This window comes from Bactrocera dorsalis, chromosome 2, assembly GCF_023373825.1.
Source record: "Bactrocera dorsalis isolate Fly_Bdor chromosome 2, ASM2337382v1, whole genome shotgun sequence".
NCBI classification, from domain to species: Eukaryota; Metazoa; Arthropoda; class Insecta; order Diptera; family Tephritidae; genus Bactrocera; species Bactrocera dorsalis.
Window position 1 is genome coordinate 79,584,026 of NC_064304.1, and position 144,179 is coordinate 79,728,204.

General features: G+C 36.1%; 5 protein-coding genes, 1 long non-coding RNA gene and 1 pseudogene across 10 annotated transcripts; 3 read left to right on the forward strand and 4 right to left on the reverse strand.

Moving 5' to 3' along the window:
* The first annotated feature begins 2,694 nt into the window (after positions 1-2,694).
* On the forward strand, positions 2,695-3,799 carry LOC105226646 (peptide deformylase, mitochondrial). Its single transcript, XM_011205626.4, has 2 exons — positions 2,695-3,198; positions 3,249-3,799. Exons 1-2 carry the CDS (start codon positions 2,791-2,793, stop codon positions 3,558-3,560), a joined length of 720 nt encoding a protein of 239 aa, XP_011203928.2. The 5' UTR covers positions 2,695-2,790; the 3' UTR covers positions 3,561-3,799.
* Positions 3,800-9,344: 5,545 nt separating this feature from the next.
* On the forward strand, positions 9,345-34,617 carry LOC115066183 (uncharacterized; annotated as a pseudogene).
* A 536-nt stretch (positions 34,618-35,153) lies between these two features.
* Positions 35,154-48,065, reverse strand: LOC105226644 (C-1-tetrahydrofolate synthase, cytoplasmic). 3 transcript variants are annotated; one of them, XM_019990417.3, is made up of 10 exons: positions 47,876-48,046; positions 39,579-39,650; positions 39,308-39,518; positions 38,738-39,097; positions 38,290-38,401; positions 37,344-37,569; positions 37,107-37,280; positions 35,896-37,047; positions 35,546-35,831; positions 35,154-35,477 (listed from the first exon to the last, which is right to left on the reverse strand). In XM_019990417.3, the coding sequence occupies exons 1-10, from the start codon at positions 47,944-47,946 to the stop codon at positions 35,235-35,237; spliced, it is 2,907 nt and encodes a 968-aa protein (XP_019845976.1). In that variant the 5' UTR covers positions 47,947-48,046; the 3' UTR covers positions 35,154-35,234. The 3 variants fall into 3 exon arrangements, with proteins under 3 accessions (XP_019845976.1, XP_011203924.1, XP_049304736.1); XM_011205622.4 differs by lacking the exon at positions 47,876-48,046 and adding an exon at positions 47,454-47,614; XM_049448779.1 differs by lacking the exons at positions 35,154-35,477; positions 35,546-35,831; positions 35,896-37,047; ... (4 more) ...; positions 39,308-39,518; positions 39,579-39,650 and adding an exon at positions 44,905-46,696 and having other exon boundaries at positions 47,876-48,065.
* LOC105226645 (probable methyltransferase-like protein 15 homolog) lies at positions 45,270-46,349 on the reverse strand. The gene has a single exon (XM_049448820.1). The coding sequence runs from the start codon at positions 46,347-46,349 to the stop codon at positions 45,270-45,272; it is 1,080 nt and encodes a 359-aa protein (XP_049304777.1).
* Positions 48,066-49,653: 1,588 nt separating the features above from the next.
* Positions 49,654-54,391, forward strand: LOC105226643 (dihydrolipoyllysine-residue succinyltransferase component of 2-oxoglutarate dehydrogenase complex, mitochondrial). Of its 2 annotated transcripts, none has more exons than XM_011205620.3 (7): positions 49,654-49,871; positions 50,129-50,238; positions 50,287-50,403; positions 52,542-53,114; positions 53,282-53,426; positions 53,492-53,797; positions 53,857-54,391. In XM_011205620.3, exons 1-7 carry the CDS (start codon positions 49,788-49,790, stop codon positions 53,989-53,991), a joined length of 1,470 nt encoding a protein of 489 aa, XP_011203922.1. In that variant the 5' UTR covers positions 49,654-49,787; the 3' UTR covers positions 53,992-54,391. The 2 variants fall into 2 exon arrangements, with proteins under 2 accessions (XP_011203922.1, XP_011203923.1); XM_011205621.3 differs by having other exon boundaries at positions 49,655-49,871; positions 50,293-50,403.
* An 859-nt stretch (positions 54,392-55,250) lies between these two features.
* On the reverse strand, positions 55,251-57,719 carry LOC109579565 (uncharacterized). The gene is made up of 3 exons (XM_019990413.3): positions 57,603-57,719; positions 57,207-57,533; positions 55,251-55,587 (listed from the first exon to the last, which is right to left on the reverse strand). Exons 1-3 carry the CDS (start codon positions 57,660-57,662, stop codon positions 55,405-55,407), a joined length of 570 nt encoding a protein of 189 aa, XP_019845972.1. The 5' UTR covers positions 57,663-57,719; the 3' UTR covers positions 55,251-55,404.
* Positions 57,720-96,425: 38,706 nt separating this feature from the next.
* Positions 96,426-104,231, reverse strand: LOC105226642 (uncharacterized). 2 transcript variants are annotated; one of them, XR_852609.3, is made up of 3 exons: positions 103,114-103,615; positions 102,201-102,918; positions 96,426-100,087 (listed from the first exon to the last, which is right to left on the reverse strand). It is a non-coding gene; the product is annotated as an uncharacterized LOC105226642 (long non-coding RNA). The 2 variants fall into 2 exon arrangements; XR_003845804.2 differs by having other exon boundaries at positions 96,426-102,918; positions 103,114-104,231.
* Between the last annotated feature and the right edge of the window lie 39,948 nt (positions 104,232-144,179).

Consider the following 144,179-nt stretch of genomic DNA (forward strand, 5'->3'; position numbering starts at 1 on the left):
CATTGAAAGTTTCATTTATCTCTTTATCACTAAGTTTATTCCTTAACATCTTTCTTTTTTTTCAAATTAACTGAATTAATTCGTCTAAAGCAGTGGTTCCCAAACTTATTTTGTCTACCGCCCACTTTGAGAATAAATATTTTTTTAGCGCCCCCCTTTTTTCACCTATTTAAAAACCACTATAACTTCAAATTAATTATTGTGACCTATATATGTATGTATATTAACGGAGAATTCTAAACGAAACTTTTACTATAACCAGCAACTTGAATCCTGAGCGCAGTAGGTAACATACAACGGCGCTTAGGCCTGAAGTTAACACTTACGGGCTCCACCTGCCAAGAAGAATGATTATTGAAACACAACTTTATAGTATTAAAACAGAGAATCTTTTATTAAAAATAAAACTAAAATAATCGATCCATATATAAAACTAATGTGATGAATATGATGCTGTTTAATAAGTTTGTTAATATCAGGTTCCAATTTACTCAAGAACAGTCGCAAGTCGCCACGTTCGGTAACAAGCAAACGATTTCTATTTTTAGTAAGCAGTGTTGTCACAGCACTAAATCCACGTTCACACAAATATGACGATGGGAATGCTATCAAGAATCGTTGAACGATTGACCACAATCCAGGGTACAATTGCGAGATCGGTTTTTGTAGCCAAAATTCTTGGTAACCATTTTTGAACTTGATTTTTATTTCCTCGTTTGTTGTCAGTTCTATAAGTTATTCTTCCAGCTGAAGTGACATTGCTGTGTTGACATTTGAAAACGGATCCAACACCCAGTCTGGTATTTCCAAGTTCAAAATGTTCAATTTTTGAGACTTGAGACGATTTTGCTGTTCTGTAAGTGACAGTTACAAAATCTATTACATTTTATTATTCAGAGATGTTTTTTCACTTGAATGATAATAAAGATGTCGATAACAAATATTAACATTTCTGTAACATAGTCAAAAAACATAATTATCAATAAAAGTAAAAATATATGTTGACTTTGTTTCATAATATTTACGAAATTTATGTAAAATTGATTTATTTTTTACCTTTTCGTGTTTGAGTTGCTTACAAAATATAAAAAAACGACAATCGATTAATATCTATGATGATCCCTATTCAGTATATTCAAAATGGCAGACAAGAATTCTTTTTTGTTTTGTGACCTGCTAACTACCAGGTCTCAATATTTTGAGACTAACGCTAGAGACTGTTTAGTTAATAGTAACTAGTCACAAATTGAGATTTTACATCAAAATGTCTCAAATAGAGACTAGAGACTTGTTACAGAATCCCGCTATTAAATTAATATATTGTTACAAAAAGGAGTATTAAGTTTTATTTGTATTGCTATATGCATCCCTGATTATGAGCAATAGCTGTAGGTATATGGAATAGCATTTGTCTTGTTGTAGACATCTCGCGCCACGGCTGTCTGCTTGTCGAAACAATAGACATCTGGCGCCGCACTGTCTGCTTGTCTAGGTAAACAATTGCTGAGTCTGGCGCCGCGACTGTCTGCTTACGTCTGGCGCCGTATAGCCGTATGTTCTGGTAATTTCCAGACGCGATATTCTAGAAGGACACGTCGGCATCAGCGAGAAGTGCGTGGCTATATAAGCCGTGGCAGCGCCAACGTAATCAATCAGTGCTAAGAGTAAACTGCTATAGTGTAGACGAGTTGTGAAATAAAGAGTTGTTGAATTAAATTAAACAGTGTTGATTTTATTTGTCAATCCAGAGATACGAACCTAACAAAGTAAACTAGCAAGAGTAAATTCGTAACAATATATAGAAAAATATAACAAAATAAAAGTGAAATATAAACCTTTTCAATGTGTAGAGTGTATATTTAAATATACAAAGAGAAAAATGTGAGATATTTAGTGAAATATTGTGAAATTTTATTAATACAAATTTTTATAGCGGGATTCTGTAACCAGTCTCTAGTCTCTATTTGAGACATTTTGAGGCAAAGTCTCAATTTGAGACTAGTTACTATTCACTAAACAGTCTCTAGCGTTAGTCTCAAAATATTGAGACCTGGTAGTTAGCCGGTCACAAAACTAAAAAGAGCTCTTGTCTGCCATTTTGAATATACTGAATAGAGATCATCATAGATATTAATCGATTGTCGTATTTTTATATTTTGTAAGCAACTCAAACACGAAAAAGTTAAAAATAAATTAATTAATTTTACATAAATTTCGTAAATATTATGAAACAAAATCAACATATATTTTCATTTTTATTGACAACTATGTTTTTTGACGATGTTATAGAAAATTTAATATTTGTTATCGACATATTTATTTCCATTCAAGTGTAAAAACATCTCTGAATGATGAAATGTAATAGATTTTGTGACTGTCACTTACAGAATAGCAAAATCGTCTCAAGTCTCAAAAATTGTCTCTAACTTAAAATCTCAAATTTAGAGACTTGAGACTGTCTCACGTTACAGATTCGCACGGTTAATCGGGAATATTTAAAAAAACATAAGTGATAGCCACATTACTTTTTCATATTCCTCCTATGGAAATGCTCCCCTATCCGTACATATTCCATTTATACCGAAATTCATGTTTTTACCCGACCGCCAAAGTAATCGGAATCGTCTTATTTTTAGTACTAGACAGAATTTTCTCATATAAAATATTTGCATCATCTCTGTGGCAGCATTGTCCACAGCTGTTGGATTGATAAGACTGACATGTTCATATAATAACGAACACAAAGTTTTTGGAGAATCACTTGTAGATATTGTTGATTAGCCGTTAACAATGCAATTGCAAATAGTACGGTTATTAACATGGAAGATAGCGAACCATGGAAAACGATTTATAACTACAAGCAATAGGAAGGAGAAAACCTTTCGAAAACTTTACCAAGAGTTTTGGTCGCCCAAGTCTATACATAACCCTCCTTATGAGCATTTCACACAAATTGGGGATCCAGTTTTACGCACTAAAGCTGCAGAAGTGCCTGGAGACCTTATTAATAGTAAAGAGGTAGAACATATTGTTGAAAAAATGATCAAAGTATTACGAAAGTTCGATTGCGTTGGCGTTGCAGCACCACAAATTGGAATTTCGCTTCGAATCATTGTGATGGAATTTCGAGAAGGATTGATAGACATATTGCCAAAACCTGTTTACGAAGCGAGAAAGATGTCTACACTACCACTAACAGTAATGTGTGAAATAATTTTAAAATTTGCAATTAATGAATTATTTACCAGGTTGTAATAAATCCAACATTGACTGTAACTAACTACGAAAAGCATAAACATCCGGAAGGCTGTATGAGTGTTCGAGGTTATTCCGCAGAAGTGGAACGTTTTCATTCGGTTATGTTAAAAGGAAAAAATCTCAGCGGCGTAGAAAACAAAGTTGAATTAAGTGGTTGGAACGCAAGAATAGCGCAACATGAAATGGACCACTTGGACGGAAAACTTTATATTGATCGCATGGATAGTTCCACTTTTATTTGTACATGTTGGGAGACAGTTAATGCTAAAAGTGGACGTGTTGAGATACCTTTTTATAAATAATGTATAGAGTAAAGCTTGCCTTCATACTTTCTTAAATTTTTTGTCGGACTTGTTCGTTTCGAGACGTTTCGTTTGTCTTCAGTTTTTTTTTTATGTTTTAGTAAGAATAAGTAAACTAAATTATGTTATCTAATTATAAATATACATAGTTCTTTAATTTATTACGTTTAATGAAAAAACACAAACTAGCTTTTCTGTGCTTATACAAATTAAAAACGTAATTATTTATTTTCCAATTATTTATTTCGGATGTTAATAGCTTCACGTTTACATTACATATCGCTTAACTAAAGCCCACACCTATATTTCGCTGCATTTCCATGTTGGTGCAGCACCAACTTATTTGTGGCCACCTATACAATATGTAAAATATCCTTGCTATGCGATCTTACTCTTCAGGTGATCATGATGTGAGCAGCTTTATGATTGCAGTTTTAACTACTAAAAGTACCGTAACAATTCAGTGTTCTATGCATCACCTTCGAAATGTTACCCTTCAAAAAGTTATGATGTTGCTGTGCGCTATTTTTTGGTAATAATAATGATAAAGAGTATTGATATGCAAATAAACGTAGCAAGCAGCCCAGCATGAACACGCGCTACGTAACAGCTACCTCTCCGACCTTTCTCGTTTCCTCACTGCACGAAACCTCCAACTTTCACCCACCAAATCCACAGCGACTATATTCACAAACTGGACGAAGGAGTATAGACTTGAACTTAATATTGCAGTCGATGGCGTCAAAATTCCGCCTGTCAATAACCCTAAGATTTTAGGCGTAACCTTCGATAGTCTATGCTCCTTCTCTCCCCATACGACCGCGATTATCGCCAAGGTACAGAGCCGCAACAAAATCTTCAAGTCGCTAGCCGGCAGCACATGGGGAAAAGACAAAGAAACGTTGTTGGCAACTTACAAGGCAATCGGCCGGCCGGTCCTCAACTACGCAGCACCGATATGGTCGCCTGGATGCAGTGGCACGCAGATGAGGAAACTTCAGACCTGTCAAAATACAGCACTCCGGACCACGACGGGATGCCTCTTGATGTCTCCCGTTGAACACCTCCATAGTGAGACGCACATGCTTCCTGTAAAAGAGCATAATCAACTCCTCTCCAGGCAGTTCCTGCTTGGTTGTTTCCGTAGGAATCACCCCTGCAGCCATCTGCTTGGAGCGGAACCGCCTCCCAGGAGCATCAAGAGGTCATTCCTCGACTATTTCGACGACATTGCACAGTACGCCGACCAGACTTCGGACGCAACTAACTTTCGACAGGCACTGACCGCCATTCACAGTGGAGCCATCAACACCTTCACCGACTCCCTTCCCGTGAATGGCGTTCTTGGAGTCAAACCACCACCTATTGCAGACGAAGAGCTCCAGTTGCCGCGAGAAACGCGAGTGACCCTAGCGCAACTTCGTTCTGGATATTGTAGCAGGTTAAACTCCTACTTATCCAGAATCGACCCCGACATACCTAATGTATGTCCTGCATGCAACGAGTCTCCGCATGACACTGGCCACCTCTTTGCATGCCCCATAAACCCCACCCATCTAACACCCTCTTCCCTTTGGTCCGACCCCGTCGAAACAGCACGTTTCTTGGGCCTACCGTTAGATGATCTCGACGACAACACAAACAACCCTTACCATCCTAACGGGGATTAGCTAACCGTTAAAACAACAACAACGCGCTATTCAATGTTTCAATAAAAAAATAAAATAACACATTTCAATTATAGTGTAAATGGAATTAAATAAATAAATAATAAATATAATTTTTTCATCGCTGTTAGCCTTTTATATATATTTCGAGCTAATTTTGTAAAGCTCACTAACTTTCAAATGATTTACAAATCCAAATTCATAGGAAATCTTCATAGAAATTATGTATTTATGTATGCAAGAATATATTTTAACATGGAAATTGGTTTCTTTAATGGATTTTCACTAGATACAATCTGCGAGGTATTCTGTAGCTCAAAAAAAAATTTTAATCAAGCAATAGCCTAAATATACATATAAAATTGCAAATTCAAATTAATTCTCCTTTGTGTACAGTGAGTAACAGTAAAAATTTTTTGCACATAAATATAGGTAATATTGACGCGATTTTACAGTTCTGTTCCGATTTTGACAATTTTCAGCCATTATATACAATATATGACTTTAAAGGTGCTATGTGTGGATAGTCTTATCTCGATATCTTGTATAGATGCTTGATTTGTATACTAAGAAAGCTGGAAAGTAAAAGAAGCCGATGGAATTTATAATAAATTTTATATTGAAAGTGGGCGTGGTAGTTTCCGGTTTCTATAAAGCTTCCTCGTAGTGAGTTATGCATATGGATTTGAAATTTGTCTATTCCTATATTCCTGCGGTTTTTTTAATGTGAACGTTTATTTCAAATGGCATGTAAAATTGTATTATTTAACGTAATGCCGATTTGAAGCTATAATATATGTATTTCCATTTTTCTGAATTTGATGAATAGTTTCATCCGGTTTGAAAAGCTCATTATACGGCACGCGCTTCTGATCCCACCAAAAACAGAGAATTACATTGACGTCATGGGTTTCCGACTTATAGATGATACGGCTGGTTAGCCGTATGTATGTATGTATATTTTGTGTTTCAGGCACAAAAGTTCGACATATTAGAGTGAAAAAATAGTTGTTTACGCTTTAACCCTGGTCGAGACAAACGGTCTGATACACTTAATCGAGACCAATGGTGCTTGACTAGGCCCCTATGTGTTTACATACTTACATTTGTATGGAAATACGTGTTGTATTTACGCTCATATGTAGATGTACAATATATGTAGATACATTTTTGAAATTTCTTACCTCTCGATTTGATTGAACCAGCTTCCAGCTACCTGGAAGCGCAAGTCGTTTGCTACACTCTAAATATATTTAAATAACATTTAAAAACAATATATGCCTGGCCAGACCCGTTGGTCTCGATGAGGGTTAAATGAATAACAGATACTGAACAAGCATGGAAGGCCTAATTTCGTATGTAACCAAAAATATCAATTGCCTACTTAGTCCGAAGTAGCACCTGTTGGCAAGAGTTATCCTGCGTTGGATTTCTAGGCTGACATTGTTGGTGTTGTTTACCCTGGTTCCAAGATAGACGAAATTATCTACAACTTCAAAGTTATGACTGTCAACAGTGACGTGAGTGCCAAGTCGCGAGTGCGACGAATGTTTGTTTGATGACAGGAGATATTTCGTCTTGCCCTCGTTCACTGCCAGACCCATTTCTTTTGCTTCCTTGTCCAGTCTGGAGAAAACAGAACTAACGGCGCGGGTGTTGAGGCCGATGATATCAATAACATCCGCATACGCCAGCAGTTGTACACTCTTATAGAAGATGGTACCTTCTCTGTTGAGTTCTGCAGCTCGAACTATTTTCTCCAGAAGCAGGTTGAAAAAGTCGCACGATAGGGAATCGCCTTGTCTGAAACCTCGTTTGGTATCGAACGGCTCGGAGAGGTCCTTCCCGATCCTGACGGAGCTTTTCGTGTTGCTCAACGTCAGTTTACATAGCCGTATTAGTTTTGCGGGGATACCAAATTCAGACATCGCGGCATAAAGGCAGCTCCTTTTCGTGCTGTCGAAAGCAGCTTTGAAATCGACGAATAGGTGGTGAGTGTCGATTCTCCTTTCCCGGCTCTTTTCCAAGATGTGGCGCATGGTGAATATCTGGTCGGTTGTTGATTTACCAGGTCTGAAGCCACACTGATAAGGTCCAATCAGTTTGTTGACGGTGGGCTTTAATCTCTCACACAATACGCTCGACAGAACCTTATATGCGATGTTGAGGAGGCTCATCCCACGGTAGTTGGCGCAGATTGTGGGGTCTCCTTTTTTATGGATTGGGCAGAGCATACTTAGATTCCAATCGTTGGGCATGCTTTCGTCCGACCATATTTTACAAAGAAGTTGATGCATGCTCCTTATCAGTTCTTCGCCGCCGTGTTTGAATAGCTCGGCCGGCAATCCATCGGCGCCTGCCGCTTTGTTGTTTTTCAGGCGAGCAATTGCTATTCGAACTTCTTCATGGCCGGGTAATGGAACGTCTGCTCCATCGTCATCGATTGGGGAAACACTGGAGACATGTCTTCCGTCTATCACAACATGATCGATCTGGTTGGTAGTTTTTCGATCCGGAGACAGCCAGGTAGCTTGATGTACATATCTTCTTATGCTGGAATCTAGTACTACAGATAACCATATTTCGGGCCCCGGCGAAGTCGATCAGCCTCAACCCATTTGGGCATGTTTCCTCGTGGAGGCTGAATTTACCGACGGTAGTGCCAAAGATACCTTCTTTGCCCACCCTGGCGTTGAAGTCGCAAAGCACGATTTTTACATCGTGGCGGGGCATCTCACATAAGTGCGGTCCAAGCACTCATGAAAGGCTTCTTTGGTCACATCGTCCTTCTCTTTCGTCGGGGCGTGGGCGCAAATCAGCGATATGTTGAAGAACCTCTCTCCCACCACGAATCCCACGCTCCTTTATATGGTCACTGTAGTAAATGTCACAAGGACCTACTCGCCTCTGTCCTTGTCCCGTCCATCGCATTTCTTGGACGGCGGTGATGTCGGCCTTTGTTTTCACGAGGACATCAACCAGCTGGGCAGTGGCACTTTCCCAATTAAGGGACCGGACATTCCAGGTGCATGCCCTCAATTCGTAGTCCTTATTTCGTTTGCCATGGTCGTCATCAAAAAGGGGGTCTCTCATCCAAGGCTGTTTACGCTTTTTCATTGGGGGTGTTTTTTACGTGACGGGTCCCAAACCCAGCCCACAACCCTATGCAGGGGATGTTTCGCCTTCTCACTGTAGCTCGCCTTCAAACGGATGTTCTTAGGCTACCCAGAGGATACTTGGTCAAAGACCGGAAGTCGTGAGCTGCTTGAGTCTCATGTAAAAGAATCGTTTCTGGCCACTCCCAAGTGAATGGCAATCAGAGAACTTTCCTCACTTGCGTGAACTTCTACACATGACTCCATCCTCCACATATCTAGCATTTTATATAAATAATGACCATGACCAAACTATATTAAGGTCACTACTTCCCAAATCAATCAGTACAAAATGTTCTGTTATACCCGAACATAGGACATCCTTATATTTTTTCTATAAATATATTAAAAAACGAATATGATTCCTGGACCCTTTTTAGGAAATATGTATTTATACAAGGTTTTAGATTATGAATTAAGGGGCACATCTGAGGCGATAATTCGAAAAAATATCCTTTTTTTTTGTTTTTGCATATTACCATAGTCTATATTTTTAAAAGTAATCTTAAAAAAATTACTGTACTCGTATACAACTAGTAATACATTTTTGTTCATACTCGAATGCTGATCCGTTACTTTGGTTGATTTTGTCAGTTTAATTTGTGTTAATTTTCCCATACGATGACATTTGAGCCAATTTTTGGGCAAAATTTTACATTTTAAGTGTGCCACTTAAATTTAAGTAGATAAATGAATAAAAAAAATCATAACACAAATTTGATATATTTTATCGGATTTTCATCTAATGAAAATATGTGTTCTACATACATGCATAACTCTGAATTTCTAACTGATAACTGCTTGTAATTTATACTATATATTGGTTAAATGGAAACTTCTGCATTGAACTTTATAGTAAATCTGTTATGACATTTGGGAAAGATCACTTTCTCGTGTGAGACAAAACGCGATTGGAAAACGGAAATATTCCGGGTTCATTCTTAAAAAAAAATTAAATAATAATAGTGTTAAAGTTATTAACGCAAGTGCTTTTGGCAATACATATGCTACATATACAATTTGCAATAGAAGGTAATTTTTTTTATTCTGTAGTCAATATGCATGCTTTTTTCAATTTAAAATAGAATCATGTCATTAATATAATGGCAAAAAAAAGAAACCATAACAACTTATTTAAAAACATTTAAGGAATACATAAAAAAAGACCAAATGTCGTCAGTATAGTAATTCACCTAAAAAGAAGTGAACTTGTCACATGTGGAAATGGAAAATATTTTTAGAAATGTTCCTTCATACTATTGTTTCTTCGTACGAAAAATGTTGGGAGTATGAGTAATGTGAAACTACCTAACGTATCTACAAGTATGACGACACGATAGCAACTACAGTAGCTGTGTATTCACAGTGAAATTAATCAGTTAAATACGGATTTTAGTCAGATATACATACATATGTACATACATAATATGTTATATAAGTCTGATTAACAATATTTGGGATATCAGGTGTAGACAAAAGTATAGACCAATTCTATTCTAATTTAGCGACAACCAATTATGTAATTTTTAAGAAAGCTTTTCAATTTAGATTCATTAAAATATTACACATTTTGACTAACGGTTTAAATACAGGTGGAAAGTTGGAAATCATTTTGCGGGGTATATTGGTGGCAGAGAAAGTGACGATAAAGGGGGATTGTATTAATTTTGAAATTGCTCGAGAGCATTTTTTAAACAATTTTATATATAAACTACCTGACCCCGCAGCCGTTTTCCTGCGTGAAATTTTGTGTTTTGAAATGTAAAGAAAGTTAAATTTATCATTTCTATTTTTTTTTTTCAATGTAACGCAGCTTTATAAACAACATTTTTTGGTGTCTGTTCCGGTGCTTAAATGTACAGAGAAGATAGTTTTCCAACTCGTGAGCACGCCACGTATTTTTGGCCGTGCGAAAAACATAGCATTTCCAGATTTATGCCATACACCTCTAACGACTATCCTGTCCTGTTGATTGTAATGCAAATAAAATTTTCCCTGGAAACTGAATATGTTTGACTGAAATGGTAAATCGTTGGATCTCAAAGGAACTCGAAGAATCAAGCATTCTGCCCCTAGTATTCGATAGCTGCATCACAATCAGTCGGGTTCCATTTCACAGTTTTATTGTGAAACATAATAACGACAAAACATACTTTGAGACGCAAATGATGCGGTGGCATACCAAGTCTCTCCAAAGAATTTAGCAATTCCACTGGATAATTCACGGCGTCGTCTTCATTGTCAAGACGATCGATCGATTTGTATCAGCGCAAGTCTCCCGGAATTTGACTTTGAATCTTTCAGTTTAAGTCATCAACATCGGTACTTTTGGCAGCTAACATTTCGCGTGCACTTAAGGAATTATAGTTACGATAATTTGGCCAATGTCCGAACATTCGTGATGAGTTCATCTTTCGTGAATTGATAAGAGGCAGATGGAATTGATAGCAAACTACCGGAAGCATCAACCGGAATTGACCCATTGAATTGACGCTAATAATTAGCGTATTCGCGATGTAAAATGTCTTCGACTATGCAATTTTTGTTCGTATCCCATAATAGACGCGGATTTGAAGGCATTTGCATTCCAGTGATTATCATTTTCCAGCAATTGTAATTGCTGGCTTGCTTCTCAAAAAGTTGCGCACACCGTATCGTTCACAGTACGCAATGACTCAAATGAAGTTGAACCGCGTACATTTATTAGTAGCAACCGATAATTAGAAGAATCGTCGTTTTTCGGTTGGATTGTGCAAATCCGTTTTAATGCATTAGTCGATAACACACCTGGATGTCCATCTACTGCTTGCCCTTGCTTTTTGCGTAATTATTTCTTCGACGATGCATTCTATGTATAATATCAAGGTATTTCCGAGTGTCCTCGCAAACGGATCACTGACAAAAGTTGAGCAAAAACTCATTAATGTTAATTGGGTTGAAATACACTCTTTGGCCATTCTCCAAATTAACTGCGATACGCACAACAGTCGGAAAACGTTCATGAATTGCAAAATTACAAAGCGCTTTATTGCAGTTTACTTATCGACCGTATCGTTCAAAACCAATAACCGCCATGTTGCTTCCTTTGGTGACGTATTTACAAACGTATTTTATCGATTACACTAAACTGCAATACTCAACATTGATATGAGTTTAGAATGTGAATTAGACAATAATGGTGAATATAGTACGATCCATGTGTTGCCAACTTCGATATTCACTCTTCTAAATTGGATGCTGAATGTTCTGCCATTGTCGTCTGGTGAGCAACGCCGATAGAGTGGATATCCATCATTTCTAGTTTGTGTTTCCGAAAGAAAAGCACGTGGATACTGTTTCGTGCATTTATTGTGAGACATACAAACCGAAGTGGGATTGTGGTGCCCACAAGGTCCATGAACCTTATTGGTTTTTATCACTTCGTATAATACTGGATCTTTCTCTGCATCAGGAATTTCCGCAGAAATGATTTCATCAATTTGATCTGGTATAACCACCATCCACCATCCACAATCCAGAGAAGAATGTGTGTGAGCGCAAACCTTTCTTTTGCCACTCAACAGAGTACATCTAGCATCTAATCCATATATGTATATATTCACGTTGCTTCAAGATAAAGCCCATCGAAACTGTTGTTTGAAAAGTCTTGCTGTGACATCGTGACGATCGCTTGCTGATTGACCGTGATCCATAATACCGCACGTATGTCATCGCATCCTGGGAGTACTCGGTCATGTGCCTTGGGCTGCTAATGTATGTTGATACCAAAAAGAACGCCGACCGATATAAGCGCGACCTCTTCATGGCATCGTGACAAATTTCAAGCTGTAATTGATCACTTTGTGTGAAATTTTCCAATTTTCCGACTTTTCCTTACGAAAAGCATACAGGTTTTTTTATTTCTAAACCTTCCCCGATTCACACAACATTCTCTTGAAAATTTCATCAATATTTGTTCAGCCGTTCTCTTAGCATTACTAACGAACAAACATTCATTCGTTTGTAAAGGGTGATTTTTTAAGAGCTTGATAACTTTTTTAAAAAAAAAACGCATAAAATTTGCAAAATCTCATCGGTTCTTTATTTGAAACGTTAGATTGGTTCATGACATTTACTTTTTGAAGATAATTTCATTTAAATGTTGACCGCGGCTGCGTCTTAGGTGGTCCATTCGGAAAGTCCAATTTTGGGCAACTTTTTTGAGCATTTCGGCCGGAATAGCCCGAATTTCTTCGGAAATGTTGTCTTCCAAAGCTGGAATAGTTGCTGGCTTATTTCTGTAGACTTTAGACTTGACGTAGCCCCACAAAAAATAGTCTAAAGGCGTTAAATCGCATGATCTTGGTGGCCAACTTACGGGTCCATTTCTTGAGATGAATTGTTGTCCGAAGTTTTCCCTCAAAATGGCCATAGAATCGCGAGCTGTGTGGCATGTAGCGCCATCTTGTTGAAACCACATGTCAACCAAGTTCAGTTCTTCCATTTTTGGCAACAAAAAGTTTGTTAGCATCGAACGATAGCGATCGCCATTCACCGTAACGTTGCGTCCAACAGCATCTTTGAAAAAATACGGTCCAATGATTCCACCAGCGTACAAACCACACCAAACAGTGCATTTTTCGGGATGCATGGGCAGTTCTTGAACGGCTTCTGGTTGCTCTTCACCCCAAATGCGGCAATTTTGCTTATTTACGTAGCCATTCAACCAGAAATGAGAAATGATATGTAGACCATAAATCGGACGTAAAGCGCGAAACACATTTCGAACCGAACACTGATTTTGGTAATAAAATTCAATGATTTGCAAGCGTTGCTCGTTAGTAAGTCTATTCATGATGAAATGTCAAAGCATACTGAGCATCTTTCTCTTTGACACCATGTCTGAAATCCCACGTGATCTGTCAAATACAAATGCATGAAAATCCTAACCTCAAAAAAATCACCCGTTATTTGCTTTAATTCATTTAATTATCTCTTATATTTAATTAACAGTAATTATTAAAGAAAAAAAAGTGCTAATTATAGCGAAACAAAAGTATTGGCACACTCCATAAAAATACAAAAAAACAATAACAAAGTAGTAAACTATATATAAAATTAATATTTTGTGGCCAAGCCCTTTTGCTTGATGACTGCTTCCAGCCGGTTTGGCATTGATGAAACCAATTTTTGTGTCGTTTCTGCGCCAATATTCTGCCATTCCTCCATTAGTGCCACCTTCAACTCAGCTTTTGTTGATATCGCTCTCTTTTTAACGCGCCTATCTAGTTCTTCCCACAAATGTTCTATTGGGTTAAGATCGGGCGATTGAGGGGGATGCGGTAATGTATGTTTTATGTGATGTGCCAGCCACATGCGTACATCATAAGCCGTATGCTTCGGGTCATTATCGTGTTGAAATGTGAATGGCTCTGGCAATTTTTCGGCACTTTGTTTTACATTTCTCTTCAGAATTTCCATATAATATTTCTTGTCCATAATGCCGTCTATGAATTCCAGCTCACCGACACCTGCAGCGGACATACAACCCCACACAATTACCCCTCCACCGCCATATTTTACAGTAGCAGCAAGGTTTTTTTTTGCAGTTCGGTATTAGGCTTTCTCTACACAGTTTGCCGACCATCAGATTGAAATATATTGAACTTACTCTGATCTGAGAAGAGTACACTGTTCCAAAAGTCCCTTGACTTGCTTATGTACGCTTCGTTTGGTTCGCTTTTGAAATGAGAGGTTTACGTCTAGCTACGCGAGAACTGTAATTAGCTTCATGCAGTGTCCTCCGGACTGTTATTGGATGAATATCTTTTCCCATCTCTTCTTTAACTTCCGCAGAGATTTGTGTGGATGATATTCTGGGGTTCTTTTTTACCTTCCTGACTATTTGACTCCGTTCGCGATCACTTAAAGCCTTAGGTCTGCCTGTTCGTTTTTCGCTTTGTAAAGATGCAGTATCTCCAAAACGTTGAATAATACTCCGTATGGTATATCGGCTTCTGTCCATCATTTCGCCAATCTCGGCGTACGATTTACCCTGATTGTGCAAATATAATATTATTTTCCGCTGAGATTCGTTGGTTTCACATTTTTTACTCCCCATTTTAATAAAATTTAAGCAAATTTAACTATTAAATAAAAGCACACTGAGTTTTGAAGTTTGATTCTTTACAAAAACACATTTGCTTATGTATAAATAACGGTACTTTAAAAAAGAGTTGCCATAATTAATAAAAATTACCCGAAATTGTCTGATTTTATAGGGTGTGCCAATACTTTTGTTTCGCTATAATTAGCACTTTTTTTGCTTTTATAATTACTATTAAATAAATATAAGAGATAAATAAATGAATTAAAGCATATATAATTAATAATTACTCGTCCTAACTAAGGAATTTTTTTGGTTTTCAAAACTTATTTTATAAGTGGTAAAAAATAGTGCTAAAGTCAAGGTATCTTGCTGTGCCAATACTTTAGTTCATCACTGTATGTTTATATGTATGTACATAGAACTGTAATTTGACAGAGGGGATTAATAGCTAAGGGCACTTGTACTCGTATAAATCGCACATTGGCCACAGGCCCGTAGCCAGCTTTTCATTTCGGGGGGGCTGAAGTAAAAACATATATACACTTTAAATTTTCTGTTTATTAAAAAAAAAACAATATAAATTCATATACATATTACTTAAATTATTTGGTAGTTGTAACTTAAATAAGTAATATTTTTCTTTTCTTCTTGCTTGCCATATCATTAATTACTTCATCTGGATCTATTTTAATATCCCAGTGCACTGCAATAACAGCAAGTGCACTCAGCCGCTCATTGCCCATCACACTGCGTGGTAAAGTTTTTATTCTTTTTAAGGTTGAAAAAGTTCTTTCGAAGGAAGCGGTCGTTACTGGAAGAGTTGGTAAAATTGTAAGCAGGTAGTGAATATTTTTAAAATACGTTGCATCGCAATGTTGTAGTAATTTCAACACTTCTATGGTTGGATCTATTGTTGATAAGCTGGCACACCACAATCGATACTCTGATTTTAATGCTGTCATTGATATTTGCTCCTCGAAGTAAATAGTTAAATTTTTTAATTCTTCGGCATTATCAATTGCAGCAAAACATGGGAGTAGAATTTGAAATGACGAGAGTATATCCTCATTCACTAATAAACGTTCTGTCATGTTTTGAATCAGAGCATCAACGCATGGAATAAATATTGTAACTCTGAAGTGGCTTTCAGGGGTTGTGCAAGGTGGATTAGCACGAGTAGTTTGACGCGAAGTCACTCTAGGCACTACAAGATCTATGTTAAAAAGATCTTTAGACATTTGTGATGCTGTTTGGAAAATATCGTTGAAAAAACCATCCGCTGTTTCTCTTATCTGGTGCAGAGTTCTTATTAATTCTTTGGCTCGGTTCATTGCTGATACAAAATCCATAGATTTTTCTTGGAGTTGCACAGACAGTGGCAGCCTTAAGCTGAACAATTGCTCACAGACGAATAGACTAAGCAAAAAATCGCTTTTCTCTACCGCTGCTAAGAAGGCTGATGCTTTAGACGAAATGGACCATGTCTTACTCGAAATTATTTCCAAACTTAGTACAATGAATTTGAAAAGCTCCACAAAGCTTATAATGCTTTTATGCCTTTATATAAACCTTGTTTCACAAAGGCGAACAAGTCGTCTTTTTTTGCTTTCTGGTGCGTGCTTCTGTATAACGTCCTGGAAAGTTCTGTTTGCATTTGAATGGTTTCTAAATAAATTTCCTATTTCATTGACAGTACCAAGGCAGTTCCGTATTGAAGGTAATGGCATAGTATTAGAAAGCGCAAGGCTCAATCGGTGACTAGCGCAATGAACATATCGTGCTTTTGGATACAGTTGTCTTATCCTGGTTTGCACTCCACTTAAATGCCCTTACATGTTTGCTGCTTCGTCATATCCCTGTCCAACCAACTTCGCCATATCAAGATGGAGATCTGTACAACGCTTGAGTATGACTTTTGATAAGTTTTCAGTCACCGTCTAGTGTAGTTGCGTACGACTGTTGTAGGTTTGAGCTGAGTTGTGTATAAGAGTTTCAAAAGATTCAGTCAGTGATAAATCTTTTTTATTTGCGATTTATTTAAAAAATTTCCTTATTTCGGGGGGGGCTTCAGCCCTCTAGAATTATGAAATTTATTTGTGGAAAACAATTTCAGGCCTTATGGCAGCTACAGTAGCTTGAATCTCGTACTTTAGATCTTGAATTGTTTCTGGATGGCTGGCGTAACATTTATCTTTAACAGCTCCCCACAGAAAATAGTCCATCGGAGTTAAATCGCAGTTTCTGGGGGACGAATTCACATCATTTCTTTTGCTGATTGTACGATTTTTGAAGATAGGGCGTAAAAGATTGACAGTAGCGTTTGCTGTATGGCACGTAGCGCCGTCCTGTGCCATAAATGTGACAATTCTGCTTGTTAACGTAACCATCTAGGTGGAAATGAGCCTCGTCCAAAAAGATGATATTTCGGTAAAATTGACCATCCTCGGTTTCTATTTACAATATTTCCCAGTTTTCTTCTAGTGAATAGCGACCCATTTCGTAAATTTTAGACTTTTTACTGAATATCTGTCACTTTCCGAATGGTATTTGACGTTTTTAATGCCGAAATATAGATAATTCAAATATAAAACGTTAGATGGCCCACCCGTTAATATCAAATTGATGTTAGTGTCGAATATGGTTGACATTAAACCTTTTAAGAGCTAAAAAACTAATGTATGTAATAACAGGATAATAGAGTATAACGAAAGTTAGTAAAACCAAGAACATGTTTTCACTCTGCTTGTAATCATGAATAAATATATGAGGTCTACTGATCTTAGGATGTAGGTTGTCTTTATTGAAGAAACAAAATAACTTTTATAAACCGGAATGACCTTTGTAGAGTTGGCGACTAGTTCATTTCAGTTCATATTTTAACAATTTGTTTGTATAATTAAATTTCAATTGGAAGCAGTTACATACCAATATGTCCTTTTTGAAAGAAATCCCTCCTATTTTCAACTTTTGAGATAGATCCACAAATTCTTCCCAACATTTTAAAATATAGACTAGATTTACAATTTAGTTGGGCCGGATGCTCTTGTACTGATAATTTTCAAAAATCGTTATGAAGTTTATTAGTTTAATTGCAGGATTATAAAAATTTTTGGAGAAAATTAAGCATTCATTGACAGACGAATTATTTATAGACTCACATAGTTTAATTGCCATATTTAACCTCGTGTCAGTAAAAATGAAAATCATCATCGTATAAGACATAAAATTAACCGAAGAGGTTAAATTTTATACATATTGGTTGATGTGGAAAACTTGATGTAAGTTTTAGACCAAGGTTTAGGCCAACTACATTCACATTTAGTTAAACCTTTAACATAATATTATAATTTTTAAAAGAATTTGTTATTATAATTTATTTAAAATATCGCACATTTCGAAAGACTTAAACGATATAAACTCAGGCGGAAATCATACGCGTACATATTTTTATATTTACTATTTACAATAAAAAAAATACCATCTGAGTTTCATTAAAGTACTTCACATAGCATCGCCATTATATAAAGAGTAAAGTTAACTGGATGTTTGAAAATTCTAATATTAATTGTATGTGGGTAAGATCAAGTTATCAGATAAAGTTAGCCGTGTGCAAAGTTTTATTCGATATACGATTATTCTTTGATGGTTTATTTTTATACTGGAAAGTGAAAATATCAGATGGAATTTAAAAGTGTGTTATACTATATGAGAAGTAGGCGTGGCCCCACTCATTTACGCAGTATAACATAGGAATGTAAACATAATGTCACCTAATTCGGTTGAAATTGGTCGATTAGGAACCCGGATATGGACTTTCACCAAAATGTGGGCGGCGTCACGATTTCGACACCAGCTCACATAAAGTCTTTCCGTAGAATTTTGGTTCTATAATTAAAGGCTTCTAACGTATTCCAAATTACAGTTTTGTGTCGTAATGTGATGTGAAAAGATAAGTGAAAAGGCAGTCACCGGTTCATTTATATATATACCATTATTATAACATAAACTTTTTAATTAGATTGAAAGTTTATTTTTGTGTATAAATAGTTGTATGTAACATGTAAAAGTCTCTTTTTTACCTTAAAATCTTTATGTAAGCCAAGCTCTCTTGTATCAGCCTGGATGTAAAATTAAAATTCTGATTTATCGTAATTTTAGGAGTATTTAACAAAGCCGTAATATGGAGAGTGGTAAACAGTTTAAAATAATTTATCCTGTGTAAATGTGGATTTATTCGTGCGAAAGATACATAAATACATTAAATTTATTTGGTGGCCGGGCTACGACCAGTTTTGGAATATTTTAAAATCACATGTGCCACTTCTTATAATGATTAGTTCTGTCAAATCTTAATATACGGCAAGTTATAGTTATCTGGACATCTTAATTTTTATCCAAGTTACAGCTTGCACGGTCAGACGAACGAACAGTCAGTTAGCCGGATTTCATCTCGTCTTGTCTCCTTATCATTTATATACATATGTATGTACGTACATATGATCTTACATCTATCTCGATTAGTTTATGTATCAAAACCAACCGTTAGGTGAGCAAAACTATTATATTCTGCAGCAATATGTTACAAAAGTATAAATATATGATTAATTGTATAAGCCTATTCTGGTTATGCTCATTTTTGTAGTTGTACAAGTATGTATATTTTCTTGCGATTAACTAAGTCCTAATTTATTTAACAGTGCTTCTACTTGAAGGCTATTGATGTACATATGTACATCTATTGATGCACCAGTATGCTATCGACTAGAAATTCAATAGGATTGTGAGTTTGTATAATGCGAGAAATAATTGTCTTGTTGATCACAATTTTATTTGCAGATTCGAACTTAATGAACATCGATTCTGAGCGAGGAATCTTACACGTGTTATCCATTGATCGAGACCTAAAGAATCAGCAAATTTTTGCATTTTGGGTAAGTATTTATTATAAGAATTCCATATATGTTAAATGTAAAGCTTGTTTTAAAATCACCATTTTAGTCATGTGCTTCCAAATACAACAATCTCAATTCAGCTATTCGAAGTTTATCAATGTTTGTAATTCAAGATTTTATCGATCATATCCCAGAGATAGCTACTCGTATATATCCAATGAGCATTCAACTATTGGATTCGAAATTGGATGTTTCACAATTCAAAGATTTTGCTGACAAAGGCTTGGTAAGCTAAGTGAATTTATTTAATGCTTATGTTTTTAGAGTAAAAATGGTACTTTCGAAGTTTGGTTATCAGTGGATTCGAAATATTCGAAAGCCTTTTCATTAATGCCATCACAAGGTTATCAAACGACAAATTTCTCAATATTCGTTGTACCTGCGGACCTTTTGGACTATGAGAATAATTAGTGGCGTAGTTTTAATTTAGAGGTAAGTAACCTATAATTTAGTTTATTAACATGCCAAATGTGACTGTAATCCATTCATGGATTCACGAATACTGAATGTCGATTTCATAAACAACAATTTGCAATATATAATTTTGTCAACACCTGACAATATTTCACAACTCAGCGCTTCCTTACTTGTTTAAAATAAAGTTTTGTCAATACAAAACCCTCTGTTAACCACCTAATCACCTGTGCTGTATTAGATTATCACCCAAGATCTAGGAAATCTCTACTGTATTGCAAATTGAACTTGTTAACTGGAACGATGAATGGCCAACGTTTGAGAAAGGAATTTACGATATTAATGTTTTCGAAAACAGCAGCAGTGGTACATATACTATGTAACACAGTTATTTTCGATTGATGTTGATGACGTTGTAATGTATGTATATAGTAAGTGAAATTAAAATACAAAATAACTGTAACTAAGTCACACATAACGTTTTTTTAACATAGACATTGTATTGCTGGTTTTGAAGTCAATGCGGGCGAAAATTACTCTTAGAGGAGATAACATTTTGGACTACGAATGCCAAAGGACTGTGGTGCTACAAACAAAAGCAGTAGATTCATTAGTCACATCATATGCAATAGACTGCAAAGCTCTTTTGAGCAATTAAACATTAATGTTTTGGATATTAACGACGAGACTCCAGTTTTGAGTGTGGATAGGAATAACCTGTATAAATTAATAATGCTATAAGTCAATTATTTAGTAAAAATGTTTATCGTTTCGGCGAGTTTTAAAAGCGTTCTTTTTAATTTGTCATCAATTTTTGTAGTCGAAAAACTGCTGCGACTGCTAAATTGAGCCTTGAAATCAATTGGGACAAATCCAATGCCACCAAAAGTGGATAGCCAGTTGCCAAAGAACTATTTATGAGGTCCGTATTAAGTCAATATATTATCTCATAAGTAACATACCTTTTTTTAATAGATGTTTCAAAACTGACTCTGAAATCATCGGTGGAAACCACACAGTCCAAGGATATTTACGTGTTAATCCAGATTTTGATCGATTAATAGATTATGAAGTAAGTATATGACACAATCGTTTTGGTGATTGAAGCTATAGATTTCCATCAAGAAATCAATGATGCTTCCGCAGCAGGTTTGTTTAAAGTTAATAACGTATAAACGTTTTAACATATAAAATTGGGTAATAATTTGAGTATCATTACAAAGTCTTCTGATTCCAAAGTAGTGTGCAGTAACTCTTTCAAATCAAAATTATAATTTAAACCTGTTTTATTGAAAGATATAATAGTTCGATAAAAATCTAGTTTGGGTAGACTCTCAATTACTAATGTTCCAAAAAATGTCTCCAGTTCGTAAGTGCAATCCTTCAAAATAATATTTTTGACACTGCTAATGGGTTAAAATGTTTCAAAAATTTATTATAAAAAAACGTTTTATATAAATATTGATTCTCTCGATTGCTTAACATTTACTAAGTTTTATTGTTGGTTCACATTGAGGACGTCAATGACAATCCCCCTCAATTTTAACCGGGCTCTGTGGAAGTGTTTAAAAGTATACCAGAAAGGGAAGCTATCCATACTCCAATAGGTAATTAAAGGGAGATTCTTGTAAATATATGTCTAATATTTAGCTGTATAATTCATGGTAATTTTAATTCACAGGTTTTATTTGCGCATTTGACATACAAGTAGATGGCCCTGGCAATAATAATGTTACTTTTACTTTACGGTGAGTGATTATTTCAAATACTGAAGTAATTCCACTCAAATGTCATAAATTAAAATTTAATTGCAGCTCAATTGACAACTTTATTGAAGATGGAATGATTAGTATAAATCATTTGAGTGGCGTATTAAGCGTCAGCGAAAACATACAGTGCGATATACCGAAAATGTATATCGTGAATTATAATATAATTTTAAAGGACGGACAGCATATGACATCCGGAAAGGTATAGAAATGTATAATTTAAAAATTTGTGTAATCGCATGACAAAACGTTGAAAAAGTTTATATACATATGTGTATGTAATAATAATAATAGATATTAATAATAATAAATAATAATGTTCAACATATCTGATCGAAAACGGGTGATTTTTTTGAGGTTAGGATTTTCATGCATTAGTATTTGACAGATCACGTGGGATTTCAGACATGGTGTCAAAGAGAAAGATGCTCAGTATGCTTTGACATTTCATCATGAATAGACTTACTAACGAGCAACGCTTGCAAATCATTGAATTTTATTACCAAAATCAGTGTTCGGTTCGAAATGTGTTTCGCGCGCGTGTTTTGTTCAGCGATGAGGCTCATTTCTGGTTGAATGGCTACGTAAATAAGCAAAATTGCCGCATTTGGGGTGAAGAGCAACCAGAAGCCGTTCAAGAACTGCCCATGCATCCCGAAAAAAGGCACTGTTTGGTGTGGTTTGTACGCTGGTGGAATCATTGGACGTATTTTTTCAAAGATGCTGTTGGACGCAACGTTACGGTGAATGGCGATCGCTATCGTTCGATGCTAACAAACTTTTTGTTGCCAAAAATGGAAGAACTGAACTTGGTTGACATGTGGTTTCAACAAGATGGCGCTACATGCCACACAGCTCGCGATTCTATGGCCATTTTGAGGGAAAACTTCGGACAACAATTCATCTCAAGAAATGGACCCGTAAGTTGGCCACCAAGATCATGCGATTTAACGCCTTTAGACTATTTTTTGTGGGGCTACGTCAAGTCTAAAGTCTACAGAAATAAGCCAGCAACTATTCCAGCTTTGGAAGACAACATTTCCGAAGAAATTCGGGCTATTCCGGCCGAAATGCTCGAAAAAGTTGCCCAAAATTGGACTTTCTGAATGGACCACCTAAGACGCAGCCGCGGTCAACATTTAAATGAAATTATCTTCAAAAAGTAAATGTCATGAACCAATCTAACGTTTCAAATAAAGAACCGATGAGATTTTGCAAATTTTATGCGTTTTTTTTTAAAAAAAAGTTATCAAGCTCTTAAAAAATCACCCTATATATATTACTAGCTTTTTACCCGCGGCTTCGCCCGCAGTGGAGCCATTAAATAAGTATGAGAGATAAAGGGTAAGGGTATAATAATAGAATGGAGTCAATATGATAACTAAATTTTATTGCTTTGCTGGAATCAACAATTTTTAAAAATTAGTACAGACAATGAAGTTTCAACACCTTCACGTCATTATGAAGATGCACTCTCATATTCGTTTTCAGGCGGAGTTTTTCAACTGTCAACCATAAGCTTGATGATTTAATGCACGCTTGAATTTCATCTGCTGGTGTCCCCCTCTGAATCACTGGGAGGGTTTGACGGAAATCACCATCCAATAAAACTACCATGCCTCCCATTATATCTGTACTATCTCGCAAGTACTGGTGAGTTCGGTTTAAAGCTTCTATAGCTACTACTAAAACTACTTAACGGATCATCATGAAACTTTGTACTCTACCTTCAATTAGTAACATAGGGTATTTTATATTAAAAAAAATGCTTAAAAAAAAGCTAATAGGATCTCTAACATGATGCAACAACATGCGTAGACAAAAGCATTCAAAATTCATAACATGTACGGTATAGACACGACCAAGAGCATCCGATGCTTTAACCCCAGGTTGGTTTTGAACAGGTTTACCATGAATATGACGACGCCATTCTTTTTTTGAACTGTTCCATGTATAATAACGGGGAACCTCAGAGTACAATAATGCCTTTGCAAAAGTATCATTTTGACAAAGGTGGAAAAGGCAGTCAGTGTGGTCTTAGGAGGAGATAAAATCCTGCCTTGAAAGGTATTTTCGTCAAAAAAGACACGCTGTCTGTTTTCTAAGTGTACTGCAAGATGTGTAACAGTGATATCTTTCATGTAATGGAAAGCCAAGAAGCCGCAATGCTACTTCATTGCTACTGACATACATATCTTCCTGCTTGATATGTTTGTATTTCATTGAGGGCCTGTACAGCACCTTCATTACGCAGATTAAAGATCGCCTGATCGCTTCCTTTATTGATATACTTGCAAATATATTTAATTGCACACACAGAATTGCAAGCTTCGACATTAATGTGGGCATTGAATAATTTACACAAATTCGGGGAATAGGGCACTACCCAGCTATTATCAAAGCTCTTTATTTCCCCACTGCGAGTACGTGCAACTTTTGCGGCACGGACCCGCGATGAATTTTTGGATAGACCAGATTTCCGCTTTCGAGGCATTTTCAAAGAAATGCAGAGTAAGAATTAACATCAGCGAGTAAGATCCAAAATAATAAAGTGACAGCTAACCACAAAAATTACGGATTACCTAAAAAGTTTTATATTGTATTTAACGACAAAAGAAAATAACAATAAATATATAAAAATTAGAAACAGTTGAAACTATGTATATTCAATTGAATTAGATATTGTCGTCACCGCCGGTAATACAGTGGGACGGTATTACAGTATTCATGGTTGAAACTTCATTACTGTAATGCTAGATGGCGTTGAAGTAGCTAAATTTGACGATTTTTTGACAAACATTTTTTTTATCTTTCTTAAAATTTTTTTTTGTTTTTAATATAAAGTACCCTATTTTACTTCTAATACCTTCAAGAGTACATGTACAAAGTTTCAAGATGATCGGTTAAGTAGTTTTTGCGTGCAAGCGTAACAAACAAACTTACATTCGCATTTATTTATAATATTAGTATGATATTAATAATAAAAAACTTATATCTGTAAATTAAGCACATTTAGCGTTTCTTGACATACTTTCTTTCATGTAAAAAGTTACAACGACTTATTCCGAATTGACAACAATGGATATTTAATCACTAACAAGAATTTAAAGGGTTATTATGGGCTTTGGCGTATTGAAATTGCTGCATTTGATAATGGCTCACCCAGATTGACTAGTTCTTCTACATATGTATTGGTTATATGCATATAATTTTCACGCCCCAAAAATAATGTTTCCCAAACCCAATAAAGCCATCAGACTTTGGTAAATATACATACAATTTGAATATAGACACATTTACTTAATAACATATTTATTTATATATTACAGTACATAAACTTTCTCAAACTTGTAACGTAATGCATTTCCATGTAGATCAAAATATTATTTTTGATTATTTTTATAAGTCAGATATCTTAACTCGTCTACTCCTTATTAAAGTGTATCCATGTGGATCCCTTTATTTACATACATATATAACTCAATTATTCAATTAAACTCTTAATTGTGAATAATGCAAAATAGCTTTTATTATCTCGATACAAAAGTCAAACACATAACGTCGACATTTTTACAAACAAGTTATAAAGTCATAAACATTATTAGAGAAGATATGGTGCTTAGTTGCGTAAAATAATGACCAATAGTTAAGGTATTTAGTTTTTGTATAGTTCCAAACGAAAAACAATAAACATATGATATACCAAAACCAATAATTGTTTAGTTACACTTTGCAGAAAAGTAATGAGCCTTTATATCAAGCAGATTGTTTAATACGTCTGCCCTTATTTCAAGCATATGACCCAGATGGTGGCGAATTTGGTGATATAACGTTCAAAATAAGTAACAAAAGTGTGCTAATTTAAAACTTAAAAAATAAAATAATTCTGCACTTATCTCTCACTAATACTTTTCACAGATGTCTATGAGTATTTAAAAATTGTTAAGGAAAATCAGAAGCAATCTAGTCTTTACGTGAAACATCAACTTCCGGCCTGCGTTTATTACGTAAGAGTATATAGTAAATCAATAATAATAGAGTATCAAATTGTACCCATATGCGTCACGTTGCAATTTTTTCATTTGCTAAACTTGCTTTTTAGCCGAGGCTTATAAAGGGTGATTTTTTAAGAGCTTGATAACTTTTTTTAAAAAAAAAACGCATAAAATTTGCAAAATCTCATCGGTTCTTTATTTGAAACGTTAGATTGGTTCATGACATTTACTTTTTGAAGATAATTTCATTTAAATGTTGACCGCGGCTGCGTCTTAGGTGGTCCATTCGGAAAGTCCAATTTTGGGCAACTTTTTCGAGCATTTCGGCCGGAATAGCCCGAATTTCTTCGGAAATGTTGTCTTCCAAAGCTGGAATAGTTGCTGGCTTATTTCTGTAGACTTTAGACTTGACGTAGCCCCACAAAAAATAGTCTAAAGGCGTTAAATCGCATGATCTTGGTGGCCAACTTACGGGTCCATTTCTTGAGATGAATTGTTGTCCGAAGTTTTCCCTCAAAATGGCCATAGAATCGCGAGCTGTGTGGCATGTAGCGCCATCTTGTTGAAACCACATGTCAACCAAGTTCAGTTCTTCCATTTTTGGCAACAAAAAGTTTGTTAGCATCGAACGATAGCGATCGCCATTCACCGTAACGTTGCGTCCAACAGCATCTTTGAAAAAATACGGTCCAATGATTCCACCAGCGTACAAACCACACCAAACAGTGCATTTTTCGGGATGCATGGGCAGTTCTTGAACGGCTTCTGGTTGCTCTTCACCCCAAATGCGGCAATTTTGCTTTTTTACGTAGCCATTCAACCAGAAATGAGCCTCATCGCTGAACAAAATTTGTCCGAAAAAAAAAAAAACCGAACACTGATTTTGGTAATAAAATTCAATGATTTGCAAGCGTTGCTCGTTAGTAAGTCTATTCATGATGAAATGTCAAAGCATACTGAGCATCTTTCTCTTTGACACCATGTCTGAAATCCCACGTGATCTGTCAAATACTAATGCATGAAAATCCTAACCTCAAAAAAATCACCCGTTATGTATGTATGTACATACATAGGTATATAATTTGTCGACCTATAATATTTCTTTTTCGTAGTAACCATCAAAATTTCCCATACATGACTATTACATCCAAGTTTCGTGTATCTCAGAAAGTATTTTTCTATCAAACATTTTTAGAAATATTGTGTAGGCATTAGAGTATTCTGTTAATTGTAAAAATTGTTTAAAAAAATTTAATGAAGTGACAGTTATTAGCAGAGTCCATTTTGATTACTTAGACCCACTTCCTTCGGTTGATATTTCACACTAACTTGAAATGAGGCATTATTTGACTTTCGTCTTGAGAAAGCTATTCCTGCTTCATGTCATGAAGAAACTATATAGTTTTTAAATTAATAAGAAGCATAATATCGTAATGAACAGTCCAACTTATAGTTAACTATTTTACCCTTGCTAACAATTTCTAATGAACGTCTATGTAAATAAACATAATAACTTTTCAAGAAGTAAATCGTTCTCGGAATGCTAGATCGTAAAACTAAAACATATATCTTTCATGCAACCTATTAATCGGGAATTTCACTTAAATAGAATTTAGATCAGAATGCAATGATTTTTTTTATCTCAATTTAAAGCATTAGACTCTTGAGTTAGGTTTTCTAAAGGCGTGCACATTAATTATTAAAAAAAAAACTTTGAACTTTCCTATATTTTAATACTTTAATATTATAATATAGGAAAGAAATAATTATTGTACAGTTGCAATAATAGCAAACGCGTGTGAAAAATTACTGACTAATCATGAGTAGATCTTTTATGTGTTAGATCAAGCAACAACATTTCAATCAGTGAGTAATGATACTACATATGAGCCAAGTCAGTTAAGTATGGATGCTGATAAATCGACCCGCTCTAATGTACATATTTGCAACATATCAGATAGATATCCAAAAGAAAGAAATTATTTTTGTATCGCTCATTTACATGAATAGCGTTAGGTTAGGGTTAGGTTAGGTTAGATGGCTGATCAAAGATCGCACGTGGACTGTACGTAGTCCTTTGTGATGCCGTAGAAAAAGAACTCCCGTGTTCAGACTTCCAGATCGGCAAAGCGCTTGGTAGCCAATACAAATTTGCAAAGGCATTTAATATCTACACCCACCAGTTCTGTAGGATGTCTGAAGGTATGTGCCCCCAAATGTCTAAGTCTTAACCTCCCGAATGCGGGACAGTCAAGAAGGAAGTGCTGGCTAGTTTCTTCCGCATCTTCTTCTAAGCAGCTTCTGCACGCGGCATCCGATAAGATTCCAAGTCTTACAGCATGTGTGCCAATAGGGCAATGGCCCGTCAAAAGCCCCACCACTAAGGAGAGGCTAGCTTTATTGAGGGCAAAGAGATCGTTGGATCTTCTGCGATCTATTCTTGGCCAGAATGCTCTTGCGACCGCGCAAGTACCAATGCTGGCCCAACGTTGACCAAGCATCCGCGTGGCCCAATTATCCAGTAGTAGGACACAAGAGGACACCGGAGCACCGACCCGTTCCCATTCTACCGATAGTGACTCTAGGGTGCCTTTCCTTGCTAGCTCATCAGCTTTGCAATTACCCGCTATTCCGCTGTGGCCAGGCACCCATACAAGTCTTATAGAAAATACTGTCGCCGCCAGGGACAGTGCCGCCAGATACTCCTCGACCAGCCCTGAACGCACTGTGAATGAGTTCAGGGCTAGTATCGCTGCTCTACTATCTGAGAGAATGGTCACCTCCCTGAATGTGGACACTCTCCGGAGTAGCAGATCTGCTGCTACCTTGATGGCTGCAACCTCAGCCTGGAAGACACTGCAGTAGTCGGGAAGTCTGAAACTAGAGCTGATGGAGAGCTCCCGACAGTAAACCCCTCCACCAACCTTTCCCCCAAGCTTTGACTCATCCGTAAAGAAGCTAACCGCCCCCCTCCTCCAGCGGCTTCTGCCCACCCATAGCTCCCTCTTCGGTATATGGGTAGAGAAGGAGCCGCGAGAGTTTGATATGGCGACTCCTTGATCCAGATGATCCGGGATGCAGTCAAAGCTTGTAAGGATGTCTGAGTGTTCAGAGACACGCTCCTTTAGGAACCCAGATTCCCTGAGCCTGATCGCCACTTTTGCGGCCATACACCTTCCGGCAATATCAACAGGCGTTATGTTCAAAATTGCATTAAGTGCCATAGTTGGGGTGGACCTTAATGCACCGCACATGCTGATGAGCGCAGCCCGTTGAACGCTTTCGAGTTTCTTAGCAATTGTGGTCCTCTGTAAAGCCCTCCACCACATAAAGACTCCATAGAACATTATAGGCTTTACTATGGTGTCATAGAGCCAGAGGACCACCTTCGGTGAGAGGCCCCACCTTTTGCCGATAGCTCCTCTACAGCAGTATAAGGCAATCGATGCCTTTTTGGCTCTCTCCTCGGCTTCCATGAAAGCTTCTTATCCAGGATGAGCCCTAGATACTTCACTGTATCTGCCGGTTGTAGGCAAATACCTCCCATTTGCGGCAACGGTGCCACTGGGATCTTATATCTTCTGCTGAATAAAACCATTTCTGTTTTATTCGGGTTTATGGTGAGTCCACTTCCGACCGCCCATTTAGTTACAACGCCGAGATATCCCTGCATCAGCTCGTATACGGTGCTAAGGAATTTTCCTTTGACCATAAGTGCAACATCGTCTGCATAGGCAATCACTCGACAGCCCAGATCCTCTAGTTTCTTAAGAAGGTCGTTAACGACCAGGATCCATAAAAAAGGAGAAAGAACCCGCCCTGAGGGGTTCCCCTGCTCACATTTCGCTGCGCGCGCGCGCTGCCCCATTCTGTTTCGACCACTCTGTCACGATTCAACCCCAAGACCGTCTAGAGCAGTTATGACTGCCTCCGGCAAGACGTTGTTGAAAGCTCCCTCAATATCAAGGAAGGTCCCAACAGCGAAATCCTTAGCTTCAATGGCTTCCTCCAGCCACGACACTATAGTGTGCAGGGCAGTATCCACCGACCTGCCTTTACGATACGCATGTTGCGCTCCTGATAGGTAGTCTCTCGGAATGCGCCTCCTTAAATCCCAGTCCATCAATCTCTCCAAAGTTTTAAGTAGAAAAGAGGAGAGGCTTATGGGTCTGAAATCCTTGGCCGTGACGTGGGACCCCCTGCCGGCCTTCGGGATGAACGTAACTTTGACTCGTCTCCAGGCCCCCGGAATGTAACCTAATCTGATGCAGTTCGCATAGATCGGTAGCAACCAGCTGCATGACACCTTAACAGCCTGCTGCAGCTGCGCTGGTATAATGCCGTCCGGTCCCGGGGACTTGAACGGTTTGAACGAGTTAATCGCCCATGTCAAGTGTCGCTCATCCAGAAGGTCGGCAAAAGCCGTGCAGTCAGTGTGCAACTCTCCGAGAGATGTCTCTATAGGGGACGTGCTGCTAGGGAAGTGAGCATCGAGGAGCATCTGAAGTGTATCTTCACTGCTCAAGGCCCACCTCCCGTTTACGTCCTTGAGATAACCCAGAGGCACTGGGTTTTTAGCGAGAATGCGCCTGAATCTAGAGGACTCGTGGCAGCCCTCCACTCTTTCGCAGAAATTTTTCCACGAGATCCTCTTGGCCTTCCTTAATTCGGACTTGTATATCGAAAGACCTGTTTTATACAGCGCCCAGTCGTCAGATAACCCACTCCTACGGGTCCTGTTAAATAAGCGCCTACAAGACGCCCTAATTTCCGAGAGCTCCATAGTCCACCATTGAGGTTTCCCTTTGCCCTTTGGCGTTTTCAGTGGACAGGAGCTCTCTAGTGCAGAAATGCACGCTGAGCTGAAGACTTCGACCCACCCGTTCACCACATCGGCGGTGCCCAGTGTGTTCACCCCCGGTGCACGTGGAAGAGTTTGTCGAAGCCTCCTTCGGTAGCCTTCCCAGTCCGTGTTCCTAGGGTTTCTAAAAGATTTCCTAGGCGGACCTTCTCCGACTAGACTAAAACCGATATACCTGTGATCGGAAAATGAGTGATCATCGGGGACCCTCCAGTTTGAGATCAGCGAAGCAATCGCATAAGAGGCTAGGGTGAGGTCGAGAAACTCCTCCCTGCATGCGGTCACAAAAGTTGGAGAATTTCCCCTATTACAAATGCGAAGATTTTCGCTTACAATAAAATCAAAAAGCGACTCACCTCTATTATTTGTATCCGAGCTGCCCCAGATGGAGTGTCGCGAGTTGGCGTCCGAGCCGATGATAACGTCGGCACCATTCCGAGACGCTTCCGCCAAGGTTCTCCTTAGCAGTGCGGGAGGCGGTTCCACCGCATCATCATGCGGCATATATGCAGAGATAAACCAGACATTTCCGGTATCGCACTCCAGTTTTGCTGTTACTATGTCAGCATTGCTAAAATTAGGTAAAAGAAATTCATTTCTGACCAGCATACAGGCTCTGTTTCTACCTACATCGTTGGTCGCCAGCAGCTTATGGCTCTTCGTCTTCAAGCCAGAGATCCCGCTACTAGTCAGCCACGGTTCCTAGATTAGGACGACATCGGCTTCGTCTTGCTCCAGACGAAGCAGTAGATTGGCGGAGGCCGCCTTTGAGTGTTGGAGATTAATCTGGAGAAATTTCATCCCCCAGACTCTCCTCTAGGAGCGCCAGTTCAGCACTCATGTCGTGGTCGACCCTCACCTCCTCGAACAGCTGTTCGAGGCTGAAGACGGAATCGCCAATCGACGAACCGCCTCCAGAACTCGCCACGTCCGACAGGTTTGGGTCATTTTCCATGGTCGTTTGACCATCGCTAACGCCGTCTGCCCTCTCCCCCGCATCTGCAGCTTGGGTGCCATCCGCCCTGGTATTCGTTGGGAGTACCTTTAGCACCACCATTTCGAAACCATAGCTGATGGCTCCCTTGGTTTTACTGAGAGGACCGATGGACTCCTCGTTAAGCATTATCAATGCCTGCCGATATGGTTCATCGGTTCTCTCCAGCCTTATAACCCTCCAGTCATGCGTGGGAAGTGAGGGGTTGCAGTACTTGAGGATTTCCTCAATCTCATTTGCAGTGGAAGGTTCAGCCGGCAACCAGACGCGAGCCCTAGGGCGAAGCGGAAGGTCCGCTTTGTCCACGGCCTCCAGTCTGGCTCCCTTCCACACCTCCCCCACCTGAGATACCGCCTCCTTATATAAGATGGCCGATCTTTCATCGGCACACCTTGTCAGCTTGTGCAGCCCATGGTGCCAACCGGCACTTACACATTTTGGGGGTGGCCCCGGGTTTCCCTTAACCACCTTGAGGAAGACTGAATAGATAGCCGCCGCTACTCTCTTCCACTCTTCGTGGGAGATGGCACCGTCCTCTCTGCTACGGTCGAGCACACCAAGCACTCTAGCGCCAGCGCTTTTAGCAATTTCGCTAAAAGTTGGCGCAGCCCCCGTTCGCGGTTTCTTACCAAGGGAAGTTTCTCCCTCATGTGACCTCTGCCGCTTAACCGCTGTTTCAGGTATCTTCGTTTCGAGTCGTGACCTATCGGTCTCGCTCTCACTCAGAATCCTCTTAGCCCATTCGAGCGTGTTTGCATGCTGCTCAGACACCTGACCTGGGGGGGGAACGTACTCTGAGGCCTGCCAGGGTTTTAACGGGACGGAGGCAGTTGCGACATTAGCCCAGCAGCCATTTCTGATGGGTGTCACCCCATCATACTCAGGTGCCAGAATGTCGCCACCACCAGCCCAGGGTTCTACCAAATCCAAATAAGATTACCTACTCTACAAAAAGCCAGTTCAGTGCCAAAGTCGTAAGGGAGTTGAATAGCGTAATAACTCAACAAATACGATTTTTAAATTGAGTATGCAGAAATGTGTGCAATGTCAATATACAAGTTAACAATGTGACGTTATTCCACTTGTTAAGTCGTTTTTAGACACAACAACGACACATCCCAGATGTACCAGGCAGAAGTTTTTTTTCAGAAAGAAAGAGAATTTTTTTATTACAACGATATTGGTGAAAAGGTAATTAAATTTTTCATGAATTTTTTTCTTAGCAATAACGGCACATTTAACTTAAGACAGAGAAATTCCGTTATATATATTATATTTTCCAAGAAAAAGTCTTATTTATATATATTACATGCCACTTATAGTATCACACCATTCATGTATATGAGCAGTAGATGGCGGAGGCACTTCTTCCAGGGAAATTCAGAATCTTAAAGTCGTTTGCATAGACAGATCAGAATATCCGGTATTCCTTAAGAGGTTAGGGGTAGTCAGATGCACGAAGACCATAAATCCTTGGAGATTCTCTAAAATCAATCGGACCAAAAAAAATAGTTTTATAAATAGATAATCCTGGGCCTGATCGAGGATTTTTTTCATAAATTAACAAAATGGCGGCCTCAGAAAATTCTTGTCTAAATTTTTGGGAAAAAATCAACAGTTAATTGGTCTCAAAAAATAGAAATTTTTGAAAAAATAAAAATCCTCCGATCAGGCCCGAGTTTTTTATGTATTGTAAAAGGTGTATAAATTTCATTAAAATCTACTGAGCGGTTTTCGAGTTACAGTTGTCACCAGTTCAAAAGACATAGTTTTGAGAAAAACCCGTTTAAAGTTTCACACTAGTGCTTTGAAGTGCCCGAGCTCTCTTTGTTAGTAGTTAACTCAAAAAAAATAGGGCGTAAAACACATAATATTTACTACTGCCGTATTTGGCCTTGAATATATTAATACTGGATATTTAATAAATTCTGATGAATTAGGTATCGACTCATCGTGAGATTATATATAGAAGAAATCTGCTATCTGAATACTAAGTGTTCATTGAGTTTTGAAGTTGGGGTTATGGGCAAAAACAATAAAATAGAAAAATAACTTAGGTCCAAGCAATCTTTTCTTGCATTGCTACCTTTTATTACTATTTTATAACTAGCACGCAGCAACTTTATTACTAGCAACACAGTTGTTAATTTAAGAATACATTGAAAATTTGTCTTTTTCGCCTTATTTGCAGTGATAGTATTTTTTCTAAATATAGGTTAGTTGCAGTTAATTTTGAAAGGTTCTTCTACTTGAGCTAGGCGAGTTTTCGCCTACGCTCTTGATTTGAGTAATCAATAATTTTCTTATTGAACTTAATTAATAAAAAATGATCATAATCGTTGGTGTCGATGATAATGCGCTAATATTTTCTCGAGCTGTGTACTCTGGAGGAGTTTCTGTAAATAATGCAATTTGAAAAGGACATATTGGTCGTAAAAAAACATTTGTAATATACAGATAAATAATTTATAATTCACAGGCGGAAGATGTTGACGTTAACGACACAGTATTTTATAATATCGGCGAAACCTCCACCGAAACCATCGTTGCTGGTATAGACAGGCATAAAACAAATCTTTTTTACCATGATTCATACGACTGGAGCTCTTAGATTAGAAAACTATAACATACCTCTGAGGATATGCATGGATTTTTGATATACAAGTTATTGCTAAAGATACATCAAATCCTCCCCATAAAACCAGTACAGCCATAAAAATTTACATTGTATCTAAGCAAGATTGATCCCGATTGTCGTGGGAACGAGAATATTTGCTATCGTTTTCATTGATTTGAAGCATTTTGCATTGCTGCGATTGAGACCTCATGAGTATCACTTTCCTCTATTATTTTCTTTATCTTTCCTCTTGTATCTTCTTTAGGAGTGGCTTCATCGCCTTCGGTTCTCATATATTCCGGAATTTAGCAAACCACTTACGAATGGTTTCCTCACTTGACAGAGACTTTGAACAATACCGTTCGAATAATTTTTTGGCTTTATTATTCAATATTAGTTCTTCATTAACATCACATAGTTAAAAAAAAAAAATTTTACCTTCCGCCATTAAACATGTCATTCTCACGAACCAATTGCTCGACTACAGTTAAATTTATAGATGTGTCTTTTGACAAATAAAACGCAATAATGAAATTATAAAAAAAAAAAGTATATTAATTGAGATTTCTAATTATTTTTAAAAATGTTTAAGTTTACATATTACCTGGGCTGAGGTCTTTATCCTACAATCTGCCTTAATTTTGATCACAAATCCCAATATATCCAACAATACACGGCAGCGTTTATTATTGATGGTTTTAACATGTTTGAAGTAGACGTTGGAAATAATTCTTTTGAGTCCAAATGGGTAGATAAATTAGTAATTGACATTCGAAGATGCTGTTGCAGTTTCAACGTAACACAACAGTTTATATATACGCGAACTAGAACCTCAGTTTTTAAGATATCGATCTAATTTTGCCTACGTCCTTTTCTCCCCCTGAAGCTGCTAATTTGGCGGAACCGCCAAATCGGACCACTATAGGATAAAGCTGCCATACTAACTGATCGATCCAAGTCAAGATTAAGATATCTTGATTCCCTTTTATGCTATAAAAAGCTTCTGTGAAGAGTAACATAGTTTTGGTGCGGCGACGATAACATTTTTTTAATTGAAAACTTAATTTAAAATGAATGGAAGGACATTTTATACTTGTAAGTATACACATTTATTTATTAATTATATATTATTTATTTTATAGTACATAAGAAGTGACCACCCTTAGAACAATCCTTCAATTTCTCCAGTTTCAGTGTTTAAATCAATGTCGTATATTGCAGGACGAGTTGAAAGACCAGGCATTTTAGTGATTTCTCCACACATAGCAACGACGAAGCCAGCTCCTGCTGAGACGTACATATCTTGAACAGTGAGAGTGAATCCTTTGGGTGCTCCCTTAATGGCGGCATCGCCAGTTAATGAGCCGGAAGTTTTAGACATGCAGACCGGTAAAGTACCGAAACCCTTAAAAATAATCAGAAGAATTATAGACATTTATTAGGTATTGGAACTAATAAAATCATTTTACTTACAGCAGCATTCAGTTTTTTCAAAGAATCCATAGCTTTTGGAGTTAACTCAACTTTCGCTGCCCCATACATATTTTGTGCAATTGTATTCATTTTATCCTCCAGAGGTAAATTAATATCATATAATAATTTAAAACCACTTGGACCTTCACACGCCTTTATCACCGCATCAGCAAGCTCGGAGGCACCTTCACCACCATCGCTCCAATGCGTACATAGGACGGCTGCAAATGCACCGGCTTCCAAAGCAGCTTGCTTTATGAGATTGTGTTCCGCTTCCGTGTCGGACCTAGGAATACACATTCACTTTTTTATATAATTTTAATGCAACTTAATTGGTTGGTATAACTTACGTGTGGCGATTAATGGCTACTATAACTGGGAAACCGAATTTCTGACCATTGGAAATGTGTTGAAGAAGGTTAGGTAACCCTTTTTCAAGTAATTCCAAATTCTCTTCGGTATATTGTTTATTGAGCGGAGCTCCTGGGGTGACTGCAGCTCCACCACCATGCATTTTCAGAGCCCGAACTGTAGCTACTAGCACCATTGCATTTGGTTTGAGACCAGAGGAACGACATTTGACGTTACAGAACTTTTCCATGCCAATATCAGAACCAAAACCAGCTTCTGTACAAACGAAACCTTTTTCACCCACCAATTTCAGGCCGATTCTATCAGCAACAATTGAGGAACATCCATGCGCAATATTTGCAAATGGACCAGTGTGTACGAGAACAGGTGTCCCCTCTAAAGTTTGCATTAAAGTAGGATCTAAAGCATCCTTCAGTAGAACAGTTAGTGCACCAGTAACGCCTAGATCATCGGCAGTCACAGGCCTACCCTTGCGATCGAATGCCACTACCATGTTTGCTAGCCGCTGCTTCATATCTTCCATGTCTGTAGCAAGTGCCAACACAGCCATTATTTCACTAGCAACTGAGATGGCAAATGAGGTTTTACGGGTGAAATTTTTCTCGGAGGGCGATTGACCAATTGTTACTTCACGTAAATAACGATCGTTAATATCAATGACACGTTCCCACATTATTGTGTCGGGATCGATATCCAAACGGGCAAACCGGCTTTGTTCTTCTGGTGTTAATGAATCAGGATCGGTTTTCGAAATTCCCAACCGCTGTAAACGGCGCAGTTGGATATTCGAAAATTTACGCTGACCTTTAATTCGTGGTACCAGCCGATCGTACAACGATTGATCCTTTTGGGTATTTTCATGGAAAATACGGGTATCCAATTGGGCAGCAAGCAAGTTATTGGCTGCCGAAACAGCATGGATATCGCCCGTTAAATGCAAATTGAATTCATCCATTGGAATGACTTGTGCATAGCCACCGCCAGCGGCTCCACCCTTGATTCCAAAAGTGGGACCTTGTGATGGTTGTCTCATACAAGCAATTGCATTACGACCCTTATGGGCACAAAGTGCCTGAACAAGCCCAATCAGTGTTGTACTTTTACCTTCACCAAGGGGAGTGGGTGTAATACTAACGCAAATAAAAAAGAATTAAAAAAAATAAAAATTATATAAAAATAAAATACTAACCCAGCTACCACTATGTATGAACCATCAGAACGACTCTTCAAGCGGTCTACCGTACTCAAGGATATTTTTGCTTTTTTGTCTCCATAAAGTGAAACCTCCCTGCCTATCAATCCAATCTCTTTGGCCAAATTGGAGATATGTTTGGGCTTTTGAGATCTAGCAATAATGATGTCTCTGTAAACATAAGTACAAAAGGTGTTACACCAATAAGACGTCCAAAAAACAAACAACACCTACGATGGTACAGGTCTAACTTTAGGTAAAGTAAGCGGTGCCAAATCCCAAGTGGTTTGTACTAATTTTTGAGCAGCTGACAAAGCCGAACGAACAGTGTTTTTCATTAGCATGGCTACAGTCATAGGTCCAACGCCGCCAGGAACTGGAGTAATAAATGAAGCTACTTGTTTTGCTTCGTCAAAAAGAACATCACCGACCAACCGCGAGTTTCCTTGTTTGGTAGAATCTAGAACATTTACAACATTTACTTTATTTGATTAAGAGCAGATCAAAAAAATTATTTTTATTATTTAAAAGTTCAGAAATGCTGTTGTGAAGATATGGCATCGCACGCTGCTATGATGCTCCTACTCGAATCACGAGAAGTTGTTTACGCAAATACTGACCCGGGGCCAAACAACTTGAACTGATAACAACTTGACTTAATCTCTTCGGCTAGTTATAGCCCATCTCTATGTTTTTCTTATCTCAATCTAGACTTTTAACCAATCACGTACACCAGTTTCCCAGGGAAAAAATACCGTATGTGTTAAAGTAATTTTAAATCCGCAAAGTAATTATAAAATGAAGTGTAAACGTACAGAAATGTACGTATTGCGGAAGAAGAATTTTTAAAATACAGAAAGCATTTTAAAACAAAAAAGTGAGAAATAAATTCGCAGCTAGAGGTCTAACAATCTATACTTTTTTATACTAATAGCGATTAAATATAATTCTTACCTTATTTCTAGTAGATAGTTTATATACATTCATAGAGATAGAAAACCCCATATTCAATATATGGGAGAAGTAAAATGATTTATACACGGTTTAAATTCAAAAGAGCTTTTTACATTGGAACTTTTTTAGGGCAAAAACTGAAACTTCAGGGGGCCTTTGCAAATAAAATTAGCTTGGAAAATAACAGACACCCTAATATACATAGTATATGGAAGAATGTATTTACCTGGTTTCACATTAATGCCACAGTCAATAACAACAGCTCCTGGTTTGATCCAGCTTCCTTTTACTAGTTCTGGCACACCAATGGCAACGACTAGAATGTCGGCGTTACGGCACTGGAAATAAATATTTCATAAATACACAATTGAATTACTTAATTACCAGATGAAGTTCGACTACAGGCAGAACACAAATCCAAGTTAAACAATTCTTCCTTTATTGATAGGAAATAATATTTAAAACTTTGTATGTAATTACAAACTATATTTTTTATGTTCCAGTTGCTAATCCACTTCTCCAATTTTTTTATAAATAAAATCATCATCAAATTATAATTTTTGTATGTTGAGAATGTGCAAGAATTAAGAGGGAGTTGTTTATTAATTATCACATTTCAAATGACATAAAAATTAAGAAACAAATATTTAGCATTATTGCTCGAATGTACTCACAATTTGCTCCAGGTTTTTAGTTTTGGAATGGCAAACGGTCACTGTGGCGTTCTCCCATTTTAACAGCTGTGACACAGGCGTACCAACGATTTTACTTCTACCTAGGACAACAGCTTGTGCTCCTGCAATTTGGACACCCGTGCGTTTAATCAATTCAATACAACCCCATGGTGTACAAGGTAGATATCCATTTAAATCTCCGATAGAAACACGTCCCTCATTTACGGTATGTAACCCATCGACATCCTTATCTGGACAAACGGCGTCGGTTATCTTATGAGAATCAATTTTAGTCTCAGAATCAAGAGGCATTTGCACTATAATGCCATGCACATTGGGATCTAAGTTCAGTTCCGTTATCTAGAATAGATAAATTACATTCTTGATATATACATCTGTCTACAAAAATACTTATAGATATATACATCTGAAGTGTACGTATGAACTACTTAAATATTTGTTCACAACAATTACTGATTATCACTGTCCATTTATCCGCGGACTACTTTTTGATTGATTTATTGTTGATAAACGTTTTGGCATAAACACTTAACTAAAGGGATTACTTACCTTTTCCAGCAAATCGACTTCGGCCACAGTACTTGGAAGTTTTATGTGTTCAACGGTAATGCCAATTTCTGTTGCAGCCTTTACCTTCATGCGAATGTAAACGTTTGAGTCTTCACGCCCACCCACTTGTAAAATCCGCAAGCCGGGTGTAAAACTGGAAAGCTTAGCCTTTACATCATCAATTTGCCGTTTTAAAGACGCACGAATTTCACTTAAAAACGATTAAGAAATGTTGAGTCTGACAATCTGATTCAAATTCAATAACACTTACTTGGCCACTTCGGTGCCTGAAATCAGTTTGGCGCTACCCGACATCTTTTTTGTTGACGTTTCTCGAAAGGATCTAAAGCACAAAAAAGTCCGTTCAAAAATATGCCACTCTCCTTTACAAAAATTAATCTCAACCGTTCTATTCAAAAGTCAAAAGCGAACTGCACTTCTATGACTAGTGTTTAACGAATTTGTAGCCCGGCTTGATCAGCAGCACAAATTAAATTCGGTTTGTACTGGATCATCGATGTGATCTTCAGGTCATGCAAGTAAACTTGTTTTAATTCTACAACTGATTGCAAATATTATCAGCCAAATGTGTCGATAATGTCTATTTGAGGGTAAAATGGGCGTGATGAAACTAAACCAATACTTGATAACTATTTAATATTTTGTAAATTGTGCATATGTATGATACCAGAATTGCAAACTGGTAAAGACATAGAAGCCTTAAAAATTATTTGTTGACAGTGTTGATCGTTCTCTTATAATTTTGAGCGCGAGCGATAGCTTGTAGGACATATTTAACAGTAGGTGCATGTGAACGGTATATGACGACTGCTTGGTGATATTTAAACTAATCTTGGTAAACTGCTAAGAAAACTGAATTTAAGTTAATTAAAAAAAAAAACTAAATATATTTGATTCGCGGTGCACAGGATGTTTAGAACTGGATAAGTAAGTAAGTGTAACAAATGATTTAATACTAAATTACAGATAAGTAATTTGTTATGTAAAGGTTTTATAGGCGGGTTGCAACTTGACAACGTACGACGGATATGCTGAGAACTCTACTATCTCTCTTATAAATCCAAATAAAAGTATTAGGACACTCCAAATAATTCCGAAACGGTATATACCGTGCTTTTATAAAATATTGTAGTTTATAATTTAGCTCGTTTGATTGTTTTCAAATTCTGAAACTTAATATAAGAACGCATGTTCAAAATCAGTCTGGTTAGAACTCAGCGTTGACTACTGCTAACAACAGATTCCGAAAATAGAAATAAAAGTCTTGCGGTATTTTCGCTAGTTGGCGCTGACAGCGCGTAGTTCTAGTTTTATTCGTCGCATCGGGTCATGCTATACCTTTTTGGAAAGCTCATTTCACGAGCTAACACGTGTTTGATTAATTGTCGTTTCTTTTAAGTCGTTCGTGAGTTATAGCGTCGCAAACATGGAGTAAAATAAAGAGAAACATTACTACAGTACTACTACGATGAAGGCAAAAATGCATCTCAAGCCGCCAATAAAATTTGTGCAGTTTATGGACCCGATACAGTTTCCATTTCCACCGCACAACGATGGTTTCAACGTTTTCGTTCTGGTGTAGAGGTGGTCGAAGATGCGCCACGCTCCGGAAGGCCTGTCGTCGAAAATTGCGATAAAATCGCTGAATTGGTCGAAAGAGACCGGCATAGTAGTCATCAAACCATTATAAACCATTTGAAGAAGCTTGGAGTCACTAAGAAGCTCGATGTATGGGTGCTACACGAATTGATTGAATAAAAATTCCGCAAGACTTTTTTGACAACCCAATATGTACATACATATGTACATATGTGTTACTTTTTATTCTGTGCAAAAACTTATTTGAAGGTATTTGATATGTAATTTTACGGTGTTTTTGGAGATAGGTAAGTATAGGTCTCTATGAAATGTTTGCTAATATTTTTATTCTACATACAAACAATGAGACACCCTAATATACAGATATATATGTATATTCCCAAATGTTATATGCTTGCATGTGTGGTTCCACATACACATATTATATTCGAATATTTATTTTCACATACTATATAAATATACATATATACTATATATAGAATACCCATTTACAATTTGTCTTTTTTATTCCACGAGAGATAAGACATGCACTCGTACATGTGACAGCTAATAACTGTGAGATTATATTGTAACAATTGGTCGAATGTGTTATCACAATTTTGTATAGGAAAGCTTAAAATTTAAGTTTATATACATGCATTCATATACCTTCTATAAATGTCAAACATATTGACCGACAGTAAAGGTAATAAAGTGAACTGGAAGACCAAAACCGTTATACAGTTGAACTTCCTTACGTCGAATCACCATTACACACAAAAAAACTTCGAATTAGAGATACTTCGAGTTATAGAAAAATTAGAGGATTCATTAAAATATAACACTCTGCAAAAAGGTGTAAAATATAGATTTATACGCAGTTTTATTTATTTACTTCGCATAAAGTTTTTGTGTAATTTTGGACTGAACATACAGGGTTTGCCCTGAAAGTAATAGGACTGATTTTCTCCCACCTCGACTGTTTTGCGAGTTTGCGCGCACTGACTGGATTCGGTAGAGGGCGTTCCTATCTAACGAACGAACGGCTGGTCAGTTGTCTCCGAGCACCTGCATAGTCAGGACAAACATTTTCGCGCGACGTACTTCTATGAGTGGTGCAAGCCGAAAATGCAGCGTTCGTTAGAGCAGAGGTACGCGATTAAATTCTGTGTGAAATTCGGTAAATCTGCGACAGAGACGTTTGATATGATCAAGCAGGCTTACTCAGATGTTGCTTTAGCAAGAAGTGGTGTGTTTCGGTGGCGCCACGCCTTTCTAGACAATGGGGCTCGTGTGCGCAAATTTTTGAACTCAGACCGTCGACTAAGTATGCCCAGATGTTAAATTTATCAAAATCTGTGGTTCTGTTGCCATTGTGACGGAGCACTTGAACATGCGAAGATGGTCCCAAAAGTGCTCACTGACGACCAGAAATTGCAGCGAGTGGAAGTGTGCCAAGAAAATTTGAACATGTGTGAAAGTGACCCCCAATTTTTAAATAACGTAATCACGGATGACAAGTCATGAATCTTTGTGCATGATCCCGAATTTTTTTTGTTTCCTTGTCTGAAAAGGCCGATGAAAGGCAAGCTTTTTGAGACGACAGAAGGGATCCAAGCAGCAAGCTCAAGGCTATTCCGGAGAATGGCTCCCGTGACGCGTTTAATGCTTGGAAATCGCATTGGCAACGCTGCTATTTTGAAAGTTTTTAAAAAATTGTAACGATTGGTTCAATACATTTTTTTTAAATCAACTCAGTCCTATTACTTTCCGGACAAACTCTGTATATTTTTTGCTCGTTTGCTTCACTAAAAAGTAATTTTAATCTGTTTAGTACTTTGTAGTGATCACCAGTTGTACTAATAATCGTATTTAAATAGGAATTTTAAGTTGAAAGGCAGGTATTACATCATTTTTGGAGTGCAGTTGAATATTTTATTCTTCAAAATCCTTATCGTTTTCTATGGCTCTATAATTCATATTCATTGGATCTGTAATATTCGGTTATACAATATCATTTGTTATACATCAATCTTAGCACATTTCATTGCCCACCTCAATATAATATGTAATAGTAACATTTGAAGAAATAAATACGCCCGGCGACTTCTCTGACTTAGAGAATAACGTGCCAATTCAAAAGTTTGATTTAGAGCAGGAAAGTTGTACGAAATTTTACTTCTAAACGCAATTGCAACGCAACTTCGAGTTATAGAAGTATCTGGTAGTTATTATTAAAGATAGGCAAAATCAGACTATTAATATAAATTACCGGAAAGATTCTAAAGAGTGCATGTGAGTATGCAAGTGTAAAGAATTGACAATAGGTGCGACAACGACGGACCTTTTCGAGAAATGTTAACCTATTTTGGGTCATGGCATTATGTTGTCAGCTTTATGGAAGGGTTTAAAATGTGTATAGGAAATTAGAAGTCATTATACTGCCCATATAACAAAATTTTTAATTGTATCAGATTTTTTCACTATTTGTTTTGGTTTTCTCATTGTATACTTGAGATAATCTCTGATCCGATGAATCTAAACGTAAAGATTATTAATTTCATATAAAGTAATTTAAGAATATATGTAGATCGCACCACTGTTAGACTGCTTATGTGTTGAGGTATCTGACAATACAAACTGAACGATCGGAATCAAGTTCTTGTGTGGAAAACTTTTGCATTTGACAAGATCTATTCACGAAATTTGGTATGCATTATTTTCTAAAGCAACAATGTAATCTCCGAAGAAATAGTTCAGATCGGTTAACTATTGCATATAGCTGCCATACAAACTGAATGATCGGAATCAAATGCTTGCATGGGGAAATTCCTCAATTAACGTGGTATCTTCACGAAATTTGACATGGAATACTGCTTAAGGTAATAACATAATCTCCGAAAAATTAGTTCAGATTGGATTACTATAGTATATAGCTTCCATACAAACTGAACACATAGTTACTAAAAGAAGTACACCTGTGAAGGGTATATTAGACGCGGTGTAGCCGAATTTAACGTTTTTTTCTTTTTGGTATTATTGCAAACATCTTTGAAAATCAAATCACTAGTAATATAGATATTGAACCGAATAACCTTTATGTATCAAGTTAGAAATTCTATCCATATTTGTACACTATTCAAAGTTTGACTTAAATGTAACGATAACGGAAAACTGCACTAGGTTAAATTGAAAAGGCCTTAGATGGTGTGAGTTTCAACTCACGGAGTGATGTTATGCACAGGATATACACGCTACTGGATAAGTAGTAACATCTGTTCTGCTTATTTGTGGTACTATACAAATTTCCTTGTCCAGACGATCACAAAACGTATACGTGATGGTACCTATTAGAAAGCCTCTGTCTGTATTTACAAAATATATATGGACGTTATTTTATTTAGGCCCCTATTACGGTTTCAACTCAACTGCATTTTGGTTTAAGTTTTGATACAATGGATATCAACTCAATCCGTCAAAAAAATTTGTTGAACTGCTGTTCAAATTAAATTTTTTTTTTTTGGTATAGTGGATTTCTACTCTGCTAATTGAAATCACTAGAGTATCAAAAATGTACAATTTAAGCATGGGGCGGGAACATAATGGCGTGGGGATGTCTTTTCTGTCAAAACGTTAGTCCTTTATTTTGGATAAAGGACACATTGACCGCTTTTGAGAGAATCTGAGTGATTCAAGGAGACAAATGTGATCTGTAAGCAGATTGAGAACATGTAGAGTGACCTTTAAAGGTGCAATTGTGGTAGAAAGTATAGCAACTTTGGGATGATACCACACTGAAAATACATTATATTATGTTGTCCATATATAGATAAATGTCAAAATGAAATTTAGAGGCAATGTAAACGTAACCCAATTAATTTAAAAGTTAAAATTGCATTGCAGGAACTGTTATGAAAATCAATAAAGCTTTCACATTACGAAATTATTTTATCCTGTTTCGTTTCGTGTTTTATAAATCTAATTTATTATATGCGATACATAGTTCGAAAATTATATCTTTTAAATTTATTGGAAACAAATTCCCGTCAATTAACTAATTTAATAACCGTTACAATATACCTAAATGACACTATGTGAATAAAGAATAAGACATTGATATCGTATAGGTGGTAACGATTTCGGCATCATTTCCTTAATTTCTAAATAAAATTAAAATTAACTACTCTAATCACTACACTTGAAGATGTGATGAGGAAATATATGAAATTGTTCGTTTCTTAATTTTTTTTATTTTCTTTCCTTTCGTGTTATAATTTAAATGAGTTCTGTGTAACATCTACATTTTTTAGCTGATTGCTTAAATATTTTTTTTTTTAACTTTATTATTTTCTTTTCAACAATGTCATTTTACTTTAATTGCAGCTCGCAGTTTAGCAGATCTACTTCGGCTGTTTTTCATCACTTCTTCCTCGTTGGGAAGGATTACGTGTTTATGTAGCTGCTTCCAATTCGATCGTACAAACATTTCAATTAATTCCTTATCATGTGATATATCATGACCACAATATTTCAACGGCACCGGATTTGCAAGGCCTTCGATTACATTCCCGTTTATATGTCGTTTTACTATTGTATCCTCAAGTGAATGAAAGGTTATAGCGACAAGTCGGCCTTCGTGTCTCAAATACTCGTTAGCTAAAATCATTCCGTAATTGATCTCATTTAATTCATTATTAATGAATATGCGCAATGCCTGAAACGTCTTTGTGGCTACGTGTGTGGGCCGCTGAATTTTGTCCAATCGATGTGTATCTTGAAGACACGAGGCCACTAAATCAGATAGCTGTTTGGTAGTATCAATCTTATAAAAACAGCGTGCCTCAACGATCGCACGAGCAATTTTTTTCGCTCCTTTCTCTTCACCATACATTCGCAGTATTTTCACTAGATCACCTTCCTCGGCACGAGCAAGAACATCTGCGGCTGTAACTTGGTCACCATTTCGTCCACGATCCATGCGCATGTCCAAAGGGCCATTTTTAGAAATAGAAAAGCCACGGTCCGCTTCGTCAAATTGCATCGAAGAGCAACCGAAATCAAACAGTATGCCATCAATGGAATGCTTCTTTATTTTATGCTCTTTTAAAAGCTTCGGCAAATCAGAGAATTTTCCCAATAATGGTATTAGTCGATTTGAATATTCTTTACTTAAGGATATAGCGAGCTCATATGCAACTGGATCTCGATCAAGAGCAAATACTTTTATATCGTTGTGTTTTTCTAAAATGTGTTTACTGTGACCACCGGCCCCGAAAGTCATATCGATAAAAATTTTTCGAGGACCTGGGTTAAGATAGTTAATTGCTTGCTCACAGAGCACAGGTACATGTCTAACTATTTGTCCATCAGGGCTATTCGTAGCAGTGCTGTAGTTAGACTTTAAATATATTAATGCTTGGTTAATTCGACGAAGCATTATCATTAATAAGATATTAAAAAACACGATCCCTTGCTACTTATAAACTAATGTTTGTTTTTGTTTTTAGAACAGTTTTACGTATAATATTTTAATCACTTTCGCTCTTTTCCCCTACTTTTTCATCATTGAGGTACTGTAAAAATTCAGACGACAGCACTTGACTGCACTGTTCCGCTGACAATCCTGTTGCTGTAGAAGCGTACCTCCGCTGATATTTCTTAGCGTAAATATTACTAGATAATCTTTCTAAAGAATCAATTTGTGCATTTAATTCGACATTGGCCTCAGCAGTAAGGCCAGCTGGATTAGAGAGAATTTTGACTTGCTTTCGTATCTGCTCTCCCAAGTCCCTATTAAAATTCGATAAATGTATGTTAGAATGAAACGAATTACAAAATAACATTTAAAATATTAATGAAAAGAAGGATTTGTAACATGTTTGTAGCAATAGACACGCTTTTAAATGTACGATACAGATACAAAAGTCCTTAAAGAGGTGTGAGGATATTATAATTAGTTTTCTTACAAATTGGGATGATCTGGTAACAACTACTTGATATTGTGAACTTCAATTCTAATTTCAAATATGGATATATATAACCATCGAAATTAGAGTTGAAAGCAAACTTGACATTAATGAATAGAAGAAATTAATGCAATCACACCGAATTCAAATAATTTTTAACTTAATTTGAGTATTAAAAAAATTTCTACAACAAAAAACCTTCAATTTTTTTGAGCACTACTACCTTCTTATCAGCGTCTTCAAACTGTAGGATAATTAAGGCGGTATCGATTCATATAAAAAAACTCAACATATTAAACCATTTAACTTTTTGGCTTCAGTAATCAAGTATCATCAGTGGGTGTTTAGCCCGGGGCTGTTGTTGTTGTTATTGCTGTATAGGCAGATTTTCTTTCTTTCGTACCTAGCACAAAAATATACGTTTATCCTCGCAAAACGATTGTGTTATGTGGATTGTTTTGGCTTCAGCACACATCGTTGACCCTACCGGATTGGGAGGTCCTGCCAGTAGCTAGATAACAATTCTCGAGGAGGCCCTACGCTTCAGCCAGATTTAAACGAAATACTAGGATTTAACTTACTCGGTAGTTGAAACACCAAGGATGTATTCTTCCGAAATTTTTTGATATGCGTATTTTGAGCACATTTTCAACAATAAAATTAACACACTGCGTAAATCTTTTGATTTATTTGGAGGGCCAAATAGTAATGACACAAAAATTGATCTTGCGCCAGCTTAACTACCTTTCATCGACAAACCCCTTTTAACAATATTATAATACTGCAACTATAATAGTAGTAGTGCAATAAGTCAATAATCAAACGAAAAGCCAAATAATCTGTACTTGAGATGCACTTTTGTAAAACACAAATCAAGTACTTTCAATAATCAGCAATAGTATTGACTGATAGAACATAATTTATCGTAAGTACATTAGATAACGTGTTGCTACAATGAGAATGGAAAGATGAAAAGTTATGAGTGAATAACGTTATTGCATACCTGCCCACTTTTGTCTTGTCCGTCGGCCACTTTTCCAGAACTTTAAGAAATCTTTTATATTGAGCTGACATAACTTGCCTTGATAAACAATGTTGTTCTACGATAAGGTATTGATATTAGGAATCCACTAACATTTCCATCAGACAATGCGATTTCATAAGACCAAGTATACGAGGAAACAGCTGATAATACAGTTTGAGAGCCGCTATTAACAATTTCCATCAAATTAATATATCGATGGAAAGTATTCCATTTTCGTTCGATAAGCATAGTACACTTTAAGCTGGCAACATCAGCGCATTTGAAGAGAGGACTAAAAGCCCAATGAGAAACATTTGTGGATAAAAGCGACGGCATTATTACTTGGCAACTATTTCATTAATTCATTCTTAAACTTGAATATCGAACAAAAATTAGATTAATGTTTATAATCCTAGTTACGACTGGGGAAAGTTGTTTTGAATACTACATATATATTTATTTTGAAAAAATTACAGCAATTTAAAAAAGAATAATTTTTAGCCCTATTTTTCAAGATAAAAAACATTTCAAAGAATCGAATACAATTGAAAAACTTCTCAACAACATTGGAAGATGTTTTGTGAACTATGTTTAGGCAATGTAGCGAGGAATGTGTGAACAGTTAGCGGTGGCCAGGTTCGGATTTTCGAAAACGAATATGCTATCTATCAAACCCTTTATAGAGTAAGTTTCCGATTATGTCTACATTTTAAATACGCAAAGAATCGTGTTCAAATTTCGAAGGAACTCGATCCGAAGATATTCCATGCAAAATGAATTAAATTATTGATAGATTTGCGCCAGCATTGGATATCGTGCGACAAGAACTTTTTTTTTGAAAAATTACAATTTTTTCGTTTTCTGCAGTCAACTTTACTACTTAACCGGTGTCAAAACCGATTTTTCAACGCTCAATGTTACTGCCGCGTTTATCTAGGTATGTGTCATACAAAACCTATGGACATGAGGCATTTTTGACAGCAATTTATCGCTTTCGATATTGTTTTGGGACGGCAGTAAGACATAAATGTAAGTGTATAGCCATTAACAGCTCTATTCTCATGCCCTCGCGAAAATCACCACCCTCACTATTGTGAGGTTTTTGTTACTTGTGGGGTTTCCAAATGCTCACAATTATCTCACAAATTTGTGATGTGTGAAAGCTAACCTTTTAACCCAAAATCGGTTGTGTTTGTTTTATAAATTTCAATATTTTTAAAGAAATTTATTTTATTGAAATATAAGTATTTGTCTATTAAAATAAGTAGGTAACTTACAATGTTTGTACATTTTACTTCCTTCTAAGTATGAATAAAAATACATATACAAATTTTTGGTTAAATAATTCAGAAAAAATAAATATTTGTAAATATGTATGCATGTATGTATTTAATACATGGGCGGATAAATATATATGTGTATTGAAATAATACCCTGGAATATTGCGGCTGCTCCTGAGTTGTTCTTTCACATTTTGAAATCTTTAGGATTTACTTTCCTCTTGACAACAAGTTGTGTTTGTGAAGGTTAAACGAACCGTTTATTTGTGAATGTTTTTAAAGTACGAACGGTCCATTTCCAGCCACAGAGAAAGTGTAAGTATATATTTCTTCAAATTTAAAGTTATTGTGTCAAATTACTTTTTAAAATATATTCGAAATACATAACTCTTCAGAATTCAAATCAATGGGAACTATTTGTTATTTTTTACGAATTGTTTGCATATCTTTCGCTGTCAGATGATTTTCCAGTGCTATGACAGCAGTGCAAAATTGCTTTCGATTGGTTCGTTTGCGGGAAAGTGTGTGGTGTAGGAAATAACAAGAAAGTTTCGGGAATCCGAAATATAAAATATTTCAATTAGAAAATCTCTTGAATTAAGCGCATTGTAATGTCAGGCTTAATTTCGGTAACAGTACGGCGTCTCCCTCGCGATGTCCTTAAATTGGGAATGCAAGCTGCACTTACTCAGGAGGTATGTATTGATAAAATCTGTGTTCTAGTGGTGCGAAAACAGTACAGAGCAAGTGTAGAAATTTGGAGGCCAATCCGGAGTGAAGACAGTATTTGCCACTGATGGTTATGTAACATATCAAAAAATTCTGAAACTTTAAATGAAAATGAATTATTTTATTTCATTTAATGATTTTTATATGTATCACATGACGTTACAAATCTGTTGTGCAATCAATTTTTGTTCAGATCAAAGTTGATGCCTTGTTTCTCTTTTAGGTTAAATCAGCATGTGTAATACGCCAATTTTCAAAGTTGGCAGTGGTAACACAAACCCAGGTCATTACAAGAAGTGAAGCCCTTCCTACCGTCTCATACCCCTCTCAAAGGTAATATTGAATATATAAATGGTTTGCAAGAAAAGCTAATGAAAATAGTTTCAGAACTATCAATTCTTTTGGAACTCAAGGTTTTCACACCACTAGTAATTTGTGGACCACTGAGACGGTAAAAACGCCTCCTTTCCCTGAGTCCGTAGCCGAAGGAGATGTCAAGTGAGTGAGCATTTTAATCTTATGTGTTATAAAGTGTATTTAACTCGGGTCTTTCTTATCTCCTTTTTGATTGTTAATTTGAAAAAGCTGAATAAGTAAATTAGCAAAGCGTTATAAAAAATTAGCAAGTTTTATATATATTATAATATAAATATATTTATATTTACAATCTCACCAAATTCGACTCGGACTGAACCATTAAACTGCAACTTCGCAACTGATAAGACTTGATATATTATTTGGCTCCATAAGAAGGTTGGAATTGAAGATGGGCTGAAAAGTATAAAGCGCCACAGCTAAACTCCATGTTATGAATTTAAACTGTAATTGAATACAACGAATCTATTAGCAGGAGTCATCTGTGGTTTGAAAATGTTTAAAAAGTATTTTAGCTTAATGCGAAAAATATACACGGTTTAAATTATTCCAGTCCCATATTCTAACAAAATTTATGCTGGATATATCGATCAGTGTGTAAATTATCATAACATAGTTGCGTGGAAATATTTTCTTGAGTATACTTGCGTAATTCCATAGGTTTATGCAATCATCAAACCTTCCCTCAGCCCCATACATTCGATACAGTTATTTCGGACTTTCTACCTGACATTAAACCGTTTATGTTGGTAGAAATGTGTGATGTTTTAATGAAATTAACTGCACAAGTTTTTTTTTATTCATGTGGTTTATCGCCGAATTTGAATGGAAATGATATAAACCTCCTATCATAATATCATAACGTTCAATAAATTAAAGACAGTAGTTAGTGATGCAAAGCTGTACTTTTTATTTTTTAATATACACTACGTGAATTACTAATTAATTTATATGTATTTACCATTCAACTGCACGACATTTTTCGCAAAAGCAAAAACGTGCTTTTAAAACAATATTCAGTCTTCCGGGGGGTGATGCAATGATGTTCAACATTTCTTCACTCGAAACTTCAATATCTCTTTAAGTTTTCAGCCTGCATAGAGTCGAAAACGTGTTTCGGACGGAACCACTTTCTTTATATCAAAATTATGTTAATGCATACTGTAGATCAACAAAAAATATTTATTACCCATTTTTTTATTTCCTTTAGAACAAAGTTACGAGTATATGAGGTTTTGCATATTTAGATATACTGAAAGTGTTTCTGAGGTTACTGTCGTATAGCACAGATTTCATTGTCATCTTCATTACCATCTGCCCCTGCGGCGCCTACTCCTATTTCTGCTTTAGTTCATTTTTTAATTTGGTAACTGCTGGGGTTTATTTATTAAATTGGCTGAGCTATAATAGGCATTCAAACTGCCAGAGCGATTACGAACTCAGAAGTTTTGATTGAAGCGAGCAATACGCATTGACGAACTCTTTCAACTGAGGTTATGATTTGGTCACATTCTTCAAAAGCTAAGCAAATAGTCTCACATACTAAAATCGATACAAGGACTAAAGGTGCTCTACCGTTTCGCATACTTAAAGCGTTAAAAATCTTATTTAATGGTTGTACGCCATTGCGATAGTTGCCTATCAGCGCGAGCACGTATGCTTATTAATTCGACAGGAGGTAGAAATGCATTGCGAAATTTGAAACTTATTTTTATGACTATAAGGCAGAATTTAAGCTAAAAAATAAATATCGATTCTTTGAAAATCCTACAGTGGCCATATCCCTTAACAGAAGGTTTTGGAACACCTGAAAGTATTTCCCCAGCTTCATCTTTACAAAGTGCGAGAGTACAAAATGTTCGGTTACACCCGAATTTGGCTTCTCCTTACTTATTTTTTCTAGATTGGTTCAAGCTTTTTATGTTCGTGTGAAGTTGTTGGGTCGTCTACTCTTTCACGAACACACGTATTTTAGTGGCATAAAGCATTCAGTGAAGGTCGTGAAGTAATCTCATACGAGTCGTCCAATCCCTTTTGAATGAGAAGTGTGTTATAAATATGACCTCGAAACTGTTTAACTTTTGGTCGAATAGCGCTTATATTGCTTAGAGCCTTTTTTGGAGGCGATAATAAAGATTTGTATTATTTGTTTTATCAGCACGGTTCAAATACGATCAGAAGGTATATAGATGCATACATAATATAATTATATAATGTACTTCCAGAAGGCTCTAAATTAAAAAGTAATTCTTTTTTTTAAGATTTACTGTTAAAGTTGGAGATTATGTGGCTCAAGATCAGGTTGTTATGGAAGTTGAAACCGACAAAACTGCAATGCCTGTCCCTGCGCCTTTCGGAGGTGTAATTCGTGAGATATTAGTAGAAGATGGTGTGACAGTGAAAGCCGGTCAACCTTTGTTCAAAATAGAAAAGGCGGAAGGTACGCCAACTGCCGCTGCCGCTGCACCGGCAGCTGCTGCACCTCCACCTGCAAAACCTGCTGCTCCTGCACCAGCTCCAGCTGCAGCACCGGCACCAAAACCAGCTCCTCCGGCGGCAAGACCACCACCGCCACCTGCAGCAAGAGCTGCTCCTCCACCACCACCACCTAAGCCCTCAGCACCTGTGGGCCAAATTCCAGTTGCTTCTGTGCCACCTGCCCAAGCTGCTCCACAAATAAAGGTTCCACCAGGTGATTATTCGCGCCAGATTACCGGCACCCGAACCGAGCAACGTGTGAAAATGAACCGAATGCGCCAAAAGATTGCTTCTCGTTTGAAGGACGCACAAAATACAAACGCGATGTTGACCACATTCAACGAAATCGATATGAGGTAAGTGCTACTTTAAAACACATTTAATTAGGCAATCGTTTGTCATATGTACATTTCTTAAGCTCAATTGTTTTACGTTTTCCTTTAAAAATCTGTATTATTGAAAGGTTTTTTTTTTTAATTTATAAACTGTATTATTATTTCAATATATACATATTTATTTGTAGTGCTGCCATGGAATTCCGTAAAGCTAATCTAGATGCTTTCCAAAAGAAGTTTGGCATCAAGATTGGATTTATGTCTATATTCTCTAAAGCTTCTGCTTACGCTTTACAAGATCAACCTGTAGTTAATGCTGTTATTGACGGTCAGGTAATTCTATAATAACATTTTATTTAATTTTAAGTCAGTAACGTATTGTATTTATATAATTTTAGGAAATCGTGTATCGCGATTACGTGGATATCTCAGTGGCTGTTGCTACACCCAAGGGTCTAGTAGTGCCCGTGATAAGAAATGTCGAAAGTATGAATTATGCGGATATTGAAATTGCCTTGGCTGCACTTGGTGAAAAAGCAAAACGGAATGCAATCGCCATTGAAGATATGGATGGTGGAACCTTCACCATCAGTAATGGAGGTGTATTCGGTTCGTTGATGGGAACGCCAATTATAAATCCTCCCCAAAGTGCTATATTGGGCATGCATGGCATATTTGAACGACCAGTTGCGGTAAAGGGACAAGTGAGTAGAACTTTCTCTTTAAGTATAAACAAATTAATTTATTCATATTAAATCATTAGGTTGTCATACGTCCAATGATGTATGTTGCTCTTACTTATGACCATCGACTGATTGATGGACGTGAGGCTGTAATGTTCTTGCGTAAAGTCAAGGCTGCTGTAGAAGATCCTAGAATAATGCTGGCTGGATTATAAATTCAATCTCAAACGAAAAAATTCAAAGAAAGCTTAAAGCGCTAATTAAAAATGGAATATGTCTAACATATAAATATTGAACGGCTTATTTATTTTGGTTTTACACTCATTTATTGTTTTACTTCTACGTTTAAAAAAATCTTTTTAATTATGAAATTTTTATATTAATTTATGAACTAAAAAATGTATTATTTACTTAAAATTTATTCACATATACGCTTTAATACTAAAATTACTGTATCACATTTTCTTTAGTTGAAATCGGTGTTTTAATTGTTCTTTATTAAATATTTCCTCAAGATGTAAATATATTTATTACACCTATCACGTACATATTTATAGTGAATGAATATTGCTGAAAATATATAAATAATCCAGTCGAGAAGCTAACGAAAAATGATGTAGAAAATGCTTTTTATTATTTAATATAACTTATAACGAAATTGTTGTATATCTACACTCTAATTGCCAGAACAGTTTAAACAACTTATATCGGAGCGTTTGCTTTGCTGAATTTAATATCACAATGAATAATCGCATTGCTCTCCCTCAGTTGATGATGCAAAATCCTTTCATCAACATTATTATCAAAAATGATGAAAAATGAAAAAGTAAGAAAAAGTTTTATCTTTTTTGCTACATTATAATAAATTTTGTGAAAGAGGTAATCTCAAATTCAATTCAGTTATGCCTAGCGAGTGACATTTTCAAATTCGGAAAATCACTTTTCTTCTCACATCTCGTGAATTTCAGCAAACAGGATCGCTGAGTGAAGTTCACACAATGATAGAAGTTTATGTGGCTTCTGGTGTGACATTGAACTTGTTTACCTAACGGTTGTTATATACCATGACATGACTGAAATACATAACAATGAGATTTTCCACAACAAAATGCTCAGATTTACACAACGAATTGATTTCGCGTTGTTTTTGTTATTTCGGTGTTATCAGTTGAATATTCGTTGTTATAAGTCCTAATTGTTCTAGTTTACAGTTTCAGACCAATAAAAACAAAGAAACAAACAAACACGCGTTCACTTTGGTTAGTAAGTGCCTACATATACATATTTACTAATAAAGTAAAGTGGTTTATTATATTTTTTAAATTTGCATGAATAATGACTGTGTTGCGAATCTTGTATTTGCGGTATTTTTAATCCGGTTTTTGGGGTTTTTGGGATTCAATCTATTTTTGTTAACGCCCTTTTTCAGTTCGTTATTTGGAGTTAAAAATTAAATTTAATTAGATTTTAAGGATTACAAGAAAATTGAATTCAAATGTTAATTGAATTATTTTTTATTTATTTGTAACCTTTTGATAAGTAATAATTATATATGTACTATATATCCTCCAAAACATTCTTAATGAAGATTTACATTAAATTAATCTTAATAATTCTTATAGTCTCCATTATTTCTTTGATTGCTGTTTCTTAATACGTTTTTTCATATCAACACTTCCAATAACATTGAGGTTAAAAAGGGGCGTGTATTTTTCCCACAGTCGTACTTCTGTCTTGAAACCTGTTTGTGGTACATATGGGGGAAACCTTTCCGGATCCAATGACATGTTCTTCACATGTATTTCCGTGCCCTGTATACAAGTATATAGTCACAACAATAATTCAATTATTAACATGTTTACAGATAAAATACATATGTATGTATGTACAGTGGCGGACAAAAGTCTACATACACCCCTATTTCCATTGATATGAGAGTACAAAAAGTTTTTAGAAAAATGTATTTATACAGTTTTATTCTAATATTTATTATAATAACAGTTAACTAAAAAAAATCATTATTTAACATAAAATAACAAATTTATGGAAGAAAAACTCAAAAATTGCTTTGACAAAAGTCTACATACAGTTCAAATCCCATACTTTGTACATTGTTATATCAACAGTAAGGTAACGTTAGCCTTTTTCTTTTATTTTAATATGTTTATTGTTTGATATTTATTGAATTTAGTTGTGGTTTAAGCCCTTCAATAGCTATAATGGCTCCGCGAAATGAAATATCAATTGATGTAAGAAATTTGGTGATAAAAGAAAGAAAAGAAAAAAAATCATATGGTGAAATTTCTAAAATTTTAAACTTGAGTCGAGCAACAGTACAGACAATTCTAAAAAACTTTAAAAATAATGGTTCCAACGAAAATAAACCGCGCAGTGGACGCCCAAAAAAACAATCTCGTAGAGACGTCAGCCTGATTCTCAACGAAGTAGACCAAAATCCAAAAGTAAATGCTCCAAATATAGCCGAACGCATAGTAAGTACGTCACAAATAAGTATCCAACCAAGAACAATAAAAAAAAACTCTAAACGATAACGGATTCCACAGTAGAACACCACGGAAGAAACCTTTTATTTCTGAAAAAATCGGAAACTTCGTTTAAAGTTCGCCAAAAAACACAAAGAAAAGGAAATGGATTTTTGGAAAAAAGTCTCATTTACAGATGATTCTAAATTCACCCTTTTTGGTAGTGAAGAAAGGGCTAAAATTTGAAGGAAAACTAACGCCACGCTTGAACCGAAGAACGTAGTATCAATTGTGAAGCTCGGTGGCGGCAGCGTAATGGTTTGGGGAGCTGTTGCGGCCTCTGGAGTTAGAAATTCGGACTTTATTGAAGGTGAAATGGACGGTTATAAGTATAAGTCTCTGTTGGAACAGTTGGATATTTCAACAAGATAACGATCCGATGCATGCGGCGCAAATTGGTAAGGACTGGTTGCTTTATTATACTCCAAGGCAATTAAATACACCACCTCAAAGTCTAAATATGAATGTTATTAAGAGTGCATATTGGAACCTTGGAACAGCATTACATCTGCAGCGTTGACAAATTTAGCAGAATCAATGCCACGGCATCTTCAAGCAGTTATAGATGCCAATGGGGACCCAACTAAATACTAAAACGTCTTAATAACTAGCATTTTGTAAAGTTTTTCGCACTGAACTAAGATATTTTTGTACTGTATGTAGACTTTTGTCAACACAATATTTGAGTTTTTATTCCATAAATTTGTAGTTTTATATTAATTAACGGATTTTTTAAGTTTGTTGTTATTAGAAAGAAGATTAGAATAAAACTGTATCAACACATTTTTCTAAAAAGTTTTTGTACTCTCACATCGAAGAAAACAGGGGGTGTATGTAGACTTTTGTCCGCCACTGTATACATATTAGTATTTTCAGTTTTCACTGACCTTTACCACTGGACACTTATTTGGCATTTTTGCAAATTTTTCGAATTCATTGCGCAATATTTTCAATAAGTTGAAGCGGTTGGTGTTCTGTAGAAATTTGCAGCCATCAAACTGTGTTATGTTGATAATTACAAACTCCGATTGAGAGCTCCGTGTAGCTGTTACTATTAGGTCGAGGTAGGGATTCACAATGGCAGTAGAAAATTTCAAGCTAAGTGAAAGGCCATCCCTAGGTCCAGTTTGTTGCGGAATTGAACAATTTATGAATGAGATAAGTTGTGATCGTTTCGTACATTGTATGGCAGAGAAGCGAAATGTAAATGAGCGCTGTTTAATTTACATAAGTAAACCAACAAATGAAGTAAATACATATTTTTTTAAAAATATCACAATTACCCAAGATGTGATAAATTGTGTGTTACACAAGAAAACGAAAAGGTAGAATGAATAGTTCATTGCGAGATTAGTTCAAACTAAAAGCTTTAAGATAGAGATAAATACTGATTCATATACATATTTTTATTTATTATATATTTTCGTATATTTCAAAACGCAATAATTCGTTAAGTACTTTCAATCGGCTAATTAGTATTTTTACGCATGTATCATGTTTCACATGGTATAACAGCGTAGTCCACGAAAGTGTTATAAAAAATTTCAAATTGAAATGAATAATTTATGGATAGATAAGGTTTGGCCAAAAGACTGTTCATTCCTCTACCTTCCCCACGCTTAGTCCTTGTTCGGCGAAAGAATTATTTCAATGAGCTCGGAGATTTGTCTGCCGCATCGGGTCAGCTGTTACAGAACAGGTTTGTGTACATTTGTTTGTGAAATTATAAGTACTATATATTAAATATTTTTGTATTAAAAAATCTATGATATGACGTCCAATATTCGGCCTGTTCCTAAATCTCCCTCCCTATTGAATATACATACTACATGTCGCTACATAATAATAGTTATTCACCTAACCGTTGTTTGTATCACCCAAAACTAATCGAAAGAGATAGAGGGTTTTGTATGTACAAATGTATATATAATCCGCCATCTGTCCCTCAAAGCTGTAACTTGAATAAAGATTACCGAAATTTTTTCAAGAAACTTGGTTCCCATGTTCCGTGTCAAAAAAGTAAGTACGAGTTCATAAATGGGTGTAATAGGACAACTGCCACGCCTATTAGTGGAAAACTTAAAAAGAGCTATAACTGAGCCGTAAATTAAGGCAAAGAACCCAAATTTGGCACAAAAAATCACACTTATGGTTTCAAAATCTTTAAAAGGTGAGCGTGGCTCGGCCTCGCAAAAAGTTTAATGTATATTTTTTTTTTTCAAACCAAAAAGTACGATAATATGAAAATGGTGAAATCGGTAGATTACCCCGCCCAATCCCCATATAACGGATTTGTTAAAAACCACTAGAAGTGCGATAAATCAATAGCTAAATGCGTGAGAGACATTAAATTTGATGATGACACAATCGGTAAAAAATTATGCTATGGACGTGGCCCCGCCCACTTAGAAAACATGTATATCGGGACATGCTTCACCGATTTCGGTATATGTAGTTTGCCTTCTATAGTATAGCAACCATAGTGTGGCAATCTGGCGACTCTCAACTTTATCGTAAAGTTTGACACTTTTCACAATCTAACATAAGATAGGATAAGAGTGCGAAAATGGAAGAAATCGTACCACAATCACGCCTACTTCTCATATGATATAACATGAAATTCCATCTGATTATTTCCCTTTCCAATATACACATCACGCACCAATCAATGTATCGGAACAAAACTTTGCACGAGTAATGACCAAACATTTACCAAATCGAACCAAACTGTTCAAGCCCCTAGGTACCGAATAGGTGGATTCAGGTCTTATAGTTGACTTTTCACCGAAGATATCAGTCATTTTGTGAGTAATATCAGTGAAATTTGGACTGAAACCTATTTTGATAATAACTAGTATGTCTGTGTGTCAACAATGGTTGAATCCGGCCAATAAAAGAGGGTATTTTTACTAAATATAGATGGAAATGATATGTGCGCTACCTTAATTAAACCCAGGGAGCTTTTATTAGTATGTGACACGTTAATACAACCCCCAACTCCCATATTTCAATATAATATTTTGCCAGCACCAGAAGGAAATTCTCGGACTTTGATTCTTGCAAATTGCGAGAGTATAAAATGTTCGAATACACCCGAACTTAGCCTTTCCTTACTTGTTTTCTTTTGATGTTGTTGAAATGAATGGAAAGCATTTAACAGTATTAAATAAATTGCTGTCCCTGATTATAATGCTTTTATGCGGCCAGTCGACATTAAATACTAGTAAATAATTGCATTTTGGTTATACAGGGCGTTCAAAAAATAATGATTTCGTGTAGGTTGTGTTTATTGAGAAAAATGTTGTAATTCTAGAAAATGCATTGCATTGTTACTAGGTGACGTTTATTCAATACTTGCTCCCTTTTCTCGCCGTATTTATTATAGCCTGATATCTTTGATGCAACTAAAGCATTTTTATTTCATAAATTAAAATTTGAATTTGTAAACTTTTTATCAACACCCTCTTCAAATAAAATTGTAGATTCCAAATTTTCAACACTAATTAATTACTATCACTTTCACAATAATTGAAAATACAAAATTCTTCTTGAAACTATTTTTTCGATGCTCTTTTGAGCGGGATATACACATGCAGACTTATCATATCGGGGTGACTGAAGTACTTTCGCGTAGTACCCCTTTAAAAAGATAATCCTGATCGAGCCAATACCCGGGGTAACCTAAGCATATTATTTTAATTCGTAATATTATTATATAATATTACCTAGTTGTTTATTAAATTTGAATAAGAAAAAATCCATATGCATGGAAAGATTGTTTATACTCATTTTAATTTGAAATATAATTTATAGACACACTTGTTTTTATTAGAACTAAGATTGCTGAATAAAGAAAGAGGAATTATATCGAAATAGAGAAATGCAGCGCTCCATTTCCTCATAATTGTTAGCATATAAATGATGCTCACTACGAGTGTAAAAAGTAATTTTTAAAATAAAGATTTCTTAGATAAAAAACCTGCAAAAAGTGAAAAATGTGGATGTATTTAAATCTTTATGGTTTAATTTAATTAATTTGAAGTAAGAAATGCGCGAAAAGTGTGTTTAATGTGGGGAAATAGCTTGTTGAAATGTTCGAATTTTGGGAATTTTTGAACTTTGAAGTCGAATATCTCGTGGTATTTTTAATCAGGAGGTAGGTAGGTAGGTAGGAGTGCAGCCCTATCGGGCTCAATTAGCACCGATGTGCCATTTTGGTACACTATTCGTAGAACCTCCTGTATCTGCTGTTACGTTCCACCTTCTCTCTCAAACCATTTTGAGGTTTCGGTGAAACTACTTATGTCCGATATGCTTTTGGTGGAAATCCACTCAAGGTTTGGTGCTTGGTGGATTCCGAGTGTTTTGTGTCGGATCTGTGCCAGAGCTGGGCATTCGCAGAGAAAGGGGAAGATTGTTTCCTTGTTCCCTGCTACTCCGCAGCCACGGCAGATGTCGTTGTAGGGCATACCCATTTTGGCCAGTGCCCTGTTGTGGTAGCTGTTATTCTGTAAATACTTTTTCTTGACCTATTTAATAGGTCGTTGGTTCTTTTCCTGTTGTATGTTGGCCATAATTGTTTAGTTATGACGCATTTTGTAATGTTTTTCCACCTGTTGTTAGCAATTTGTTGAAATTGTCTATTGATCTCTCCTTTGATCGATCCTAGCGGGCTCGGTATGAGCTCCGCCTCGGATTCATTGAGGAAAGCTCCTGCCTTTGCCAACTCATCTGCTTTTTCGTTACCGAAAATGTTCCTGTGACCGGGAACCCAGATCAAGTTTAGCTGGAGCTTGTCTTTTATTGAGCTTAGCGCTCTCTTGCATTTGTGAACTATACTGGAATTTGTCATGGGTGAAGACAATGCCAGGAGGGCCGCCTGGCTATCCGTAAATATAGTTGCTTTATGTATATTCCCGTGGTTTTCTAATAGAACTTCGCAGGCTTTTTCTATGCCTAGTACTTCTGCTTGGAAGATGCTAGCCGAGTTCGGTAGACGTATAGAGAGAGATATGCCCAGATCAGCGGAGAATACGCCCGTGCTCACTCCGCAGTCCATTTTGGACCCGTCGGTATAGACTGAGGTGGTACCCTCCTCTGCAATTGAACCTTTTCTCCATTCTCGTCTAGATGGTATCCTCACCTGGAAGTGTCTATTGAAATCCAGCTTTGGGAGAATGTAGTCTGATTTATTAATAGTGAGCTTGTTTGGGATTACACTATGTCCGTAGTTCTGCTGATTCCAACCTCCCAATTCTTTTATTCTTATCGCCGCAATAGCTGGTGTTTTTTAAATAAAAATGTCCATTGGTAGTTGATGCAGGATCACATTGAGCGCATCAGTCGGACATGACCTGATTGCGCCCGTAACACCCGCACATGCTGCTCTTTGTATTCCATTTAATTTTCTAATGTTGTACTGTTTGTTTAGCGCTGGCCACCATACCAGAGCTCCATATGTGAGTATGGGCCTTATGACCGCCGTGTACATCCACATGATTATACTTGGTTTGAGGCCCCAATTCTTGTTGACGATTTTCTTACAAGTATAGTAGGCCATGTATGCTTTGTTTATTCTTTTTTCTATATTTATTTTCCAGGACAGTTTGGCGTCAATCTCCACCCCCAAATACTTAGCTGTTGGGGATAGAGTGAGTGTTGTGCCGTTTAGTACCGGAAGTTGAAACTGAGGTCTTTTGGTTCTGCTGTTTTGTTCGGGTTAACTCCTAGACCATTGCTTTTAGCCCATAGGTTTAACCTACGAAGTGCTCTTTCCATAATCTCGCTGACTGTTGAAGGAAACATACCTGATACCAACAACACTATATCGTCTGCATACGCTACTGCTTTCACTCCTCCACCGTTTAATTGGAGGAGTATTTCGTTCAGCGCTACAACCCATAGAAGCGGAGAGGACCCCCCCTTGCGGCGTCCCTCTACTCACATAACTTGTCTGTGTTGCAGCGCCGTTTGAAGCTATAATCTTCCTATTCTCAAGCATCGATAGTATCCATCTGCATGCAGTGTCATCTATGCCCCCATGCGCCAGAGAATTAATTATCGTATTTACTTTTATGTTATTGAAGGCGCCCTCTATGTCTAGAAAAGCAGCCATGGTGTATTGTTTGTGGTGTAGTGATTTTTCAATCACACTTATCACCTCGTGAAGGGCGGTTTTGGTTGATCGGCCTTTTATGTACGCATGTTGGGACTTCGATAACTTCTCCGCCATTATTGTTCTTACGTGTATATCTATTAGCTTTTCTAGTACCTTCAGCATAAATGAAGTAAGGCTTATAGGTCTAAAATCCTTGGCATTCTCGTGTGTTCTTCTGCCTGGTTTCGGAAGGAACACAACTTTACTCCTTTTCCAACTTCTTGGGATGTAAGATAGTTGAATGCTTGCTTTGTATATATTTTCAAGCCTTAGAACCATTGGTTCTACCAGTTTCTGCAGCATTATGGGCATAATCCCGTCAGGACCTGCCGCTTTAAATGGTGCAAAACTATATTCAAATCATATTTGATTTTCCTTTTGTCTACTATTTGGCTTCGATAGTCAGCTGCGTTCACCGGTGGTTCCGGTTGAACCCTCGTTGAAGGTGTTTGCTGACTCCCGGGGAAGTGTGTTGTGATTAGTACCTCCAGCGACTCTTTTGCCGAGGAGGTCCAATCACTTCCCTCCGCCCTAATGTAGGCAGTATTAATATGGTCTTTGGATAGCATTTTACTCAGCTTCACTCTTACTCAGAGAAGCCGCTACTCTGCAACTTTCAATCGATGTGCAGAAAGATCGCCATGAGTCATTTTTAGCTTTCCTGACTGCTTTTTTGTATTCCTTCATAAGGTCTTTATATGGCTGCCAGATTTTGGTTCTAAAAAACTCGTAAAGCTTTCCTTAGTTGTGTTCTCAAATTCTTGAGTTCACTGTTCCACCAAGGAAGAGACTTTCTCTTTTTCAAAACTGTTAGCGGAGTAGATTTCTTAAAAGTTGTGATTAGGATTTTTTCCAACTTCTCTACTTCTGAATCTAGTTCCTCTGGATTTCTGATACTCTTATTGCCTCCCTTTTCGAGGCATTTTGTTGCAATACTGGTAAATTTTCCCCATGCCGTTCTTCTAGGGTTCCGGTATGTGAGAGGCGCACTGTACCTCTCGCGGATGCTGAAGAGTATCCAGGAGTGATCCGACATGGAAGGCTCATCGGATACTCTCCAGTTATCCACAACGAGACTGTCTGTGTCTGTTGATAGCGTGAGGTCAAGAACTTCCTCCCACCCCGGGAACCTATCCGAGCTTGGGAAAATAAAAGTTGGCTTATCGTCCTTGTTGCAAATACTTAGATTACTATTCAAAATATACTGCAAGAGTGACTCACCTCTGGTGTTTATACTGGAGCTACCTTCGAGTGCTGCAGGTTAATCTGTACGCATCTTATGCTGTTGTTATTCGACATCTCAGAGGAGTCAAACTCCGGGTGAGGACCCGCCGGATTGTCGAGTACATAGGTTAGCACCATACTCGACAATCTGACGTCGATCTCCACCCATCTCTCCTGTATAGTGCTCGGAGAGGAGGATTTCCCATCAATAATGGCCACCTGCAGGCTTAGCACCATACTCGACAATCTGACGTCGATCTCCACCCATCTCTCCTGTATAGTGCTCGGAGAGGAGGATTTCCCATCAATAATGCCCACCTGCAGGCTATCTCTGGCTACATCGCAGAAATGCCTTGCCGTTGTTGTGCTGCTGTGTTCTCCTTCGCTCCTCCTCGGTTTTTTGGGCTGAGTTCCGGGTACTTCGGTTGTGGAGCGATTTCTCTTCTGAGAAGTGCTCTCTTTTTTGTTCTGTTCTTGAGGTTGTGATTGCTTCCTTTTCAGGTAGCTTTCATATTCCTCTACGATAGATTTGGGGCGCTTTGTTTCAGCCTCATCAACTGGGGTACCGGCTGCCTGGTCTTTGGCTATCTTCCCTAGTATGAAGACCGCTCTCTGGTACCGGTTTTTCCCCATCTGATTCTGGGATTTCTTGCGGTTCTTTCTGCTCTCTCCTTTAGCCGTCAGTGCACTTTGGTTGGTGCTCATGGCAGCCTTGGAGGTGGACGCCTCCTCCCTTATCGCTGATGTTTTCTCTGCTGTATCTACCGGTGTACTTTGGTTGGTACGACCGGTAGTACTCTTGCTCGTCTCCTGGCTGGAGGCAAGCAGTTCGTCCTCCTCGGATTCCGTAATAGGATTCCGGTAGCTCATGTCCTTAGTCGTCGCTGTTGTCGTCATGGTTGTTGTTGTTGTTGTTTCCTTGTCATTTTCGTTCATGTTTGGTCCCACGAGTAAGCCGGAAAGGGTTGGTCACTCGTCCGCAGAGCCGGTATACGGAGAGAAGGCGATTTATACCTCCGACCTCGCCCGGGCATCGGAGGGGACCGTTCGCGATCAGCTATTTATTACCCCCCGCTGACCATTCAGCCCTTGGCACGGGTACCTCGACACCTTGGCTTAGGGTGGTGTTGGTTCGGGTATCCTCACAATTCCACAATAGGAGATGGGCGTAAAACCTAGGGTTTATTCATCCATATCACTATTGTGGGAAATTATGAAGTGTCCCTCTTAGTTCGTAAGATTAGAGTGCGTTTCCTTTGGGATGCACACTTTACTCTTACTTAAGCCCCTTCGCCACGGCAAGGCGACCAACTTCAAAGAGGCAACTCAGGAGGACTTCCTCTTTTTCTCGACGAACAAAAACCAAACTCTATAAGTCGCTCATAATTTCCGTCCTGCTATATGGTGCAGAGGCTTCGGCCGTGAACGTGTCGAAGACGAAGAGCGTCCAGGTCCAGTTCAACAAATCAAAGATTTGGTGTTGAAAAACCGTCGATTAACAATTAGAGACCTTGCTGATGAAGTTGGCATATCGAAAGGCTCAGCCAATACCATTTTGAAGGGTGTTTTGGGCCTCAAGCGCGTCAAATCTCGACTGGTACCGAAAACAGTGAATTTTTTGAAAAAAAAGGCGTCGCGTTGAAGTGTGTGAAATTATGCTTTCCGACTACCAGAGTGTCATGAAACGCATTATAACTGGCGATGAGACTTGGATATATGCTTACGACCCCGAAACAACCGATCAATCGAGCCAATATCGTGCCAAAAGAGAGGCGAGACCAAAAAAATCGCGCCAAAGTCGCTCAAAAATCAAGGTCATGTTGACCGTTTTCTTCGATTATTGTGGTGTGCATTATGAATTCCTTCCAACCGGTCAAACAGTCAACAAGGAATATTATTTGAACGTTATGCGTCGTTTGCGTAACGCTATCCGCCTAAAAAGGCCGGAATTGTGGAAAGACAATTCTTGGTTTTTACACCACTATAATGCACCATCCCATACTGCCCTCGTAATTTGTGATCATTTCACCAAAAGCTCAACCCATATCGGAACTGAAGGCCATCCCGGAAAGTGATCGGGAGGGGTTGCAATTGATTTGGAAGAATAAATAAAGAATTTTCAAAATAAATACAATGTCACCTTATTTTTTGGGCACAGTAGTACATATGCACATATGTATTTTTTAATCATTTACTTCACACTACTTTGAATAAATGGTTTGAACAATACAAGAGTTCACTCATATCAAATAATACATTGATCTAATAACTGCTAATGTTTTCCTGCGTCCAATGCTACATTTTTATACTCTTGCAACATGCTGCTACAGAGTATAAGAATACAAGGTCTGTCGCAAAAGAAACATAACAACAAAAAATTAATATTTTTCAAAAGTTATAATTTTTTATTCAAAATAGTTTCCTTGTGCTTCGATACAGCGTTTAGCCCGGTCAATTAGCATTTCAAATGAGTGTTTACGGTCATTTTTCGGAATGCTCTTGAGAATATCGGTCGTCGCCTTTTGGATAGCTGAAATGTCCTGAAACCAGTGTTCTTTCATGGTCCTATTTTCCAAATAGGTAAAAATCACAGGGTGCCAGATAAGGTGAGTAGGGTGAGTGATTAATGGTTAATATGGAGTTTTTTGTCAAAAAATCAGTGACAAACGTCGACCGATGACACGGCGCATTATCGTGCAACAAGCGCCAGGACCCTGCCTCACGGTCTTGTGGTCGAGCACAACGAATACGTGACAAAAGACGCTTCATAACACCAAGGTAAAACACAGCATTATTCGTTTGGCCAGGTGGGATGAACTCTCGGTGTACAATACCCTCGGAATCGTAAAAACAAATCAGCATTGTCTTTACTTTTGACTTCTGAAGACGACTTTTTTTCGGTGATAGCTCTCGTCCTCACGACCTTCTTGGAATCGTTAAACCACTCATGCACAGTACTAAATTTGAAATGTTTCAGTAAACGTTTTCCCAAGTTTAAAACAAAATTTAATATTAGCTCTTTGTTCAAATGCATTTTACGACCGATGACCAAAAGCTGCTGTCACTTTTTGATCGATAACATCGATTGTATTTATCCAATTGTTTTAAAATTTTTACGAAATGTCAACAAGAGATGAAACCTTTTATTTCATATACCCATCAATAGGTGGCGCCACCAGAAACTGTAATATTTAAAAAGTTCTGTTTCTTTTAGGTGATACAAACAACCGTTAGGTGAACAAAATTATTATACTCTATATATATAAGTATATATGTATATACATATGAATATACATATATATAAATGATTAGAATGACGAAACGAGTGAACTCCGAGTAACTCTCTGTCGGTCCCTTTGTTTGTCTGTGCAATCTGTAACTTGTAACATGTAAGAAAGGGCTAAGTTCAGGTGCAACCTAACATTTTATACTCTCGCAACTTTCAAAAATCAAAACCAGGTAAATATCAACCAGATATGTATATATTTTTCAAACAAATCTTCTTCTTCTTCTTTAATGGCGAAGACATCGCTTACGCGATTATAGCCGAGTCAACAACAGCGCGCCAGTCGTTTCTTCTCTTCGCTACGTGGCGCCAATTGGACATTCCAAGCGAAGCCAGGTCCTTCTCCACTTGGTCCTTCCAACGGAGTGGAGGTCTTCCTCTTCCTCTGCTTCCCGCGGCGGGTACTGCGTCGAATACTTTCAGAGCTGGAGTGTTTTCATCCATCCGTACAACATGACCTAGCCAGCGTAGCCGCTGTCTTTTAATTCGCTGAACTATGTCAATGTCGTCGTATATCTCGTACAGCTCATCGTTCGCAGAACCTTTCTCTCGAAAACTCATAACGTCGAGGTTGGAGTCATGTGTAGAAGTTCACGCAAGTGAGGAAAGTTCTCTAATTGCCATTCACTTGGGAGTGGCCAGAAACGATTCTTTTACATATGACTTAAGCAGCTCACAACTTCCGGTCTTTGATCAAGTATCCTCTGGGTAGCATAAGAACATCCATTTGAAGGCGAGCTAAAGTGAGAAGGCGAAATATTCCTGGGTTTGGGACCCGCCACGTAAAAAAAACACCCCCAATGAAAGGAAACAACAAGCCTTCAAACAAATCATAATTTCAAAATAATGAAATTGGTCGGGATCTTGTTCTAAACCTCATATCTCTTAAATAGTTTTGCGAATACCTGAAAGTATTTCACAGCCTTTGATCTTTGTGTCAAAAATGGCTTAAATCGGGTCAGTAGTTACCCAATATTAAGATTTTCGAACTTCCGGTTTACTTTATACCGCATATATCGGCATGTCAGTTATCTTAGTGAAATGAGTGTATGGTAATAACAGTGTATCTCTCCGCCTTAAATGGAAAAACTCGGGAAAAACTTGACCTAGCCCCCATATAACTAATACCAGAATTTTCGAACACCCAGCTGACTTTTAGGCATACATACTTACATATTTAATGATTGTATGTGAGGTACTTGTGGTGTGTGTGTGCGTTAATAGTATGAGGAGGGCGCACAGTGAGACAGCCCAATAGTAACTGCGGCAAAAAATGGTTTTTGACGTGTGATCCAATTTGGATGAAATTTTCACAGTATATTAACAGATATATGAGTAACAATTCCCTGAAATTTCAGCCTCATAACTTTATTACTTTTTGGTCTAGAGCAAGTCAAAGTTGAGGTATGCCAACGCGCTTGAAATATGTTAGTTCAATATGTAATAATCAAAAGCTTATTTAAATAAAAATACATATTAAATGTAACTTTAAAGTATTTTTTTAATTAACTTAGTTATTGTAGAATGAGTAAATGAAAAAAATAAATTAAAAAAAAAAACACAATTTTTTTTTTCTTAACAACAGAATTGTGGTGCAAAAATTGAACATTTTGCATTTTCAGTGGCCTAGGAAATATAGAGCAGCCCCTCGCCCTAGATGCAGACTTACACCAAATGAAAGTTTGAAATCTTAGCTTTAATTTAAAGTAGAGGACATATAGCAAAAGTTTGCAAAAGCACATTAAACATACAAAAAACTACAAAAAGTACGTAACGTAAGTAAAAGCAAAACCTAATGAAATGAATAATTTGGATGCAGTTATTTTGAGAACAAATTCAGCTGAAGCATTGAAATTTGGAATTTCGCCGCCACATGCTCGAATAAAATTCGTGGAATGTATATTACATATCGGTTATAATAAAAGTTTCAAAGCGTGGAGGACAAATAAAGATACAAAAGAACAGAAAGAAGCTGTTAAAACAGAAATGAAAAAAATTTCAAATTAGTTCTGGGCTTAAAAGTCGATGTGGTGAAACAAGGCATGGGAACAACCAATAATGGTAATGTCTCTAGAAGATTTTTGGAAGATCCAGAAATAATCGCTGACATAACTGGTGTAAATGTAGACTTAATTCACGGCTTTAAAACAGTGTCGACCAAACTACCACACGCACAAAATTATGCAAATGTTAGTTAAGAAGAACAAGAAGCAAAGCAAGCAGCGAAATAAAAAGTAAACAAAGCAGCTACACCGAAAATAAAGAGCAACTATAAACGACGCCTTTTTCTTTTGTTTACCCTTTTCTTCAGTATCAACTGCTTTGTAAATGTTCTTTTTTTTTAAATTCGCTAATTTGTTTTCTCTTTCGGATTTTCAAGATTAGAAATATCTTTATGAGAATTTAAAAAATGCTTTTCTAAATTGAAAAGACGTTTACTCTTAAAAGTACTCTTGCACAACATACATTGCGCAAGATTATTTTCATTTTCATACATAAAAAATTGATCCATTTTTTTGCTCAGTGCAAGAACAAATTTTGCCGTAGCGAGTGTCTAATTTGCTGCGAAGCTTCGGGCATGTTGGTGTGAAAAAACGATCGCTCAACTGTAGGTGTGAAAAAACGAAGACTAAAAATAGTAGGAGCTGGTCGAGGCTGCTTTAAAATTATATTAAATACTATAAACAGTAGTAAAAATATAGATGTTGGTAAATTACATACGTATTGCCAATAGGTTTGTTTGCAATTTTTATTTTTGAAAGTATTTTTTTAAACTTTATTTAATATTAACTTTTTTTTTGCTACAGGAATGTTATCCGAAGAAGCGCAAGAAGCAATGAATAAGGAGTATAGAAACTGTAGGTTATTCCATTCTCGTAAAAATTCACGTATTTCTACGAATGAAGATGTAATGCACTATTTGCAAATATCATCAGATCCTTATATTAATTCTTTTAGAATGAGAAACAAATTGAAAAAATTAGAATACCATGATGATGTTAAAAAATTATTGATTGAATGAAAAAAAAATATTGTTTTTTTATTGCATTTCAATGGGAGGTGGGCGTATTAGTGGGCGTGTTATTGTCATTTTTGCATAAAACATTTTAAATGATATAAATTACAGTAATATAGAATTTGAAGGTTGTATTTAATATATTTTAGAATATATGGCACTTTTTATGTTGAGGTAGTATGGGTGATGAGGTTAAAAGTGGACCAAAGTTCAATTTTTATTTCAAATAATGTTTGTAACTATATAACATTCAAGTATACCAAAATTGAAAGTTATACCTAAAGTATTACGGACAATACGGCATTTTACAAATTTCTTCTGTATGGCAGGTGGGCGTAAAAGTGGGCGAATTTTCTTATTTTTTTTTTAACTGGAATTGTCTCAAAAATAACCTGTGCAAAATTTCAGAGCTCTACAATGACTCCTGTGGGGCAGGGCAGTGCTCCGGGGCCCTTGAATCCCTACCACTAATCTGGTTCGAACTGAACTTTTGGAAATTTCTCATATTTTCAAAATAAATATCACAGGTTGTAACCCCACTTCAAGCATGACAACTCGGTTGAGAAAAATTCAAAAGTTATATCTAAGGAATTCTCTTATATTCTTTCTGTAGGTTGGCAGTGAATTCAAGTTAAGAATTTTTTCGAGAACAAATAAAAAATGAAGGTTGTATCAGCAGTAAGTAACCTAATGTCAATAAACTTTATTGTACTGGTCAATATAGTGGATCAATTTTATTAGATTGTATCAATCATATTGATGTCCGTTAAGTCAATAAATCATGTCAATATATAGATTTCGGCTATAGCTCATTGTATAACGCGAAATATTATGAAAAAATGCAATTTACCTGCAGTAGGTCTATTAATTTAGGTCCCCAGACAGGAGATCGTACATGGTAACAGTAACGGTGATAATTTCTTTTCCGGAGATTCTCCAACGACGCTTGTTGCATATCATCTCTTTCCATTTATTTTACTATTAACGTCGTCAGTGAACCGTGAGTACCTGCCTACTCGATCACAATATTGTATTGTTTAAATAAATTAGAAAACTAAAATTATGGATAAAAAGAAGAAAACCAGTGGTGCATATAAACGCAAAAAATGCCAAGGTCAAGAAGTACAGCTGGCCAAAATATTTCTATTGATTTCAAATAATGTGGCAACTGCAGTGTTAGTTGAGAAGCATACTGAAGAAAATTCGACAATTATTGCAGTTGGAGATACCTCCGCCGCCAATCATGTAAAGGGTGACTTTTTAAGAGCTTGATAACTTTTTTTAAAAAAAAAAACGCATAAAATTTGCAAAATCTCATCGGTTCTTTATTTGAAACGTTAGATTGATTCATGACCATTTACTTTTTGAAGATAATTTCATTTAAATGTTGACCGCGGCTGCGTCTTAGGTGGTCCATTCGGAAAGTCCAATTTTGGGCAACTTTTTCGAGCATTTCGGCCGGAATAGCCCGAATTTCTTCGGAAATGTTGTCTTCCAAAGCTGGAATAGTTGCTGGCTTATTTCTGTAGACTTTAGACTTGACGTAGCCCCACAAAAAATAGTCTAAAGGCGTTAAATCGCATGATCTTGGTGGCCCAACTTACGGGTCCATTTCTTGAGATGAATTGTTGTCCGAAGTTTTCCCTCAAAATGGCCATAGAATCGCGAGCTGTGTGGCATGTAGCGCCATCTTGTTGAAACCACATGTCAACCAAGTTCAGTTCTTCCATTTTTGGCAACAAAAAGTTTGTTAGCATCGAACGATAGCGATCGCCATTCACCGTAACGTTGCGTCCAACAGCATCTTTGAAAAAATACGGTCCAATGATTCCACCAGCGTACAAACCACACCAAACAGTGCATTTTTCGGGATGCATGGGCAGTTCTTGAACGGCTTCTGGTTGCTCTTCACCCAAATGCGGCAATTTTGCTTATTTACGTAGCCATTCAACCAGAAATGAGCCTCATCGCTGACAAAATAAATCGGACGTAAAGCGCGAAACACATTTCGAACCGAACACTGATTTTGGTAATAAAATTCAATGATTTGCAAGCGTTGCTCGTTAGTAAGTCTATTCATGATGAAATGTCAAAGCATACTGAGCATCTTTCTCTTTGACACCATGTCTGAAATCCCACGTGATCTGTCAAATACTAATGCATGAAAATCCTAACCTCAAAAAAATCACCCGTTAGATGTTTTTTGTATGACATACATAAGAGCGTAGGGTTTGGAGGAACCACAGACCTCTACATTTTTTAAAATTGTGTACGACAAATTTTCTTATGACTAGGGAAACTTCACGAACAAAATATTAAGTGATAACGAAAAACGCAAATTCTTGATATGGGGCCTTTACAGCCTTCATGACCTTTTCCAACAGACATCAACCAGAACAATATTTGTTTTTTTAAAATCGTACTACGTTTCGTGTTCTAAATATGGGTGAGTCAATCGTTTGTTATTCCAAAGTACTAGACGCTGCCTATTGTCAACTCTGCTGGTTATTTGCTTTACAAAGGAATAATCTTTGATTTACAATAATTCGAGATGGAAGCATTTATCAAAAAGAATTAAACACCACAGATGGAAAAAAAAACGTTACTACTTAATACTATCGACGAGGAACTTGAAAATAAAATTTGCAAAGAAAGATCAGTTTGGAAAATGGTTTTTCAAAGTTTATTCGATATCATACTTATCCTGCCAAAGAGTTCTTTAGCTTTGAGAAGACATCAAGAAGACTTATGTAAGTCAGGAAAGATACCACGGAAATTTTCTTTTCTCTGATTGTTCCTCTTTTGTCGTCCGATATTATCACATTTTGCGGTTATGTTCTGTTTCGGTTCCGATCTGTTTTTGTAAATGAAGAATCGTAACAAAATAAATACCACAAACAAGTGAGTAGAAACTGTAAAGAGTGAAAATTAATTTAACTTATTTGCATTTGTATGTATGTAAATGAAATGGTAGATAATTCAAAAACTAATAAAGAAATTGGAATGAAACATACAACTGTAAAATACTTAAACGTAGAAATTAAATATAATATTAGGCTGGGTACAAATCTACAACATCCCTCCCCGTGGATAAGCTTGATTCGCCACCATCAATGTCCAGAATAGCAAGTTTTGAGATTACGCATCGTTTCACTCCTCTGGAAGTTTCTGCTCGTCGTACCACCCATCCGGGTAGGATCGCAAATGAATACTAAACCCGGTTCTTTCCTACACCATTTTATTCGGCGAGTCAATTTAAGAAGATATTTGATAATTCACCTGTTCCAAAAATGTGTCACTCTTTCCTGATCGGTGTCTACTACCAGTGTGGTTGCTACATTTGATGCTGAATGAAATCATTCGGAGTTATTGGCTGTTCTTGGTCTGCGCTAATGGGCAAATGTTGCAGCACCAAACGTCATCATGCACATTTCGTAAACGCCTGGAGGAGGGGAGGCGATACCACCAATCAAAGAAATCGTTGAGCGAGTTAACAAACTGTTGTTTGTCGTGAGTAAAAGAAATTATATTTATTTGGACAGTACACTTATTTTCGTGTTGCCTTTTTTATTCATAATTTCTTACTAACTACATTTTATAATCTTAGTGCTATTTATACTACTTGTGGAATGCGGCTGCTGCTATCTGCTTGCAACTTATTTGTTGTAATTCGATATCTGTTATCACTTGTGTGTTACACGTATTGTTGAGATGCGGAGGTGGTTATCGCAGTGGATTATTCCATTGCCAGATGTTTGTTGTTTATAGTGCGGGAATTTTATTGTTTGTTTAGGTTAAGTGTGCTTAGGCTATCTTCAGCGTCGCTAACTAGCGCATCTATCACCTTTTCGTATAACAACTTGGTGGAACATCTATTTGATGTCTTCGCATACGGCAACCGCGCCTTCACGAAAATGGAATAATATCGACGGTAAGGACGATATTCTGTGAATTGTGAATTGAGCCAGATTCCACTTACCAACGGCGTCAAATACCATACGAAGCTGGTGTAGACATAGTGGCTTCAACTGGCGAAGATTTCCGAACGTATTTCTTTCTGACGTAGTATTCCATCATGTATCTGTATTGAATGGCAAAAATTGCATCTCGACCCATCCTTTATCAGGTAACCTTATTTTGTCAGTTCTTCATGTGAGACTTGTCGTGTGGCAGACTTTAGGATAGCTGTGGTCCCAGAGTCCGCTTCACTCTCTATAGCTGGTGCAGCTTTGAAACTGAAATTCTCGGTTTCGAAGAAATCGCATAGAATAAGGTGAAGAGTCAGATTAGCTTCGCGATTCGTAAACAAACACGATGCTGGGAATGGTAGACAGTTGAAGTTGGCGCTGCTCAGGTCCATTCATTCCCGAGTTTCGAACAAGAGCACTTTCTATCATCTTGGTGGATGAACTTTCGTCTAGGAGTGCGTAAGTTTTCACAACCCTCTTTCCCTTTCGGTATAGGGTGATCCGCGAAATACGTGACAAAAGCTTACTAGCGGTCGCCGTAACAACTGTTACATTGGCATGATGAACAAAAATAAAAAAAGGACTAAAAATGGGTCAGAATGTTCACCATTTAGGTACGGCTACGATATAACAACCTGACCGGTATACAACACGGCACACAGGGAGTCCTTGGAAGTTAAATAACTAAGTTCCTTCGGTGAAAATTCGATCAAAAACTTCAGACAGTAGTTCGCGTGCACGCAGACCAATGTGCCAAGTGTGATGAAAAGAAGAATGTGATAAAAGCCCATCGTGTGCAGGGACACGTTTGTGAAGTACATAAGTCAAGCCCGTGATGTTACATGATTAGGAAAAGGCAAAATATATATCAAAGGTCCGGATACTGGTGGAACGAGGATATCAGCACAGAGAAGCGTCTACCAAAGAAACTAAAGTACGCCAGACCATACAAGACTGCGAGAATGATTCAAGAAGGCTATCAAGAAAAGTAAGTTCTTAAGTTTTAAAGAACTAAGTATGTGAAAAACTGGACAAGAATCCGCGGCGTAACGTGTATAAAATAGTCATGCCGAAAATTAGAGGCATTAAAAGTCAAGCCCTAGCCTGTCCAACCCTGCTTGAAAAGGTGGTGAAAACACATTTCCCAACGTAAGAGTCCCGCTTGGATCAGAACGATACCAGCCATTCTGGATGCCTCAACAGTCAACAAAAAGGAGGTAAGAGATTTGGCACAATGACTAGATGGTTTTCGCCGAAATATCCGAGTTTTTCTTAATGTTTGGAAGAAACAGCGGCTGGTCTTTCTTTAAAAGCCAAACAAACCGGCTGGAGAGCCGATTGCGTATCGCCCACTTTGCATGATTGCAAAATATTGGAAAGACTGATTTGCACATGCCTAGAACGCCACCCAGAAGAAGAGTCTCCTGGGTTAACTAAAGACCAATTTGGGATTAGAAAACATCGGTCCACATTAGGCACAGTTGACGGACATTGCGGCCAAGGTCATAGAGGGCACTAAATGGATGCATAGTGCTAAAAAATACTGTGCAGCTGTGACACTTGACGTGAAAAACGCTTTCAACTCGGCATACTGGCATATACGGAGGGCATTAGAGGCAAGGAACACCCCGGAGTATTTGCTGAGGACTGCTGTGTGATACCGTTGTAGGTCCAAAACCTACATTGGTGACAGGTGAAGCTTCGTACTAAGTCCATTACTATGGAACGTGGTGTACGATAGGGTGTTACGAATACCGCTGCCAAAAATTTTTGCGAAAATTAAATACTAGCTCACGAAAATTAAGCTGCATCTTGCCGGTAAAAAATCAGAGGCAATGCTTCTGACGAGCAGAAGAAAAGTAGAGGCGGTCACCCTGAACATTGACGGCAGTAACGTTGTAACGCAAATTTCATTGAGGTACCTTGGCTTTATGATTGATATGAGGCTCATTTTCAAGGCGTACATTGAAAAAGCCTGTGATAGGGCGGCTAGAATGAATGCGGTTTTGTTGAGAATCATGACCAACATTGGTAGCCCACACTAAAGTAGAAGAGTTTTGCTAGCTAAAGTTACCCAGTCAATGCTTATATACGATGTTCCGATATGGGGACAGCTTGAAAAGTACCGATAGATGTTGATACGTGTCGTTGAGTTTTGTTACCTTGTCAGTCGATGCAAGCTTTTGCCAATGTGCCACAGTCTTTGTTTATCGAGGGCCACGCAAGTCGTTTACTTAATATCTTTTGCAATGCCTTAATTCCGCGATGTGCCAAGGAATGTAATGAATCGCATATACGTTAAGTGAAACTGGGACGTATGGTCTTATAAATTCAATAGTTATATCAGTACATCTGTCTGTATGCTCTGTTGGCGCATTGCTGAGTAATTGCTGCAATTCTGTGTCATTTTTCTGTGCTGTTGCTAAGCTTTGTGTAGTGACTGATTCAGAAATCGCATTGACGACGTCCTTCGAAGATGTGTCGAAAATATTTTACGGCTTTGAAAATTGCATGTAGTTCACGATCATGTAGATAACTTCCGTTTTGATGGTGGAAACTTTTTACTGAAGAATGCTAATAATCGCCAATCGCCAAGCTGTAGGACAGCGCCTATGCCATATTAAAAATGGCGCATTGTTTGTTTGTATTTGGATGCACCAGTAATGTTTTTTGAGCGAGTGCTTGTTTTGCTTTGTTGAACGGCAATTGAAGTTCTTGGGTGCAACTATTATTTGGAAACTTTCACGTTTGGCCCTTCCAGCAATGAATTGAGAGGGACGATAATTTCGGCCGCTTGCTTTCTATAAAAATGTATCGTACTAAGAAATCTTCGTAAATTCTTTTTAAACTGTTGATAGTAGTAGGAAATTCAATAGTTAGAATCCTTCTGAATCCTTATCTTTTAATGGCTTTATGCCATTATTGTTGACGGTGTGTCCCAAGAATTTTACTTAGGTACAAAAATTAAATTTTGTGGGATTAATGACTTATCCGGAATATTGAAGGCGTGTCAATAAAATACCAAGATGTTGTAAATGTTCGCCCTCGTTGGCTGAAGCTACCAGGATATCGTCAATACATACCAATAAGAATGAAAGATCTTGTATTACATCATCGATGAACCTTTGAGACGTTTGAGCGGCGTTTTTCAAAGGTATCTATAGTTTAAAAATGTTTTTACCAAGAAATGTTTCGGGAAAGTCCTCAAGGCAGCGTACGGATTGTTTGTTTGGAATTGTGCGAGCATTTAGATGCAGTAGTCTCCACATGGCTGTCATACTTCCGTGCTTTTCGTTGTAAGGTGTAGCGGAAATCACCATGGAGCGTTCGAAGGTCGAGCGATTCCCAGTTTGATCATGTTATCAAACTCGTGACGTGCAGCTTGTCTTGTAGTTTATCCGTGCTTTGCTGGTCACTGGCGGTCCATTTGGTGGAAAGTCTTGTGTTTCTTCCATCTAGTTAAGCCATCTGGATTTGTAATCTCAGGAAATTTTCGTAGTAATTTGCGGTATATTATATCAGTTAGAGCGGGTGATGTTAATTCAGTGCGTCCGTTGAGAAGACATCTTCGCTTGAGGTCGATTAATAAGTCAAAGTGACTCAAGAAGTCAGCCCCAATGATTGGTTTCGTGACGTCGGCGATGATAACTTGCCTAGATTGAGAGACAATAACCATTTTCTATATGTTTGGATGATGGATCCGTTTGCTGCTTGCAGAGTATGACCAATTGTTGGTGTTGCATTTTTCATCCACCCTTTTAATAAAACCGGTAAATCGGAACCTGTGTTCACCAGATATTGAGTATCAGTGGTTTGATCTCTAATGTAAGGACGACGAGAATTTTGCAAAATTTTGCACTACCCGTCGTAAGCGATTCTCTAGAGCGTTTCCCGAAATTGTGCAACCTGGTTTGCACCAAATAGCTTTTTCACCGTATTTCGAGTGGTAGTAGCAAAACCTGTTAGATCTAAGCCTGCGTTGTTGGGACTGGTTAGTCGTACGATCGCCAATCTCCTCACCTTCGAGAAGTTGTCGTAGCTTCTGAGTGCAGTGAAAGCTGCCACATGTCGAGTGTCGATGACGGAAACCGAGTGGTAAAATTTGTTAAGATCTCTAACCGCACCTAGGATTCTAAACTGGTCTTCGATTTAGGCGATCCCCAGCGATACCTTGTCAAGATTAAACTGTATAGGTCGAATGATGCTAGATGTTGGCTGTAGCGGTTTCCTGTCTTCGGAATTGTTTTTCGGTGGTGACAGCTTTACGTTAGTGGTCTTGGTATCGGGTTGGTACTGGAGAGAGGAGACAGGTTTAGTATTGCTATAGCCGCGTGCGGTGATATAGTTTAGTATGCGATTGCAACTCCTATGTCAGAATTCATTTTCACGAGTGCGGTTCACCGATGTATAGGTTATGGTGCGCGCATCGCAAATATATTATCATACGAATATAAATGTTCTGTGTTGAGTGCGATAGAATACGTGTGGTCTCGTCCGATGATCAAAAAGAAGAGAACGAATTAGAGAAGCTAATAACTTTCAATGAGAGGTGAGTCGGGTATCTCTTTATCTCTGTTTATGGTTAAAAATATCGAACAAAGAATTTGTTTAAAATTCTATATTTTTAATAAAATTTCGTATGCGAAATCGTTACGAATGGTGGGAAAAGACTTATGGCGATTCAGTTTTATCAAAAACACAATAATACCATCGATCAACCACCATATTCTCCAAATTTGGCTCTGTGTGTTTTTTTTTGTTCGCCATATTGAAAATGCCAAATATTTTGCGTTTTACGTGTACTTCTGGCAGTTCGTGGATACATGCCAATTAAAATTTATGTAAGTATTTTAAAGCAAACCAATAACACATCCAATTTTCGACTTCTGCGTTGGAATCGAAATGTTGCTCAGCCAATGCTTGTCCCATCGATGAAAACAAGTGGTAAAAGGTGAATACGATGGTTGGGGTAGCAGCTTCCAGCCAAGTATTTTGATTTCGAGTCCATCTGCTTTTCAGTCAATGCTGATGGTTGTCCAGGGATAACATACGATTTTCTTTATGATTTTTAAAATAAAATTATTTTTCATCGTCAGTGACAATTCCATGCAAAACTGATTTTCACAAGTATTTGTTCCGCTTTCCCTTTGTCTTTAATTCAATTCATGTGGCCCCATTTTCCACACTATTGATTCTTTCCCACAGCTTTCAAACAGTCTGACATTGTACTCGTATGTTGTGCAACATTTAACATGGCTGCCATTTGTTTTTGACTTAAAGTATCATTTTCATCCAATATTGCTTGCAGTTCGGCGTCTTCAAACTTTTTTGGTGGTCTTCCACGTTCTTTATTTCTCACGTCAAAATCATTATCTATGAACCGTGGAACCGTTTTGCATGTTGATTCTGATAGTACGTGGTAACCATATGCCTCGATTAGGATTCGATGCTACTCTGGAGCACTTTTCTTTAAATGTAAACAATGAAAATTGAAGTGTGTTCAATGTCTGTAAGGCTACTGAATATGTTAGACAGATGTCAAACCAACCGAACAGAATATGTATGTGTTTCTAACCAACACATTTGCATATTAATGATCACTTCATACCGGATACATGATAAATGATCAGGATGACGAGTTCAAATCTAGGGCTGCCTGTTTTTTTTTATACCCTGAACAGGGTATATTAAGTTTGTCACGAAGTTTGTAACACCCAGAAGGAAGCGTCGGAGACTCTATAAAGTATATATGTATATAAATGATCAGTGTATTGAGCTGAGTCGATTTAGCTATGTCCCTATGTCTGTCCGTCTGTCCGTCAGTCTGTGTATATACGAACTAGTCCCTCAGTTTTTAAGATATCGTTTTGAAATTTTGCAGACATCATTTTCTCTTCAAGAAGCTGCTCATTTGTCCACTATACCACTATACCACCACTATAACATATAGCTGCCATACAAACTGAACGATCGGAATCAAGTTCTTGCATGGAAAACTTTTGCATTTGACAATGTATCTTCACAAAAGTTGGCACAGATTATTTTCTAAGACAACAATGTAATCTCCGAAGAAATTGTTCAGATCGGCTTACTGTAGCATATAGCTGCCATACAAACTGAACGATCGGAAAACAGTTCTTGTATGGAAAACTTTTGCATTTGACGATGTATCTTCAGAAAAGTTTGCACAGATTATTTTATAGGGCAAAAAAGTAATCTCCGAAAAAATTTTTCAAATCGGATTGCTATAGCATATAGCTTCCATGTAAACTGAACACATAGTTACTAAAAGATATGCATCTGTGAAGGGTATATTAGCTTCGGTGCAGCCGAAGTTAACGTGTTTTCTTGTTTTTTTTTTGCCGAAGGGGAAACTTACATAGATACTGCTACTTTGATGTAGCAATATGCACGATTCGTACTGCCCGCTATAGGTGCACTGTTCCTACTGTTGTCTCTGGCGAAACGGTACGCCTATGTACTAAAAACTAACTCCGTCTCCTGTACCTTTACTGAGGGTCTGTGGGACCGTCGTTCTCTGGTGTTATTCGGTCGGATACTTCCCTTTCCAAAGATAGTCACCAATTTTTATATTTCCGACAGTGGAAAAATATGTGTTCTGCAATCTCGTTACTGCTTCCGCAGAAAGAGCAAGCTACTCCCTCATCGTGGCCTACTTATGCAAGTACTCCCTGAAGCATCCATTTCTTGTTAGGAACTGCGTCATGTAATGATCTATTCCGCCGTGTTTTTGTTCCTGACCGCTGGCTTGTCATATATTCGCTTCAGTTCGAGAGCCATTATGTCTGGAGGTATAATACCTGCTAGAACACCAACAGCTTCATTAGAAACCGGGCGAAATGCACTGGCTATTTTGACAGCGCTGAACCGGAACACCGATTGTGCCACTCCAGCATATGTTTTATGTATTAATGCTGGCCTCCATATAGGCGCTGCATACATACATTAAAATTGACTGACTGACCTTGGCCAGAAGAGCTCTCATGCTGTATTTCGGCCCTCATATGTTTGCCATTATTCTTAATGAGACCATGTTTACACTCGCCGCTTTTTCACACGCTCTTTCAACATGCATTTTGTAGGGAGTCTCGCATCAATCCTTACAACAAGATATTTTACAGCAGATTTTGTTGTAATGTTGTGCCCGTCTATTTTCAGCAAAATGATTTCAAGCTTTTTCTGTTAGTTATAAGCACTGTTTAAGTTTTGTGGCCAGCAAGTTCGAGTTTTGAGCTTGTTAGCCACTGTTTTATCTTTAGTACAGTATCACACAAACATACATATGTATATATACTTTGTATTTGATGGAGCTCCTTAGCTACTATTGTCACCGCAATATCATTTGCGCATCCAATTATTTGCACTTTTTTCGGTAGAGGGAGGCGCAATATTCCATGATATAGTGTATTCCAAAGGAGTGGGCCTAGCACAAAAACTTGTGGTCGTTACCCTATACTTTTTCGGTCCTTCATTAGTGTCGTATAGCAGGATCCTATCGGCCAAATATCTTTGTATTATGTACAGCAAATAGCTCGGTGTTTTTTTGAGCACTAACGCACGCATAATATGGGGCCAATGATGGGCCTTTCTTGATTGCATCAAGAGTTGAACGCTTTCTACGAAAGCCATATTTGTTATGAGAGAGACCACCATCTTTTTCCAGGTGATTTTTTAGAAGGGTACAGATTTTTCGCTCTTGGATTTTGCCCATCGTATCGATCATATAGAGCTCTATTCCTGGTGCTTTGCTATTTTCAAAGCGTTTAGCAGCTTGAACGACTTCCAGCTCGGTGATTTCTGGCGCATCTACGACTTCTTCGCGATAAAAATTTCCCCCCGAAATATTCGTGTCCGCAATATAACGGGTGAAGAAGCAAACATTTGAACTCTGGCAAGATCGGGGGGCTCACTAATCAAAAAGGTAGAGATGTGGCAGAGTAGAAAAGACGAAGAGGTGAACCACTACATATGCAACATGGTGTTACAAGGTATAATAGTTTCGTTTACCTAACGCTTGTTTGTACCACTTAAAAATTGTGGAGTTCTAAGTTTACCTAAATAAAAGGGTCGATTGGCGCGACTTTTACCGCTCAGCGTTGACGCCGACGCGGCAAGTTTAAGCCAAATTCAATTAAAATCTAAAACTAGTACAAAAGAAATTAGAAGCAAAATTAGTTAATGTATGTCTTACTACGTATTATATATCGGGATTTGGCAACACTATTGTTGCAATCTGGAAACCCTTCTTCTTATTTACTGGCGTGAAAACCGCTTACGCAATTATAGCCGAGTTAACAACACCGTACCAGACCTTTCTTCTTTTCACAAGGTGGCGTTAATTTGAGATTCCAAGCGAAGCCAGGTCCTTCTCCATCTGGTCTCATCAACGGAGTGGAGGTCTTCCTCTTTCTCTGCTTTCCCAGATACTGCGTCGAATACTTTCAGAGCTGGAGTGTTTTCATCCATTCGGACAACATGACCTAGCCAGCGTACCCGCTGTCTTTTAATTCGCTGAACTATGTCAATGTCGTCGTATATCTCATATAGCTCATAGTTTCATCGAATGCGATATTCGCCGTGGCCAACGCGCAAAGGACCATAAATCTTCCGCAGAACCTTCTTCTCGAAAACTTGTAACGTCGACTCATCAGATGTTGTCATCGTCCATCTACACCATATAGCAGGACGGGAATAATGAGTGACTTATATAGTAGTTTTGGTATTTTAATATTTTGAAACCCCCAATCGTAAATTCTCACATTTTTGTTGGTATGCATACTCAGAACGTTTTGACAACGAGAGCTTTATGTGTTGTTTACAGTAACTTAAAATATTCTTCTCGACCAAGAATTGGAATTAAATCTAGAACGCAAAAACACGAAAACGCGCGAATATTTTGTACAGCTTTCGATGTGGAATTTACTCATTCAATCGAGGTCGTAGATCACTCCAAGTGGAATTTCGGAATGGTCATTAAAAAATATTGATGCTGAGCGCAAAGTGATATTGCAAGTTCGTCATACGACTTGTGAAATTGCATGAACATTTAATTGTAAACAAAAATTGGTTCACGTTGAATCGCACACAATTTGTCAATCGCTCAAAAAACTTGTCGATTGGTCGATAGGAATGTTAACAAAATTCGAAAGCGATGCTTCGAAGCACGTCTATGATATCGTTACAGATGACGAATCGTAGATAGAAATATAAAAAGAAAACTAATGTAACTCCATTTGTACAGGCATTAAACATAGCGCGTCACGAATTTTTTTTAGAAAAATTACAATTTCTTCGTTTCCGGCAGCCTACTTTACTTCTTAAAGCACTGTAAAATCGAATTTTTCAACGCTCAGCGTTGCCGCGGCGTTTATTTAGGTATGCTCCATACAAAACCTAATGGTATGTTAAATATGTTGGTTTATTGTGAGATGTTTCATAATTATAATAAATTGTACATATTTATTTCCCCCCCCGCGGGTAGGGGGGGCCCCCTCAGGGTTCGGGGAGAAACCGAATATACCCGCGGTAAGGCATGCCTGTCGTAAGAGGCGACTTAGATCCTGGCCGCCAGTCCAGAGTTGTGTGGAAACTCAACTGGTAGTAACTTCGGTTACAAGGTCTTACCAGAGACTATAACCTGGTACCACGGCGAGCAGTAAGCCCTTGGAGATAAAACTCCAATCTGCTCATTGGGTTTGGCCCTTTGTGGAGATTCGTGGTGGCTGTGGTTAAAACCCAAATCGCGGGAAGGATTGACTTTGTCAGTTCAAATGTGGAGTTGCATTGCAACCTGGCGCCGTGCACATAGTACGGAAGAGGTTTTAGATGGGCCTCGAACCCTACCAAGGTGGTTAGTGTGTCCATGCCACACTGCCGATTGGTACTGAAAATGTTTACCCAGTTTTCAGGGCGCTGATCGACGCATTGTATTGATCCGTTGTGCTTCTGAGCACCGTGGAGTTAGACCTTCGCAGGTAGGATCCCACGTTAAAACACATTGACAATTGTACATATTTATTAATGTTGAGTTTTTTACCGTAGTTTGTCGCAACTTTCCTTTTTTCTGTTCTATAAAACAATTTTCAAGATGACTTTCCAAAAATTTGGCGTACTGAAATCAAGTGACGTTGTCACTAACGAATTTTTTAATGCGGCGAAGTTGCCTTCTGTAGTCACAATTTCGACGATTAACAAAAAGTCGTCGGGCTGCTGCCCTTTCCCATTTTCATTTAAAAGCTTTATCAAAGCCGCCGATATGCGATTATTTTTCTCTGCACCGAAATCAGAAATTTCGTTCAAGCTTTTCTGAAAAACACTTTTTAATTGTTTCCATCGTTACGACGCCCCATGCAGTATTAATAAAATAAACAGCCTCTAAACTGTCAAATGTTTTTGAAAGTTTGTTCATTGAAATGTCATCTGCTCTAGGCAATACATGTTTTATAATATTGCACCTGTAGTGACATTTAAAATTCTGTATAGTGCCCTGAACAAGGAGCTGACAAACGGATGTTGCATTAGTAGGTAAAAATATCAATTTTAAGTTAAGTTTAATATCTCAAGGGTGAGTTGTGACTTTGCCCAAAAATAGTAAAACTTTTCTCTTCTGAGAGTCCATATTTTTATCAAACGTTAGTAGCCACTCACACATAATTTCACGAGACATTCGAGTCCAAGCTTTCGGGTTTGACTTCCATTTAACTTTCAGGCTTCTTACACTCGTGGGCATGCTGCTTTTCCGATCACTAACACTTTTATTTATCTCCAACCATATTTGCACTCAATAGCACTGTTAATCTTTCTTTCGATAATTTTTATAATACCCAAAAATTGCCCTCCTTCCCCCAAATGTTGCGAGGGGCGCAATTAAGAACTAGATTATAGTAAATTTGTTATTTTTAAATGTTAGTTGTTAAGAGTAGATAAAATAATTTTTTTTTTATGGTAAAGAGTGAGTCTGTTAGATGAAATGTGCTGGAATGAGAATTGAAATCATGACATATACGGCGGAATGGTTCGTTTAATTCAAAATTTGTTCTAAAAAATTTTAAAAGTAAAGGTTTAAACTGACTGGTGGAGCTTCCTGCTTGCGTTAAAATTAATATCAGAAAAGAGAGATGAGTTACAGACAGACCCATTCATGAGTTTTACAAGAAATACGAGTACAATACCAAGCATCTCCCTACGACTAGAATGTAGGGAGATTTATAAATTTCAAACGGTTAGCGTAAGAGGGAAGATTTAACCTGGAATCCCAATGCAAATGATTTAAGGGTAAAGTACTAATTTTTTTTGAACGGACTCTAACTTCTCCGAATGGACTTGATAACTAGGGATCCAAACCACAGACTTAGACCTCACCAAAGGTGTAAAATAAATTTTTGTGGTAAGCGGATCCTTTAGACCAACATTTAACAAAACTAAGAGCGCCTTTAGCTTTAAAAACCGTGGAAAATTAGTGAAGATCAAAATTGAGTTTGGGGTCCATAGTTACTCCCAGATCAACAAAACTGCTTACTTGCTCCAACCTAAAGTTTTGTATTGCGTATGAAGTTCTTAAACTAAAAAAAAAAATGGTTAAGTTGTTGACTAAATTGCGTCGACAATTTGCTGAACTTAAAAAATATGTTATAATAAAATAATATTATACGTAATCAAAAATCATTCTTTTCACGTAGATCTGTAGACCCTGCGCGCAATTTTTTATTTTTTTATTTACATAACCCTCTCAAAAACCACAAATTAGAACTTATTCTTTGAGTAACAACACATTTCGGAACATATCATTCAATTAAGTTTAAATTAGTTTTTAAAAGGAGAGACAGTAAATTCAATATTGCCACTGTAATCTGGCCAAATTACTTTAGAAAGTTCGTAATTAATTTTCTTAAAATTAGCTTTCGCATACTTGAAGGTCTTGTGTATTATTATGAACAAAGTTGTGTGTTATATTCTCCAAAGCAGGATAATACGAGTCCTTTGCCAGAAACAAAGGATCACATCGGACAACAGAGAATATTGAAGCGTTATCAACGTACACCAGATCTAAGAACTTATTAAACTTGTTTGAAATTAAATAAATTTGGTTAAGACACAATTCCGACGTTTCATTTAAAAACTCAAACATACGCGGGTACTAACTGGAATAATCATCGATAGATTTTCATGAAAAACACAGTAAATTGAAATCGAGAGAAGTTTTTCGCTTACTGTGTTCAGTAACGGTTTTCTCTGTATTCTGAGCAGACGAAACCTTCTCTCCTTGAGGACAAGGGGAAGAAAGATTGATGAGATCGATGTTGGGTGGGGGCATTCTTTTTAAGGAAGATGCAGTGGTCTTTTCATCAGACGGACGTTGGTTTTTAGAGGAAGGTTTTGGATTCTCTTTCTGAACATTTAGGCATTTAAATTTTTGAAACAACGTTTCATAATACCTCAATTTTTCGGTAAGGGTTTCAAGCTCAGGTCAATCTCCTTGAAATTATTGCGCGCCTTTTAATAATTGAATTTTTGTTGATCTGCATTTTATGCAAGACCAGCGCAAGCCCTTACTATCAAAAATAGAATCCAATATCCTGCCTGTCAGTCCAGCACATTAAAGATGGGCAAGCCCGTCACATAGCCAGCAAGATACAAAGCGTTCCAATCGCCTTTCACAGAACAGTTCGAGAAATTGCAAGTCATAATGATAAAACACAATATTAACTAAAAATATAAAATATTTAAATAGTTAAGAGTAGTAAAAGCAAAAAGAGCAATGACAAAAATATTTATAACAAATAAATGCAATAAAAAAATTGATTATCAAAGGCAACAACCAATGTAGCGAGCAGTTTGAGATGCACTGTGACACACGAAAAGTAAGAAACTCGCAACCAGCTGTGAACAAAGATGGAAAACGAATAAAAAACCAGAAATAAATTTAAGTAAGCAATATGAATTAACACTAACAATTGCCCTATTTAAAAATGTAGCAATAATAGTAAATTGAAAATGGCTCGGCGGAATAAATTAAAAATAATAGCCAACACCCAATTAAAGTAAATTTCAATTGCTTTAATACGAGGGCTGCTATATATATTTCTGGCCTAATAATGGAAATAGGCATATTTATCAACGAAAATGGTTTTTCTTTTTCGTTGGATTTGGCTCGTCTTGGAAGACCCACAAATTCGATTGCTGTTTTGTTTCGGGCTCATACGCATAGATCCATGATTCGTCACCTGTGACGATCTTATAAACGTCTTTTGAAGCACCGCGGTCGTATTTTTTCAGTGCGCGATCCAACGAGAATAAACTTTTTTTTACGGCCAGATGTTCATGCAATATCGAATGTATGCTGGTGGGAGAAATGCATAGGCATGCCTCTATCTGAAGGTATGTTACATGACGGTCTTGCTTTATCAGTTCACGTACGGCATTGATGTTTTCTGGCACAACGGCTGTTTTTGGACGACCTTCACGGAATTCGTCTTTGAGCGTCGGCCACGATTGAATTCGTTGTACCAGTTTTTCACAGTGCTATAGGATGGTGCTTCATAGCCATACAAAGATTTTAGTTCATCGATGCAATCTTGTCGTGATAATCCACGTCGAAAGTTGTGAAAAATGATCGCACGAAAATGTTCACGAGTTAATTCCATTTTTTGGCCGAGATGAACTTTTTAATTTCCTGTAAATAAAACAATTCACGATTAAATGACAACACGTTCTGAATGATGTTATGCTAAAAAATGTCAAACTTTCCAATGGAAATGTCAGATTGCACCTGGCAACCCTTAGTGTTGCCTACGTCAGAGATATATATAGGAGCCTACGTAGTAAAATATAATAGTGATACTTATCGTCCCAGTTCACTTAATTCGGATATTTTCACCTCAAAGTTTTAAATATAAATTAAACAAATTTGTAAGAGCACGAAACTTCACAGCAAGGCAAGATTCTTATTTAGCAAAGCACGGAAAAAAATTGAGTTTCATCTGCGTTAAATATATTATCTGGTCTATAGCACAACAACATGTGTGCGAGCTTTTGTCCCGCTGCCGATTCCCCATTGCCCACTTACGCTTTTGAACGTCATATTGCGTCGTTTCCGCCATTTTTCCAACCATCCCTTTGATGCCAAAAATGTTTGAACTCCTAATTGACCCGCAATTTTATTCCCATTTTCTTTATAATAGGTCCCGACACTGCACAGTGGGAGAAATGGTCAATCTAGCGGCGCTTTAGCGAAATTTTTAAATTCAGAATTCTCCAAATTTTGTTTGTTTTGTTGAAAATTTATTTCCTAACAGGGTCTTTTCTGTTTTCGTTTTTGTTTCGTTCCAAATATTCGCATAACTGTGAGCTTTCGAATTTAACACATGTTTTAGCAAGTATTATTTACCAATTTTTAAGTGCAATTTTTGATGAACTGAAAAACTTAAATATAATATTTTGTAAGAAGATTTGTGACTTAATTATTATTATTATTTGGTATGTGTTAAATTAAAAAAAAGTCATTGTGGTCTGTTAATATATGTTTTAGATCTTTACAATGGAAAAAGAAATTGTTCTATATCAAAGTGTTTTAATATGTGTAATCCAATGTTCCGTAGAAAATAAGTGTGGTGGATTCGATGAGATTCGATTCAATGTTTGTATAATTTGTTAAAATATGTTGTGGTCTACGTCTTGTCCAAAAATTGGCTGCAAGTATTTGCAAGTTACTGATTTTTTTCCTTTTTTAGATACTATGGCAGAGTCTAGACGCACGCTTTTTTTAATATGGCACAGTGAACCAGTACCAACAAAAAAATTTTTAATGGTTGAAAATCATATATTTTCTAACGTCATTGATCGCTCAAAGTATAGTGAAGAGTAAACTCGCCAAATTCAAAAACAATTAAGAAATTTCATAAGCAAACTTGTAGAAAAGTAGAAAGAATGTCATAGGGTTATGTCAGTGTTCGAAGAGCGAAATAAGAAATGGTTGGATGAAAATATAATTTTTTCTAATCCAACTGTTCATCACCGTATACAAAAACCTTTTTCAGAGTGTACAATGAAAACTCAAAAAAAAAAAACATTGCATCAGTTGTTAACGAAACACCTAACCAAAAGTTAATGGTAGCGGCAAGCGTAAGTCTTTATAAAGCTGGAAAAAGAAATGCTTCACAGGTTGTTTCAAAATTGTTTGAAGAAAGTTCGACTGCTTCGAAAATGCTTAAGTCTGTAAGCTCTGAACAAAAAACCCCAATTCCGTATACACCTGAGGAAGCTTTATCTCTTTATATAGATGGCGGATACTCAAAAAGATCGTACAAAATAATGCAATATGGTGCCAAAGAATGAAACTGCAATATTTATCCAAGCTACGATATTTTACTTAAGGCTAAAACAGAGTGTTACCCCAGTGGCATACACGTAACTGAACTTTCAGCGGAAGTTGCCCTGCAAAGTCTTGTAGACCATACTGTTGCACGTATAGTACAAGGATTTTCCAAATCTTTTGAAGATGTTTTGACCGCAGGCAATATTAATGACAGCATAAAAGCAATATTTAAATGGGGCTGTGATGGCAACAGTGGTCACTCCACTTACCGTCAACGTTTTAGTGCTTCTGATTGTGAAATAACTGATGAGTATTTATTTGCTGTATGTATTGTGCCTTTACAAATTAAAAAAGGAGACGCTGTTCTATGGCAAAATATTAGGTCTTCTTCAACTCGGTTCTGCAGACCCATTAAAACAAGTAAGGAAGGGCTAAGTTCGGGTGTCACCGAACATTTTATACTCTCGCATGATAAAGTGATAATCGAGATTTCATTATCCGTCATTTACATATTTTTTTATTTTGCTGTAAAATTAATTACAAATAAATTCTGGGAGATTTACCGATATTTTCGGTGAAAAATTAGGTTAGGTTAGGCTAGGCACTGAGTTCTTCGTGTTCGATATCAGGGACCTTGAAAAGTTATAGTCCGATCACGACAATTTTTCCACAAGGGATACCTCAGCTCAAATACCGTATTTGTGTAAAGTTTTATTATATTGGAAGAAGGCGTGGTTGTGAACCGATTTCACCCATATTTCGTACATGTCATCAGGGTGTTAAGGAAATATTATATACCGAATTTCATTGAAATCGGTCGAGGAGTTCCTGAGATATGCTTTTTGGTCCATAAGTGGGCGACGCCACGCCCATTTTCAATTTTTACAAAAAGTCTGGGTGCAGCTTCCTTCTGTCATTTCTTCCGTAAAATTTTGTGTTTCTGACGTTTTTTGTTAGTCGGTTGACGCACTTTTAGTGATTTTCAACATAACCTTTGTATGGGAGGTGGGCGTGGTTATTATCCGATTTCTTCCATTTTTGAACTGTATATGGAAATGTCTGAAGGAAACGACTCTATAGAGTTTGGTTGACATAGCTATAGTAGTTTCCGAGATATGTACAAAAAACTTAGTAGGGGGCGGGGCCACGCCCACTTTTCCAAAAAAATTACTTCCAAATATGCTCCTCCCTAATGTGATCCTTTGTGCCAAATTTCACTTTAATATCTTTATTTATGGCTTAGTTATGACATTTTATAGGTTTTCGGTTTCCGCCATTTTGTGGGCGTGGCAGTGGACCGATTTTGCCCATCTTCGAACTTAACCTTCTTATGGAGCCAAGAAATGCGTGTACCAAGTTTCATTATGATATCTCAATTTTTACTCAAGTTACAGCTTGCACGGACGGACGGACAGACGGACGGACAGACAGACATCCGGATTTCAACTCTACTCGTCACCCTGATCACTTTGGTATATATAACCCTATATCTGACTCTTTTAGTTTTAGGACTTACAAACAACCGTTATGTGAACAAAACTATAATACTCTCTTTAGCAACTTTGTTGCGAGAGTATAAAAAGAGTTAGCGGAGTTAGTTAAGGTTGAGATAGATAATATTAAAAGGCAAATTGTAAGCATTGTTCCGACAAAGTTGAGTTTTTTCGAAGTAGTACATGAATTCCATTTAACAATGATTGATGGGAAAGTTTTTAACACTTTAGCGGGCTCATCATCGCAGGCCTGTGGAATTTGTGGAGCAACACCAAAATTCATGAATAATCTAAATAATGTTCAATTGAGACAACCACAGGATCACTTGTATGAGTACGGATTGTCAACACTCTCTGCTTGGATACGGTGCTTTGAGTGTATAATTCATATCGCCTATAGAATACCAATACAAAATTGGCAAATTCGTGGAGAACATAAGGAAATCGCTCAGCAAACCAAAATAAAGATTCATTTTGAGCCAAAAGAAAAAATGGGTATATTGGTGGACATTCCCAAGAAAGTATCAGGCAATACAAACACTGGGAATACTGCAAGAATATTTTTCCAGCATCCAATTTTAGCCTCTACAGTAACTGGCGTAAAAGTAGAACTTATAAAAAGATTTGGTATAAAAGCACCTCCAAGTACTCCAAAAATCACGTTGAAATAGATGATGAGGTCAAAAACCTTCTTTTACATACAAATGATCTACCTGACGGCAGTAATTCTGAGAGCTCCAACTGTGAATAGTTTTTTTTTTGAAGTTATACTTCTTATACGACGCCGGAAAAGGTTGCGATAGATTCTGGTTGCGCAACCTTCCATATAAAAGTAACGCAAAGTTGCGCAACCTCGCTCCATCCATATGAATGTAACGCAACCTTGTCTGCATAACCAAATCATACTTAAGTCAACGCAACCTAAGTGTCAATGGTGGTGTTGGTGGTAAGCGCCTAGACTGTCACGATGTGAACACTGGTTCGAATCTCAACAGAATTTATTTTTAAATTTTTGCTTTTTAACATCGTATACTATACTAATAAATATTTTTTTTTTCTTACTAATAGAAAATAAATTTATCACAGCAATATACATATACATAATATTGCTGTGATAAATTTTATTTCTATTAGTAAGCAAAAAATTAAAAATAAATTCTGTTGAGATTGTAGCCCGTGGTTTAAAAGGAGGGAAAACAGTACAATATTATCGTGAATACCGAGCACGAAAGAAAGCAGAGCGGGAAAAGGAGAGATTGGAAATGATAGCTGGCAGCCAACCGAGGAAGAGGAAAACAGCTGAGGAATATCAGAGAGCGCGTAAAAAGATTCAACGTCTGCTGTTTCATCAATCTCTGCGGGAGCATCTATAACTAGTGATGAATCAACGATCGTCAATTCACCGATAACTGCTGAGCTTTCAACGCGTGTTGATGGATTACAAAAGATATATGGTTACGCTGCATATTCCCTTCCGCAACGAAGAGACAGAACTTCTTTCCGAATTAAAATTCCTTCATTTAGACTTTGCTTTATAAAAAGTGCATAATAAAATTATAAAATGTGAATTTAAGTTTTCTTTCATAGAAAATGTTATGCATTTCTGAACACCGCTAAGAAGTATAACTTCTTCCGCGCGTAGGGACTCCACGCACCTTTGTTTTTTCTAATAAAACATAAAAACATATAAATAAATAATTAACACGTATTTTTAGAATAAAGTAATGCATTTTTTCATTGTATTTAAGAAGCTATTAAGAATGCGCCGCTAGATTGACCATTTCTCCCACTGTGCACTGGTATGTTTTGATTTATGGTTTTGACAAACCACTCAAAGCACAAATGGTCTATCTTTGAGCCATCATTATTTAAGAACTTTTTATTTTTATCTATGTTATCACCACTCAACCATAACCTTTCAACGTCTTTCTTTTTTCACAAGCCTGAGCTTTTCCAATATCGAATCTTTAAAAGCAAACAAATAAAAGTAAAGAAATTTCTATTTTTATAAAGATTTTATAAAGTACTAACCTTTTTCCTAGTAGACGAACAGATAAAATTTCTTTCAACATTTTTGATTTTTTTCATATTAATAGCTACGAATTGTTACATATACTTAGATCCCATTACATCTTAACATGTTAATGCTTGTCCTCATAGTTTTACATATGGCGTGTGTCCGAGTATGTACACATATAACTCGTATATACAAGATGTTTTCCAAAGTAAGCAGGACCTTTTGAATCGTTAGAATCTGCTATCTGTATCGATTGTCCAGTGAGAATTTCATGACATTTCATAGATTGGAAGTGAAGTTTTTGTGTTTTAAGTGTCAGTATTTTTGTGTTATCGATGCGAAAATGAGCTTCGAACAAAGAGCCAACATTAAATTTTGTTTTAAAATTGGTAAAGCTTTACCGAAACGATCAATTGATGAAACAAGTTTATGGCTATGGTTGCTTATCCCGTAGCAGAGTGCACGAGTGGTTTCAACGTTTTCAAAATGGTCCTGAGGACATAAATGACGATCAACATGTGAGCCAATCAAAATCCGTGATTCCCGGAAATTCCATCGAAACTGTGCGTAAATTCATCAAAAATCAGCCGAAATCATCATTGAAATTCATGGAACATCTCCAAAACATTGATTTATCGCATTTTGACCGAACATTTTGGCTTACGAAAGGAGGTTGATGAAAGTTGGCGTTTGTTGCATGATAATGCGTCGTCTCGTCGAACGACGCTTGTGATCGATTATTTGACCAAAAATCACATTTTAACCATTAATCACTCCCCGTACTCGCCTGATATGGCACCGTGCGACTTCATCCTTTTCGAAAAAAATGCATTTGTCCATGAAAGGAAAGCGTTATGTAGACGTAGAGGCCATTCAAAAGGCTTGCACCGGCATACTGGCGGCTATACCGGCCAACGAGCTAAAACACTCGTTCGACAAGTTTTTGCATCGTGCAAAAAGCTGTATTGAATAAAATAAACTGATTTTGCCGAAAAAACCATTTGTTCTGTTTTTTTTTTAAGTTTACTTTGGAACTGATTTCGGCTGTTCGGTTTAGTTACTCTAAATTTCTTTTAATTATTGGTCTTCGTTGTCCGCAAATAAGAGTTATACGTCCATTTATCAGAGTTTTTACTGTTTTCTTTACACTTTCGTTCAGCAATTCAATTTGCTTGTTCGTTATCGAGAGGTCCGCGTCCGCTTACGAGAGGCAATGAAAATAAAAAGCAGTAAAAAAGTTTCCCCGTCCCGTCATTAGAGGGTCCGGTTATTAGAGGGGAATTTGTTCTGAAAACGCAAAGTAAAACTTGGTTCCTGAATTTTTGTCCGGTTAAGAAAGGGGTCCGCTTATTGGAGGTGTCTGCATGTATATGTGTAAATGATTAGGATATTGAATCGAGTTGAAATCCGAGTGACTGTTTGGCCGTCCGTCCGTCCGTCTGTGCAAGCAATAACGTGAGTAAAAATTAAGACATCATAACAGAGCTTCGAACACGTCATCCTCGTGAAAAAGGAGAGGACGAGTTCGAGAATCTATAAAATGCCATTACTAAGCACTAAATTACTATAAAACTGTAATTTAATACAAGGGATTGCAGTAGTAAGAGGTACCTGTAGGCTAAAAATTTTGATAAAATGGGCGTGTCTCCGCCTTCTACGATGTTTAATGTGTATAAGAGGACTTTATAGAAGCCGATGAATTCAATTTCAGAGTTTTTTAAATTGAGAATTTTCAAAAACTATCTACTTTGGTCTAAATCCTCAAAGCACTTAAACAAAAAATTTGTGATCTTGTTTAGCTTCTCCTTCGATGTAGTTTCTAACTCCTTAACCCTTTCAGCCCCAAAGGACTTTTTAAATGATGTCAAACATAAATAGAAGTTGCTTATAAGCAACTTCGGGGCTGAAAGGGTTAATCGTAGCGCTGCCCTTTCAAGGGCCTCTTCAGTTTTGCGAAAAAGAAATTACAGGGAGCCAGGCCTGGGGAATGTGGTTCCGGCGGAACAATAAATGTTTGTTTTTGGCCAAATTTTCGCGCACTAGCAAGGGCGTGATCATGATGCAAAAGCCAATTTAATTGCTTGACGCAAATTTCGCATAACTTCCAGGTACAATTTTTTTTTTTTGGCCGTACGACTCTTTGGCAAGAGCCCTTGATGCACGAGCTCTGCAAACGAAGAAAATTGTTAGCATAATCTTTACATTCGATCTAATTTAGTGCATTTTTCGTTCTTAGCTCTTGTGGTAGCTTCAATTACGATGATTTAGCTTTGGTTTCCACTTCATAACCATAAACCATTGATTCGTCACCAGTTGTGTTTTTAGTCAAGAGTGATTATTTTCGGCACAAACTTCGCAGCGACCTGATTATATCCAAATCATTAAAATCTAATGGCGTGTGAGTTATATTCAATAAATAAAATTAAATAAAAAATATATTCATAAAATTGAATGGGAAAATGTTCTAGAATATTTACACAATAAGTACAGGTTTTGCCCTAGCCCCAGTATACCCCTTATAGAGATTTTTGTCCATTTTGACGTTAAACTTTTAATGTTATGATAATGTAGTTTAGTGCTGAATATGAATGAAATTGATCGTGATCTTGTTTTAGACCTCATATCTGTCAAATAGTTTTGCCAACACCTGAAAGTAAAAAAACTAAACTAAACTAAAAACTAAACTAAAACTAAATATATATATAAAATCTGAAATTACTATTAAATGTTATTATATTTTTGCAGCATGTTGCTGCAGACTATTATAGTTTTGTTCACCTAAAGGTTATTTGTATGAAATTCGGGGGATTGTCCTTCCGTCTGTACGTACGAGGTATAGTTTTCTTAAAAACTACTTAAAGTGCGATAAATTAATAACTAAACACGTCAGATTTATCGGGACCTGTTCGACCGATTTCAAATCGGCATATAACATTCTTCTGGCAATCCTATCTTACAGTGCGAAAATGGAGGATATCGGATTGAAATCACGCCTAACACAATTAATTGAAAATAGTATGATTTTGTGTCAAAAATGACTTGAATCGTATTTAGCCGGCTTTGATTCTCGCAAATTGTTTAAATCTTTTGTTTGGTTACAGCCGAACTTACTTACTTCCTTGTTCAACCAAGTTTTGTGCTGAATATGTCGTTAAGTGTATGAGTTTTATATTTAATAAATTCCTTGAATCGTTCTCAAGTATACCTCAGCAATGTCCAAATTACTGCATCAGACCGTCCCTTTTCTCTGCACCCTAAAGCTAGCAGCTGAAGGAATTTCCCGGGGTCAGCCTTTCCTTACTTGTTTAATTTCACCATATTTCTGTGGCTTCTCTAGCATAAGAGTATTCGAATTCTAGGAAGAAGTACAAAAAATATGCGAGTTCATGCACCTTTTTGTTACCGCCTTATCATATTAGCTTCAAAGTAATGGCTAAAACTAGTACAATTCTTATTTTCGTCCTTTAAGATGCAGATGAGAGGCACTTGAACGGTTTTTAGCATATGAATTGAGTTTGATTATACATATTACTTCACCGACTAGTACATTCAGCGGTTTCGATATAAAAAAAATCACCATCTTCAAAATGAAACTAATTAAACGCATAATGTTTGAGTTGAGTTGAGTTTATTTATTTTATTAGGAGCAAACTGAGTTGTACAATTGTATATTATTATTCAATTTAGATATAGATTTAGATTAGAACAGCATAGCTTTACAGTTATATTAATCTATTTTATATTTGAGTGTTAACAATTTTTGAATACTTTACTCATATTTGAATTACCATGCAGTGAATATGTATATACATATGTACCTATACCGGAAATTCTAGATCTATCAAAGAGATTAAATAACATTTTATCGGTTGTTACTAACAACTATACAATTTTGTTTATATGTAGAAAATAAGGAATATTTGTAAATAATGCAACAATCGTCTCATCTAAAATGTTTGCGAATACAAAAGTGATAAGAAGAGAACATTTTAGACAAAAGGATTGGCATTCACAATTTTAGCGCTGCATACAAGTTCTCTTTAAATCACCTGCATGACCAGCTTAACTTTTGATGATTCGAAAGGTCATCGATTTTGGCTTTTTTCAGTAAACATTCACGAATTTAAGGACATTTTGCCTTCATTTTACTCGTGTTTTGGCGACAACAAAATGTGTCCACAATTGAGGGGATACAGAGTGTAGTTACATTATATTTTTTCATTCGATAATGTTTGCGATTAGCCCTTGTAAGTTTTCTTCCGTAACCATGTTGTGACGTAGTTGTGATAACAATTTAATTTTAGCCATTATGGGTTTTTTGTTTCTTTGACTATTCTTTTGAATTTGTTTCTTTGTGTTGTTTCCTTATAAGCTGAACCCACAAAACTATGTTGTTCGCTTAACCACTCAAAATATTAATCATACATAAAAAGGTCAAGTTATTTTCGAAATTTGTTCGAATCTCTAAAATATTAGTGGTGTGTTTAATTTATTTCATTTTAGTTGGCTCAATAATTTTTCGATTATTTACTTTTTCATTGCTTACATATGTATGTACATACCTACATATGTATATATGAGTGTATGCATTTCGCTTTCTGGCACGTGGGCACAAAGCTCTTTTTCGTTCGTTGCGTATTTAAAGCAATTACACTGGGTATCCCCCCTGATGATTCTTTACCGCACAATCAAACAATATTTGATTTCGCAAGGCAATCTCTCTGGACAGATCCCAACTACATATTTTAAAAATCATTGACGCCGAATAAATTTCGAAAGTGAGTCACACAGTATGTGTTAGTGCCAGAGAATACTTATCAAAACATTTGTGTGTACAATGATGATTTAGTGGTAAACTACTGAAATAGTGAAGCTCTTCTGAACTGGATTGGATTGAATTTACTTATAATAACAATTTCGATCTCCATCCGCTTTTGCCTATGAATTAGTCAAAACTTTAAAGAAACTTTATAAAATGAAAGCGTAATCGCTAATAAATATTCATGCATGTTTGAATATGTGTGTTGCGGAGGAGAATCTCTTTGCTACCTGCGTTTCTAAAAATCGATATCAAAACGAGTTTCGTTGGCTTGGCGAATTTTCATAAAAATGCGAATATGTCGTCATTTTAGAGTTAGGTTTTGGCGAGAAATATATATGAATTTTTGTATATACCTACATGCTTATATATAGTATATCATTTGGTTAGGTTGAGATGAAACCATTATGCGTTACCAAATTTGTTGCCGTTGATCGAGAACATGTAACTGTCGGTATATGCAGCAAGTAAATTTGAGAGCAATTTTGCTATAAATTTAGTATTTTCTTATTCTTCGAATACTGTCTTTGCAATCGCATCCTTTAGTTTTGCCGCGGTCTTGCTGCTGGTTTCTTTGGTTGCTGTCTGCCATGTTCAATAGATATATTGTAATTTCATTTGCAGCGGCCTCATGTCATTAGCTTGGCCAAATGGGCGGGTTGGCAGTGTTTGGGGGGTGGAATAGTTGAATACGATAGCAAGATAGAGTGCTTTGTGAATGAGGTTGGCCTGCTGTTGGCTTGTTGGCGAAAGACTGCGCATGGCCTTAGTGTGAGTTTGAACGTTTTTTGGGGTTTATATTTTATTGATAGCAATTACTGCGACTGCTGCTGGTTCATAAATTTATTATGGAAAGTTTAAATGCTGCTCTGTATGATTTTGTAGCTTATGCTGTCGAAGCTGATACACATTGCTGTTTTTGGATTGTTGCTCAATAGCAAATTTGATGTTGTCGATGATGTTGAGATATGTAATTTTTGTATGTGCTTGTGTGTAAGTACTTGGTTCTGAAAGATTGCATAAAAACCGTTTGACTGCCATTCTGACGGTGAACCTGATTTCAATCTGCGGCGTGTGTTGTTTTATTCTTGTTTATTTATTTGATGAAAGTTCGTCGTAAATATCTTTCTGAGGGTTCTTTTGCCACAACTACGCTTTTGTTTCCACACTTATGGAATTGCTTGAATTGCAATTTGTTTTTGATGTTGTAGTTTTTGCTATTTTTTATACTATGCTATTAACTTCTGCATATGTGTGACGATTTGTGAGTAAAACATATGCCCGTATATTAATCCAGATTTACAGATTTTCTTCAAGAAATTTGACCACAATTTAAGAACGTTGCCAAAGTTGAATTTTCTTTTTGAATGATTTTAATATTATGACGAAGGATAAAATTTGTGTAGAGATGCGGTAGTCATCGTTGTTTGATGTAATTCAGAAGTTGATTTTGATTTGAATTTCATAGTTTTTCTCGTTTGTGTTGAAAGTTCGGCCGAATAAACGAGCTTTTTGCTTATCCGCTTGGTTAAGTAATTGAATGAGACTTTCAGTTTTTGACATTTACAGATTGCTTGTCTTCGGTTGATTGACTATCGCCCAATATGGTAGTTTTGTAGTTTTGATTCAAATACTTTGTTTATATATTGCATAATGCTTAACCACTCTATCAGTCTTTGAAAAGATGGTCTTTCTGGACCTATCAGTCAATACCTCGCAATTTCACAACCATTTTGAATAGCAGCGTCTACCATATTTTCGATTATAAATTTAACTGGTTTAAGAACTCAAATTTACTGCTAAATAAAGTGTTTTCTTATTTGGAATTTTGTTTTGTTTGCTGCTATTTTAAGATGACTTTGTCTTGTCGAGCCGAGTTGCTTGCCAAAGTGGATTTTTTATTGCGTTTTCCGGGGAGTTGTAATGAGCTTTGTACTTGACTAATGCTAGAGGAGTATGAATTTGAAAATTTCTTGCGTTTGTCGCATAACGACTTCCGTTCTGCCGCATAGGGTAATTTATGACTCTGTTAATATGTATAATAATGTGCGCTTTATTGTCACTTTAATTTTGTTTTATAGGTCGCTTTTGGTAGTCATTGTTGTATACAAATATTTTTTACAATTTGGATATTCGAGTATGCGTGAATTTAAATTTTTGTAAGACCGTGAATTTTGTTGCTTTTTGCAGAGTTGCTTTCTTCAGTTTAATTAAGATTTATTTAAAGGAATTTATTTTTATTTTTCGCCAGATGGATTCAATGTTGCTTCGAATAATGAATTAAGAGTTAAATTTGCAATCAAAATGTGTTTTTTTGTTTCTTTGGGTAAGATATACTCGAAGACGTTACGTTATCACACATTCGTGCTTTGATTTATTGAATTTGGAATCTTTTTAATATTCAAATGCCAAAGATAAGTGCGTAGCCGCTACGATCGATGAATTTGGAAAAGTCTAAAAATAAATGTTTAAATTATTAAATTTTAAGTTTCTCAGATAAATATTTTGCTTTCTTTATACCATAAAGTGTTATGATTTGTCCTTCAATAAATTACTGATTAAAATATTAGATGCATGGAATTATTTTTGGATAATTAGGGGTAAATTGTTTGTATTCCGTTTTTCATTTCAAATATTTTTTAATTAAACTATTATCTTTTAAAACATATATGTACATAAGTCCATGTAGTAGATATATGTCTGTCTTCCAAGATCACAAATTATTTTTCTTAAACTTTTGAAACTTAAATGGCTTAAAACTTTTGTAAGCTAATCAAATAAAATATATTATTTTTAATAAAAAATTATAAAAGTATATTAAATTGTGAATTTAAAAATATTTGCATTTTGTTAATTTATAATTATTTATATTTGATATTATTTTAAGATTTAGGATCAGTAAAAATAATTTTTAGAGATGAGTAAGCTGCCGAAGTGTTTTTTTTTTTTGTCTAAAAATAACTAATTCCATCAAATTATATGATTACCCCAAATTCAAAACAATGCTTTGCTTTAAATAATTAAATTTTAGAAATCATAATGAAAGCATTAATTTTACGACTTTTTTCACAGAACTTTGAGTTTTGGAAATGGTTAATTTCGAAAATTGAATTTAGTAAAATTTAATCAAATTCTTTCGAAAACGAAACTCAAGGTTTTTGCTTAACTAAATTTATTTCATATAAAAACAGATTTTGCAATTAATTTATTAAGATTTAACGAAATATTTTTTGATCAAAAATCAAACTAGATTATCTGAAAATTTTGAATCATTTCATCGAAAATAAATTTTTTTACCTTAGTTATATAGGAAGATTAATATTTTATTTAAATTAAATTAATTAATTTTGTACTTCAAGTTCAAAAGTTATTTTGAAATTTTAAAATTTGAAAAGAATTCCTTTAAAGTAAATAATTTTATTTTTTTGAATGCGAAGTTTTAACAAGATTTTGTGTTCTTGATATAGCGTAAAGTGCCTGGATTCGAAATCTTTGTATTTAATTGAAATAATTTCAAAAGGACTATCTAATTTAAATTTTTCGCGTAAGAATTATGGAAAAAGGAGAGAAAATATAAGACTTTTTAGTTATTTAGCTGATTTAAAATTTTTTCAAAAGGAAATTTTCAATTAAATGACCTTATCTGAAGTAAATTTTTAATATCTAATCGAAGCGCTTTCAGCTTTTAATGGCGAACCAGTTCAAAAGTTGTAGTGGCTACATCCGCAAATCTTAATCTTGAAGATGACTAAATATTCCAAACTTATAAATTTTAGTGATTGCGAAATATAAGAATAGGACTATCGTGAAATATTTAGCAGCGTGCGTTCATTAAAATTAATTAGATTTGTTTTTAGAGTTCAAGTATTAAGGACGTATTTAGGGCTTTTGGCTTTGTATAAAAATTTCTTTTAACATTTTGCATATTTCTTGAATATCATAAACCTTAAAATTAAAAAATTCGATCGCTATTGGTTTAATCACTTCAACATTAGCAAATTGCTAAAAGAATTTTTTTCAAGTTTTCGGATTTTTTAATTTTAGTTTAGATTGTCGGTCTATTTCATTCTTCAATGACATCCAAGAAGCGGCTGCCATTTTATTTGAGACGAAACTTCTGCGTAGTGGTGATATTGGAGGAGAGGAAATGGTGGTGGAAATATCCACAACAAATTTGAGTAAATGAAAGATTCACTAACTTTTTTCGTACAAATAGTACCATACATGCTCAAAATAAAAATATATTTTTAAACCATAACTATTGCAAGTTAATTTTTTGTAAATTTTAATTTTTCTGCAGCTTCTTGGATGTCCTTGAAAAACATGAATGCACTCTTTTGGTATGGACATATTTTGGTTTTTGGTTTCTAATAATAATTTTTCTTGAACTATATTATTTATGGATGCGTATGGCTTAAAGTTAAAGTACATTCGCTGTGGATTGCCCTAGAAAGCGTTCTGCTTCCGCTGATACTTGCTGAACGCTCAGGCTCTTTGTATGGTTCGCGCCATTTTTCTTTTTTACTTTTTGGTTACAATACAAATTGTGATTATGACAGTAGCTCACCTCAATTTTGGATTTCCGTGTTATGTTAATATTTATATCTATCACGCTGTTAAATTTATATGCAATGCGAATTAACCGGTAGCAATTTAGTCACAGCCAAAACACTAGCCAAAACTATCCAAAATCTATGCATTGCATTTCAACCATATTACGAAGCACAACATTTGTTTCGTTGGCTTTTGTTCGAATTGGAAGTTGTGTTGGTGAGAGAGTTGATGTTGATTCTTAAATGTATTGCTGCTGTTGTTCACGGGGTTGAAGAGATCTGCCTACAAGCTGGGGTAATGCCTTTATCTCTGTTCTCTTGAGTGTACTTTACAGGAGAAACTAGCATCTCGCGTCTATATGGAATTGCAGTAGTAGTTGTATACGGACGGGGTAATTTATCTTTGCATGGATTTTATCTGGTTCTCCGCCGTTTCTCCTGCGCATTTCCCCGAAAAAGCTACACTTCTTCGGCTTTATATGCGGCGAGTAAGAGTATCTTAATATTACTTTCGTTTTGCTACCAAATGTGAGTCAAATTCTTCATCTTAAGTTCAAACTCATTTGTGAGAGTTGTTGTATGATGCTTCAAAGTTAATGGGAAATAGTCAAAACGGATTTTGTACGATGTATGTGTGAAGAATTGAAATTTTAATATAACGAAGTTGAGATGTTTTGTTGAGTTTCAATTGATCGTGTTTAGCGTACCCTCCTTTTGGTAATTAAAGAGATCCTGGGAAATAAAACGTAAGAATAAGTGTTTTTAGGAAGAATTTCAAAAAAGTCTTCATTATTAATGTGCATTAAATCACAAGAAGATATCGAAAAGATTTTTAAGCTATTTGAATTGCGCATTAAACTCATGTATTAACTATCAACACTGACTCAATTGTATAATTATTGTATTATACTATTTTACTACACTTACCTGTAAATGGAAAAATAGTATATTAGATTTAAATTCTCTTTCATTTTCTTTAGAACACAGTATGATTTGATTCTGGAGCATTGTCCTTGGAACTGACTTTCGTTCAATAATCTTGAAAATGTATACTTATTGCTGTTTGTTTTTAAAACTTAGGCTTCGTAGATTAATGTATTTATTAATTGTTAAATTTTCCTTATTTTTTTTTTTTTTTGCTTAAATGTTGTTCACGCTTTATTGAGTTTGTGTTTTAAATTATTATCTTTGAGATTTAAATTTGTATTTAACTTTTACTTAATATTTAATAAACGTGTATCTAATTTTTGTTATTGCAATTTAGCACTTGGTTCAGGAATACATTAGCCAACGTTGATGGGTTAAATTCACTCGAATATACTCCAATACAACGCCAGGATCTGTGTGATCCTGCCACGTCGACCGAATCCACTATAATTTTGGCTGATGTTGAGTGTTTGAAGATCGAAATGAAACTGATCGTAACTGCGCAAAATCTGGGCTTTATAAAGTGCTCGAGACAATAGGACGACGGCCGCATAAAAAATGCACAAACGCAAGGACGTTTAACGCATACGCACAAGGACAATGGGCAATGGACAATAAAGCAGACACAGTTGAAATTCCCTTGCCTTTGAAACTTGAAATACATGTTTATCGTAGCAAAACAACAGATCACAACGAATTTGTATAAAAGTTCAATGATTTTGCTTTATGCCTAATAGAGAACGGTAAATGTTTGGTGGTGTGAAAGTATGCATACGTTTAATGCACAGCTAGCGCACGGCAGAGCACACCTGGACCAAAAGCTGGACCAGCATCAATTGCTGGCACCCGTGTTACTACACAATAGAAGCTTAGATAAATTAAAACCAGTTGTGCTTGTTGCACAGAAGGGTAACGGCATTTTCGCTTAAAATCCTTGACCATTGAACTGCCTACCGCTTTTCAATACTCCGTACGGAATGAATAAACATGAGAATATAATATAATAAAAAATATGTGTCTACTTTTTGGGAAGAAAGGCAATAATTTGTCTGTACGACATAACAAACTGGTTTCCTGGTTGATCGAGATTTTTTAATATGCTCGAGAGGAAAAAACATTGCGATGCTATTTATTGTTTTTTGAATCGCCTGTACCTTTAGTACTCACTTTACAACTGCAAATTATTTACACTGTGTAGCAGTGAAAATTTATTATTTTTTCTTCATATAATACAAGTATAATCTAATTAAAGTTCGATAATAAGAATTTACGATATGATTTAATGTATGTATATGCGAATATTAACGCAGTTAAGATATGCGTTTTTGAATGGGGCTTGTAAAATAAAAAAATTGATGTTCACACAAATATATAAAAATATATATACATACGTTTGTAGTATTTTTTGCTTGAATAATGATTAAATGTATTGTAATCTACTTCCTTAAAAGTATAATATAATATTATAAACATACCAAATATAAACTATAAGTTTAGTAATATATGAATGATGTTACCAAATATCCAAAATCCTTCTGCTACTAAGTAGTGATGTTTTTCTTGCGTTGGGTATAATTGGTTCTTCGTAGGAAAATTAATTCGCTCTCGAAAAACTTCGTCAAATAAAATACTGAATGAAGCATTTTTTAACCCAATTCTTTAACTGAATATTTTACGAGTATACTCTCGAATTTTGCAAGAATCAAAGCCGGGGAAATACCTTCAGGGTTATGTCAAAAATGTTAAGAAAAATTCAACATTAATTATTCCGCGAAACATTGTATGAATTACAATCATATTTTACATAATATAGTTAATATATGTACATATTTGCGCTCGGAATATTCAATTGGCGCCACGGAAAGGAGAAACGACGGCGCACTGTTGTTAACTCAGCTATAATCGTGTAAGCGGTGTCTACGCCAATAAAGAAGAAGAAGAAGTTAATATATTATTCATTTCTATATATATTTCAGGTACTAGATATTTCTATTAAAAACAACTCATTTAACTCAAATGAGATATGTATATGTATGTGATATAAACTCAAGCAAAGTAGCCTTGTATTTAGGTATATGAGAAGAAGTTAGCCTAAGAAACCGAAATCTATACATGTATATGGATAAGAGGCTTTCCACATAGTCAGCCATACGACAACATCAATAACATGTAAGGAAGGCCAAAGTTCGGTGGCAATCGAACATTTTATACTCTTGTAACTTGCAAGAATCAAGTGCAAGCTCTGAACCAGAGGATCGGAATTCAAGTAATTTTATATACTTGTACTTGTACATATGTATGTATATATATTATATATACCACATTTCTGCTAATACTACAGACTATTTACATGCCACACACATATGGAGTAAAGTCAGAGGAATATTCGAAAGTCCCCATATTATTTATATGGAAGCTGGGTCAAGTTTCGGCTAAATTTATCATTTTATCCACAAATATACACTGTTATGAGTAAAATACGCTATTTCATTTTCATTGATATAACTCACATATCGTGAATTATTGACCTGATTCAACCCATTTATGATGCGTAGATCTACTATTGTCAGGAAAAGACTCTCTCTGAATTCCAATTTTATATCCCACACATTGATATTCATTGTGAATAAAATGTATGAAATTGGGCGAAAACATAGAAAATAATAATAATGTTAAATAATTTTGTGGACTATTTATGATTTCTGAATATAAATCGGGAAATGCAAACGTAAATTAAAAGTATGAAAATGCGTCTTTGGGAAAAATTTGAAAACGGACTAAACTCAATCGAAATCGGTCGAGCTGATCTCAAGATATGGGAAATTACAGTTCTTTATCTTTTTTTAGTTATGGCGTTTTATATGTTTTCGATTACTGGCGTTTTTTGTGCGTGGCAGTGGTCCGATTACCGATAAGTTGGGTAGCAAGTTTCAACAAGATATCTCAATTTTTACTCAAGTTATAGCTTGCACGAACGGACGGACGGACCGGCAGTCTCGCCGATTTCAACTCGTCTCATCATCCTGATCATTTACATATATATGCATAACCCTATATCTATATCAATTAGTTTTAGTCCTCTGTAGCAATAGCAGAGTATAAAAATATCGGCATAATATCATTGAAGTATCACCTAACTAGCAAGCATATTGACCAACATAAAGTGTTTAAAAACACGTGAAAGTAGGAAATAATTACATCGATTGTATTTGGGATTCGTTAATTATACGGGTTGCATTAACTTTTGACATACTGGCGATATAATAAGGCAATTTGGCATTTTATTGAAAATTATAATTACACAGGGCTAAAGTAATTTTATTGTCTGTTGACAGCTAATTGGAAACGCTCCCTTTTTTGTAGGTGGCTGATGAGTATAATGAAAAAAAATTTTCATATACCGTTATTTATATTTCTAAAAGTCTTTGATTGTTCGTGTTACTCTATTTTCTACTAAACTCACTCTGTTCTGTAGTTGTGAAGTTAAAGTTCCTTTAAGTTTTTCCCAAATAGTAAATGCGTTACGATATAGAAGGAGAATTAAGTGCGACATCTAATTAAAAACAGTTGTTTAAACAATTAAAATTCCTCAAGGTGTTAATTTTTATTAATAATATTACTGATTTATAGTAAGGGTGTGTTTCAAAGTTGTCGTTTAAAACATATTAACATGTATTATTAAAGTTTTTTTAATGAGAAAAAGCTGCAGATGTACATCTGCCGTACGTAGTTACATTTTTGACCTTCGTCAGTCTGGAAAGGCGGACAAATAAATTAAGAATAAGATCAAATGCTCAACAAAAATTGTTTTCAATGCCTTTAAACATATGTACATATATAGAATTTTAAAAGTACTTGTATTTCCAATGTTGCACGCAAAGAAAAAACCCGAAAAACTGCAACAGAAATATGTATACCGCAGAATTGATACCATCTCACGTAGAGAATTTCTACTTGAAATTCAAGGCGAATACAGTGGCCAAATATCCAAGAGAACAATTGCCCTGGAATTTGGTCGAATCTGGACGTCACGGCAGGGCAGCACGCAGGAACCAACTACTGACTAAAATTCGTTGAAGAGGGTATTCTCATGTAATCACTTCGAAAAATCGATTTTTTTTATATAATATTTTGAAGTGAAAACATGCTGTGAAAAATTCAGACCGAAATTCATAGTATTTGATAAGTTACAGCTCATAGTCGCCGACGTGTCGTAAGCGACTGCCTACCAGGCACCATGACAAGTGTGCAGCTGCTACGTTTCTAAACGCATTTTTCTCGAATCATCATTTTCTGAAACTGTCATGGTCCTAAAAAAAAGTATTCAACCGATTGCTTTAAAATTTACATATGTTCTCTACTCATTTATAGTTATTGTCCCTACCAGAATTGTTTATGAATTTTTGATGTCTCATGCCCAGCTCTTGACCGATGCTACGGCTGCTACTATGCCGGTCTCTTTCGACCAATTCAGCGATTTTATCGCAATTTTCGACGACAGGCCTTCCGGAGCGTGGCGCATCTTCGACCACCTCTACACTAGAACGAAAACGTTGAAACCATCGTTGTGCGGTGGAAATGGAAACTGTATCGGGTCCATAAACTGCACAAATTTTATTGGCGGCTTGAGATGCATTTTTGCTTTCATCGTAGTAGTACTGTAGTACTGTTTCTCTTTATTTTGCTCCATGTTTGCGACGCTATAACTCACGAACGACTTGAGAGAAACGACAATCAATCAAACACGTGTTAGCGCGTGAAATGAGCTTTCCAAAAAGGTATAGCGACGAATAAAACTAGAACTACGCGCTTTCAGCGCCAACTAGCGAAAATACCGCATCCTAAAATCTCATGCTGCCATGGGGTGAGCAACATAAAAATGGATGTTCTTTGTGATGAAATTAGAATGGCATGGCAAGCTACACCATTGGTGCGCTGTCAGAGTGTTATAACATAAAATCGGAATCAATGTGAAGCAATATAAAATGATCGAATCCATCTCTTTTGCATTTTGGTGAACAGAGTGAGTGCTCTCTTCCTCAACTATAATTTCAAAGAGAATAATTTATCCAGATGACTGCGGAGATATCTAACGTTTTAATCATATTTGCTGATAGAGTTTGAAAGTTTCTTAGTCTATTTTTCATAATTTCATCATAACTTAAAGTTTTATGATTTCCTAGGATATATCAACGTTTCCAAGCCTTAATTTCGCGAACATTCATAAGCTTAATAAAATCTGTTGTTTCATTAATTCTTATTTGAGGACCAATAAATATTCAAACTTTTAACTTTCCTTTTTCTTGCTTCTGAGGGTATACCAATGTCTTAGGAATTCCAATGGGAAAATCCTGATACTGGGGATCACATGATGTTTGTATGTGTGAAAGAGGTGCGCAGAACCTTTATCATCACTGGAAAAATATGTTATATTGGTAATAAGTCGATAATTGATCGATTGTGCAGTTATTATAAAAACGAGAGCAACTTCAATACTTTCATGAATAAATTCGTAATCTGAAAAGTTGAAAATGAAAATTTGCTAACATATCCAGGGAATAAAATAAAATAATTTTTATCATCTTGTTCGTTTTTATACATAGAATTTTTATTTTTTATTTATGAACGATTTTACTTTTACTATGTATGTATGCATATATATAGATATAGATACACATATGTATACTAGTTACGTATAATTATAATAAATTGTAAAGAAATTAATGTGTCATATTTCATATCGAAATTCTATGATCTTAATAGACCCAAAAGACTTCCACATACGTACATCTTTTTTATATTTAACAAGTAGGGAATTGAAAAGCAGACCATTGCTAGACCATTCAAATGCACATTCCAATTACTCACAACCCCCGGTTATAGTACGCGAAAGTTGGCACTTCTGCAGGCGTCTCAGTCTACAGCAAATACTCTGCCACGCAGCCACTTTGTTCTGTCACATATTTGAAATGCTATTAACCCCTATGTTTTTTTGAGTCGAGGTTAGAGGTTGTGTTAGAACTCTGCGCAATGACATTGCATGCCCTCATATTTCGCGGATATATGTAGTTATGTATGTGAAAATATATCCCATATAAATATATACATATGTGTATGTGCCACAATCCGTATTTGGGCCATTTCGTTCACAATTGTACATATTGCGCCAATTAGTACTGTGTGGCCATTGTGAATTGCTATCATCATTTTGTTTTTAACAACTTATTTTGAATTCAGAGTTCATAAGTATTGGTGTAAGTTATTGATAGCCAAAGCCTCCGATGTTGGTTGTCCATACTTGTATGACGCCAAGTCGATATCAACAGCACTTTTATTGGCGTTGGCAAAGAAACTTGTGTGGAATGATTAACAATAGTGCTTTAAACCCAAAGGCGACTGCAATAGACGACATTCTTGAACATTTTGAAGACGGCGATAGATCAGTCAGCTCATACAACTTCCTTGTTGCCGTACTAAAACCATTCTATGGAAAGAAATTTAAATATTTTGCTCAGAGTGATATTTGTTTTGACATAAAAAGTAAATTTCTTTTAAACTATTATCTATTAATTAGAAATGGTTTTAATATAGTGACAGCCACAACTGCAACCCTGCTGCCGGTGAAGTCGTGCTATTATCTAAATAACTGTGGCCAAGTGTGTACTTTAACATTCGACATATTTGAACGATGCAACACGCGTGTTTGTGCGAAAAACGCTCTAAAACTGTTTTTTCGCATTGATCAACTCAGCGCTCAGGTCAAGCTGGCCGTGCTTCTACTTCGCGGTGCCAGCGCGATTTCGTATAAAAATGTACACGCACAGTTTTGAAGCTGATTCCTTTCATTCGTCATCTTTAGAAGCATTCAAAGGAGCTCAAACTTGGCTAAGTTTACACTTTTACTTAAGAATTTAGTACAATCGGCCACTTCCAAAATGAATGTCTAGCCACAATCTGATCAGAATAGTAGTGGAGCCCAAGAGGGGATTTTTGCAGTTACTTAAGCGTGTCAGAAAAATATATGGGGAGAAACATTGCACCTTTTTATGTACCCCTACCAAATATGAGCCCTTAATATGGAGGCGTGCGTTGGGGTGGGGGTTCGTCAGATTAGAGAAAAAAAATCGATCCTTCGGGAAACTCGAGCGCGTAAGATTAATTTGTTTTAATGCATGAAGACGAGTATATTTCAATATTCTGACAGTTTGAGGGTGGCTTAGAGAAATAGCAGGGTGACAAATCTGTAAAAAAAAACGTCACCTTGAAATAATCGAGCGCGATAGATTTTTTTTTTCATTTTAAAGGTAATTCTGTCAGAATCACGACAATCATATAATCTGACAATTTCCGTAGGGCGATACAGGTAAAATCGTCGACAAAATGTCCGCTTTTAATTCGTTTTTTTTTTTTTTGCTAACAAAGTCGTCGCCAAAGCAACGGGTAAGTGCCGCTATTTTTTTTTTATAATCAATCTTTCTAACATCCATTGTAAAAATGAGTGATGTTAGTGTAAAATGTGTTTTCTGTGGCGAAGAAATTTGTGGAAAATTCAAAAATTTACTCCACAAACTTTAAATAAATGTATAACTGTTTTGGAGTATCGCAAAGCGAAGCCGGTTGTCAGGAAATCGAGCAACGCTTATGCTACTGTTGAACTGTCAGAAGAAACCTCATTGAACGATGGCTATCATACCCAGTGTTATAAGCTTTTTACAGCACTTAAAATACCATCTGATTTTGGAAGACAAATTCAAATTGATACAGAAAGTGAGCAGGCAGGTGTTAATGTACCAGAACTTTCTGGAGAGAGTCTCGAGATATCTACTCCTAGCACTTTCATAATAGGGGCTGTTGATACAATAGACGAGTGAGTGTTAATGTAATAGATTATTCATTATATTGAATTAAAAAATAAAATAAAAATGACGAGGAAGCTCAAGAAGTGGAAACCACTCGACGATGACTCGAATGACGAAAATTGACATCTTTTTTTTGTATTTTATTTTTTCTATTTTCATATTAATAAATTATTAAATTTTCTATACATATATATGTAAACAGAATTCTTCCACTTTTAAATCGTCAGATTAACGATATGCCTCTATATAATTGTCAGATTATCTTTTGGGAAGACTCTGACATCAAGTTCATCCCCCTGTATAAAAATCTGACTCGCTCGAGTATCTCAAGGTCACCTTTTTTTACAAGTTTTAAAATGAATAAATGACTTTTGTCCACGTCGAAATTGTCAGAAATTGAAATGGCACACGTTTTAGAGGTTCATTAACATTCGCTTAGAAAATCTGACACGCTCGAATAACTAATTTGTTTTTTTTCGCATTGTCATTCGGCGCTTCAACCCTGACTTGCTTCTATATATCGACTGTCAGAAATACAATGCGCGTATATACCATAAATGACTGACGCGCTTGAGTATTTTCATGTGACTGTTTTTTTTTTACATTTTTGAAACCAATTACTCGCTCTTCTCCCCACTAAAATGGAAAACTTCGCCTAGACTTTCTTTTTTTTAAACGTTATCTTGACAATCTAGTAAGTTTCCATGACGCTCCAGTAACTGCAAATTTGGCACTTCGGGCTCCCCTCCTAGAAAGAGTAATTTCAATTGAGAATGCCAAACGAAGCCAGGTCCTTCTTCACCTGGTCTATCCAACGAAGTGGAGGTCTTTCTCTTGTGTTTTCATCCATACGTACGACATGACCCAGCCAGCGCAGCTGTTGTCTCTTGGCTCGCTGAACTATGTCAATGTCGTCGTATATCTCATACAGCTCATTGTTCCATCGAATGCGAAATTCGCCGTGGCGGATGCGCAAAGGACCATAAATCTTTCGCAGAACCTTCCTCTCGAAAACTCCTAAGGTCGACTCATTAGATGTTGTCCATGCCTCTGCATCATATTTCGTAGCTGGTATTGTTGTTTTTGTTAATATTGGTTCCAAGATAGACGAAATTATTGACAACTTCCAAGTTATGATTGTCAACATTGACGTGGGAGCCTAGTCGCGAGTCCGATGACTGTTTGTTTGATGACAGGAGATATTTCGTCTTGCCCTCGTTCACTGCCAGACCCATTTGCTTCGCTTCCTTATCCAGTTTGGAAAAAGCAGAACTCACGGCGCGGGTGTTGAGGCCGATGATATCAATATATTCCGCATACGCCAGCAGCTGTACATTCTTATAAAAGATTTTACCTGCTCGATTATGTTCTGCAGCTTGAATTATTCCCTCCAAGAGCAGATTGAAGAAGTCGCATGAAAGGGAGTCGCCTTGTCTGAAACCTTCGTTGGGTATCGAACGGCTTGAAGACGTCCTTCCCGATCTTGACGGCTCACCGTCAGCTTACACAGCCGTATTAGTTTTGCGGGCGTACCAAATTCAGATATCGCGGCATAAAGGCATCTTCTTTTCGTGCTGTCAAAGGCAGCTTCGAAATCGACGAAGAGGTAGTGTGTGTCAATTCTCTTCTAACGGGGTTTTTCCAAGATTTGGCGCATAGTGAATATCTGGTCGGTTGTTGATTTTCCAGGGGTAAAGCCACATTGATAAGGTCCAAACAGTTTGTTGATGGTGGGATTTAATCTTTCTATAGAACCATGTTTATATGCGATATTGAGGAGACTTACCCCAAGGTAGTTGGGGCATATTATGGGTCTATCTTTTTGTGGATGGGGCAGAGCACATTTAAATTCCAATCGTTAGGTATGCTTTCGTCCGACCATATTTTAAAAAGAACTTGATGCATGCATTTATCAGTTCATCGCCGCCGTGTTTGAATAGTTCGGCCAGCAATCCATCGGCCCCCACCGCTTTGTTGTTCTTCAGACGGGCAATTGCTATTCAGACTTCTTCATGTGCGGGCAATGGAACATCTGCTCCGTCGTCATCGTTTGGGGAATCGTTTTCACCGCCATTCAGCAGGCTGGAGAATTGTTCCCTCCATAATTTTTGTATGCTTTGAGCATCGGTTACCAAATCAACTCTGGGGGTTCTAGAATTTTCGAGCATTACCTCTAGAGTCCGGCTCGTCAAGCTCATCATACTCACGCATTTCAGTCTTTCTCTTTTTCTCTCAATCTAACGGGGACATCAGTGCAGCGGCACCTTCCCAATTAAGGGTCCGGACATTCCAGATGCCTGTTCTTAAATCTTTATCCATCAAAAGGGGGTCTTTTCTCCGAAGCTGTTTACGCTTTTTTATTGGTAGTGTTTTTTACGTGGCGGGTCCCAAACCCAGCGCACAACCCTGTGGAGGGGATACTTCGCCTTCCCACTTTAGTTCGCCTTCAAACGGATGTTTTTTGGCTACCCAGAGGATACTTGGTCAAAGACCGGAAATTGAGAGCTGCTTGAGCCATATTTGAAATAATCGTGAATGGCAATCAGAGAACTTTCCTCACTTGCCTGAACTTCTACAAATAACTCCATCCTCCAAATTCCAAATTCTGTTTATGGAGGCAAATTGCCTCAGTTCTTGACGATTGGAAATAATTAAAGCTCAGCTTCAACGAATGATTATACTTAATCATATTAGGGAAGCGTGCAGAGACGTTTTTAGACAAGGTAGTTTTTCGTCGCACGATTTCTTTCTCTTTATGATGATGCACACCGGTTTTGTATAATCTTATATACATACATATGTAGGTACGTTTATACAACTTCTGATGATTCTATCTCATCTTCTTCCATAGAGCCGATGCTGTTGGCCTATTTCCTTAGAACTCCTACAATCATTGAAAAGGTGACATTTACTGAGAGCGAATAGTTCTGTAAACCTCTTACGATTTAGAAGGACCTTGCTACTGCACAGCTCCTGGAAGTTGACCAACGCTTGCTTAATTGGTCTACTAGAATATATGTATGGTATATTCTATAAGACTCAAAAGATTAAAGGTAATGTATCCTAAAATAATTGCGTATTAAGTTCATTAGTTACATCAGAACTTTTTGTTGAATACCTGATATAATTGCACTTCGAATCGTTACGAATTGGTGATATCAAATTTTGCTAACACTCTTCACACTAAAGGGTATCCTATTCACCTTACAATAGTGGAATAGTGTATTGAGCCGCCATCATGCTCTTTAACACAAGCATCTACATAACTATCTTCAACTTCATCGCCTTTGCTCTTATATGTAGTTGGATTTGGTCGGCATAATGCGCCTTCTCGTTCTGACGTTCTGCGTCACCGTCTTCCGTAGAATATGGCATAGTTTAAACCCATACAGTGGCAAACGGTTATGTTTACCAGCAGACACAAGCCTAAATACAAGCACAAATTTATTCACAACATTCTTATACATATGTATGTACACAAAAGGACCGACTTGTAACACATATACTTTAAGTGTATACATATATATATATATATACCAATATATGTGGGACCGTTGTAAACTAAAATGGATGAAATTAAGTAGAACTTTTACATTTCTATGCATGTAAATACCCTGCAGTAAATGCAACGAGTTATAAACTACTTTACGAGTAACTGGTCTAATTTTTATATATCTCTCTTTGTTTCATAGAACCCACTAACACTGGTCTTAATCTCGATTCGACTAATGATAATCGTGTTTTGCAAACTGCAGCAAAATGTTAATGCCTTCGAAATGTGAATTTGATAATGTGACTAGAAATCAAAGCCCGAAATTCAGTTTCTCTATTTTTTTCAATGACAAAAGCCGTTGCGCACAAAATGCAAAAATTGATAAATCAATAGTCCGATTACTGTCAAGTTTATATACATATGTACGTATCGTTTGAAGGTTAGTAAATGCAAAAATCATATTGAAAAGTTCAGTATTTTAGCAACCAATTTAGGCCTGATTAGTTTGATTTTTCGCTACAGGCTAAATTTTATATACGTATGTAGTAAGTGCTGGTGTGTGAAAATGTTGGCTTTTGTAGGAATCGCATTTGTGCTTGTGTTAGTTAGTTTCACATAGTTGGTTAGTTAGTGTTGGATTTTATCTATTTGGTTTATTTTTGCAGTCGTTGTGTTCTTTCAGTCGTTGTTGCTGGAAAGCATCTTGTTTAGTTGAAGTAACAGTTGTTATTATTGTAGTTGTGTGTTTCGCATTTTAAGCAATTTTCATAAATTCAAAATTGTGTAAAAGTTTTCCTTTCCTTTTTATTTCCAACCTTAATGGCACAACCACTTTCCGGTTGTTTGGTCGATCTAAAGGCGGGATAACCACACTTCAAATCGCCTCCTGCAATTTGAATTTCCATAAAAGGCCTTTCAGCATATTCACTAATCTTGGGGTTATTCGTATATGAGTCTATAGTATATATGAATATGAATCGGGTTAATTTACCGCCCCAGACAAATGTCAAATTCTGCGCTCCTTCTAGGCCTATTTTGCCTTAACCACAAAATTTATAATCATTGAAAATTATTAAGATAATTTTATTAAAAAACACTCATATTTCAAAGGTTTAAATATACCCACTCCTATTACGGTTTTCAACTCCACTCAGAATTTCCTTCGTGATCAGTCAAATCCATTTGAGCTCTCTAACATCTTTGTAAGCCAAAGTTTTGTTGACAGTTAAATGGCTTTTACATAGGGTTTGTTGCATTTTCATAAGTTATAACCGTTAAAAAAAATAACCATTTTTGTTTCTAAATTAGATGAAGGATCATTACAACAAACTCTCCATTTCTTTTCAGTCTTTGTGTATTAGTGGATAGAAACAAATGACTGAAGAGGAACAAGACATTTCCAAAAAACTTAATTTTACTAAAAAGTATATCCCAGGGTTGTAGCGACTCCTTATGTTCAAAACACTTCCTACAATCCCTTAATGTTATATTTGCTGTTTCCAAATTGCAGCTTGCTTTATATTTATTTTTGTATATAAAATCTGACTAAAATAGTTCAATTTTATTAATAAAATATTTTTTTTTAGTTGATATTTTTTGATGCTCTAGTTAACTCCACTGACTCATAATTGAAAACAGTAATACAGTTTTAGAATACTTCAACCGATTTTTTGAGTGGGTGAATATCAATAATACAGAATTTCAAAACATCAACCAGAATGCGCTAGGGTTGAAAGCCGCAATAGAAGCTTCAATTCATAAATAATTATTATAATAAGTAGTACAACAAAAAGTTGTTATTTAAATACATTTTAGTTCGGAAAAACCAGACATAACTGTTTAATTGCGAAGAGTTTGTTCCACCTCACCTTTTCATAAGAATGATAGAATACCAGATTATGACAAGTATAGTATGTATTTACCGTTACTTTTTATCACAATCCCTTTTAATTGTTCACTTATGAGGCAAATATGTTGCCAGTATATAAATGTATTTATTTTAAAATTATATTAAATTAAGTCTATTTCACGAATTAACTACGTTGTTGAGCGCGAAATGAATTTTTTAGTCAACCAACGAAACTCCTCTAGAATAGGGAGTCTTCTATAGCCTTGGGTTTGCTTCTACAATTTTATTTCGTTAAAGTTGATGCGATCTGGGCCCGAATCGCGGCACACGTTAACGATCGAAATTCATGTATTTTTTTGCTCGGATCGTTGTACTCGCTATCGAATACGCACTTTCGAAATTTGAAATTTCCTCATTCGATAACGTGTCCTCGTTTGCACGAAAGAATCGTAGTCTCACTCGTTAGCTATTTGAGAAACGTTATAGTACAAATTAAAAAAAAAGTTTTGAATATATCAGTTAAAAATAATTGGAGGTAAAATGTAAGTTATTTTTCTTTTATTGTGTTTATTTAACATGTATTATAATTATAACTAATGATTTAATGACAAATGTAAACAAAATAAATATGCGTCAAAAAATTTGATGAGTGATTTTGCCTAATTGTGGGAAGGCAAAGTTGCATCAAATAAGCTATGGGATGCATTGAAGCTAAAACTTAACGCTGACGAGCCACCGATGAAAGATGCTAAATTTTGACGAAAAGTAAGATCAATACAAGCAAATAATATTAATTAAATACATACAATAATAGATGATTAAAATAAAATTAAATACAAAAATAGGTATTTGCTGATCAAAAGCGCAAAATAAATAAGAAAATTTCATTCATCAAAGCCTCGAAACAAAGGACTGGTGGTGGTCAGTACAAGGAAAAGCTTTTAACTGTAGCAGAAGAGCAACTCCTCCAAGCTATGGGGGTAGATGTGCAGTAGAAGTAAAAATCTAGATAAAATAATTGCTTTAAAGAAGCGATCGCTGCAAATAAAAGAAGAGGTACATATCGCAGATATGCAAATAAAAGCCGTAGATTTGCAGATTAAAACTCATGAGCTTGATATTTTAAAGTGAAAAGTCCAGAAATAAACACCAATATATTGTATACGATAAGTTAATTCCAAATTCCTATTTTTATTGAAAATATATTTATTAAAACAAAATATGAATTCAAATGTTGTTGGAACGTTTAATTCAATTATTATCAAAATACAGTATAATATGATCTCTAATTGTATGACCAATTCAGTTAATTGAGTCTCATTTCCCGTATCTAATTCTATATTATTGTTTGCATTTACAAAATATTTGCAAAATGTTGAATTTTTAAATTGTATGCAGATGTTATGCAACGCAGCACATACATTGCCGAACTTTGCCACCTTTTCTGGACTGTACCGACTTCTTTTATCATTACTGAGAGCTTTCCACCGGCCCACCGGCTGTTTGAAGCAGTGATGGTACTGCGGTTGATAAATGCCCGTCAAATTTTATTTCAGATAGGATGAAAGTAGATGCGGCTTTGGTCAGTCTAAACCGCTTCCTCAATCAGTAAATCATTTGAAATAATAAATTCTACACTAAGATAAACGGTATAATTACAAATTTTCTTACGCTGCTTCAGGTAAAGCCATTACTTTTATCACGAAGCCTGAACCTTATGGCCATTTGGTGATGTTTTTCATCTGATACAGATGAACTTATATAAAAAAACACGTTAGGGTTCATTTTATTGAATGCAAAAACTAAATTTTGTAAATTTATATACACTTTATTACACATTTGTATAAACGTATATTGAATATTTACATACATTCAATTCCAATTCAAATACGTTTTTATTTTGTTTTGTTTCGTATTTCAATGTATTCGAAAATGTCATTTAGAGCTACGCCAGGGAAGTTATTTCATAAAATTTCTATTCGTTTCGCATCGAGTGCGACGATCCGTACACTCAACACGTTACGAAATTTCACTCGATACGATTACTTGCTCGCTCACGACTGCCACGATTCGGGCCCTGATTTGTGTATCAATAAAATTAAATCGTAACGGAAATTTGGTTTTCATGTGCACTAATCAATGACTGGCAGAAAAGCTTTCATACGAAATGTATTTCTCTTTCAAAGTTGCACTGCGTATAACAAGAGGCTAAAAGCAAATTCTAGGGGAAACTCGCGGATTTTATATTTGATGGCGCTGAAAACCCTTCTTAATACTTCACCCATGTATCCGATCTTTTGCGTGATCTATGTTTTAATTTGTATACTTTGAGATTAATGATACACACAACTTAATAAAAATAAACAGTAAGTAAGTAACAGCGATTGATGTCGCAAGGTTCTCTACCTATTGCAAATCTAGCTTTCTGAATGATATTCGTTTTTTACTTTTTCACATTGTATCCGGAAATGACGTTCAAAATCAATATTGCTTTTTGGTGTCATTGTTATAGCGTATATATTGGATGGTAGAAAAAGTATTTTTGTATTTTATCAACAGGTATCGTTGCAGTCGTATATCTCCAGTACTACCACATTGTGTCATACCATATACCATAGTGAAAGGAAAGGTGGGAATTTAAGCTTCATTTAACCAAAAAAAAATTAAATTCAGTAAAGTTGCCAACAAGTTACAGCTGATCAAAAATGAGTGAAAATAATAAAGAAATTCGCTATATTTTGAAATTTTGTATAAAAAAGGATGAATGCCACACAAGCCACCATTGAAATTTGTGAAGTTTACGGAGACGATGCTGTAACAGTTCGTGTAGCACAACAATGGTTTGTTCGGTTCCGTTCTGGAAATTTTGAAATTTCGATTTACTCTGATGGAATAATGTCTCTAGCGGACAAATTGCAAAAAGTGGTCGACAAAAATAGTATATATTTGTTTATTTATTTCTTAGTATAAATATAAAAAAATGAGTTGAAGTTTGATTAGAAATACATAAATACATTTTCGATTATCCAATATTATATACATTATTTATATTTAACAGCAGGCGGTATTCTTTATTCTCAAGTTCAATAAAATTTAAGGGGTTACATGGGTTTCCTCGGCAAAAAACGGCCTTTTTTCTATAATTTTTTTCTTACAAAAAAAAAAAAAAAAATGTTTTAATGAATTTTTTTTTTATTTAAAAGACTCATATTTAGTAAACATTTTGTAAAATTTTCAAAAAAAAAATATCAAAATGGCAGTCATTACGACGCCATTTCCGGCAGTCCCTCGGAAAAAAGGTGCATCTGCGTTGTCAGCAGAACTTCTTTCAGGATCATCAGAAATAAAAATAAAAAATACGTGTTTTAGTAAAGACAATAAACTGGGTATTGGACGAAGGAAAAAGAAAAAAAATGAAAATTGGATTTTTAGCAGACGTTTTATAAAAAAATGCAAATTTCGATGAAAATTTCTCGACATTTTTTTTTTAATAGTTGTAATTAAAAAAAAAGAAAATCCTTCGTTCAAGATCTTGTAAATGATATCTCGAAGACCTGTGTAAAATTTCATCAAGATCGGTTGAGTAGTTCGCGAAAAATCTTGACAACCGACTTTGAAAACACAGTTTCGGGAAAACGCGCTTAAAGACGGGCACTTAGCCTAGATTGCCTCGAGCGCACAAGTTCTCAGGGTTGTATCTCCGAAAGTATTGATCAGATCAACTTGAAAATTTAGGACAATATTCTAGAAAGTTTATAGAATTTAATAAGATAAAATTTTTTTTTCGATTTTTTGAAACTGAAACCCATGTAACCCCTTAACACAATACATATAACCTTTTCGCCCGTTTAGTTGAGTTGAGAAAACTTTTTAAGAATGCGAGTTTTCTGATGTGAAGTCAACCTGGTTAACAGCAAGTAATATATTCATTAATTCATTATAGTATTGCTGGAACGTGCTTAATTTCGTTGCGGTACCTCTCCATCTGATTGGCGGTATTGAGAAGTGAAGGGTGAATAAGGTTATTTGTGTTTTGCTTGAACCATCGATTCCGTCCAAAAAACCTTTTGTAAACATCTAAACCAACTTCCAAATTTTTTGGAGTGAAGCTATTTTAGCTATTTAGTTGGTTTTACATTATAAAAATGTAAAATGTTTGGGTAATGGGGTTCAGGTCTGAACTGCATGAAGGCTAGTCTAATAAAAAAAATCATATTTTCGCCCATCCATCGTTTAGTTGACCGTGCGGAGTGTTTGAAGTAGTTTTCTTGTTGATACAGTCATATAACCGGCATGTTGTCGTCAGAATATTGAAGCATTATATGCCTCAGTATAGAAATTTCCAGGTGCAGATCCACATGACTCTCAATTTTTGTCATTGGAGCAAAAGCGTAGTAAAGTATATTTTTCCTCTGCTGGCAGTCTATTTATTTTCGTTTCATCCGAAAATAGGACTCTTTTCTACTCCTTCAGATTCCAATGACAATATTTCTTCGCGAATTCACGTAGTCCTCGCAAAGAGTGCTGTTTCCCTTAAATGTCTTTTTTCAGTTTCAACCGGTGGTGCACTACCATTTTCTCCAAAAACATGCACACAAATTTCATTTGCTGTTTTTATGTACCATTTTAATAACAGTAGCTCTCATTCTTTCGTCACAGGATGTGCTTCTGCCCGTTTTACATCAAGACAAATGCGCACTATACTTTGCAAATTTATTCTTCTTTAATGGCGTAGACACCGCTAACGCGGTTATAGCCGAGTTAACAACAGTCCTCCAGTTGTTTATTCTTTTCGCATTTTGGCGCCAATTCGAAATTCGTATAACTTGTACAGCTCATCGTTCCATCAAATACGATATTCACCGTTGTTAACGTGGAAAGACCCATAAATCTTCCGCAGAAGATGTTCTTAATTACCTACTCAGTCCGAAAAAGCACCTGATGGATTTCGAGGCTGACATTGTTGTTGGTGTTAGTACTGGTACCAAGATGGACGAAGTTATCTACGAAGTTATGATGCGGGAGTCTGGTCGCGAATGCGACGACTGTTTGTTTGATGACAGGAGATATATCGTTTTGTCCTCGTTCACAACCAGATCCATTTACATTACTTCCTTACCCAGTCTGGAGAAAGCAGAACTAACGGCTCGTTAAATTGAAGAAACTTGCCTAATTTTGTTATAAATGTGGATAAAGAGTTGGCTGCGTTGCCAATTACGGGACCAACTGTAATTCCAGCTTACTTAAGAAAAACAAATGAGGTTTGTAAGTTAACGGAACTTCTTGAATAAATTTTGACAAATAACGCAAGAAAAACATTTTCAAATAGAAATCAAGCTATATTGATAGGACAAAAACATGTATTTGTTGTAAATTAGTCGAAGTTTGAAGCTTAAATACTGTTCCAATTATTGACAACAGACAGCATTTCAGGCTCGCAGAGTTCAATGTAAATAGTAGAACTTACTAATAAATCAAATGTGTTAAGTTGTCTCTACTTAACTGTTTAATCTAAAATTTAAAAACGTAGCAAATTCTCTGATTGATGATTTCATATGTTGACTTTTTCAAGTTAAGACAGACTCGTTCCAGGGACAGTTTAAAACAAGAAAAACGTTAACACTAGCTGCACGGATACAAAATAATACAAGAACTTAGATATGTTCGTTTGTATGGTAGCTATGTGCTATACTGACTCCATCTGAACATTTTCTTCGGAGATTGCACCGTTGTCTTAGGCAATAACTCATGTCGAATTTCGAGAAAATATCTTGTCAAATGAAAAACCTTTCCCAAGAAGAATTTGATTTTGAACTTTCTACATAGTGATCCGATATCTGCTGTTCCGGCAGTTCGATGTTCGCGTATACATAGACAGACGGACGGCTAAATCGCATATTGATGATTTATTTATTATTTTTTTACGGTGTCCTAAGTTTCCTTCTGTGTGTTGGACACTTTGTGGGAAACTTGATATAACCTGACCCTGAATAGGTTATAATAATCTTTAATGAAACAAAAAAATTCCGAAAGTTCCACGGGTAGATTGATAAAATGCACCAAACGTGAGGGAAAGGAACATGAGATCCATGTAATTATAAGGACTGCCTTCTTACATTAATTAAAATTAAAAAGTTCAATTTCACAATTCAAAGTTAAAAGAGTTAGTTAATAAAATTGAAGAAACATTTACTTAAATTATGCAAATTAAGAAAAGAGAAATGTATATGGGTCTGAAGAATTTTAGAGAATATTTAGTATTCGATCCCAACTCGTATGCATCAGTGTTTTTTTCGCCGAAACTCCCATTATATGCTCACAATCAAAATCACGTTAAAGTTAGTACTTATGTATGTATTTAAATAGACCTTTACATAGTATGTACATATATTTTGATATTTTAAACAAAGTTAAGAATTTTTATATTAATTCAACCGTTGTAACAACGTGAATAAAGAACATTAAAGCACAATTTAGAAATCTTTGCTGCTGACACAATTGCAAATGTGTCGACACAGAATATGACATGGATAGCGACTTTGGGTGGAAAATGTGACATCAGGCACTTTTGTAAAAGCAACATCTGCAGTAGATTTGCTTTATTGTATAATAAATGTTAAGAGATAGCAAATAATGGCAACAGAGTGAATACTTGATCCAAAAAAGTGTGATCAAAAACCAGATACTGATTTGCTAGATACAATGGAAGAAAGTATTCAGAGAGAAGAGAAAACCTTCTATGCCTATACATACATACATAAGCACATACATACAACTATGATGAAGTATGCAAACAGACACCGTTTACACATTTATTACTATGCGTACGCGGACAATGACACTACACTATGCATATATGTACTTATGTACATACATATGTACATATATGTACATGTATGTACATGTAGTATGTACTATATATTCATAGTTGTTTGGCACCAATACTATGTTATTGACTAACATTCGCCAAGGTAATGAAGTCACCTAGCAAGGTTTATTTACTATCGTTAGGTTTCAAAAATATTTTTCCGGATATTTCGATTATTTTATGCTGTTACAAAAAACCAAAATGATAAACTTTACTGAAAATAGAACCCATTGTATAGTCGTTTGACAATCTTTATTTTATTACACTTTTTGATACGCTGTTAAATAAAATATCTACCATTGTTCATGTACGACTGTACATACATAAATATGTACATGCATACCTATGTACATATGCCCTATCAATCCTTTCGTTTCATCACTCTCCCTGGAATAATGTTGAAGAATAATTTGCTTATCAGATCTCTAAACAATTGAAATTCATATTTGCGTTAGTGTGTATGTGTGTAAGAATTCAAAGCGTTTGTTATCCCTCTAGACCGTTTCAGCCAAATCCAACATGAGCGGCCGACATTTCATTAGCATAAATATTACGTAAATTTTCTTAGCTTCCTTAGCGCCCGTTGTTTATTTATGCGCGCACCGAGTATATACATATGTACATATCGCTCATTTGCTGCAAGACCGGCATAAGTCAAAAAAATCGATTCTCCAGAAAACGCGTTTAAAGTTTTCAACTGACTACAACCTTACACGGTGACTCCAATCTTACACCTCTTCTCAAGCGGAGCATATAAGAAGTATTCATATGAATTTTTTACTCAACATGAAGTATGATATAACGAACAATTCTGCACCATTAACTCAAAAATCACGTTTTTTGATTTACGCCGGTCTTGCAGCAAATGAGCGATATGCTAGAGTTTGCATTCGGGGTGGTTTCCACCACTACAAAATGGTGGCTTTTCTTATTAGAATATCGTCTTGACGGCTCACATGACAAAAGTAGACGGCGCCAGTGTCGCCGGTCACTAATCCCACTCAATACGCATTTTAAGGGTTAGTTTTTACAACAACAAATTTATTTATTCTGCAAACACTATTGAATGCTTTGGTAATATATATAAAATTTTTGTTATATCGCGGTTCCATTTTGTGAAAATAGCCCCGCCTCGCCCATACAATTCAAGCAGCTGCATTTTGTTATACGAATGCATGGTAGCATTTAAGTTTTTGAATGCATATTAATTTCATGTAGAAACTATTTGAAATTAATAGTCATAAGTTCTTCTTCTTTCAGTCGAAAACTTAATATTCAATATTTACATACTTGTACAAGTATGTACATACATATGTATATAGCGCAGTGTTCTTAAGTACCAAGAGAGGTGTGAGTGTTAAGCCCAAAAATGTTGGTTATTTAAGCGGGTACGATACTTAAAGGGGGTACTTAAGCGCGTTTTACGGTTACTACAATAAAAATTTACATATTTATACGAATGTTGCTCTTGAAACCGCAAATAATTAATAATTTTACTATAATAGAAAACATAATTATGACCGTTCTTACTTTTGTGAAGTACGAGTAAAATTCAAAGAACAAACTCTATTGATGCCATAGCACCAAAACATCAAGTTATTTCATATCAGGATTTTGTGTGAAAATCTACAAATTGTCCTTTCACTCAATACTAAAATATATTTATTTTTCGTGCTTTCAAGTGAGCTACCGAATTTCTAATTTTCTTGCAACTAATGTGCTAAAACTAGTGGAAGACTTCTCCGAAACTGTAAATTAAGTTTGTATTGTACTATTGTACTGTATTATTGTAGTCTTTACTTCTACGTTCAATACGAACTAAACCTTTGTATATTCATACAAAATGTCTAAGACTTACGCCTCACAAGCCTGGTGAAAAGAGAACTGTTTTAGCACCAAATTTTGGACAAAAAAAAATAATAATTAAACGCTCAAATTTCCAGATTAAAACGAAAATAACAGAAATTAAAAATTTGAAATCAAAAAAACGCAAGCATTCCATATCCCTCTTGAGTCCGCTTGCCCGAGGAGTATGCAAATATTCTGTTATTTCTGATATTGCAATAAGAAAGGGATAAGAAGGGATTTGCAAGGAAGGTTTCTGTCACGTTTAGACATGGTACTTGTTGGAATTTTCATTTATAATTTTATACGCACGAAAATACATTATTTCACACATGAATGTATGAATGTGAGGGATATGGTAGTATCGGGTGTTTAAACATGAGCTTGTAGTCCTCGATGTCTTAAATTAATTAGAAATTTATGAAGTTTCGTTTGCTTTTGAAACCACAGCTCACTTTAGGAGTATTGTCATTGGGGGTTTTGCTAGTCTTTCTAGACAAGTTGTTTGATATTAACAACGTTCACTTCAAATTAAACTTAAGCATTGATTAAGCCAAAAATATATGTATTTTATGAAAATCGGTTAGGTTTAAAGGGAGCGTTGGTTGCTATATTGGACTGATATGAACAATTTATTCGGATATTGAAGCGTAACGTTGTACAATAATCCATGTCAAATTTCGTGAAGATACCATGTTATATAAAAATGGTTTGAATACAAGGGCTTGACTCAGATCGGCCAGTTTGTATGACGACGAACAGAGAGATAGATAGAATGGCAAAAGATATAATGGCTCCATATCCACTGATGTTATCGCATTTTTGTTGGCATAACGATAACGTATGATGCATTATAGGAAAAGTGCTGAACTTGTCAATTGTACCAATCAGCAGCTATCGAAAGCTGTAAAGACACAACTTCATAATTCTTTAACAATGGGAGAGATTTTACTATGACCGAGACATATGTTTGAAATTCGATTACAAACCATATGTTTTTATTAATAACTTTCGAAACACATTTTCTTAAGAATTACTAGAAAATGATTGCGATGAATTTTAAGAAAAATCGATATGTGTTATTTGAGTTAAGAGCTACATGCTTTTTAAATTAAATATTTTGCAAACATGTGTGCAAAACCAGTCAATCTTACATGTACTATAACATATTTCTGTATACTGTATATGTATATGCATATACGTCGTTGTACACACAACCGTAAGGTTCGAAGATGGGTGGGCAAGTGCCTTTCTAAAATGTCATGTCTTTCGCCTATGAAGAAGGAATTTTCGTCGTTTTTGGTTTATGGCTTTTTGTTAACTTCTTTTTCTTCACTACACATTTTATGGTATTCTCCTTCTTTATCCTTCTTGCATAAAGCAGAAGCACTTGTGGTTGTCCGTAAAATATCCAAAGGAGTAATTTTTGGGGTTAGGACACGGAAGATAAAGTACATTCTATTGTCACTGGTACTTATGCACATATGTATATGCATACACATAAATGTTTGTATTATAAAAGGAAAGTAGTTCGAGCATATATTGTGTATTTATTTTTCGTACAAATTTCTTTAGCATGTCCTAGACTTATGTAGCTATCCGCTCGCTTACGTTATGTCAGAGTTCATCGCTGAATATATCTGCGTGAAATTCAAAGAATATTTAAATATTTTATGCTGGAACGCTTTTAACATCCACACTCACAGTTAGCTAAAAATGTAGATATGTAATACATATGTACATACAATATATAGTTTCAATGCTGTATATACATATGTTGTATATGTAGTTTCAATGCTGTTTGTATCTTGAGGAGGGGTTTGAGAACGATAGTGAACTTTAGGAATATTTGTTAACAAACTCATAAGGTGTAGATACGTAAGCAGGAAAGTGTACAAGTACCTATATGACTGTACTATGGTATGTATATATCTATAGGAATATAAAGTTAGAAGTTGTATTAACATTTTACAGCAAATTTTCAATTTTGACACCAGTTGGGTTGACGTTCAATATTCAATTAGTGATTCGATCAGACAAAAGTCCTTTCAGAGTACCACCACGAGAGCATTATGTAGCCGTGTTCGTACTGTCTGGGGCGATAATTATAAATCATAAATTGTATCCAAGTGACTATTAATCAATAAGCAAAATTGTGCTGAGAATGCATGTACATACAAGTATTTATGCATAGAGAGGCTGTGTTAAAATTGGCTTATACAAATAGCTAAAATAATAAATATGTTACTTTAGCCTGCAATCGTGGTTTGAATGTTTGCTAAAGAAAATGAATGCAAATCTTGGTAAGTTTCAATAAATTCGATATTACAATACTTTACAGAGTGAACAAACTGGTGAATGCTTCATTGGAGTAAGCGTGCCAATCTACCGTTGACTGTCAAAGTAAAATGTAAACTTTTAATTATTTTATAATTTTCAGCGAATCGGACAATTTCTTCGCTTGCATGGCCATTCCTATATTCAATAATCATTTCAGGCAATATTGGTAACAAGATATCTTCCCGAACGATCCGACGAAGGCTACAACGCGCTAATTTACTTAGAAGAATAGCGAGAAAACTACCTTCATTGCAACAAAAAAATTAAGGATAAGATTGTAATTCGCGAAAAAATCATGGAAATTGGTGCGGCCCGAGTGGCGGCAATAATTTAATTTGTTCAGGAATGCGTCTGACAATTTCGCCGTCCGTTGAGCATGGTGGCGGCAGCATAATGGAAATTTGTGAAAAACCCTGGTGAGAGACTTCAATTAATACTTACATATTTATCTCTAGCATATCCAGAAACTAATACATTTTTCAGTCACAGATACCTGATGTACTTATTATTTTGTCAAGCCATTTTTGCAGACTGTTAATTAAATCTAAGTTCCTATTTCAATTTTTACTGCTATATTTTTAATTCTGTTTAAAGTTTTAAATGATAAAAGAATAAAAGTGAATAAAAGTGAATTTATTAGTCACTGAAAGCTAAACGGGCTGATATAATTATTATATTGACGAATATATGAACACATATAAATAAATTAGATATTTCTATTATATTTAGCCTAACTGCTTCCATATTTGCATATTACATACTTACAGTGGATGATAAAATTCAAATTTCCCAAAACAAGAACACATGGGTGTATCCCTCTCCTTTTATCGCGCCCCCTCGTAATGTAAGATTTTGAATTTATATTGAAATTATATTTTATCTCTATATACTTTACTGCAAATATAATAGATGACTTTTCCACACAAGAGAAGGCAACATTTAGTGGGACAAGGACATTTTCAAACTGTTCACAAAACTCAATTAGGTGCTTCACTAATTTGGTTTGATTTTGTAATAGCAGACTCCTTGTGATGCCAATGAACACGCACGATCCGCTTGCACGGATCATATTGGTCATATTGGTCATTTTGATTATATTGACATTTTATAATAATTTAACTATTTGGTCAGTTTTAGGTATTACAACACTGAGATATAAACTATCCTACATTTATTTCAAGTTGGATCAAGCTGCACATTTTATACAAAAATTTATTAAAATAAGTTCATTAGTTTAACAGTTTATCACGGAGAAATTACGCGACGCCTAATTTTTATATATGCAGCAGGCGAACTAAACAAGCTAGAGCGATGGTACATACGAAATATCAATGAAAGGGGAGGGATGCCGGAAAAAGAGAAAGGAAATTTCAAGGTCACAGGTTTATCACAAGCGCGGCAATAAAATCAGTCTCAATACTTAATTGTCAAACCTCGTATATACATATATGGTATAAGAGGGCTTAATGGGAGCCGGTAAAAAATTGGTACGCCCCACCGCCCACTTTTTGGTTAAATCTCAAACCACGGGACCCCACCGACCGACTTAGACAAAATTTAGTACGTGGCATTCTTTTCACATACGAAATTGGACGAAATCGGACAACAACCACGTCTACTTCCCATATAGCACAATTTTAAATTCCACGGGATTCTTTCTTTAGAAAAAAAAATTTATTAAAATTATTCATGTATCTATAGTTGACTTTTGATCGAAAATTTTGATCAATGTGTGAGATATATAATTGAAATTCAGGGGTAATCCTTCTCTGTTAATGATAAGTCTGTATGTCAAAAAAGGTTTGACTGCAGTCAGTACTTCCTTTAGCCCCATATACCTAATAATTTTTAAACTTCCGGATAACTTTGTACCGCATATATCGGCCAATATGTGAGTAATCTCAAAGAAACTGAGAGAGCGTGTCATAACAGTGTAACTTTGTGCCTAAAATAGATAAATCTGAGCGAAAACTTTACGTAGCCCCTATATAACTAGTAACAGGGGTTTCGAACATCCGCCTGACTATACCCTGTATGTACTATGTACTATTTACCTAAAATGATTTTAGTTTTTCTAACAAATCTTAAAAATAATAGGTGCACAAGTCTCCACCTCCAGACTATAAGATGCATTACGGGTATATGTAGCAAGAAATTTGAAAAACTCAGTTTGAACATAAATGCTTTTATTTTCATCAACAACATTTTCTACTGGCTAAAATACATCAGATTGTCGGACTTTGTTGATTCTCGGATTTTATTTCGTTAATGGAAATTAATGAAACTCCGTCAATTAATTAATTTTTTGCATCAGAAAATTGGTGGTTTTAAATCAAAAAATAAGTATTTAATTTATTATGCCATTGACCCGATGAATTCGATATCTCGTCGGCGCCCTGCAGTCCTGAAAAGTAAAGGCTCTGCACTACGAAATATTAATTAAATAAATATTTCAATGATATAAGTAATTGGAAAAAACTAGTGTTCCTTAGTTTTAGTCGTTTGGTTTCTATTATTTTTCCACAAATTAAAAAGAATTTTAAGAAAAGTAAATAATTAAAATAAATACTAAAATACGGTCCGGTTATTTCGTTTAACATCACAAAGTCTACATCAAATGCGCCATTAGTTCTTATGTTCGTGCACATGTGTACAAAAGAACTCTTCTGATTGATTTGTACATTTCTGGCTGGTTTGCACACATCTTTGGCTTCGCTTTGCTTCAGACTTTTGCTTTGAGAAAGAAGTAGTTTTGAATTAGTTAGTTCATATAAAAAGGCGTTCAAGACGAAGCAGAGCAAAGCGAAGCAAAATATTTTTACACCTTGACAAGCAGCAATCATAATTTTCATTACTTATTCCTTTAATTTCTATTATTTTATGGCATCTATGTTACATAAGTTTAGTTAAGATGTAAATAAGAAACACAAAATATAAATTATGTAGTAGAAAGCAGCACGGAAAGCAAAACATGCATTTAGTAATAACATTTCGATGCTAAAGTATGAACTGTCAACTGAAGCTAAGAAAGTTTTATGTAAATCAGTCAGTAACTCCGTACTGTAATTCAGACAAGCATGCAAGAAACTTATGAGAAAAAATATATTCCCATGCAGAAAATCGAGTTTTGAAGTTTCCAAACTAAACATATTTTTTAAGCCTTTCTTCTGAAATATCAAGAAAATTAAAATTTGAGTATAAAGTCCAAGAAACTGTGGGAAAATGTGATGCAAATTTGAACTTTGACCGCACTGACCAGTTATTCTTGCGCAGACAGAATCTAGACAAAAAAGAATCGTTAAGGATGCTGCCACTACAATGCTATCACAAAAAGGGTTGAAGCCTCATCCTTTGAGCGATGATGTTGTTTGTTTGTTGTTTTATGCATCCGTCCTATGGTCAAGAAATCATTATTTTCATAGGGATGAAAATGCACAAGCAAAATACAAACAGTTCTGCAAGACAACTTGAGGGCATTCTTCGATTTTAGGAGTACTCACAGGCTATGGTGGCAAAAAGGAACCCAACCAATATTAAATAGCGTGCCCATGTGAGCGAATTATTCCAGCGAGTGTCTAAATTATAAATATGCTCAAGTCTATGGGTTTCACTGTATATTACTATTAACTGTGAGATAGTATGTGTATGTGGGTACTAAATCTGGATATCATAACATGCTACCTGAGATTCTATAATTTTTATTTAGGACTCACAGAATATCTCGCCGATTAGCTTATTGAGTCAATAAAGAAGGTATAGCGCAGAAAAAACTAAGTAAATTTTTGTAAATTAATTGGTCTTCTGTGGAAGGTAATAGAATGAATGGTCTATACATACTTATGAAAGTCCGGGGGTGTTTCGCTCAGAAAATCTATGAAATTCGTGCTATGAATGTAAATTGTAGATAGCGTAAGAGCACAAAAGAATAGAGAGCCTTCAAATATATTTTTTCTTTGGTTTGCATTTAGGAATCGGCATAGCAAATATTTTAGGTATAATGGGTAAGTTTTGTAAACTCAGCACTATAGACTTAATTATAATAATATGTTGGGCATTGCGAATCCAATGGAGGATCTTCAAGGTAAAACACGTACAATTGAATCAGATCATTTAAATATTGGTTTTCGGAAGCCAATAATAGTATATATTTTTTATCGTATAAATTGGAAGTATCCGAGATTTATCGGAGGCCAAAGTAATACGAAAAGCGCGTATGCGTACGGAGAAGAACAAGAAGTATCACCGATGGCAAAAAATTATTCCCAAGTGCCAAGTACAAAAAACGTTCAATAAATCCACCAGAAAAGTAGTATCAGATACAAAAATACATGTTTTGTTTGCATAAAGTCTCGATGCAGATGACCACATTTTTATGCTGTGATCACCAGTCAACACTTGCCGCTTATTTTAAATTGATACACCGACACCTGTGGCTAGTTTTGTTGTCGCGACCACCGGTGATACACAGGCGGTTAAGTGTTGTTTAAGATAAAATTTCATTTCATGTGATCGTTCTGAGGTTGTTGCTGTACAATACTATAAGCAACATCAACCGAAACCTGCATGGTTTGACACAGAATTCGCGCCGTGCTCCTAGTATAGTACGTTTACAGCTCCGTGTGAAAGTTAGCCAATAATTTAACCAACAAGAGAGTGCGCAATAGAAATTTTTTCTTTTAACCCTTATGTTAGTAACCGGGTACCTGGGTACCCACCGCGGTGTATTTGTGTGAATAGCTTAAAAAGTATTCAATATTTCATTTTAAGCTCTCAAATCGTCGTTTTTAACTTAAAAGAAAGCTATTTGTGAGTTCATTTAATTGATTTATTTTTTATTTTAAATAAGCTTAAACTCTAGCCATCGCCCTATTAGCAACCGGGTACCCGGGTACCCACAGTGGAAAGCATAGGAAATAAATTGTATATAATTTCTATTAATGCATGCAACTAAATTTTATTAAAAAAAATAAAGAAATATTACACTTTTTTATAATTAATGACATTGAACACATTGTACACGATTAACTGTGTGCTCGTCACAAACAGGTTGGTGACAATTGACACAGGCCTTCCGTGTCTTTCGCCGTCTTCTTATTGGCAAAGCATTGTATGACATGACACGATCCTGTTACTTTTTTCCTTCCGATTTTATCTTTTGGAGTCTCTGGACCAGCATTTATCACAACTGTTTCTGTCGGTGTATGGCCTAATACACTTTCAATCTTTGTGGAGAAGTGGCGCATTACTTGTGGACTCACCGTGTGATGTTCAGTCATCGGCATCTTCACTTAGTTTACGTATAAATTGACGACGTTCTGTCGTTTTTTGACAATCATTTTATTATTTTCATAATAAATTATATATGCCGCAAGTGAAGAAATATTTAGCATATTGAAGAACATTGCTATTGGCCATCTCGAAGATCGTCGTTGACTGGTCCATTATGGTCCATTATGTCAACTCCAGCTTTATGTTTATTAGAAAAATTTATTATTTCTGGTTTTTGTTTAGCGTCATCACCAACTGATATATCTGAATGCATTGTCGATATCAGAATGACAGCTTTATTTTTTTTAGGACCGTAGGAACACATGGTAACGTTTTCGTGAAATCTAAAAACTATCGAATACTGATCCCGTGTCTTATTCGCTCCCATAACACTAGGGATGTAAGGTTTATTCTTTTTAAGCGTGCCAACAATGGTAATATTTCACAACAAATGTTTAGCAACTGGTACAGTAGTAAAGAAGTTATCCATGCAGATGTCTCTACCACTACCTCGGTACGGAGCCGCCAATTCTTTCACTACTGTGTCACCCTGATTCACGATTCTACGTTGTTAGTTTTTTTCTTTAAATTGTCACCGACTATTAATATTTGAAGAAAAAATTGTTTAGAAAAAATTTAGAAATTATTTCTTTAATAAAAGAAACAAAATTTTTAATACTCAGATCGTGGGTACCCCGGTACCCGGTTGCTAAAAGGCGTCGGTAAAGTTGGTTACTAACATAAGGGTTAAAGACACGGAAAACGGGGCGTTTTCCAATAGGGGTGATATGATTTATAAGTGTCTTTTGGCCATTTTTAATATGTCATGATCTGTAATTTTTTCATTGTATTGTAAATGGGAAGATATACGCAAGAACAACGTTTACAAATTATTCAATTTTAGCATCACAATAATCGTTCTCCAATTGCAATTTTTCCTGCCCATTTGCCACTTTATGGTCATAATAATCGTCCATCTGTTCTCAAGAGTTACTACTGTCTCAAACCACAACCTGGCGGATTATAAGAAAGGATTCGGGATTTGTTCTCCTTCAAAAACTGAAACCATCGGACCATCGTAAATGTTGTGAATTTTCGGATTTTTCCTTGGAACAACTTCAAAACAATAACGATTTTTTTAATTTTTTAAGAAACTCACCTTCTCCGATGAGGCTTACTGTCATCTGAGTTGTGCGGTAGAAGAAAATCTGCAAATTATTAATGAAAAACAACTGGTGACACCGGTACTGTCAATGGAGAGCGGTATAGATCGATGAAAACAAACTTTTTATAACCGCAATTGGGAGAGGTTGATCTTGACAACATCTGGTTTCAACTATTCGGAGCTACTTGCTGTGTAGAAAAACCGAATTATTACAAGAAAAGTTTGGAGACTCGATTTATTCAGAAAATTGTGACATTAAAAGGTTTCCAAGAATTTGTGATTTAACACCATTAGACTACTTCTTGTGGAGTTATTTGAAGTCATTGGTCTTTAGCTAGGGGAGGGGGAGGCGAAGGGGGCCGTCGCCCCGGGCGCAACGTCTTGGGGGCGTCAAAACGATCTTCGCTTTTTTTAATATTCAGAAAAATACTTCAATAAATTTTTTTTACAAAATTTATTATAAAATATAAAGAGTTGTACACTCACAATGTAATAATCTGAATAAGAATAAAAAATATTAATTTTTACTCGAATACTCTTCAGTCTTCGAATTTGTCTTATACCTTTAGCTTATATCTTTCTTAAAAATAGTGATAGAACTTAAAGATGCACTTTTCTAGCTTTGATCGCTGCAAGATCACATATCATATCATTGTAATTTAAAGTTGAAGCAGTTTCACATTCTATTGAGAGAATCGTAAGATTGGACAGTCTAAGTTTAATAAGATGTCTTGTAAATTTACTATCAATTTCCTCAAAACCCGTATTGTGAGAATTTTGGAACTTCAGAATTTGCCTGGCTTCTAGTTCCTAAATTGTAAGTCTTGCGGTATTTTCGCTAGTTGGCGCTGAAAGCGCGTAGTTCTAGTTTTATTCGTCGCATCGGGACATGCTATACCTTTTTGGAAAGCTCATTTCAAGCGCTAACACGTGTTTGATTGATTGAGAATAAAGAGAAAATACGGCATATTTTACAGTACTACTACGATAAAGGCAAAAATGCATCTCAAGCCGCCAATAAAATTTGTGCAGTTTATGGACCCGATACAGTTTCCATTTCCACCGCACAACGATGGTTTCAACGTTTTCGTTCTGGTGTAGAGGTGGTCGAAGATGCGCCACGCTCCGGAAGGCCTGTCATCGAAAATTGCGATAAAATCGCTGAATTGGTCGAAAGAAACCGGCATAGTAGCAGCCGTACATCGGTCAAGAGCTGGGCATGAGTCATCAAAAATTCATTTCAATTTCAATAAAAATAAATTCAATAAAAATACCGCAAGACTTTTTTGACAACCCAATACTTAATATCGAAGATATTTTGTAAAAATTCCCTTTTGTTCGAACCACCTCCGAACATCCTTGGCCCCGGGCGCCCGAAGTTGTAGTTGTAGAACGCGATTTCTGCTCATTAAGTTTTATTAAGGGGTTATATACAGTTAGGAGGTAAACTATTTGGTTTATTGATATGAAACTTGGCAGGTATATTATGACAACCTTAAACTATATTCACATATTTTTATTGCCAAAAATAATTATCGGGTTGATATTGCCAATTTTGCAGATGTCCGCAAAAAAAGGCCTCTTGCGGTGAGCACGATATCTCTAGACTGGATCATCTAAAATGCAAAAACCAAATAAATTTCATTAATATAATAAATAATCTAGTGATTGATCGAAGGAATTAGCAAAAAAAAATTTTTGACAAAATGGCGGCTACTCCAAGCAAAAGGTTCGATTTTCGACCAAAATTCGGGTCTTTAATTGTTTATAAAAATAAGAAATTTTCATCGGATGGAGAAATCCTTCGATTAATTACTAAAAAATATAGTAAAAAAGCTTGTGTAAAAATATCAGACCGATCGGTTCAGCCGTTTCTGAGAAATCTTGCTCACCGACTTTGAAAACACCGTTTCGAGAAAAACGAGTTTAAAGTTTTGAAAGCACTTTACATCTAGTCAGCGCGCCTTCACTAATGTGTCTATAACTTCGAAAATATTCGTCGGATCGACTTGACATTTTGTGTGTGTGTACTCAGATATATATATATATATTAAGCAAACGCAAAAAAAATCGATTTTTTTTGAAAGTCCTTACTGTATATATGTATTATTCGAGCTGCAGAACTTAATCGAGCAGGTACAATCTTTCATAAGAGTGTACAGCTGCTGGCGTATGCCGATGATATTGATATCATCGGCCTCAACACCCGCGCCGTTAGTTCTGCTTTCTCCAGACTGAACAAGGAAGCAACGCAAATGGGTCTGGCAGTGAACGAGGGCAAGACGAAATATCTCCTGTCATCAAACAAATAGTCGTCGCACTCGCGACTTGGCTCTCACGTCACTGTTGACAGTCATAACTTTGAAGTTGTAGATAAGTTCGTCTATTTAGGAACCAGCATTAACACCACCAACAATGTCAGCCTGGAAATCCAACGCAGGATTACTCTTGCCAACAGAAGCTACTTCGGACTGAGTAGGCAATTGAAAATTAAAGTCCTCTCTCGACGAACAAAAGCCAACTCTATAAGTCGCTCATAATTCCCGTCCTCCTATATGGTGCAGAGGCTTGGACGATGACAACAACCGATGAGTCGACGTTGCGAGTTTTCGAGAGAAAAGTTCTGCGAAAGATTTATGGTCCTTTGCGCGTTGGCCACGACGAATATCGCATTCGATGGAACGATGAGCTGTACGAGATATACGACGACATTGACATAGTTCAGCGAATTAAAAGAGAGCGGCTACGCTGGCTAGGTCATGTTGTCCGGATGGATGAAAACACTCCAGCTCTGAAAGTATTCGACGCAGTACCCGCCGCGGGAAGCAGAGGAAGAGGAAGACCTCCACTCCGTTGGAAGGACCAAGTGGAGAAGGACCTGGCTTCGCTTGAAATATCCAATTGGCGCCACGTAGCGAAGAGAAGAAACGACTGGCGCGCTGTTGTTGACTCGGCTATAATCGCGTAAGCGGTGTCTACGCCAGTAAAGAAGAAGAAGAACTGTATATAACCCCTTAACACATGAAAGATCGAAAAAGATCGGAAAGAAACCGGTGGGAATTCCATTATTATAAGCGTACAGATGATTGGTAATTTCATGAAAGCTTGTATGATTTTACGGTTAAACAGTCTAGTTTAAAGTTAATATTATCTTAAGTTCAGCCTTCTTTTTAATAAATACAGCAGAGCAAATAATACCAATTAATTGGCTTTAAGCGGCCTCGAATTATGATATAGATTTTCGATGTTTATTAGATGCATATATGTCTGTATGTACATATGTACTTATATGAACAAATTTATGTATGCACACTCGTGGCCACGCAAACCTTACCACTATACTTTCTTAGATTTTTTCAGACTTTTTCGTTCGTTGGGGATTTTCTTCAATTTTGTTTTTTATGTTTTAGTAAGCAAAAGTAAATTAAATTATATTATCTAGCTATAAATATAGTTGTTAATTTATTACGTTTAATGAGTAAAACGCAAATTAGCTTTCCTGTGCTTATACAAAATCAGCCGGTTTTATTGTTTTTAAATTGATACAGATACTAAACTTCATGTTTCAAGTGAAAAGAAATTTAATAAAATATTGATTTCAAATATACACCATATTAAATTAAATTAAAAAAAATTAATTTTTTATCGCATTTGATCAATTGATTTATTTATAGCTGAATTTTGTTTTTAATTTTTAATGTTTTGATTAATAACATGTCAATAACTTATTTCTAAATAAAAAAATATGTGCCGCAAAAAGTAGTCAAATATGCACAATACTTGAAAACTTTCAGAGGTAAGGTTTGCGTGGAAACGTGTGTACATACAAGTATATACATATGTATATATTTTTAATCGGAAATTTGTTTCATTTGAAAAGTTTACGCACTTTCTTGTTTTAGCGAAGGCCAGTAAACGCCACGTTAATGCAACGGTCCCATTCATATCATTAATTAGCACATTCATCAATTTTAATAACATTTAAGACCTGTCAAACCGCAACAGACAAACATGTATGGATTCAACATATGTACATATGTATGTATATAAGTACCTACATACATATATTTACATATTTAAGCATGTGGACCGTTCTGCCCCACATATTAAGTGACGGCGGTCGTTGGAGAGATAGTGACGAGGCTGAGGTGAAATTCTAAACTAAAAAAATATTAACGTTTTGACCGAAATATGACTGGCAAGTAAGCATGACTAATAGTATCAACATAGAATTTTGAAAATAAATGCTTTGCACGAGTTGCCGTACGAATATTTTGGAGGTGAGGAGACGTATGTATGTATACGTCTGTAGGAATTAACGTATTCTGTTGAAATTGTTCACAAAATATCCTAGTGTGTGAAAATAAACAAGAGGCAAGTTTTCTTTTTTGAAATTCCCAGGATGCGCAAAGAGAACAACAACCCACACATCTGAATGTCCTTTGCATATCTACATACGGGTATGTATTGGATATTTAGAAACACCATAAGAATAATGAACGAAAAGTAAGAATATATAATACATATATACATACATCCACATATAGTTTTGCCCGTAGGTGTAGTGAGAGGAGAAAGCATGGGTAGTGGGTGGAAATAATTTGGAACAATGGATTATTTCGTCTCGACCGAACATGCAATTAATTACAAGCTTAAGGCCTTGGTCCCTTTTTCTGCCTTCTGCCATAATGTATTTTTCGTTCTTGCTGTTGATGTTGTTGGGTGAAATATTGTGCCGAACTATAAACTAAAATACAAATATTCACTTTCAAAAACTTTACTCCATGAAGAAACACCTAACACTTTGAAATACAACAAAAATGACCGCCATAACAACAATATATGGTGTGGAAACATATATGGGATATTTACCGTAAGTATACACAGTCATGCCCATGTATAAATATTTATAAGTTAAAAGATAAAAACCTTAGCCCGAATAGAAGCCGTAAGTATTATATACATATATTTATTATACATACTCATATATGTATGTTTGTGTATATGTAAATGTGCATGCACTTTAGGTTAGTGTAAGTATTGGATTTCTCTCATATTTGTCATATCCACTTTTTATACCCTGAACAGGGTATATTAAGTTTGTCACGAAGTTTGTAACACCCAGAAGGAAGCGTCGGAGACCCTATAAAGTATATATATATATAATGATCAGTATGTCGAGCTGAGTAGATTTAGCCATGTACGTCTGTCTGTCTGTCTGTCCTTCTGTCCGTCTGCCTGTATATATACGAACTAGTCCCTCAGTCCCGCGGAAAGCAGAGGAAGACCTCCAATCCGTTGGAAGGACCAAGTGGAGAAGGACCTGGCTTCGCTTGGAATATCCAATTTGCGGCACGTAGCGAAAAGAAGAAACGACTGCCACGCTGTTGTTGACTCGGCTATAATCGCGTAAGCGGTGTCTACGCCAGTAAAGAAGAAGAAGAGTCCCTAAGTTTTTAAGATATTGTTTTGAAATTTTGCAAACGTCATTTTCTCTTCAAGAAGCTGCTCATTTGTCGGAACGGCCGATATCGGACCACTATAACATATAACTGCCATACAAACTGAACGATCGGAATCAAGTTCTTGTATGGAAAACTTTCACATTTGACAAGATATATTCACGAAATTTGGTATAGATTATTTTTTAAGCCAACAATATAATCTCCAAAAAAAATTGATCAGAACGGATTACTATAGCATATAGCTTCCAAACTGATCACATAGTTACTAACAGAAATGCAACTGTGAAGGGTATTTAGCTTCGGTGCAACCGAAGTTAACGTTTTTTCTTGTTTGTGTATAGTATTAGGGTATGCATTGGACATTTCAAGAGTTTATAGACAAGTTGATACAAAAATTCTTTTATCAACATTTGTACATTCCATCAATCATGAATCCTGATTCAATCTACATTAACTGGTATCTAATTCACATACTGCAATTATGCAGTGGCGCATTCAGAGGGGACTTTTCAATAAAAACTCACAACTATTCACCAGAGTATGATCCCAAAATTTATTTTATAAAGGTAGGTATATTTTCCCAACGAATAATGCGAAAATAAATAACTATAATTCACTAGAGAAAATCCTAGTTCGGAAAAAAATAGTTTGACCAATTTGTTCTTTATTGCTCTCGGTTTAAGTACAAAAAATTTAATAATTTCTCTTATCGGAAATTACGAATAAATTAGAAAAATGTGTCATGTTTTAGAATTTACTTACTTAATCAACATGTGGAATAGATAAAAATAAATTATAAAAAATAAAACCAATTTTACATTGATTGTTTAAGGTTTGGTAACCAACCTAATACAAGTTTGCTTTCATCTATTGCACAGCTTGAAAATATTAATGGATACTTCTATAGATTTGCATATTAACAGGAAAGAACACGAAACTATTATTTATTCCCAAAAGTTTAGGGCAACATCATTATCTTTTATGTACACGGCATAAATACACAACATTACCCACAAAATTAAAATCATAAAGATGGCACAGCAGGAACAATTTATTTTACGTGAGGAGAAGTAAAGACTTCAAAGTTTTCGTCTACTTTGCTTACTACTTAATTTAGTTTTTCCACCCTTGTTTCCAGATATCTTTTCTTGTAAGGCTGCATATACATATACATACATATATAAGAATATTCACATACCGTATGAACATGTATGTATGGCATATGTATGTGACGAAGCTAGGAGTCTACGCTCGTCTAATGTGTGTTCTTTCCTTTACTGCGTGGCGTCCTGGATTGTGCACGTAAAATATACATACATATGTAGATACTAGACTTACAGTATTTTACTCACCCTGCTTTTTCGACTCCCAACTAAAAATATAATTTTATGTATATACTTATATACTTAATTTTTCATGCACATACATACATATGTATGTACGTATGTAGGATGACTGAAGATGCTAACGATACTTCGCCCTCAAAACTAACTTGAGACAAGTTTCCTTCGGAGGACAGTCCAACCACTTGCACTGCTACGCACCCCCACCATCCCCGTTAGTGCTATGCTGGAACTTTTGAATATTTGAAAACATCCCCATAAAATCTTTTTCGGTGAATACTAACGTATATTGCGTGATACGTGTGTATATCTTCATGTGATGGTGTTTGTAAGCGCGTTGTAGATATGTATATATATATATGTACATATAAATGTACATACAAACATTTATATATATATACCCAAAATTTATATGAATTTGCGATTACTTTTGCGAATTGTAAATTAATTCATGAAAATTTTTAAAAAAGATACAGCAACGGCAGCAATAGTTCGAATTGCATAACTTGGTTCTGAACCATCCGAAATCAAAAAATCAAACTCAATATACATACATATTTACATATATAGATAATAGTCTTACTCCCGAGAGAGTTTTTCGAAATTTCAGTTTCTCATTTCTTATGGAACACTTTAAAGGAAAAAAACACGATTTATATTGAAAATACAAACTCAAGACTATTATTTATTGAATTATCATTAATGTACTCATTAAAAGATGTCACTCACATATTCTTTTTCGATATTTTACATCCCTCTATTGCTTTTGCCAGCTTAAAATGCTGTCAACTGAAGCAAATAGCTTCAACGCCGTCATTCTAGAAATACATTTTTTTATTATTTCATTTTATTTACAATCAGTCGTGTGACAATAAGCAAATGTTATTATATCTAGGATTCACTTTGATGCTAAAATTGCAATTTGTACATACATACATAAGGCATTTGAAGTATAAGATTTGTTGTTCACTTAATTTAATATTATATGTATATAATTTATAATTTAATTAATTCAGTTAAACTTAAGATCTAAATGGTAAGTCTAAGGGATGTAGCCTTTGCAGTCGGCGAGTATCTTCACTGTTGTCCAGTAGGTTAATGGCGTGTATGTTGGGGTGGCAGCTTAGGCGATTAAGATATCTTGAACTGAGTTTCTGAATCTCGCACTTCACCATATTTATTTCAAGGTCTTTGTGTAAGTTAATATTTTTGATGTACCATGGAGCGTTTGCAATCAACCTGAGTGTTTTCGACTGATATCTTTGAATTAGTTCTACGTTCGATTTACTTGCAGTTCCCTAGATTTGTATTACATATGCCCAAAATGGGCATAATGGTTTTATATACGATCACCTTATTTTTGAGACTAAGTTTCGATTTGGGACCCAGTGGCCAGTACATTTTTCTCGTCTTGATTTTTAGCTGATCTCGTTTAATTTTTATGTGTTGCTGCCATGTTAGTCTTCTGTCTAAGTGCATCCCGAGGTACTTAGTACTAGTGCATTTCGGTAGTTTCATTTTTATTTTAAATAACAACACCTCATGCCAGACTCTATCGAAGGCTTGTTGAATATCTAAGAAAACGTCTGAACAATACTGTTTCTCTTCGAGACATTTTAGTATGGTTTTGACGAATCTGTGGCACTATTCAGGGGTTCCATGTAGTTGCCTGAATTCGAATTGATGGCCTGGGATAACGGATAAGGAATCCAAAACTGACAACAATCGACGAAGAAATATTCTTTCGAATATTTTAGAGAATATTGTCAGCAAACTTATTAGTCTATAAGAGGTTATTTCGTTCTCGGGCTTGTTTGGCATCGGAATCATTATAATTTTGGCACATTTTCACTGCGTAGGAAACTGACATAGCCTAAGACAACAATTACAGATTAAAACCAAGAATAGCAGGCATTTCCTTGGTAATTGTTTGATTGCCCATGCATCAATATTATCTGGGCCAGGCGATTTAGAAATTTTCAACTGTGACACTTCTGATTGTACTCCAGTCAGTTTTACGTAATGTATTGGTTTATCTATTTGACATGGACCCTCAAGAAAAGTCTGAACATTTTGGCGCTGATGGTCAATATTGCGAACAAAAGGCTTGAAAGTATTCGCAAGGTGATTGCCAAAAGCGTCGGCTTTTCTTCTTTCAACTCTGCCAACTTGGATTTTAATTCTTTAATTGCTTTGTTTAGCCTGGTTTTGTCAACCGGGTTTCTGCTTTTCTGCCAGATCCTTCGAAGTCGTCTTTTATTTTGTACCATCTGCGCTACTTCATCTGAGTATGACATATTGTTGGTACAGCAGTGCCGGATTAGCCACGTAGCAAGAGTAGCAAATGCTACGGGCCCCGCGCTCCAACTGACCGTAATTAAAAAAATATCAATTTAGATGGAGCGTAAAATATCGTTGCATGCTTTAAACTTAGGCTAGGCTTTATTTCCACCTTTCACCTGAAAATCTGAAACTCGATTTCGTCACGTTAAATCGTAAAAATAAGTAGGCAGTTGTCGAACTTCTTAAATTTATTGTTCTACTGTTTAATTATAAATATTATCGTATAGTCGACATATTTAGACTAATAATCTATACTATATACAAAGTATATAGTCTACCGTCAAAAGAAAATAAGTATAATTATTAAATTTTTACAATATTTTTATTGAAAATTATTGTTTAACGATATTCTTGTGACCTTCAATATTATAAAAAAAACATTATTTTTTATCATAACGCTGACCTCTTAACAGGGCAAACATTTTTAGTTCAGTCCAGCCTTAAGAGCAAGGTGTTTCAGAGTCGCAAGTCATGTTCTGCGATCTAGACCGGTGGAATGACTTATTAAGTTCTTGGACATGGAAGGTCATACTGCTGAACAACTCGCTCAAAGTTTACTAAATTTCTTGAATGAGAGTGGCATTAATATCAAAGATTATCGTGGACAAAGCTATTATAATGCCAACTACATGAGTGGGAAATACATCAGCTTACAAGCCTGAATTAAGAAAATAAATAAGTATGCGGAATACATTCCCTGTCTTGCACATTCATTAAATTTGGTTGCTGGGTGCGCTGCAGACTGCTGTACAGAAGCTTTAATTTTCTTCGATTTCATTGAAAACCTCTATAAATTTTTTTCCGCTTCTACCTATCGAACGCATTTTGAAACGGTTATCGGAACTAGGTGGCCAGCCCGAGTTGATGTTACGAAGGCACTTTTATGTGGTTTTATCACTATTAAGCAAGTATTGGAAGACATTTTCAATAACGTGGATCAAAAAGCGGAGTGCCTTAATAAAGCTTACGGACTACTTTCAACGATGAATAAGTTAGAAACGGGAATAATGGCAATTACGTGGAATGAAGTCCTAGAACGCTTGCAAGCGACTAGTGCTTCGCTGCAATCGTCTGATCTAGACCTTAATAAAGGGATACGCCCTTTATGAATCAAGCTAAGCAATGCGATCCATTTTTTCAGATATTGAGGCAAGACTCAAAGATCTGACCTACTGCGAAGAATACCAGCAACAGACGACGAATCAAGCGAAATACAAAGTACGACCAT

Coding starts and splice junctions, on each gene's coding strand:
- LOC105226646 (XM_011205626.4), top strand. CDS start 2,791: ATGCAATTGCAAATAGTACGGTTATTAACATGGAAGATAGCGAACCAT. Junction 3,199..3,248: donor TGTCTACACTACCACTAACA/GTAATGTGTGAA, acceptor ATTATTTACCAG/GTTGTAATAAATCCAACATT.
- LOC105226645 (XM_049448820.1), bottom strand. CDS start 46,349: ATGATAATGCTTCGTCGAATTAACCAAGCATTAATATATTTAAAGTCT.
- LOC109579565 (XM_019990413.3), bottom strand. CDS start 57,662: ATGAACTATTCATTCTACCTTTTCGTTTTCTTGTGTAACACACAATTT. Junction 57,534..57,602: donor CACAATTTATCACATCTTGG/GTAATTGTGATA, acceptor TAAATTAAACAG/CGCTCATTTACATTTCGCTT. Junction 55,588..57,206: donor ATAAGTGTCCAGTGGTAAAG/GTCAGTGAAAAC, acceptor ACTTGTATACAG/GGCACGGAAATACATGTGAA.
- LOC105226643 (XM_011205620.3), top strand. CDS start 49,788: ATGTCAGGCTTAATTTCGGTAACAGTACGGCGTCTCCCTCGCGATGTC. Junction 49,872..50,128: donor AAGCTGCACTTACTCAGGAG/GTATGTATTGAT, acceptor TTTCTCTTTTAG/GTTAAATCAGCATGTGTAAT. Junction 50,404..52,541: donor GTAGCCGAAGGAGATGTCAA/GTGAGTGAGCAT, acceptor CTTTTTTTTAAG/ATTTACTGTTAAAGTTGGAG.
- LOC105226644 (XM_019990417.3), bottom strand. CDS start 47,946: ATGTCAGCTCAATATAAAAGATTTCTTAAAGTTCTGGAAAAGTGGCCG. Junction 39,651..47,875: donor GACAAGACAAAAGTGGGCAG/GTATGCAATAAC, acceptor TTTGTGCTTTAG/ATCCTTTCGAGAAACGTCAA. Junction 37,570..38,289: donor TGGCATTAATGTGAAACCAG/GTAAATACATTC, acceptor TAAATGTTCTAG/ATTCTACCAAACAAGGAAAC.